Source organism: Dipteris shenzhenensis, chromosome 13 (assembly GCF_047967505.1).
Source record: "Dipteris shenzhenensis isolate YYH24624 ecotype China chromosome 13, Dip_SZ_1.0, whole genome shotgun sequence".
NCBI classification, from domain to species: domain Eukaryota; kingdom Viridiplantae; phylum Streptophyta; class Polypodiopsida; order Gleicheniales; family Dipteridaceae; genus Dipteris; species Dipteris shenzhenensis.
The window spans coordinates 1,573,412-1,717,590 of record NC_141608.1 but is presented as its reverse complement, the minus strand read 5'-3'; the positions used below and the strand labels follow the sequence as shown (position 1 = coordinate 1,717,590).

The 144,179-nt window shown below is 44.2% G+C and overlaps 2 protein-coding genes across 2 annotated transcripts; one reads left to right on the top strand and one right to left on the bottom strand.

Moving 5' to 3' along the window:
• Window positions 1-31,966: 31,966 nt before the first annotated feature.
• LOC147894909 (uncharacterized) lies at window positions 31,967-33,746 on the top strand. Its single transcript, XM_087384167.1, has one exon. It carries the CDS (start codon window positions 32,105-32,107, stop codon window positions 33,581-33,583), a length of 1,479 nt encoding a protein of 492 aa, XP_087240293.1. The 5' UTR covers window positions 31,967-32,104; the 3' UTR covers window positions 33,584-33,746.
• A 2,130-nt stretch (window positions 33,747-35,876) lies between these two features.
• On the bottom strand, window positions 35,877-107,876 carry LOC147894908 (CLP protease regulatory subunit CLPX1, mitochondrial-like). The gene is made up of 15 exons (XM_087383348.1): window positions 106,477-107,876; window positions 97,977-98,056; window positions 97,740-97,843; window positions 97,518-97,597; window positions 97,364-97,414; window positions 97,043-97,117; window positions 75,411-75,488; window positions 72,113-72,169; window positions 62,636-62,706; window positions 62,432-62,531; window positions 62,193-62,297; window positions 62,010-62,072; window positions 61,778-61,900; window positions 61,385-61,531; window positions 35,877-36,946 (listed from the first exon to the last, which is right to left on the bottom strand). Exons 1-15 carry the CDS (start codon window positions 107,290-107,292, stop codon window positions 36,866-36,868), a joined length of 2,031 nt encoding a protein of 676 aa, XP_087239474.1. The 5' UTR covers window positions 107,293-107,876; the 3' UTR covers window positions 35,877-36,865.
• Window positions 107,877-144,179: the final 36,303 nt, after the last annotated feature.

The following is a 144,179-nucleotide window of genomic DNA, read 5'->3' as shown; positions in this document are numbered from 1 at the left end:
TGGGATAAATCATTGATAGCTCTAGAACATGTGAAACTAGGCAGCATTACAAGTACGCTGGGCAACTTGTATCAATAACCTTTCAATTTGAGAGCTCCTCATGTGTAATCAGTAACCTTTCTCTTTGAGACTTTTGCATGTGTAATCAACCATTGTGCACTTGAACTTATCCTCTGGAGGCATGATATTTAAAGAGTGGTCTAGGGTTGAAGGTATCCTACCTTCAAGATGAAGACAATGGGGGATGCACATATAACACCTATTTCATTAATTTTGGACTTTTTGTGTTGTTTTTGGACGAAGCCCAAAAATCCTTTCCAAATGAAAACTTTACTTTGTGAAAATATCCTTTCCAAATCAAAATTTTACTTTCTAAAAATATTCTTCCCAAATCAAAAGTTCACATTGTGGCACTATCATATTCACATAAAAATATTGTTTTTTCAATCAATACTTTTGCACCAACATGCAAGAATTTGAAATAATCCTATATTAGAAATTCTAGCTATATCTAAGTTATTTGTTAATTTAATTATTTTTAATATTTTTCCTTGACATGATAAATTTATAAATCCATGAAAGGAGACTTAAATATTTCATGAAAATAACATTGTCACTCTCAATATGCACAAAATTTTTAAAACTTTTAATAAATAGAAAAAAGACATGATGCCATAAGACCCAAGTTTTGTATTGAACCAAAGAGGTATAATAGCAATTATAGCTATTATTATATAATTACATTGAGAGACGTTGCTCTCAACTAGAGTCTTTATATCCAAAATGATATAGATTGAACATATGTTTACAATTTAAATTGTTTCTCTTAAAGAGCCTCAATTCGTGCCATCTGCATAATTTGACTCCCCATTGTCTTATTGCTCAATGTCATGACAGTCCCTTGCTAGGTGCCATCTGCATAATTTGACTCCCACTTGTCTTGCCAAGCCTTGCCCCTTGGGTGCATTGACTCCCCATTGTCTTATTGCTCAATGCGATAGTCCCTTGCCAGGTGCCGTCTGCATTAACTCCCTATTGTCTTGCCAAGCCTTGCCCCTTGGGTGCATTGACTCCCCATTGTCTTATTGCTCAATGTGATAGTCCCTTACCAGGTGCCATCTGCATTAACTCCCTATTGTCTTGGCAAGCCTTGACCCTTAGGTGACATCTAGTGCATATTTTGACTCTCATTTGACCTCCATTTGACATAGGAGGTGATGACTCTGATTATAATTGTCTTGGATTGGCTTCTTGCCTAGTACCCAAATAAAATCCTTTAATGGACTTCAATACAAAGCTTTAATCATGGACATTCTTCATTTGCGCTGTCTCCTTCTACTTCCTCCATGGCGAGCATCCTTAAAAATTAGTGTATATGCAAAATAGTTTGCTGTGGTATTTTTATTTTTCCTTCTACCTCATATCCCATGCGCTTCTTTGATTTCTTTGCCCTTGAATGCCAAGACACTATGATTGTCTCCGTCAAAACTTGAGAGACCGCTTCATCATTTGGGACCCACTCCTTCATTATACAATTAGTATACAATGTGTTGTTATCCATATTCTCCTTCCTGCCCTTTGGCTCATACCATACCGCTGTAAATGTTATAGCTCTCCCTTGGTCATCTCTTTGCACATCAACTACTTTTGCAACCCAAAACTTCACATTCTCATATTCATCATCTGATGGCCGAACCACAACAAAACAATCGACCTCTATATCTACTTGTGGCATAAACTCTCTCTCCTTCGGTCCACAATATGGACGTGGGAGTAATGATACAAATTCATTTTCAAAGATTGGAGCTGGGCGCAAATCATTATGAACATTTGGCCAAAACATATTGCATTCTTCCTTGACATCCTTTGAGCCTCGCATTCTCTCAAGGTCCTTTATTAAATTTTGTGTCTTGTTAATTATAGTGGTAGTGTGTTCTCTCCAAGTAGGCTTCGAATCAGGATATCTCTGGAGCATTTCCTCTTTGTATGTAATAAATGCTTTTAATCCTTCTATTTCACAGTTAGACCTCTCATTGAATTCTTGTATAGGAGCCCATGTTGGATACCTTTCCTTGCTGGGAATTGAAGTTAAGAGACTATAAGGTTCTTCAGGTTCCCATTTTGTATCATGAGAATACTGTTGCCATTGCATTATGGGTTTTTCATCTTTAAAAAAAAAACGAAAGTAGTGTGGATTGGTATGACCTGTCAATGCATCACCACCCGTTTGTATGAAAGGTAGAATGAAGCTCTTCCAAACATACATTCTTTCGAGCCTCTCACATACTGTACTTTCCTTACGACGACCAACTTGCCTGCCACATCTTCCTACCAAGTCATCTATTGTCTCCACATCCTTGCATTTAAGCTCCCTTGAGACTGTGCTAAAAACCTGATCGATATCCTCATGTGTATGCCCAACATACAAAAATCCACATTCGACCTCATTGAAGATTCGATGAGCAACTAGCATGGAGCAGAATGCAAGTATGAGTATATTCTTATTTTCTCGCCAGCAATTATCATCTTGTATTCTCAAAGTCGGTGGTAGGTGACCTTTTTCTGCATGTACATTGCGAATTGCCTTCATAATAGATGTTACAACTTGATTGCTATCATGTAGATGCAAGGAATCAAACCATATATCTACAAAGAACTTAATTCCATGCACTAACACTCCACAGGTAAAGCATTTTCATGTATGAAGTCTTGCAAAATTGCTGCTGCCCTGACAGTTGAGATTCTTGATTTGGACCTTCCTCTATTACCATGAATGCTAAATTTGTTGCCGCCCTTTGCCTTGGTGACTAAATCCCAATATGTACCATAGGATAATCCAGTAATATTGCGATATGCCTTATTGCAAATCCTTTTTCCATTTATGAGATGTTTTACCTATTGTCTTGAACTTAGCCTTTTATTGCCATTCTGAAGAAAGCAAGAGAGACTTGTGAGAAGGTATTCATTTCTTTTGCTTCCTCTTCTTTGCCACACGTGTCTTCTACATTCCCTGATGTCTGCAAGATCAATGAAGCGCATACATCTTCGCTTGCAACATAGATATCCTAATGCATTTAACATGTTCTCCTCCTTCATTACTCTCTTCCTCTTTGGTTGCTTTTGTGGATCTGCCTGGATTCGCTTTCTCTTCATGCATATGTATGACCGTTTTCGTTCCTCGTGCATGTTGTTATCTGTATTTATGCACTTCTTCTCCTCACATTTGTTTGTAACCAAGCATCCATGATTGGTCGTTGCATCCCTATCCATATCACAATCAAAGTTAAATATTGAATAATCCTCTATTGATCTCATCCTCGTTTTTAACATACTCTTAGGACCATTCAATGAATTCAATATTCTACGAGAGTATTGAGAACCTTGAAACTCTTCCACTCCTGAGAGAACATCACACATTGGGACATCTTGCATGGCTTTCACAAATCCACAAGCTTGATTGACACCAGGTTTGTTAATATGCATGAACTCATCCACACTTGACAAGACATCGCTATTGAAACCTTTGCCCTTCTCACTGTGCAAGAATTCATCCACCCCAGATAAGACTTCGCTTCTAAAATCATTTTGTTTCTCGGAACCAATGATCTCATCCACTCCAGATAAGATGTCACTTCTATAATTGAGTATATTAAAATCATCCACATTTGAAGTGATAGAGCCTGGCACATGGGCACGCTTTTTAGGTCCTTTGATATTGTAGTATACCTTGTCTTTATCATTGAAAACCACGTGCCTCTTTCTCATGTTTAAAAATTGCATGCTCCACCTCATATTCTTGCCTACCTCATAGTAGGGATCACATAAGGATGTTATGTTATTAACCATACCATCATCAGTGAGTTTTAGAATCCTCATTTGTGCAAATGACCATTGCTCCACTTGTTCAAATCCCAATACTTCACCTTCTACTACAGTCTTATTTGCAAATGATCTCATTTGTAAAATGTCCCCTATAGTAAAATCCAAGGTGGTGCACTTTGTATTCTTGATAATGTCTGTTCCATAAGTCTCATCTTTGTCCCATGCTATAAATGATTTGTTGGATGTATTGTAGGGCATAACATCTCCAAGTGTTTCCATATCTCCACATTTATACTTTAGCTCAGCATGTGCGCTAAGAATCTTTGATACAGTAACTGCCACCTTATCTTCGCCAAGTCTTCGAAAGTGGCAAACTGAATTGGGATCACTATCATGGATTGCAGAAAATGCAACTACTTCTCTTTTGCTACATAAAATTACATCCATCCCTGGAAGAAAATCTATAGCCATCTCCTTTGTGAGAGTCCTTCGCAAGCAAGCTGCAGTAGCAACAATTTCATAAATATTAGTCTCTTTTTAATAATCTACTCATTTTTAATTAGTACTTAATTTATTGGTGGGAGAAGTTATCCGATCAAGTACTCATCAAATGGATATGCCAAGTTATTCTTTGCATGGTCGATCGAGCATTAAATACTATTTTTGCTCTAGTGTCATGCACATCCCTAAAAAAACACGAGCCTGCTAGGTATGTTATCCAATCAAGCACTTATGGGATGGGTGTGCCACTTTGCATGTAAGTCAATTCCACCTAGTTGAAGGTGTGTGCAAAGTATTGTGCCCATTGGATATGCTTTGCATTGTCGATCAAGCATAAAACACCGTTTTTGCCTTAGTGTCATGCACAACCATGAAAAGACACGGTCCTAAATGTGTTAATCAAACAAGTACTTATTGGATGGGGGCTCCACTTTTCACGCAAGTCCGTTTCAACTAGGTTGAGATGCGTGCAAAGTATTGTCACCATCGGATATGCTCTGCATGGTCGATTACACATTATACAACGTTCTTCCCGTAGTGATATGCACATGTGCAAAAAAACACGCCCTTAGGTATGTTATCTAACCAAGTACTACTTATTGGATGGGTGTGCCTCTTTGACAAAATGTCAATACCACCTAGGTTAAGGCATAGGAAAAGTATTGTTCCCATCGGATATGCTTTGCATGGTCGATCGAGCATTAAATACTATTTTTACTCTAGTGTCATGCACATCCGTAAAAAAAACACGCTGCTAGGTGTGTTATCCGATCAAGTACTTATGCGATGGGAATGCCTCTTTGTATGTAAGTCAATTCCACCTGGTTGAAGGTGTGTGTAAAGTACTGTACCCATCGGATATGCTTTGCATTGTGGATCAAGCATAAAACACCGTTTTTGCCTTAGTGTCATGCACAACCATATAAAAACACAGCCCTAGGTGTGTTATTCAAACAAGTACTTATCGGATGGGGGCTCCACTTTGCACGCAAGTCCATTTCAACTACGTTGAGGTGCGTGCAAAGTATTGTCACCATCGGATATGCTTTGCATGGTCGATCACACATTATACACCATTTTTTCCCGAGTGATATACACATCCGAAAAAAACACACGCTTAGGTGTGTTATCTGACCAAGTACTTATTGGATGGGTGTGCCTCTTTGAGAACATTCCAATACCACCTAGGTTCAGGCTTACGAAAAGTATTGTGCCCATCGGATATCCTTTGTATGATCGATCGAGCAATAAATACTATTTTTGCTCTAGTGTCATGCACATCCGTAAAAAAACACACTGCTAGGTATGTTATCCGATCAAGCACTTATGGGATGGGCATGCCACTTTGGATGTAAGTCAATTCTACCTAGTTCAAGGTGTGTGCAAAGTATTGTGCCCATCGGATATGCTTTGCATTGTCGATTAAGCATAAAACAACGTTTTTGCCTTAGTGTCATGCACAATCATGAAAAAACACGGTCCTAGGTGTGTTAATCAAACAAGTACTTATCAGATGGGGGCTCCACTTTGCACGCAAGTCTGTCATGCACATCCGTAAAAAAACACGCTGCTAGGTATGTTATCCGATCAAGCACTTATGGGATGGGCGTGCCACTTTGCATGTAAGTCAATTCCACCTAGTTGAAGGTGTGTGCAAAGTATTGTACCCATCAAATATGCTTTGCATTGTTGATTAAGCATAAAACACCGTTTTCGCCTTAGTGTCATGCACAACCATGAAAAAACACGGTCCTAGGTGTGTTATTCAAACAAGTACTTATCGGATGGGGGCTCCACTTTGCGCGCAAGTCCGTTTCAACTACGTTGAGGTGTGTGCAAAGTATTGTCACCATCGGATATGATTTGCATGGTCGATCACGCATTATATACCGTTTTTCCCCTAGTGGTATGCACATCCGCAAAAAAACACGCCCTTAGGTGTGTTATCTGACCAAGTACTTATCGGATGGGTGTGCCTCTTTGAGAACATTTCAATACCACCTAGGTTGTTGCGTAGGAAAAGTATTGTGCCCATCGGATATCCTTTGCATGGTTGATCGAGCATTAAATACTATTTTTGCTCTAGTGTCATGCACCTCCGTTAAAAAAACACGCTGCTAGGTATGTTATCCGATCAAGCACTTATGGGATGGGTGTGCCACTTTGCATGTAAGTCAATTCCACCTAGTTGAAGGTGTGTGCAAAGTATTGTGCCCATCGGATATGCTTTGCATTGTCGATCAAGCATAAAACACCGTTTTTGCCTTAGTGTCATGCACAACCATGAAAAAACACGGTCCTAAGTGTGTTAATCAAACAAGTACTTACCGGATGGGGGCTCCAATTTGCACGCAAGTCCGTTTCAACTAGGTTGAGATGCGTGCAAAGTATTGTCACCATAGGATATGCTCTGCATGGTCGATTACGCATTATACAATGTTTTTCCCGTAGTGATATGCACATCCGCAAAAAAACATGCCCTTAGGTATGTTATCTGACCAAGTACTTATCGGATGGGTGTGCCTCTTTGAGAAAATTTCAATACCACCTAGGTTAAGGTGTAGGAAAAGTATTGTGCCCATCGGATATGCTTTGCATGGTCGATCGAGCATTAAATACCATTTTTACCTTAGTGTCATGCACATCCGTAAAAAAACACGCTGCTAGGTGTGTTATCCGATCAAGTACTTATGCGATGGGAATGCCACTTTGCATGTAAGTCAATTCCACCTAGATGAAGGTGTGTGCAAAGTATTGTGCCCATCGGATATGCTTTGCATTGTCGATCAAGCATAAAACGCCATTTTTGCCTTTGTGTCATGCACAACCATATAAAAACACGGCCGTAGGTGTGTTATTCAAACAAGTACTTATCGGATGGGGGCTCCACTTTGCACACAAGGCCCTTTTAAATACGTTGAGGTGCGTGCAAAGATTTCCACGATCGGATATGCTTTGCATGGTCGATTACGCATTATACACCATTTTTTCCCTAGTGATATGGACATCCGCAAAAAAACACGCCATTAGGTGTGTTATCTGACCAAGTACTTATCGGATGGGTGTGCCTCATTGAGAACATTTCAATACAACCTAGGTAGAGGTGTATGAAAGGTGTTGTTCCCATCGGATATCCTTTGCATGGTCGATTGAGCATTAAATACTATTTTTGCTCTAGTGTCATGCACATCCGTAAAAAAACGCGCTGCTAGGTATGTTATCCGATCAAGCACTTATGGGATGGGCGTGCCACTTTGCATGTAAGTCAATTCCACCTATTTGAAGGTGTGTGCAAAGTATTGTGCCCATCAGATATGCTTTGCATTGTCGATTAAGCATAAAACACCGTTTTTACCTTAGTGTCATGCACAACCATGAAAAAACACGGTCCTAGGTGTGTTATTCAAACAAGTACTTATCGGATGGGGGCTCCACTTTGCACACAAGTCCGTTTCAACTACGTTGAGGTGTGTGCAAAGTATTGTCACCATTGGATATGATTTGCATGGTCGATCACGCATTATACATGGTTTTTTCCCTAGTGGTATGCACATCCGCAAAAAAACACGCCCTTAGGTGTCTTATCTGACCAAGTACTTATCAAATGGGTTTGCCTCTTTGAGAACATTTCAATACCACATAGGTTGCAGGGTAGGAAAAGTATTATGCCCATCAGATATCCTTTTCATGGTCGATCGAGCATTAAATATTATTTTTGCTCTAGTGTCATGCACATCCGTAAAAAAAACACGCTGCTAGGTATGTTATCCAATCAAGCACTTATGGGATGGGTGTGCCACTTTGCAAGTTAAGTCAATTCCACCTAGTTGAAGGTGTGTGCAAAGTATTGTGCCCATCGGATATGCTTTGCATTGTCGATCAAGCATAAAACACTGTTTTTGCCTTAGTGTCATGCACAACCATGATAAAACACGGTCCTAGGTGTGTTATTCAAACAAGTACTTATCAGATTGGAGCTCCACTTTGCATGCAAGTCCGTTTCAACTACTTTGAGGTGTGTGCAAAGTATTGTCACCATAGGATATGATTTGCATGGTCGATCACGCATTATACACCATGTTTTCCCTAGTGGTATGCACATCCGCAAAAAAACACGCCCTTAGGTGTGTTATCTGACCAAGTACTTATCGCATAGGTGTGCCTCTTTGACAAAATTTCAATATCACCTAGGTTGAGGTGTACGGAAAGTGCTGTGCCCATCGGATATCCTTTGCATGGTCGATCGAGCATTAAATACTATTTTTGCTCTAGTGTCATGCACATTCGTAAAAAAACACGCTACTAGGTATGTTATCCGATCAAACACTTATGGGATGGGTGTGCCACTTTGCATGTAAGTCAATTCCACCTAGCTGAAGGTGTGTGCAAAGTGTTGTGCCCATCCGATATGCTTTGCATTGTCGATCAAGCATAAAACTCCATTTTTGCCTCAGTGTCATGCACAACAATATAAAAACACGGTCGTAGGTGTGTTATTCAAATAAGTACTTATCGGATGGGGGATCCACTTTGCATGCAAGTCCGTTTCAACTACGTTAAGGTGCGTGCAAAGTATTTTCAAGATCAGATATGCTTGGCATGGTCGATCACGCATTATACACCATTTTTTCCCTGGTGATATGCACATCCACAAAAAAACACGCCCTTAGGTGTGTTATCTGACCAAGTACCTATCGGATGGGTGTGCCTCTTTGAGAACATTTCAATATCACCTAGGTTGAGGTGTAAAAAAAGTGTTGTGCCCATCGGATATCCTTTGCATGGTCGATTGAGCATTAAATACTATTTTTGCTCTAGTGTCATGCACATCCAGTCCGTAAAAAAACACACTGCTAGGTATGTTATCCGATCAAGCACTTACGGGATGGGCATGCCACTTTGCATGTAAGTCAATTCCACCCAGTTGAAGGTGTGTGCAAAGTATTGTGCCCATCGGATATGCTTTGCATTGTCGATCAAGCATAAAACACCGTTTTTGCCTTAGTGTCATGCACAACCATGAAAAAACACGGTCCTAAGTGTGTTAATCAAACAAGTACTTATCGGATGGGGGCTGTAGTTTGCACGCAAGTCCGTTTCAACAAGGTTGAGATGCGTGCAAAGTATTGTCACCATCGGATATGCTTTGCATGGTCGATTACGCATTACACAACGTTTTTCCCATAGTGATATGCACATCCGCAAAAAAACATGCCCTTAGGTATGTTATCTGACCAAGTACTTATCGGATGGGTGTCTCTCTTTGAGAACATTTGAATACCACCTAGGTTAAGGTGTAGGAAAAGTATTGTGCCCATCGGATATGCTTTGCATGGTCGATCGAGCATTAAACACCATTTTTGCCTTAGTGTCATGCACATCCGTAAAAAAACACGCTGCTAGGTGTGTTATCCGATCAAATACTTATGGGATGGGAATGCCACTTTGCATGTAAGTTAATTCCACCTAGTTGAAGTTGTGTGCAAAGTATTCTGCCCATCGGATATGCTTTGCATTGTCGATCAAGCATAAAACACCGTTTTTGCCTTTGTGTTATGCACAACCATATAAAAACATGGCCATAGGTGTATTGTGCCCATCGGATATGCTTTGCGTTGTCGATCAAGCATAAAACACCGTTTTTGCCTTAGTGTCATGCACAACCATGAAAAAACACGGTCCTAGGTGTGTTATTCAAGCAAGTACTTATCGGATGCGGGCTCCACTTTACATGCAAGTCCGTTTCAATTACGTTGAGGTGTGTGCAAAGTATTGTCACCATCGGATATGATTTGCATGGTCGATCACGCATTACACACCGTTTTTTCCCTAGTGGTATGCACATCCGCAAAAAAACACGCCCTTAGGTGTGTTATCTGACCAAGTACTTATCGGATGGGTGTGGCTCATTGAGAACATTTCAATACCACCTCGGTTGAGGCTTACAAAAAGTGTTGTGCCCATCAGATATCATTTGCATGGTCGATTGAGCATTAAATACTATTTTTGCTCTAGTGTCATGCACATCTGTAAAAAAACACGCTACTAGGTATGTTATCCGATCAAGCACTTATAGGATGGGCGTGCCACTTTGCATGTAAGTCAATTCCACCTAGTTGAAGGTGTGTGCAAAGTATTGTGCCCATCCGATATGCTTTGCATTGTTAATCAAGCATAAAACACCGTTTTTGCCTTAGTGTCATGCACAACCATGAAAAAACACGGTTCTAAGTGTGTTAATCAAACAAGTATTTATCGGATGGGGCTCCAATTCGCACGCAAGCCCGTTTCAACTAGGTTGAGATGCGTGCAAAGTATTGTCACCATCGGATATGCTCTGCATGGTTGATTACACATTATACAACGTTTTTCCCGTAGTGATATGCATATCCGCAAATAAACATGCCCTTAGGTATGTTATCTAACCAAGTACTTATCGGATGGGTGTGCCTCTTTGAGAACATTTCAATACCACCTAGGTTAAGGTATAGGAAAAGTATTGTGCCCATCGGATATGCTTTGCATGGTCAATCGAGCATTAAATACCATTTTTGCCTTAGTGTCATGCACATCCGTAAAAAAACACGCTGCTAGGTGTGTTATCCGATCAAGTACTTATACGATGGGAATGCCACTTTGCATGTAAGTCAATTCCTCCTAGTTGAAGGTGTGTGCAAAGTATTGTGCCCATCGGATATGCTTTGCATTGTTGATCAAGCATAAAACACCGTTTTCGCCTTAGTGTCATGCACAATCATGAAAAAAGACGGTCCTAGGTGTGTTATTCAAACAAGTACTTATCGGATGGGGGCTCCACTTTGCACCCAAGTCCGTTTCAACTATGTTGAGGTGTGTGCAAAGTATTGTCACCATCGGATATGATTTGCATGGTCGATCATGCATTATACACCGTTTTTTCCCCAATGGTATGCACATCCACAAAAAAACACGCCCTTAGGTGTGTTATCTGACCAAGTACTTATCGCATGGGTGTGCCTCTTTGACAACATTTCAATACCACCTAGGTTGAGGTGTACAACAAGTGTTATGCCCATCGGATATCGTTTGCATGGTCGATCGAGCATTAAATACTATTTTTGCTCTAGTGTCATGCACATTCGTAAAAAAACACACTGCTAGGTATGTTATCCAATCAAGCACTTATGGGATGGGTGTGCCACTTTGCATGTAAGTAAATTCCACCTAGTTGAAGGTGTGTGCAAAGTATTGTGCCCATCGGATATGCTTTGCATTATCGATCAAGCATAAAACACCGTTTTTGCCTTAGTGTCATGCACAACCATATAAAAACACGGCCGTAGGTGTGTTATTCAAATAAGTACTTATCGGATGGGGGCTCCACTTTGCATGCAAGTCCGTTTCAACTACATTGAGGTGCGTGCAAAGTATTGTCACCATCGGATATGCTTTGCATGGTCGATCACACATTATACACCATTTTTGCCCTAGTGATATGCACATCTGCAAAAAAACATGCCCTTAGGTGTGTTATCTGACCAAGTACTTATCGGATGGCTGTGCCTCTTTGAGAACATTTAAATACCACCTAGGTTGAGGCATACGAATAGTGTTGTGCCTATCGGATATCCTTTGCATGGTCGATCAAGCATTAAATACTATTTTTGCTCTAGTGTCATGCACATTCCTAAAAGAACACGCTGCTAGGTATGTTATCCAATCAAGCACTTATGGGATGGGCATGCCACTTTGCATGTAAGTCAATTCCACCTAGTTGAAGGTGTGTGCAAAGTATTGTGCCCATCAGATATGCTTTGCATTATTGATCAAGCATAAAACACCATTTTTGCCTTAGTGTCATGCACAACCATGAAAAAACACGGTCCTAAGTGTGTTAATCAAACAAGTACTTATCAGATGGAAGCTCCAGTTTGCACGCAAGTCCGTTTCAACTAGGTTGAGATGAGTGCAAAGTATTGTCACCATCGGATATGCTCTGCATGGTGGATTACGCATTATACAACATTTTTCTTGTAGTGATATGCACATCCGCAAAAAAACATACCCTTAGGTATGTCATCTGACCAAGTACTTATCGGATGGGTGTGCCTCTTTGAGAACATTTCAATACCACCTAGGTTAAAGTGTAGGAAAAGTATTGTGCCCATCGGATATGCTTTGCATGGTCGATCGAACATTAAATACCATTTTTGCCTTAGTGTCATGCACATCCGTAAAAAAACACGCAGCTAGGTATGTTATCCGATTAGGTACTTATGCGATGGGAATGCCACTTTGCATGTAAGTTAATTCTTCCTAGTTGAAGGTGTGTGCAAAGTATTGTGCCCATCGGATATGCTTTGCATTGTTGATCAAGCATAAAACACCGTTTTTGCCTTTGTGTCATACACAACCATATAGAAACACAGCCGTATTATGTGTTATTCAAATAAGTACTTATCGGATGGGGGCTCCACTTTGCACGCAAGTCTATTTCAACTAAGTTGAGGTGCGTGCAAAGTATTTTCACCATCGGATATGCTTTGCATGGTCGATCATGCATTATACACCATTTTTTCCCTAGTGATATGGACATCCGTAAAACAAACACGCCATTACGTGTGTTATCTGACCAAGTACTTATCAGATGGGTGTGCTTCATTGAGAACACATCAATACCACCTAGGTTGAGGCATACGAAAAGTGTTGTGCCCATCGGATATCCTTTGCATGGTCGATCGAGCATTAAATACTATTTTTGCTCTAGTGTCATGCACATCCATAAAAAAACACGCTGCTAGGTATGTTATCCGATCAAGCACTTATGGGATGGGTGTGCCACTTTGCATGTAAGTCAATTCCACCTAGTTGAAGGTGTGTGCAAAGTGTTATGCCCATCGGATATGCTTTGCATGGTCAATCAAGTATAAAACACCGTTTTTGCCTTAGTGTCATGCACAACCATGAAAAAACACGGTCCTAGTTGTGTTATTCAAACAAGTACTTATCAGATGGGAACTCCAGTTTGCACACAAGTCTGTTTGAACTAGGTTGAGATGCATGCAAAGTATTGTCACCATCGGATATGCTTTGCATGGTTGATCACGCATTATACACCATTTTTTCCCTAGTGATATGCACATCCGCAAAAAAACACTCCATTAGGTGTGTTATCTAACCAAGTACTTATCGGATGGGCGTGCCTCATTGAGAACATTTCAATACCACCTAGGTTGATGTGTACGAAAAGTGTTGTGCCCATCGGATATCCTTTGCATGATCGATCGAGCATTAAATACTATTTTTGCTCTAGTGTCATGCATATCCGTGAAAAAACACGCTGCTGGGTATGTTATTCGATCAAGAACTTATGGGATGGGAGTGCCACTTTGCATGTAAGTCAATTCCACCTAGTTGAAGGTGTGTCCAAAGTATTGTGCCCATTGGATATGCTTTGCATTGTCGATCAAGCCTAAAACACCGTTTTTGCCTTAGTGTCATGCACAACCATGAAAAAACACAGTCCTAAGTGTGTTATTCAAACAAGTACTTATCGGATGGGGGCTCTACTTTGCATGTAAGTCCGTTTCAACTACTTTGAGGTGCGTGCAAAGTATTGTCACCATCGGATATGATTTGCATGGTCGATCACACATTATACACCGTTTTTTCCCTAGTGATATGCACATCCGCAAAAAAACACGCCCTTAGGTGTGCTATCTGACCAAGTACTTATTGGATGGGTGTGCCTCTTTGAGAACATTTCAATACCACCTAGCTTGCGGTGTAGGAAAAGTGTTGTGCCCATCGGATATCCTTTGCATGGTTGATCGAGCATTAAATACTATTTTTGCTCTAGGGTCATGCACATCTATAAAAAAAACATGCTGCTAGGTATGTTATTTGATCAAGAACTTATGGGATGGGTGTGCCACTTTGCATGTAAGTCAATTCCACCTAGTTGAAGGTGTGTGCAAAGTATTGTGCCCATCAGATATGCTTTGCATTGTTAATCAAGCATAAAACACCGTTTTTGCCTTAGTGTCATGCACAACCATGAAAAAACACGGTCCTAAGTGTGTTAATCAAACAAGTACTTATCGGATGGGGCTCCAATTTGCACGCAAGTCCGTTTCAACTAGGTTGAGATGAGTGCAAAGTATTGTCACCATCGGATATGCTCTGCATGGTCAATTACGCATTATACAATGTTTTTCCCGTAGTGATATGCACATCCGCAAAAAAACATGCCCTTAGGTATGTTATCTGACCAAGTACTTATCGGATGGGTGTGCCTCTTTGAGAACATTTCAATACCACCTAGGTTAAGGTATAGGAAAAGTATTGTGCCCATCGGATATGCTTTGCATGGTCGATCGAGCATTAAATACCATTTTTGCCTTAGTGTCATGCACATCCGTAAAAAAACACGCTGCTAGGTGTGTTATCCGATCAAGTACTTATGCGATTTGAATGCCACTTTGCATGTAAGTCAATTCCACCCAGTTGAAGGTGTGTGCAAAGTATTGTGCCCATCGGATATGCTTTGCATTGTCGATCAAGCATAAAACACCGTTTTTGCCTTTGTGTCATGCACAACCATATAAAAACACGACCGTAGGCGTGTTATTCAAATAAGTACTTATCGGATGGGGGCTCCACTTTGCACGCAAGTTTGTCTCAACTACCTTGAGGTGCGTGCAAAGATCTCAAATATCCTGAGAAACATTGTTTTTATTATGATAAGCATGGTCATCTTATCTTTGATTGTTGGGCTTGGCAATATGATGAGGAACATGGTGTTACCACTAAGCAACCTTGCTTATCCAAAAATTCTCCTTGTGAATATTGTGGTGGAAATCATCGATCCTTTCGGTGTTACAAGAGGCATTATGATCATGAACGTAATCAAGCATATGTTGCTCAACAACAGGATGCCCATATACATCAAGAGGCAAATCATATATGTTTTGATGTCTCTCTCGAGAGGATACTTCATGTTCGAGATGGTTCCACTTTTATTGTTGATTCTGGTGCTACTAGTAATATGACATATCAATCTCAATGGTTACATAATTATCATGCTCTTCCTTACAAGAAATTGGTTTATCTTACTGATGACACTACTTGTCAAGTCATGGGTGTTGGTGATTTATATCTTGGAACTCTTTCTTCAACAAGAGTCTTGTGAGGTGTTCTCCATGTTCCAGATCTTCAGAGAAATCTTCTTTCTATTACACGACTTATTGATCTTGGTCTCTCTATGGCTTTGACTACACACAGTGTCAGATTGGAAAAGATGGACATCCCATAGCAGTTGCTCCTCGGCATGGTAACCTCTTTCAACTTTCCTTAAATGATGATATTGCCAATGTGGTTATAGCCCCTGGTGATTTGGACTGCAAGCTATGGCATCATTGTTTTGTGCATTTGGATTTTTCCAAGCTACTTGCTATCAATTGTCATGATCTTGTGGACGGTATGAATCTCCCAACTCGTCCTCAAATGGGCCTCTATGAATATTGTGCTCTTGGCAAGAATCATCGAAAACCCTTTCATGTATCTACTTCAACTCGTTCATATGCTTTATTGGATCTTGTTCACGCTGATATATGTGGACCATCTAAGTCTTTCTATAGGTATTTAAATCACTTTCATTGACGATTGGTTAGATATACAACTGCATTTCTCTTGCGCCATAAGTCAGAGGCCTTATTAGTATTCAACCACAAGAAGACAAAGCAACAATATACGCGCTTGATAGACACGCAAAATAGCGAGCACGTCTATAGCCCTGCTAGCATAGCAAAAATACGAGCATGTCTAATAGTGCTCTATTAGCACATCTGCATTGTGAATTAGACGTGGATTTAGACATGAATTTAGATGCAAAATAGAGAATACAGAAAGTGAGATTTCGGTGCAGGGTGAGGTGAGGAGAATGAGATAATATGTAAAATAGTTTTGCCAATGTCAATGATGGGCTACGGTTCAATCTCATCCTCAATGAGATCAACCCTTGTCAAACTATCTACTTCAAAATCCAAACTAGTGTTGAGATCTACAAATACATTCAACCTACTACTACTTGTGCTACTCATGTGCTCATCAAAATCAGCATCACCAATGGTAGGCTCGTCCTCACGGGTAATGGCCTCAATATCTGTATCTCCTATCTCATGATCATCCTCCTCTCTCGTATCACGGTCATCATTACCTCCATGGCCATGATCATCCTCCATACGCTCCATATTAGTAAATGTACTATACATCACTTTGGAATGTGGTGTAATAAATATGACATGCCACCACCTATTATTATCCACCATTGGTTGATAGACAACCTAATTCAAACACAAATACAATCATGTTATTTTCCTTGCATCAAAGGTATCAAATATTTAAAAGTGAGTATTTTTATATGTGTGTACAATACCTGTTCACATTATTGCGGTAGTACTAGTGTGTCCTTCTTACTTTGCCAAAACTTTGTGGAGTCAATAGTTACAAAGCCACTTGCATGGCATTTGATTGTTGCATTAGGGCCTCTTTCCACCATGTCCTTAAACCACTTTACATCAAAAACATACACAAAGAAGCGTCGAGAGTCAAGCTTAAATAATATCTTGGATTATGCCATAATAATCATCCATGGCTCCATTGGCTCCCTCAAAGCTAGCAATGATGCCACAATTTTGTGTGTTTCTCTTATCATCAATCCATTGTGTTCAAAAATGCTTGCCCTCACACCATATAGCATTGAACATAGTACACTACACCAAGACAAAATCAATTAAATAAGCAATTTAAATTGTTGAAAGCTCCTAACTTATGCATAACATTCTATATATCTACCTTGCTCATCCATCCCCTAGCATACTCCCATTCTTCCATTGTGATCTGCATCCCCTCATCTCTCTCTGCTCTCTTCATTTTGTCAAGTAGCCAATCCACATGAATATCCTTTGGAAGTGCTCTTAGATGCTGAGGGTATGGCACAGGAGATCCGTGGTGTGTACAAAAGAGGGCCCTTTCTCCTTGTCTTCTTGCCTTTGCATCCTCGTATCTTGTCACCTAGCTTTTCATCACATCACTATTAAGCATGCAATAGAGGTTGATATTATTAAGCAACTCCGTGTCTATTACTTTGCTCCATCCTTTCGCTTGAGGCACAATAGAGGTCATCCTTAGGTCTTCATCATCTCTCCAGTCATGGGAGAGAGCTATCCACATCAACAAGAAACTCAAAGATATATACAAGTGACTCTTGGACCAACCAAACCTCAGCCATGCTACCTTCGGGTCTTGCATTTTGTCTCACAAAACCCTTCAAGGTCTTCATGAAGCACTCAAGGAAGAACAACCATCATGCATGTACAGTAGCAATCTCATCCACCAAATGCACTATGAGATGTAGTTGGCTTGTGAGAATAGAACATGGAAATGTCTCCTCCACTAAATAAACCACCTCCACTGACATAAGTCGAGCATTCTCAAGCATGGTGGGATCTATTTCCTTTGAGCTCACATACCTAGAAAGGAAAAAATATGCAATATTAGCCATATGAATACCTTGCCCTTACAAGCTCTCCCATCTTGTAAATACAATATTCACATTTTGTATCCTGTAAAGTACCTCACAAGCTTGCCCATCTTGTAAATACAATCCTTCATGTCCTTCGATGCACTGTGAGAAACGCTAGTAGGTAGTATGAACTGAACACAAGAGGAATGGTTGATTAGTAGCTTCTAATTCACTCACAAATTTGGAAGGAAAAAGATATTATGCACATAAAATACTTACTTGGAGCATCTTGTGCCAATCATGAGATTTCAAGCCATATGTCTTCAATATGCTTCCATGCAAGAGTGTCTCTGGGAGTTTTCTAACTTGCCATTAGTTGAGCAAAAGAGACGAAAAGAGACAAAAAGAGACGATAAAATGTTGAGGTAAGTATGATCAAGGGCTTGTTCTATGGTGCATGTGTGCATCTAGGGGAGTCACATGTGTGTTTGTGTGTGTTGTAAAGGCACATCAAGTGCTATGATGTGTCTAGTGTGTGACCTAAGTGATGATGTAAGACAAAGGCAATCCCACTGATGTAGGGATTGATTCCCACTAATGTAGGGGCTGATTGCCACTTATGTAGGGAAGGTATTACCTTCTCTCCCTTTCTATAAGAGAGAGTCCTCTCTCTCACAACCATCTTTCTTTCATTGTGCTCTCACACCTCTTGCAAGATGCATCTATTTTATCCTACGGGATTCTACAAATGGTATCAAAGCATTAGGTTCTAGATCTAGCCTAGCCTAGCATTAGATGCTATCTCTAGCATAAACTACAAGCTTCTTCATCTTCTCCATTTTTCCTCCTTCCCAAAATCTTTGAGAGCTCTATTCTCTGCCTTCCAGCGACCTTTGCCAAACCCTTTGAGCTGCGAACTCCTCACGTATGGGCAAACTTCCAGCTGCAAGCATTCAGAGAAATTTCGACTGTACGTGCAATGCCAACACTCACACTCTTTGACAAAATTTCATGCAATGCTGCCTCTGTACTTACCTATCTGCAAATTCCTCTGAGCTGTGCTGGATGACACTGAGGGCTAGCTGCTTCTGAAATTTGAGTTCATTTGGACAAGAGATGGAGGAGAAAATGATGAAAAACCAGTCTATCTTCTCAAGCCTGGTTATGGCGACTTGGCACAACATTTCAGCCCTCCTTGCTGGTAGCCCTTCTCTGGTATAAGGCCCTTCTTCTTGCATAAAAATCCCCTTGAATAGAGCTATGAGCTGTGAGAACTACACCCTCCAAGTTTTGGTCTCTATTTTGGACAGTTTTGACAATGTTGTGAGTTTGATGCTACATTAGATGCTACTTTGGCATTTCTGATGTTTTAAAGTGTTGAATAGCATTAGTACAACTGTGGCTACAATGTTACTTTAAGCTGCTATACCTAGATTTGCTTGGAATTGGAATACTTTCATTTAGCCACCTCTATGAAGCATGCAAGTGAAAGCATCATTTTCATTATGATTTGTAGTATGGAATTTGGTTACAAGTCTTTGCTACTCTAAATGTCTTGAAGGATTATTTTTTATTGCCCATATTTTCACTTGTAAGGAACTAGACACTGCCTTTGGGTAAGACCTTGCCATGGAAGCTAAGACCTTTTCTGATAAGTTTAATGGAACTAGTTTCCATACTTGGCAAACAAAAGCCAAGTTTATGCTTATGAAAAAGAAGATATGGAATGTTGTGAATGGAAAGAAGTCTACAAAAGAAAAAGCTAATTGGTTGATCAAAGACAAGAAGGACTACTTCAACAACAAAGCAAATATGCCTGAAGGAAGAACTCCATTAGCAAATGAAGAAAATGAAGACTATGCTTTTTAGTCACTTTGTCTTTTTTCTTTATCATCACTTGGTCTAATTTTGAGGTTCTCTGCCTGGAGTAGTACTCCAAAAAGAATATGTTATGTAAATCACCTCTGGTCACCATATGATGTAGACCATGTGATATGTGTTTTGTCTATCCCATTTCTGTGAACCTCACACCCTTGGGAACCCTTGCTAGCATGAGATCCTAGCCATAGATTAATCCTTGACCACCATGAGATGGCATGAGAAACTATGAGACTAGATGTATCCTTGACACTGCAAGAGGCAACCCCTTGAGGGGGGGTTTGTTGGGGTAAGTATGATCAAGGGCTTGCTCTATGGTGCATGTGTGCATCTAGGGGAGTCACATGTGTGCTTGTGTGTTTTGTAAAGGCACATCAAGTGCTATGATGTGTCTAGTGTGTGACCTAAGCGATGATGTAAGACAAAGGCAATACCACTAATGTAGGGATTGATTCCCACTGATGTAGGGGCTGATTGCCACTTATGTAGGTAAGGTATTACCTTCTCCCCCTTTCTATGAGAGAGAGTCCTCTCTCTCACAATCATAATAGAGATCTACCATCTTTCTTTCATTGTGCTCTCACACCTCTTGCAAGATGCATCTATTCTATCCTAAGGGATTCTACATAAAAGAGAGAAGGATAAAAGAGAGTCACAATTCAAACATACATAGGCTTCAAATAATGATGATTCTCAAAACAAAAAATATCCAAATAATGAGTCAAATTAATACGGGAGCTAACCTCATTAAGGTCGAGACACTTGTATCCGACCACCCATACTTTGCTTGCAAATTCAAGATTGAGAGACAAGCCCATAGTTTAGACATCCGAGCACCCTCGTACAATTGTGTTGATTGCAACTCTCGCATATTGACCTCAGACTCTGACATCACATGTGCATGTGATGTAGTGCCCCTAAAAATAGAATCCATCATGTCCACCATACCCTCGTCATCATCTGGCACATCCAGGAGACTATAGTCTTGCTCAAAGTGTGAAGGTATATGCATACCCTCGCCACCCTCCTCATCTTGTCTCAAGATTTTGTGTAAATATAAGATCTTGTCTCAAGGTTTTGTGTCATAATGGTATCCAATATTAATCATCACGAACTCAAATAGCATTGACTTACCGATGATCCATCACCACGTGCAACACCGACGGTGGGTACTGGTTCGGGCTCCTCCCCATACATTCGCAAGTGGTGCATGACAATATGATGTTGATGTCATACTTCTTGATTGCAATGAGTGCAATGACAATACAACCTCTCTGTAAGCCACTCTGTGCTCCTGAGCATTGGTGCATCATCTGATGAGCTTCCACTGATCCCTTCTATTTACACACTTCCAAAATCACAACATGAGCTACAAGGAAATCTATTAAGATCCAAAAAATAGCCACCCATGAGCTCCTTTTCTCTCTTCTAACAATAAGTGCCCTAAACCGTCGCTATATAGTGACACTTTGCCTTATTCTGTCGCTGTATAGCAATGTTTTTGGATATAAACGTCGCTATATAGCGACGTTGGGGGCTTAAACCCAAAGCCCCGTGCGATGCCATCTTTCACATCTCTATTGTGGGAAAAGTAAAAATCTCTCCTCCCACCTTATATTCGACGACCTGGCCTTGTAAGTGGATGGGAATAATATTGGCACTCTTTAGTGTTAGTTCGGTGCCTATAACCGTTTTTGGTGGAACACTCTTTGAAGCTTGCTGAGCTTGCAAGTTTATAAGCAATGTATCTACGACTCTTTTGCAATGTAATCCAACCAAAGTGTTCTCTATTCATGTGTATTGCATTAAGTTATCTTTCCTTATTTTTACTTTATGATATCATAGCGGGAGCGGTGAGCAAACTTGAGGAGAGGTGATCCCACTTGCAACAAGAGAGAGACTTGTAGTAGGAGTTTAAGTCTAAGCATTGGAAGGAAATCCTAGCAAAACGAATGTGTCAGTACTAGTAAACATAGTGATTGGCTCACTTTCCTTATCTCTATTCCCCACTCTTCACCCCACCCAACCCCTCTCCGAACACTTATGCTCCCTCTCCACCCTTCTCCCTCTCTGCTTGTGTGAAAGGAAGTTTTTTAAGAAGGTGGGTCTCTTTAAGCAATGTAGGTTCATTTTTTGTGAAATTTTGTTTTGTGAGTGTTGAAGCATGTTTCTCCTTGTATTGCTAAGGCTATGTGCTAATTTTCATGCTTGATTTTCAGAGGTTAAGGACAAAAAACAAGATTTGGTGAAAGAAAGAAGACTCACCTCTTCTCTTTTTGGTATTTCTCTTCCTCCTCTTTCTCCTTGTTTATAGGCTTATGCTTTCTCCTTGTTTGTAGGCTTCTCCAAACTCATCTAATCCCTTTGAAAAGTTGCTTCTCCAAACTCCTCCTTCCTCTAACTAGTTATTTGAAAAAATGGTATGTTTTCTCTTTTTTGTAGGGCCAATCCACGAAACACGGTTTGGGACTTTTCCAAATAAGAAAGTGTTTCCTCTTTTTTCCTTCTTTTATTTTCGTTATTTGCATTGGCCTGCATCTAACACCTTAAGCGCTAGCTACAGTGATGGGTGTAGGAACCCTCTCTTCTCTTATTCCCTCTTCTTCCCCTCTTTTCCTCTTTACCTCCCTCTTTTCCCCCTCTTTCCCTCATATGCTCATGCATAAGCATAAGCATAATCTTTCTCTCTTTTTCTCTTATGCATATGTTTTACCTTCTCTTTTCAATCTCTTTTCCCCTCTTCCTTCTCTTATTTTTCACTCTCTTTTTTCCTCTCTTTTTCTCCTCTTTTCATAAAGCATATGTATTTGCCTATGCTTATGCTTATGCATGAGCATATGCTCATATGCTCATGCATAAGCACAAGCTTATGCTCTCTCTCTTTTTCTCTTATGCTTATATGCTCATGCATAAGCATAAGAATAGGTAAATATTTATGTTTATGCTCTTTTTCCCTCTTCTTTCTCTTATGCTTATGCTCTTTTCCTCTCTTCTTTTTCCCCGCTTCCTTCTCTTCTTTTTCCCTCTTCTCACTACAAGGCATAGGCCCTTTTCCAACGAAACTACCGACGTTTTTTACACTAATTTTTTTTAAGAAACGGGCGCAAAGGTCGTTATTAACGTTGTTATAAGTGTCGAAAAAGAACGGTCACTATATAAGCATCGCTATATAGAAACACCAATAAACATCGCTATATAGCGACATTGGTAAACGTCGCTATATAGCGACGATTAACAAAACTTAAAAAAAAGCATTAGTGGGGCTAAATAGGGCCATAGCATGCCCTATTTTGCCCCACTAATGTTTTTTGTTAATAATTAAAAAAAAAGTTTTTTATTATAAAATTTCCCTTGCAAAAAGGGTGATACAAAATCGCTCAAATGAAATGGTCGAGCAACAAATGCATATACATGTCGAAGATATACAACATTGTTTGTTACAAAATTACCCTTTCGAAAAGGGTGATACAAAATCGCTAAAATGAGCCGATATACAAAATGATATACATGGCGAAGTATATGCAAACTACTACTACTACTACTCATTCGAATCGTTGTTGTCCTCATCTTGCTGGCCTGATCCTTGGTCCTCATGAGCTGCGCCTACACCCTAACCCTTGTGAGCTGTGCCTGATCCCTGGCCCTCATGATCACTCGCCTCCGGTGATGAAACGCTCGAGCTTTGACCCTAAGAGTGAAACCATATTAATTGAAAATTAGATTGAAACTTAAAGAATAAAATAACTGGGCATCATTTGCCACAAGCCTTGTAATATAGAGCGGATTATATATATTGCAATTATGCCTTCACTGACAGTTCAGATTTCACTTACGACAGTTAGTGTTTTGCAGTTGATTCAGACAATGATTTTCACGAAACTTTGAGTACATTTCTTGCACCATGTCTACGACTAGCAACCTCAATATGGAGGCATATGCTAAGCTAGACAACTCGAATTACCGCACATGGAAATATTGAATGGAGACCATTCTTGTACTTCAGGACAAATGGGAGTATGTCGATGGATCCACACCTAGACCATTGGACAATCCAGCTAGCTGTAACTCTACTCCACCTATTGCCACAGCACCAGCAGCGGGATCTACAATGGGATCCCCAATAGTTTTCGCACCTGCATAGAAAATCCTGCCATTGCCTAAGCTCAGGCAGAATGGGATAAGAAAGATAAGTATGCATATCATCTGATCAAGAAAATGTGCAAGATGTCATGCTAGGACTACTAAATACCATCAAGGCATCAAAAGAAGCATGGGATATATTCGCAACTCTCTAGAGTCTAAGAACACATCCAAGATTCTCTCACTAAGAAACCAAATCAACCAGAGTTTCCACAAAAGCAGCAAAACTGGTCATGCTTATGTACTTCGGATCAAAGACTACAACAATCAACTCGCAGCAGAGCAAGAGAGACTATGAATCTAGTAGAAATGGTTCAAGTCATCCTGAATGGACTAGGAGAGGGATACAAGAATCTAGTCTAGAGCATTGCCATCCAACGGCAAATTCCGACACTGGAAGAACTTCAATCAATATTACTTGGTGAAGAATTCAGGACTCACGTTATTCTCATGAATGCAAAGGTCATTCTAATTGAGGCATTCACAGCTTCAGACGAAAGTAGAGGCAGAGGCAAAGGCAGAGGTAGATCATTCCAGAGAAGTGGTCATCATCAGCAATAAAATCAGCATCAAAGTCAGCATCAGCATCAGCATCAGAATCAGTAAAGAGGAAATCATTCCAATCCAGGAAGATTCCAAGGATGAGGGAATGCATCCACTAACATGTCAAACATCCAGTGCAACTATTGTCATAAGCTTGGACACCATGAAAGAGATTGCTGCTACAAGAAGTAATACGACCAAAGCGGTCAGTCTAGCAATATTCAAGGGAGTTTCTGTGGAAGAGTAAATCATCGTGGTGGACATTCTACTCATAGTCATTTTGCAAATGAACATGGGAATATGTTTCTTGTTGCAAATGAGGAAATGAAGACGATTGAAATAGTGTACCTAGACACTGATTCCAATCTAAAAGAGGAGTTTAGCTCTCAAGTCAACCAAGCAAATCAAAATCCTTGGTACATGGATAGCGGTGCATCATCTCACATGACAAATCATCAGGAATTGTTCACAGAGATGAAATCATTAGAAGGTCAAAAGAATGTCATCTACATAGTAGATAATACACCAAATCCAGTTCAAGGGACAAGCATTATCCCTATGAACAATTTCAATGGTACAAAAGGATTGGTGACAGACGTATTCTATGTTCCAAAGTTCAGCAAGAACCTCTTGTCTTAGTAGGTCAAATGACGGAACACAACTACCGAGTCATCTTTAATGGAGATGAATGCACTATTAGAGACAAATCCAAAAGATTCCAACTAGTAGGAAAGAAAGGACTCTTGTACAGAATGCTACCTACAGTACCAGATTTGCATGCCATGTCAGCTCAACCACAACAGATGCCACTATCTACAAAATGGCACAAAAGATATGGTCATGTTAATTTCAAGAGCTTGCTAGATCTCAAGAAACAGAATATGGCAATCGGGATTCCAAAGCTACAGTTTCTTGGAAAAGTTTGTGAAGCATGCTCTTTCGACAAACAAAAGCAAACCAACTTTGGCAGAAGTACCTCTCAAGCATGAGGTATTCTTGATTCGATTCACACAGATGTATGGAGTTATGCCCAGACTCGTAGCATCAATGGTTCACTTTACTACTTGACTTTCATCGATGACTACATCAGATATTGTTGGGTCTACTTTCTGAAAGAGAAATCTGAAGTGTTTTCCAAATTTCAAGAATTCAAAGCCATGGTAGAAACCAGACAGGCAGAAAGATCAAAGTCATGAGATCAAACAGAGCAGGTGAATGCATGTCTTCAACATTCATGAGCTTTTGCAAAACTCACGGCATTCAAAGACAATTCACTTGTGCAGATACTCCTTAGCAGAATGGAAGAATTGAAAGGAAGAATGGTACTTTAGCAGACAGTGCTAGAGCAATGCTTAGTGAGAGGCATCTTCCGAATCAGCATTAGGCAGAAGCAATAGCCACTACAAACTACTTGCTTAATTGGCTTCCTACCAAATGAATACAAGGTATGACACCTTATGAAGCATTCATTGGACAAAAGCCACACATTGGGCATCTCCCTATATTTGGTTGCATAGCATATGTCCACATACATGATGATAACTGCAGGACATTGGATGCAAAGTCACGCAAATGCATCATGGTTGGCTACAGTGAAGAAAGTAAAGCATACAAGTTGTATGATCCCATCAACCGCAAGGTCATTATCTCCAGAGATGTAATCTTGATGAGGAATCAGAATGGAACACCTTAAATACACAGGAGACAGAGGCACCGATTTCACAGTAATCTACAAAAAAGGTTGATCAAGAAGAGCAAGAATTGCTGGAAACACCCCAAGCAGAGCCACAACAGCTTAGACGGTCTACTAGGGAAAGCATACCTCTAGCCAGATTGACATATGCTCAGAAAGGCAAAGTAATGCAAGTTGAAACCACCAACTATGCTCTTATTGACTACCATCCGGCTACAGAAGAGCCAGTGTACTTTGAAGATGAAGTACACAAGCCAGAATGGCAACCTACTATCAATGAAGAAATGGATGCTTTGTACAAGAATAATACTTGGGAATTATGCGACCTTCCACCAGGAAAGAAGGCCATAGCAAAAAAATGGGTATACAAAGTGAAGTACAATCCAGATGGAAGTATTCAAAGATAAAAAGCCACACTGTTGCAAATGGATTTTCACAGCAATATGGTCAAGATTATGATGAGGCTTATGCTCCAGTAGCAAAGATGGATTCCATACAATTCTTGATATCACTAGCTACACTCAGCAGATGGAATGTGTACCAGCTCGATGTCAAGAATGCATTTCTCAATGGTTATTTAAACGAGGAAGTCTACATGCAACAACCTCCAGGTTATGTTGAACCAGGAAAGGAGAATAAGGTTTGCCATCTCAAGAAAAGTCTCTATGGCTTCAAGCAAGTACCTAGAAATTGGTACAGCAAAATCGACAAGTATTTTGCTGATCTGGGATACATGAAGTCCAATGCAAATCATACTCTCTACTACAAAGTTCAAGCGAAAGCATTACTATTGCACTTTTGTACATAGATTATTTGATTGTGATCGGAAGCAAGGATAGCTTCATCAAAAAGCTAAAACAAGACTTATCGACAAAGTTCGACATGAAAGATCTTGGACTTATGCACTATTGTCAATGGTATTTGTCACATCATTCAATGGCTTTGTTCTGGCAAACATGAGAGTGTCCATTGTGATATTAGTCGGACCATTCAATGCTTTATTGGTGAACATGGTTGGGAAATAATCAAGTACTCCTCTGGAATGACTTGCAGGATTGCAGTCATTGTTAAGAAATTTTTAACACAAGAGTTGGGATTGTCTCCATCATTCCTTTGAAGTTCTGAAACTACATCCTTATCTTTGAACACTAGTGGGGTGACTTCGGCACCTCTATCTTCTTGTTTGATTATTGAATCAATCAACTTCAATTGACTTGATCCACCCGATGGAATTCATCTTGATCGGTGTGATTGTCTTGCTTGAATATATTGGCTTGGTTCGACTCACTGAGGTGGGGTTTGTTGATGTTGAAGCAAACTCAAAATCTAAACATGCAATAATGTAAGTGACTCAGATTGATAGAACCAGTTCTCATTTTTTAACATCCCCCTCAAACTGAAGGTAGGGGCTAGTGTATAGACTACTAAAAAAAGCATCATAGCAAAGAGTCTCACTTCACAAACAGTTGGAATAGTCTGCCAAGAAATAAGCATGAGCCTTCAACTTAAATCACCTTTACAAACAAGAGAAAGAACATCCAACAAGACTTCAACTCAATAAATAATAGTCTTCATTAGTAGCTAAGAAATGGGGCCTCATAAGAAATGGATTAGGTGTTAGAAATCACCCAATAGAGGGTAGGCACAGCGGAAGACTGATAGGATAGCGCAATAGCTCACATAGTGTGGTGTGGGGTGTCGAATCACAAACTTATTAGCTTAATGTGCATGGAATAGATGTGCAGACTCATCAATAGACAATGAACCAGCCAGGTAGAGAAACCACCAAAATAATATATCTTCATCCAAAGCTATGGACAAAATACAAAAGAGATAGATCTAGAGTCCCACCAATGGTGTGGTCCTTTGATCGTACCACAAGTTCCCTCTCCTATCTGCCAGTTATTGCTCCACCTCGAGCGTCTATAGACTTTTCATCCAGAATGATCTTCTCAACCTTGCTGCTCTGAGTGTTAGCCCTCTATGAGCTAAGTCTACATCTCCTTAGCCCATTTCACCTCCTAGTCATAGGCCCAACTGGTGCTTCTCTACTGCTCCTTCGTGCTCCCTAAAATTCTACTCCAGATGATTTAGAATGAGGCCACAAGGCTTGCCTTTTATAGGCCCAAGGGCCTCCCAAAAAACTGACGAGCAGCATCATTCTAGCTGACCCAAACAGGCCGACCAGTCTACTGGAAAATTGTCCTTAAAGGGCTCTCATTACAAGGGCCCTTGGCCCACAACACTAGGGCTTTGGCCCTCCTTTCAAGGCATTGCCAAGGCCCCAACCCTCAGGTCCCTACCTACTAGCAACCTCCTTTGCTGCTCCACTAGGCCTCCATGTGGCCGACCTGGTATGATGGCCTGCCTCGCCCTTTTGCATCATCTGGCTTGCTAGATAGCCTGCCATGTAGGTGCCTCTAGTTTGCCCTTGCAACCACATGTGCACCTCTTTTATAGGCCCATGACTTGCCCTTTGTCGGTGCCTTTTGGCTTGCCATGATGCTCCTCTGTCAACCTGTTCTGTGCTGCCACATGGCAGCCTTTTTGCTACCCATGTCGCAGCCCCTTTTGATGTCTTGACCTTGTGAGGTGCTACCCATGTGGCAGCCCCCTCTCTGTTTTCTTTCTTCTAGGCATGTCCTGCCCTAGGTCTCCCTCCCCCACACTCTCCTCATATGGGGGCTTACAGATGGGGAGGTGACCTCTCCAACATTAGGAAATGGTTTAACAAGAACTTCATCGAGCAGGACTTCAACTAATAGTCCACATTAGGGGAGAAATGGGGTCTTAGAAGGGCCTCATAAGCAATGGATTAGGAAATTATTTAGGGGCTAATGCAAGCCCCATGATGGGGTGCCTAACCCCCCTAGGTATCCATCCCACATCAATGTGACAAATTTAACAATGTCTAATCTCTTCTTACCTAGTTCAAATGCATCCAACTTTTAAAAAATGCAATGGGGAGATGAGGCACGTGCCCAATATAGCATGAGTGATTAGCGACATTGTGGTATCATTTAAGAGACCTGTGTTAATACAAAGAGTGGGAACACTACCTAGCAGACCTGCTCCATCTCCTCCATCAGGTTGAGAAGTTAGTCCATCGGTGCTACGTCTAGCTTCAGCATCTTCTCCCTTTAGGCATTTTTGGCCAAGCCATCTTCTAATGCCGAGCAGAATCCTAATCGTCTGCTTTGTTCTTTGATGCATGTGGTAAGTGGGAGAGAGACCTGCTTCCTTCTAAGGCGCTGGCATAACTCTTTCTGTGCTATTGCAAAAGTAGGCCTTGTATGGAGTCCACCCACCTAGTGTTGATCACCTCTACCAAATGCATTGCTTCATTACTTGCTTGGGTGTCATTCTACTTGCTTTTGTGATTCAAGGACCTTGGGCCCCCAAGAACTAGGAAAGAACTAGTAGTGTTCCAAATGAAGCTCAATGTTCTTAATCTCTTTTCTAGCGAGGGGAAGGAGAAACTCAATCGAGTATTCCCCTCTCCTAGTCCTTTTTTATTAATCTCCCAATGCATGTCTTTCAAGCCCACTCTGAGAACTAAAGTATGCATGCTACGATTAATTACCTCACACCTATTAGCTACACTTGAAGAGAATCTAACTGTAAATCCAGTACATCACCATTCCATCACTTGTCTTTGTCAAAATCTACCTCGAGATCCTTTCTCACCACCATTAAAACCATGGAGCCATCATTTCTGCTTTCTTAAGTTTCTCTAGAGAAACAAAGAGATCCTTCCTATTATCGTCTTGTTTCACCTAGTTAACCTATCAAGATCTCATTAGACAAGAGATGGCCAAATCATGTGGAAGAAAAGGTTCACACATCATGGTCAAATCATGTGAAAGAAAAGGTTTAGTAAAATCTAGGATCTTGACATCACAAAAAAGCACTCACGTCTACTATGGCTCATTCAACACAAAGCATTTTGGATATGATATAGAGTTGCAGCCGTAGGAAAAGGATGCTAGTAATGTCATAGAAGAGCCTCTAAGGATATCTCCCATCTTTTCTTAAGCTGTAGGCTATCTAAAGTGGTTTGGGATAGGGCTAGAATGATCTATGGCTCTTTTCTAGTAAATTATACTTATGTCTTACTGGTGGCTCCCTCTTAGATTTTAGGGAAAGTGGCATATCCTTAGGACTAAACTATTGTAGCTTATAACATGGGTAAAGAGGACTGCTTTGCTGTTTAAAGGTAAATTTATTAGTGTTGTTGAGCTCACTACTCACTAGTTGATGCATATAGACCCGAAAGTATTACATTGATCAAGCAAATGCGCTCATTGATAAGATTACTGATAATCTCAAGGGCATTGCTCTTGTTTGTGAACATCTTGATGTTACCAAGAAAGTTTGGAACCTGCTGTTGGGCATCCATAAATCTGCGCCCCCACCTCCAGATGAAGGGGAAAAAAGTGATGCTATCTCAACTGGTGTTTTCAAAAGTATTCTTATACTTTATCTCTGGAAATAGTGGTTTCTCTAGTTTTGGAATGCTTCTTTTAAGAAAGATGTAAACATCAAGAAGACCTTTTGATATAAATGTATATATAAATAAAATAGGCCCCTTTTTCTCAAAAACAGAAAGTACCTAATTTTATGGCTAAAATATGGTGATTTTAGTTGGCCAAGAATAAACCACTTAATATCCCATTTCATTTCCATATACAATTAATATTTATCACGTGGTAATAAGAAAATCATGTTGTGGTGGGCATTGACCTATTCCCTAATCACCAAGGAAAGAAATCCCCTTGATATTATTTAACAAGACTGATTAAATTGATTTTCAAGAATTGTACCATTTTAAATCAAATGATTTAAATAGCTTTATAATCCTTATCACATCCATTGTGGGTTTTTGGGTGGGCAATCCATACCTTGTGAAAGATTATGATCTGGTGAAGCACAGATTGGGTTGTTGGATGCAAAAGTTTTAAATTGCAAAATTACATTTTGAAAACTGGCCTAGAAATTAAAAAGCAAGCATAGCCATGTTATGCACTCTCGATTGCCCTCCAATGGCCATTCACCATCTAAGGGACAAGGAGCTGATAGATGTGTATAGAGCATCTCTTAGTCTTTTTTAGAGCTTATGGTTGAATTTGGCTTCACATAACCTTTTACCTAAGCAAACATATTTTAAAAATAATAATTACATATGGAAATTCACACCTCTCTCCACTATAACATTCCTTCTAGCTAACATAAGTTCGTCAAAACTTTTGTTCACTTAAGGTGTGTTCATGTGAAGGGCCTAGTTTGCAAGACACTTTGTCCCAGTCAACCTGTACTTGGAAACTAGTTTTAGGGCTATTCCTAGGTAAGTGATCGTGACAGAAGGACTTTCTAGTTGATATGTCAAGTTGCATGCACACACATGCCCTATCAAAACCTGCCCGTGAACACAAGCTACATCTTGTATGTGTACATGTGCAGGTTTTAACAAGGCATGTGTGTGCATGCAAGGCTTTGGCCTCCAAAGCTTTGGCCTAGTGGTTTGGGCATTGGACTTCCAATCCCCAGGTCACGCGTTCAAATCTTGGAGGTTGGGGCGTGGTGTCCTAGCATGTGTGTGTGTGTGTGTGTGTTTGTTTTGACCACATATGTGGACCTCGTAACCACCGGTCCTAGTGTGTGAAAAAAAAAAAAAAACTGGTTTGTGAAAGACACGGTCAAGTCCAACCGTCACGAAGTAAGGTCAAGCTCACTTCAGCTTTCTTCGAGTTTTCGTCCATCTTTCCAAGCATCTTCTCCGGAGCCTCATCCTCATCAACATGGCAGCTTCGCAGAGTTGTTGCACATACTACATATACTCGCTTCTAGTTGAGACCTCAAATTTGTGAATTCTTCACATGTTCCTAGCTTGGCCGCTTCAAGCAATTTGAAAGCAGATACTTTAATGCTGAAGCAAACTTATCTTCTCCAAGGAGAAGGCTCTCCTTACGTCCTCGTCAATTCGTCAGCCACAGATATACTCGTTTTTTCCCACGCAAGCATAGATGAAACTGCATAGCTTGTCGGGTCAAGATCCAGCTACTGGGGGCGAGAGACAGGCGAAGACACTTAATAAACATGAAATCGTTGCAGATTACGAAGCTCGGTTGAACAAAGCGAAATGGTTGGCTATGATTTCCACCACTCTACACAGTTTGAATCGGTTTTTGGGGTTGAGCGCTCTCACCTGGGCCCTAGTTGTCCTGTTTGCTGGATTTGTTTCCCAGATGAATAGAAACGATTACTACTCGGTATGCTTGTTGCTGCTGTTGGAGGCAGTTCGTCTTGCTGCCGCTGTCTTTTTCAGCAACTTGGTTACCCGTAGATTCGTGTACCACAGGACGGATCCGAGACTTATGAAATATGACGACGCCGATAGGCAGGTGATTATGAGAACGATAGACCAAGCAATCCAGTTAACCGTAATAGCAGTCAGTGTGCTTCTTCCATTGCACCGTTTGCATGATCTAGTTCTAGTAGGTGAGCAGCAGGGGCTTAATTATACGCGTTCCGTCCGCGTATTTTATGTCCTGGTTCTGGTGAATGCCATGCTTGCTGCTTGTGCGGTCGTAATTTCGAAACCCATCGTATCGCTTTGTATTAGGAGCCACAGCCTTCAGAGGTATTGTGATGAAATAGTCTGGAGGGGCATGAATAAGGGGCTGCTGCATGCTCTCGATTTCGACTTCCTAACCTTCGCTTTCAGAGCTCATAGCGACGAGTACCGGAGAAACCACCCAGCTCGAGTGGTGGAGGGGCTTTACAAAGACCTCATCGACTATCTGTACGCGCACAACAAAGGCTTCGAAGCTGCTCTCGCGGCCCTGCAGTCCAGCGACAGTTACGCGCAGGAGGCGGCAGCGAACATCGTAGGTATGTGGGCCGAGTCGGATAAAGCGAGAGGGGCCCTGCGCCTTCAGCACAGGCTACTGTCGCGGCTGGCAGAAGCGCTGGACAACGACGACACAGGAAGAGCAGCATCCTCAAGCTTCGGGCAACTGACAAGGAACGATCCGGAGGGAATGATGCAGGTGCGGAGCGGAAGCGGCGAGAGGCTGGCGGATATACTGATGAAGCGCATAAGGGAGGTGGTTGGGGCTGGGAAGTGCGACAAGTCGCTGGTATACGTGCAGGCGTTGAGTCCACTGCTGGAGAGGAAGAGCTGCCGAGAGGGGATAGGCGAGGAGAAGCTGGAAGCGTTGGTGGAGGATCTACGAGCGGTGTTCAGGGACGAGGGGACTTTGAAGAGAACGAAGGCAGTGGCAGGGCATGCGCTGCGGGTATTGAGGCCAGAAGAGCCGTCTGAGGAAGAAGTGGAGGTATGTTTGAGGCGATCAATTCCATTGAAGGGTGAGCACATTCTGGAGGAGGATCAGAAGACGTATCTGATGCAGCTGCTTGAGCCCAAAGCTCCCCAGTGGAGCACCTTGCTCAATCCTCGCAATACCAACTTCCCAGCAACTGCTTATACTGCTGATCCATAATACTTCTTCTACTGTGCAACAAGCTTCTTCCCATGCATCCTGCTCTTGCTTCTTTCCACTCGACTTTGATCTTGGCAGCTCCGATATCACCGCTGCTGCTCATTGCTGTCCCAGCTATCCACCGTGAACTCATCTCTGCATAATGGACTTTGAACTGGCTTTCTGCCGCCTCTCACTGCTACTACTACTCATGGGGCTCAATGCTGTGACTAAGGGACAAGCTAGAGTATCTAAAGGGCTGAATTTTGTAAGTTGTAACTATGCGAGAAATTGAATTTGTAACTAGGAAAGTAACTAAGTGCACCTACTGATTTCATCTTGTACAGAAATACAACTTCCTATAGTGTGTGTGTGTGTTATACAAAAATTAAAATCAAACATGCTTACAATATGCCCTCATTCCAATTAATGAAATAAATAAGCCCTCTACTTAAAATTCATTACTTTACAATATGGCCCATGGCCTTTGACATCCATTAGATACTTCAATCAATCCAAATCACCTTCATCATCTCCGTTCCTTGTTATCCAGTCAACTCACCATCTGTACTCAAGCCGCCAATTGTGTTAGTTGTTACAATCAATTGATGAATCATCACACCAACTAATCCCAACACAATTGTACGCTTAATATACAAACATCAAAATACACACCTTATAACCAATTGTAATAACACCAGCAACATTTGTATTTACATGGAATCACCCAAAATACTAACCATCTAGCCTGAAAAAAACACAAGTAGTTAGGCGTCCGCACCTAAATCCCCCAAAGCATCCACTAGGACCCTCACCGTGTCCGATGCACTCCTATGGAATACTTTGTCATAGTCACACGTGACTAAAATAAAATAATTTCTGTGTGTGTGTGCGCGCTCTCTCTCTCTCAAACAAATATAAATATTATGTATGTGTCGTGAAAATACATACATACATACACGTGTATCATAGAAGATTGCAAAAGATTTGGAATACAATTATGCCAAAAGCTTTTAAATGCAACTATGTTATAAGTAGCATCCAAAAGCCAAATAAAGACTTCATACCATTGGAGTTTCTTGTCATCCTTAAGGTTGATCAACATTTTTAACTCTATGCAGCAACCTCTTTAATGGGTGACATGAGCATCCAAGCAAGCTGCTAGAGTGATTTGAGAAGAAAGATATACTCTACCTTACCTTGTATGAGTTTTTCACCTCAACTTGCATGCTATTACCCTTACTACACTTGCGTCCTACTACCCTTGCTATTTTTTATCTCTATCATTGCCTATGCAACTCACCAGTTTCCCTATACTTTTGATCCCTACCCATGACTTGCATCCTACTACACTGCTGCCTATGGTCTCTACCGCTTTGTATGCATCTGAACATTTTCAAGCCTCTTTGATCTCTAAGAGAATCCTGTTGCAATCTTCATTGAGTGGATTTGTGGTCATATTAGAGCAAAGTGAAGGATGTGACAAAAGATCAATTAGTACACAAACATATCAAACTTTCACATGCAAGTAGAAAAGCATTTGCATGCACATCTAGCATGATTTATTTTTCTTCCCAAAGAGATGTACGATGACTTGTTGCTCACATATGTCATCTTAAAACTATGTTGAGAATTTTGAAATAAGTAACGATGCCTTTTTTTGGGATATATTGTCCATCATAATCATAGGGTTTCTATTGATGCAAGATTGATTGAAAAGGCAGAGAAAATTTGCAAGGTTATTCTAGGAGAAGTCATTGAAGAAAAAATACCTTTTAGATTTATTTCTTGAAGCTCAGATTAGTAGAGATGGTGGATTCCAGGCTTCGAGTTTGCTAGCAAATGTTCATGTTGTTTTGAAGGAGGCCTGACATTTCTTTCCTGATACAAGGGGAACCGTGAAGTTCTGGCCGATTCAAGTAGCAGTAGAGCAATTGAACAAATATCCGATCTGTTTCTCAAGGGTGATCTCCATGAGCATGCTAAACAACTTGAAGAATGTAAAGGACGGCAAATCCTTAAAATTGACGTCTACGACCGCCAGAGTTGGATCGCACCTGATGGAAACCTGCCTCAAAACAGTATTTTACCAATACGAGAAGGAGATGAGGAAGTTCTAGATGGAAACAACCCATACAAACATCGGTAGCGCAACAGGAGAAGATCCTCAAGGAGGATGCAGAGGACAAGGTCGAGCTAGTACAAGAAGGAGCTCAAACATCCATGTTAAATTGGAGCTACAAAATCATTGCAAAAGCATTAGCATTGAGGCTTTTCTTTTAAAATGAAAGTATGGATTATCCAAGAATAGAAAGGGTTCATAATCTTGGAATATATTAAAAGGGTATGAGAATGCCAAAGATACAAACAAGACATTTGTTTCCTTAAAGTGGACTGATACATTATTGCGATTTTTTAATTCAAGCCTTGCAAGACATCGGATTGGGTCCACTTTATCTTATGGCAATCTCTTGCTCATGTCAGTTGAGATCCTCTTGTCTCCCCTTAATCATCCAATGGATTTAGTTCCACAAACAGCATGTAATGGTGTAACCACTTGGATGGACAACTGATCAATCGACTAGTAGATGACCAAGCAATCCCCCATTAAGTTTCCTCTTTTGAGCTTTCCCTCTCTCGTAGTGGCAACGCGATGTATTTATTTCTCTCTCATCTCAGACATTAGCCTTGGGTATGGTTCCAAATTCCAGTTGAGTGGCCCCATCCCTAGAGCTCTACATTGTAAAGCTGAAGAAATGGCATAGCCTGTAGAGCTGAAGTAAACCAATGGAAGCTAGATCACATTTTACTTTCAATTACAGTCTGCATCAGTGCCTCAGCCCTTCTATCATGAGGGGTAGCATGGATTACGAAACATTTGAGCTCTCCGTTTGAAACATGTGTCCAAAGTACATAGATTGTTTTTATTTTGTGCGTTTCATACAGACTTGAACAGGCACAAAAAGTATTCAGGCTCTCCAAAAATGACTGTTATCACATTGAGCAAGTGACACAAGCAATGGCACTTCCAACATAAAATATTTTCACTACACTCTTTCAGAGCTGCACTTTGATAAGACTATTTCACTGGGGCTTTTGGAAAATGATTGCCAGAGAGAAAATTGTTGCTTTGAAGCTCACTCAAAGCACAGAGATCCAAAGTTGGTGGATAGGCTGGGGAACATTCATACAAAGGATATACCACATTTAGACTTTCAAAGGTAGGCAAGCTTTCAGATGACGTGGCCTTTCTTGAAAGCAACCATTTGGCGATTGAATTCGACCATACGACCAACATATAAATTACATACTGGCAGCCTGAGCAGGAACGTCTGGCTCCATATCAACCTCAGCCTCATCAGACGAGCCCCTGCCCTTTTTAACCTGAAAGAGAATCAACGATATCAGAAAGAGTCCTTAATATACCCAAAATTATACCATTAAAAAATTGCCTCTGTCGATAAGGAAAAATCTGCCACATGCCTAATACTGCTTTTAACACTGCCAGAAACTTGCAAGATATTTCATACATGATCCCAAGTTAACTACAAAAAGGTGGGTTGCAACAGAATGTTTCCATTTTGCTTTAAAAAACAGGAGTTTCAATCCAAAATCTGAAGCAAACAGAAGGAATCACTAGAGGTTCTCATCTATCTTAGTTTTTGGGAAAAGATCTGCAGTTACCCAGTACAGGGGAGACCAAAGGTGGTATCCACATTCACATTAGATGTGTCCCAAATTATCAAGGCACCAAAGGATGGGGTTGAGATGTCTAAGAAAGAAAGAAAGAAAGTCTATTAACATCCACAGTAGACCAAGAGGTTATATTGTAGCCTAGATAATCTTACAATCTTCAAAACATGAGGAGTGCACTCTCCAGCTCTGTTAGCTTTGAACTTTACAGTTCCCTGGTCATTGCAAGTGTTGCTCAGAAACCAGTCTTTTCCTTGCTTCAAAATACCCAAAAAAAGGTATCGATTGCAAAGGAACTAAATCTTTCTAATGTGGGAGATAATGTATATCTGATTTAAATATATATCTAGATGAATCCAGGAACATGCCCAAACTCATCCTCTGAAAGCACAACAAATAGTGCAGTTTCAATCTCATCATATTGACAAGGTTGACCACAAAGTCCATCACCCATACCAGGGTCTACCTGTTGGGTGTAGACCATAGTATCAATATATGCTATCACACAAATATATCCACACACCCACACACAATTCAGTATCAATCTACCAAAACTCCAGTAAAGGGAAGACTCACTAAGGCAAGCACTAAAGGAGAAGACTAATAAAAAAGTGTCAAAATTTTCGTCATTCATGCTAGGACTGTTTGTGAAGAGTATGTTTCATTTGCTATATATCTAATGCAAATGCTTCTTTAGTACAATAAAAACTATCTATTTCTCATGAAAAAGAAACCACATTCTCTAAGATTTTGTGTGATCAAAAAGTGAATCCTGATTCCTTCTGCTATACTCCTTGTAGTTACCTGCAAATTTAGAATGCCCAAGGTTTCTGCTCACTTATCACTAGTCACAATAATATACAGCATTTACATTTCCCCTATTCTGTCTGTCCACTTGAAACCCTAGCTTCCTTGCTTCGTTGTTTCTATATCAAAAATCTCCAAAGATGCATTTTTCCTCGACTATACAAAAAGCTATGTATGTATATATGTACGTATGAATGATGGAATGTGTTATGAATATGTACGTATGAATGATGGAATGTGTTATGAACCCAAGGTCATAGCATCAGCTGGCATCGGAGTCCAATGTAACTTTTCAGTGGGTACCTAATGTTCGGGTGCCCTTAGGTTAGGGGTACCCTTGGGTGAGTCTATATATACGACCTTTGGGCTCATCTGTGGGCATCCCTTGGGATCGGTCCTCAGGTATCACAACCTGGAGCAAGCCATATGTCATGTCTGGCGTAAAACCTTGCACAAGGGTTGTGACCATGGATACAGCTTGGAGCTTGGCTAGCCTCATGCTCGAAGGGTGAGTCACCTTTTCTACTGGATCAACGGCTGGGTGGCACTCTCACCAGCTCCCCCACATAGGTCCTTACGAATGCTTGATGGCCTTGTAGGTCTTGTGCTTCAAGGTATGGCCTTGTACTGCTCTAGGCTTGGGTTTAGCTACCCCTCACTAGAGCATGTTTCAATTGGTAACAAAACCAATCTGCCCCCAAAACTTAGGCACTTCAGGTCATCTGCATGGACAATGGTTTTTCACAGTACTACTTGTTCATTTGGTGGAGGATTGGAGGAGAATATTTTTTCTGAATATTTGGAGCTCATCTAGTGGAGGATTGGCCTCCCACTTGTTGAGCTTTGTCTAATAAGCATGAGAGGTGTGATTTCGTTACTCCAGCACAAGTCCCTCTACTATAGGTCAAAGATTCAAACTATGGTAAGCTAAAACACGTGTGATTCATAGATGAACAAATTGCTTGTTAACCACACTTATTCATTGAGCAGGAGTACTTGCTCTTGGATAGCTAAAGGGCTGTGCATCGCGGTATCTATGGCAATGAGTTCAGCCAGCTTCTGCAGGGGGTCGAGCATTCTTGATGCAACAGCTACCTTGCTGGGTCAAGCCAATCCGAGTTTCTCAAACCCTTCCAAAAACTCTGTTATGTTGATAAGAAAAATTGACAACCTAGAGGCCACAAATGTGGCATTGATGGGTGAGAAGACTCATGCGGACAAAGCCTTTGCTGAAATAAACAAGTAGGGGGGGAAGATACAAGAGGAATCTAGGAAAGAGAAGGGCATAAGCGGGAAGAATGTGAAAAGGAAGGCTAAGTGGCAGCTGGAAAGAACAAGCACCAAGGGGGGAATGCAGGCCATTGAAACGGAGCTCCAACAAGGGGTCACCACAGATTTCTTACAAGGAAATGGATAAGCTGAAATCATCAGAAAATGAGCAGCTAAGAAAGGAAAAGTCAGCCATCAGGCTACTTTTTTTTTTTCCCCCCAACAAAAGTGCGTCATTAAGTATGAATAAAAACCGCAGAGCAAGCTCAAGTGCGGGACTACATCATATCAAACATGAGAAAAAACAGCTCAGAATGAGCAAACAAAAATCCAGGGAGGTGGCTGAAAATGCCACCTCATCCCTGAAGGAAAGAAAGAAAGAAAGAAATTTTATTAGAGTCTTCGGAAGACCAATGGGTCTATGAGACTGAAAGAAAACCTGATACAAATCACAGTAAGGGTGGAGCTACTGAAACGAGCATCATCACCCGTGCTGAATCCTAAGTCTGATCATACATAATCAAATACAGCTGCATGTAACAATGAAAAGAAAAGGACTGGACCGGAGCGGAATCCTCTGTATGTCATGTCCCCCTGGCTGGTGCATAGCCGGTGATGGGACGGTGGTACCCGTCAAGGGGTGCCGTGCGTCTCAGTCTCCTGCTGGACGAGGCTCAACGCAAGACCAGAGCCACCGTGACTCCCGTGGGACGTATCCCGGGTCTAAACAATGATGGGAGGTCCCCCAGAATGATCTGTGTCCCCCCTCGATGTCTCGTGTGTCGTGCTGCAATCGTCAGGTCGGGGTCTTTGTCACGTCGGCGGCTAGAGGTTGCACAATCAATGTCACTCGATGGGAAGAACTCTGTGATCCTGCTCTGAGAGGTGTCTGATGATGTGGCCAAGCCCCGTCACCTGAGTAAGTACTCTCTATGTCGGACTCCCTCGTGAATGAAGGCCGCGAGGCATCTTTGATCTGGGTAGGCGAGGAATCTAGAAAGGATCCCGAAGCCGTCTCTGAAGAGACAGTGGTAGCGACCTCGGATCTCGTATCACACTACGCACCTGAAAATAAAATGCTCCTCCGACTCAACCTCCTGACAATCGCACAATATGCATAAGCGATGCTCCCTAGGAATCCCCTCTGCTCTGCCGCTCTCTATGCAGAGGCGGTGTGATGATACCTGAAACTGTCCGATGCAGATCCGTAGTGAGCGAGGCATATGAAGCTCAGTGTACCCCGATGGTGTGATGAATCCCTTCTCCAAAATGCAAAGACAGTAATGTCTATAGAAACTCAGCTTCACCAAAAGCTCCCTTGGCTCCAACCAGGTCCTAAAGGTGTGTAGCTGCAGGAGATTCTCTCAAATGACCTGGTTGGTATGTGGCCCAATTAGGATGGTAGGCGGGAGTATCAGAGGGGCATCTAAACTGTACTGAAAAGGAGGTATCCTATTGATGTGGAACCCTAGACTCACAAACCATCTGTGAGTCCATGCATACCAGCATAGCTCGTCTCCCTCTACTGCCAACCTCATGGAGGAATCGAGAGCCAACCATGGCAACCTCTGTCTCTCTGATGTGTAGTCCCCATATGATCTAACCCGGTGTAGATATGTGATGGTCTGAAAGGCTGCATCTAGCTGGAGTGGAGAAGCACCAAACTCGGCCTGAATGATGTGATGTGGTACAGACGGTTTTTCCCTCATCCGTAAGAGCATGAGGATGTGCAAGCGCTCCACCCGTGTCCACTCTATCTCTGACATGTCAGGCCCCCAACAAGGGCTGCCATACATACCAACTGATCGGACCAAGGAGTCGAAGAGAAGAGCCTTGGTCCGAGGGTCCTGGAAGTGGGAGTGAAAGCACTGTCTCTCTAGGCGAGCCAATGAGGCGTATCCCCTACTCAGTCTGGCCTACATCGCTCGTCTCATCGTGAAGATTGGGCTGGAGAAGATGACCCCCAAGTAAGTATATGAGGATACGATCTCAACTGAAGACCCACCCAAAGTAAAAGTAAACTGCTTCCGTTACATTTTTGCTCGAGAGGTGTTAAAGATCATGACCTTGGTCTTGCCGAGGTTGACCTCCAAATCATGGGATAAACAAAAAGCCTGCAATGCATCCAGGTGTCGCTGAAGCCCGTCGAGTGTGGACGACAAGAGTGCCACGTCATCTGGATAAAGAAGAATCCTGATGATGATCCCGGCAAGTGAGCAACCGGTCCCTCCGAACGCCCCCACGAAAGTCTCAAGCTCATCGATGTAGAGGCTAAACAAGGTTAGTGATAAGGGACAACCCTGTTTGACCCCTATGGTACTCAAGATCTCACTTGTCCAACCTGCGCCTGTACGAACTTGACCTGAGACTCTCTCATACAGTGCCATGACTGCCCAGATGATCTCCTGATCAAATCCCAGTGTCTGTAGGCGTGTGATAAGGCGAGCTCGAGGTACTGTGTCAAAGGCTTTGCGAAAATCCACAAAGCAACAGTATACCCTCTCCTTCCGTGATCTGGCCTCCTCAATGACACTCCTGAGTGTGAGTATGTGATCCATAGTCCCATGGTCTCGCCTGAAACCAACCTAACCCTCTGCTCTGAGCCCTCTCATCTCTGCGAACATGCTGACTGATGCATCCAATACAACTGCATAGATCTTGGACATCACATGTCCAATCATGATAGTCCTGTAGTTACTCGGGTCCATGGGATCCCCTACCTTGTGGATAGGGGTGATGGTGATGATTGTCCAAGTGCGGGGGAAGCCAAGGCAAACAGCGTCATTAAATAGCTTTGCTAGGATCGGGACTAACGTTTCGATTCCATATGCGATAAACTCAGTGCATAGCCCCTCGTGATCCTTAGCTCGGCCATTGCACAGTTTCAATGTCGTGTCCTTGACTCCCCCTCTGGTGAACAATGTGCAAGTGGTGGGACGAGGTGTGTGTATGAGGTCTGGAGTGGGCTGGTGTGGGACATCATAAAGATGGTGTGCATATGTGTGCTAGACTCTCGTGTCGGTGAGGGGCGATAGGATCTACGCTCAAGGAATCTCCGCCAAAAATCCTTAGAGTTGCTGCTGTATAAGATGTGCAGCAGCTCCTCATTTTGACGAAGAAAAGCCTGCTTCTTCCGACGTCGAGACGTCGGTACTTGCGTACCGTGTCTGGTGTGTTCGGGAGGTGACATATGGTTTCAAGTCGGAGGTGTCGGCGATAAGCCTTGCACTACGCATCGTACCAATTGTTGCAGGGTATAGAACCAAGAGGTGGTGGTCTAGTGGACCGTGTGGTGTGGGGAAAGATTTGGAGGACAACCTCGTGGAGTGTGCAACTAATCAGGGCAGCACGGTCCTCTATGAGTGGTATGTGATAGATGTAGATTAGAAGTCTATTTAGGCGTCCAGAGTAGGCCGGTGAGAGGTTGTGATCAAAGTGTATGTCGTGGTAGGTGTCGTGCTTCCTATGTGGTGTGTGTGGTGTGGCTAAGCGTGGGGTGGCGATAGTGAAGAATAGGTATATGTGATCAGCTCCTAGAGGGAGTGGTGCTACGGTGAAGTCGATGATACATGAAGTGAAGGTAGGGGATCCCATTATGTAATCTACTACACTAGTGCCCCCCCTGTGGGAAGCAAGTAAAACCACCGGAGAAGGGCCATAGGTCGAGCCCGTTGTAGATGATGAGATCATGCATCCTGCCCAAATCAAGGAGCGCGTGTCCATGTGGTGTTACAGGCCCGTGTTGGTCCGATGAGGTCCTGGTCATACCTACTCCGTCTAGGTCCATGTCTGGCAGCATGATAGAGTCGTCTCGGAAGTCCAGTCGCATACTCATCCTGACGTTGAAGTCCCCACAAGGAGAACTTTCCGCGGGCTGAAAGGCCTAGGATATCCTGAAGTAAGGGTGCATATGGCGATGTCTCACCCTCTTCTTATGCCACTCCGGCGAAGTGGGATGTGTCTAGCGGAAAGTAGCATATTGCTATGAAAAGATCACGGGTGTCTGTGCGTCGGATCCGGATCCACAAGAGTCGGGAGTGTGCATCCTTCCTCTCAATGGAGATGGCTCCAGCGAGGGAAGACCTGTACAATACTGCAACCCCGCCTAATCCTCGGACTCCTCCTGTATCCTTCGTCTCATCCCTGAAGGCTGACTCCCATGTGTAGCCACTAACTATCGATAGTGGACGCTCTGGGCTCTAGTGTGTCTCCGTGTAAAAGACTATGTCTTGTCCTGTATAAGACTCCGAGAAGTTCCTTGGGTCTGACCATAAGGTACCATTACAGTTCCAAATGGTGCAGACTAGGGTCTCGAAAACCTAAGTCTCATAGGCCCCGTCCCCCTAGGGGATACAGGTGGGAGCCTGACGGGTGCCGATCAAGGCAAACAAAAGTGCTGAAAAGTCTTGCAATCCCCTCCATATGATTCTCGCATGTCTGCAATCCCAAAGGCAGTGATGTATTGTCTCCAAAGCAGAAAGCCAACGAGGGCAAGAAGGGTCAGCGAACCTCAATCTCCAATGGTTTACTGCTATCCCACCATGAATAGAAAGCCAAAAGAAGAGAGTGATTTTTCTATTCCGGTGGGATTTCCAGAGATTATTGAAGATTTGACTTCCACCAGGAAAGAGATTTATATATGTCTACACACACACTTTTTAAAAAAAAATATGTACACACACACAGGCCAAGATTCACGGGTATGTAAGAGAGAGAGAGAGAGAGAGATCAGAACTTTTAAAAAGGCACAAGGGCAGTGGGCTTTGGGACAAGATGGATTCCAAAGGCAGTACTCTACTCCAGACCACATCTTCACTCTATGGGTCATCATCAAGGCAAGGTTCCAGAAATTCTACGCTTGCTTTGTAAACTTTCAGAAAGCTTTTCACATAGTTCCACAATCTCATCTTATGACGAGACTTCAAAAGATGCAAATGCTAGAAGTCATTATTTGGTGCATAATGTATCTATATTACTCAGTCGTGCCCTAGGTAGCCTATCATGCCTCCTCTCTCTGACACTTTTTGAGCTCTACATTGATGAGATCACGACTTTCATTGATTGCCTTGGAGGTGAGTGGTCATCACTTGTTGACCTAATGATAATCGATCATATTGTCCCCATATCGCCCTCTACAGTAGCCTTACAAAGAAATCTAGATGCCCTAGAAGTGGTTTGCAAAGAGAGATACTTGCCAGTCAACTTTGCTAAGACCAAGGTCATGATTTTCAAGACCTAAACCCGGCCTTAATGTCACCAAATTGGTACTTCTCCCAAGACATAAAGAGAAATCTTTATTTCATTAACGATGGTCAAGAAAGTTAGAATATGAAGGATCGGATAGAAAGGAGAGAGTGCAGGTAGCAAAGGGTCGCAGAAGAACACCCGTCACGTCAAACTTAGATAATGAAAAAGAGTACAAGGTACAAGTACCTAGACCTAGGACTAAGTGTCCTAGGTGTCACATAGGACTAAGTGTCCTATGTGGCCTAAAAGACACTAACACTATAAGTGTCTTTATTTATGCCTACAAGACACATAACATGGCCTATAGGGCATCACTTCGTAGATGTCCCTTCCCTTCACGAACCCGTTTTGTTCTTCATCCACCACATCGGATAGTTGGTGCCATCCAACTTATCATCTTCACGAAGAACTCCAAATAAATCTTGATTGTTTCCAACCATAGCAAATGTGATACCCTGAAAAAGACCTGAAAACCCAAAAGCCTCAAGGCTATCACTGCAAAAAGCTGGCTGTCCAACAAATGACAGCAAATATCTGCAAATTTCTGACCCAAATCAAAGGGCAAATGCAGATCTGACCCAAATGTGACTATGACAGGCAATGTTCACTGCAAAAACAGCAAATCTGGCAAAAGCCCCAAATTTTAATGAGGGCAAATAGGCCAGAAAGAGGGAAAATGTAGAAAAGCCCCACATTTTGCTGAAATTTTTGCAAATGTGACCCAATGTATGCGAATCTGACCCAATGTATAGCCTCAAGGCTTGAAACTGCAAAAATATGAGTTACTGTCCCAAACACTAGTTGAAATTGAGCTTCCAACACAAAAGCCCCAAATTTTGTTGACCGGAGTGATGAGGTGGCACAATGTGACAGTCCTGAACCTGAAATTAACTGAAAACTTCAATTTTTGGACGGATTTCAGTTGTCAACCTTGTCAAAAGTATTGTATTGACAGGTTGAAGGTCCAGATGTCAAAAGCCCTAAATTTTCCTGTTGGAAATTAGGGTTTGACAGTAAAAACTGCCAAAAAACAGTAAAAGACTGCAAGAGATTTAACACGTGCCAAATGCTGTACCAAATCTCGGAGTAAACACAACTGTACGGATGACAGTACGGAAGGCTGTACAATGCATGTACGGAGGCTGTACGATGCCTGTACGGACGATGTACTGAACGAGTACATTGCTAGTACGCTGTACAAAAACTGTACGACTCAGTACTGTCTGCAGGTAGGGAGGTACGGAAGGTGCAGCACAAGGGAGTACAGTACGATGCAGTACTGTATGCAGGTACAGACGTGCGACACAGGTACGTTGTACAACAACGCTTGTACACCATGTACGGCACTGAGCAGGTACGACGTTGAGCAGGTACGATGCATGTACAGCATGTACCACTGTAGGATCTCAAGTACGACGCTGAGCAGGTACAGTAGATGTACGGGCAGCTGGTACGCAAATGTACGGGCAGCTGGTACACAAATGTACAGGGCAGTTGTACGGACTGTACGGGGACATGAAGCAGATCCGGGCTCTGATACCACTAAAGGATCGGATAGAAAGGAGAGAGTGCAGGTAGCAAAGGGTTGCAGAAGAACACCCGTCACGTCAAACTTAGATAATGAAAAAGAGTACAAGGTACAAGTACCTAGACCTAGAACTAGTGTCCTAGGTGTCACATAGGACTAACTATCCTATGTGGCCTAAAAGACACTAACACTATAAGTGTCTTCAGTTATGCCTCACATACCATGGCCTATAGGGCATCACTAGAACCACCAGAGGATGGCCTACAGAATAAGCTTTGTTTTACTTTTTCTTTGGATCGGTGAAAGAGAACTGTGGGAATGCCCACAAGGAACTAGGATTAGTCCAAGATTAAAATGCATGCATTTAACTAACCTCTAATGGGTTAAATGTAGGCCCAAGGAAGCCAAAGGATGCACAAGAATGGAGCAAGAGCTGAAAGCCGTCACATCAACTATGAAAGAATGAAAGTACAAAGTACAATAAAAGAAAACCCTAGGACAGAGTGTCCTAGTGGTACCACTAGTACTAGGTGTCATAAGACACTAAAAGTACTAAGTGACCTAAGTGCCAATAACTAAAGCTACATGGCACATACCAAGGCCTAGAAGGCATCAATACGACCGGGAGATGATGCCCTACCAACCCCCCTCCATGGTATGGGCTGAAGTATTCTGGAAACATCTCAGAATACCTAGTATTTTCTGGTGATGGTGGCACATGTTCATCCCAAGGGATATCCACCTATGAATGTACAAGGTATGCCAAATCATGTAACAAAGGGAAACGAGTGTAAAGCCTGTCGAAAGACTTTAAACTTGGGATGAGGAAGTGCCTTAGTAAACATATCTGCTACGTTGTCCTCAATGGGAAGGTAGAACAACTCTATGTCTCCTGCTGACAACCGCTCTCGAACATAATGATAGTGAACCTCAATGTGCTTGGTACGCGCATGAAACACTAGATTACCCGCACTAGCCAAAGCACTCTGGCTGTCAGTGTAGACCATAGTGGAGGATGGCACATCTGATAGTAGTAATACTCAAAGTGGGAGCAAAGGTCTCCTCAAAGTCAATGCCTTGTTGTTGGGCATATCCTTTTACAACAAGCCGGGTTTTGTGTCGATCTATGCTGCCATCACATTTCCTTTTTAATTTGTAGACCCACCGGGTAGCAATAGTATGCTTGCTAGGAGGTAGATCTACTAATTCCCATGTGTCATTTTTGGCAATAGATTTTAGCTCAGCTCTCATTGCATTCATCCACTCTTTGCTGTCAAAAGCATCTTTATGGCATAAAGGCTCTTCATTGCAAGCTATAGCAAGGAGTGTAAAATCAAGAAAGTGACCATGCATCTGTCTATTCCTTGATCCTGTCCAGGCAGCAAGAGGTTGGTCCTGTTTGCTGTCCCTCAATAGGTCAAGAAGCCATCTGGGAACTTGCCTTTGTTGTCTATTGACAGCTTTCTTCAATCATTGCATCATGAATATTGGGATCATTTTGTGCTAGAAGAGGAACCTGCAAATCAGCATGTGTTGCTGTATGATCATTGCTTGTTGGAGGGCCTGCAGGAGGCTCATCTTGCTGGTCAAAACCCCCCCCTGAGGGGAGAAGAAGTAACCAAGAGTCAAAGGCATCAAACACGTCAACTTCTGGCTTTGCTTTGCAATCCACAAGAGGAGAAGCTGAATGTTCAGCAAAGATTACATCTCTACTGACAATAATCTTCCCAGTATTTGGTTGGTACAACTAATACCCTCTGCTCTCTTGGCTGTAACCAATAAATATGCATTTGATTGCCTTATCATCAAGCTTATGTCTCAGCTGAGATGATACATGTACATATGCAAGAGACCCAAAAACTCTCATGTGTGAAAGTGAAGGCTTCCTGCCTTTCCATGCTTCATAAGGTGTAACAGTCCTCAATGCCCTTGTAGGTGATCTATTCAGCACATAGTTGGCACACATTACTGCATCAGGCCAAAATTGATTGAGCAAGGACTTTGCCTTAAGCATGCATCTGGCCATCTCCATAGTGGACCTATTCTTTCTTTCACGAACAAGATTATGCTAAGGAGTGTAAGGAGTAGTGCATGAGTGAACGATGCCCCGTGAAGACAAAATGGGCATCAAACTCCTTTGACATATACTCTCCCCCCCTATCTATGTTGAGGGTGACAAGCTTGCATCCTGATTCATTTTCAACCATATTCAACCATCTCTGAAAGCATAAGAACACTTTAGATTTGGCTTTTAAAGCATAGACTTAGCAATATCTTGTAAAGTCATCAATCAGAGTCATGAAATATTTGTACCCTCCAATGGCATTTGTCCTCATTTGGCCACAGACATCATTGTGCAACTAGCTGCAATTTCCTCTGTGAGAATTTTGGACAATGCTTTTGAAAAGAAAATCGATGCATCTTACCAAGAAGAAAACCCTCACACACATGTTTGGAAACTGTGTCAGTTTGAAGTACGTCATTTGCCATGCCCTGTGAATGTAATTTAGCAAGAGCTCTATAATTTAGACGACTCCATTCTCTCATGCCAAAGATGAGTTTCAACAAGCTGTGAATCTGAAATAGCATATGCCTCAATAGAAAGTGCAGCTGAATGATAATCAAGGTGATAAAGCCCCCTTTGCAAAGTGCCAGTGAGAACTATGGCATTGTCATCACCGAGATCATATACAAGGCATCTATAGCCATCAAAAATTACTCTGAAACCTGAAGTGGCAATTGCTGAAATTGAAATCAAGTTGACTTCAATTCCAGGCACAAAAAGAACATTGGTCACAAAAAGAACATTGGTCAAAGTGACAGGATGGCCTGATATGATGTGAGCTGCACATCTCCATTTGCACATCTCCACTCCCTTTTACAACATAGGAAGCATTATTGGCACATGTGACAGTCCCCCCTCGAGGTGCATTAGCCAAGGAATGAAACAACTTTTTGCAAAGAGGTTATGTGCTTGGTGTTGGGGTAAAGGCACATTGCCAACCCTTCATTAAAGATAGGACACCTATGACTGTCTTAAGACAGTCATAGGGCAAACCTAATCCTAATAAAAACAAATGAGTTTGTGGTGTGGCTCATCACTTCACACCCACACACCTTGAGTCTTCTCTCTCTCACTCTCTCACTCTTGCTCTTCTTCCCCTTTAGGCCCCCTTTCAACTGGTATCAGAGCCTTTCTACCCTTGACCAGCCTACCCACTCCCCTCCGTACAACGCTGTACTGACTGGCCCGTACGGACGTACGACGTCCGTACAGCCGTACGGACGAACTTCGTACGGATCTGATCAGGGCGCGTGGGCACAGGATCGTAGCGGGCGCGGTCGCGGGCTGTGGCGAGGACATGGGAGCAGAGCGGGTGCGGGCGCGGTCATCGAGCGGGCGCGGGCGCGGTCATCTAGTGGGCGCGGGCGGGCGCGGGCCTTTTTGCATAGCAACTGCTAGCTGCAGCACAGCACCGCCGCATTACGCCAGCAGCCAGCAGCTGCTGCTAGCTGTCTCGAGGCGTCGCAAAGACCACACCATACGGACTGCCGTACAACTGTACGGACGATGCCGCCACACCTTTCGACATTTTCTGTTTTTTCTTCTTCGGGGATTCCGTACAGGAGCCATACATCTGTACGGATCTCCACAGCGCAGGTACAGGGAGCTACTTCCTATTTTTGCAGCAGGGAGGTACATTTTCTTTGTTTGGGGGAGAAAAAGAGGTGAAAGCGCATTCTGCTCTTCATTCCTCTTGATTCAGGGTCTTTTTTCAGTTCACAAAACTGTGTTATCTTGACAGTACAGCAAGTACTTTCATTCATCTCGTGCTTGAGGTGAAGAGAACCACAGTGTGTGGTTGATTGCACAGCTATTTTGTTATGGGAAGGTAATGCCTTGATTTTGCAAGAGGACATATGCTTTTACTGGGTTTGAATCTCAGTTTACAGGTGAGCAGATCATAGGGCTTTTGTCCGGAAGGTGATGCATTGTATGCCTTGAGGCAGTTTGGTGCCAGAGAGCACACATTTGTCTTGATTTCCGCAGTGTCGAGGTGACATTTTCTTGCAGGTCACATTTCTTGTGTCACACTCAGAGAACTTTAGTTGAGCCACCCTTGGCCAAGGCGCATCGAGTTTACTCGGTCCCTAACTATCCATCGTTGACAGTGCTCAAAAGGTTCCTCATTGAGTGTTTGTACGTTGGGATCTGTGTATGTCATTTCTACACAGAGTAGTATATGCATTACACTGGTGGATGATTTTGTCAGAGAGATTCTCATATTGCATGCTACCTCAGTGTTGAGGTGTTCTCCACTTGATTCAGGTGTCAGATCAAGGGGCTTTTGCCCAGACTTTGTTTGATAGCACTTGGGTTACCGACAGAGATCTTCAGATGCATTTTCTCCCCTTGGTATAAGGGTGATTGCTTGGGATTTATCCCATTTTCTGTTGCAGGCTGTGTGACAGGCTGAAGTGTCATTTTTTTTTGGGTGTTTGCCAAGTGGTTTATGCATATTAACTCAGTGCAATACCTCATCTGAGGTGGGAGAAGTGATCAGTACAGTCAGTACATCAGGGTTTACAGCAGTGTTTGTGCTTTGTCAGATGATTATGCACTGTTAAGCACTTGTTGAGCAACTGCAGCAGTCTGAAATTACTGTTTTTATGCCTCTTTGAGCACGGTACAGTGTGTCAGAAGGTACAGTATTTGCAGGGTCATTTACTGTTTTGCTGCAGATTTTCCTGACAGTAAAAACAGCACCATTGAGAGTGCTTCTGGCTCTTGAATAGAGCAGGTTTTTTCTGAGAAATCAGAATTTTTATTCAGTTTTTTTTTACTTCCAGGGAGTCAGGTACTTTCCTTATCTGATATGGCATCAGGGGGAAGTGATTCTTCAATTCTGAACATAAAGAAACTGGAAGGAGCACACAACTATGCATTATGGGCAGAATAGTGCTTGAATGTACTTCTGTTAAAGAAGATTGCTAAGCCCATAAGGGTGAAGGGTGTCAAGCCATCTGACATGGCAGCTGATGACTAGGAAGAGCTTGATTTGTCCGCAAGGGCAGCTATCATGCTCACTATTTCAAACACTCTTGTGTTCAATGTTCAGGCTGAAAAGACCTCTTATGGTCTATGGCAAAGACTAGAAGAATTGTATGCCCAAAAGAGCTCAGCCAGTAAGGTTTATTGGCTGAAGAAGCTGGTCGATCTTCGCATGAAGGAAGGTACAGCTATGACCTCACACTTGAGTGAGTTCAATGCCATCTTTACACAGCTGATTGCACAGGGGTTGAATCTTGATGAGGAGTTCAAGGCTACTTTCTTGTTGTGTACCCTCCCTGAGAGTTGGGACACTTTCAAGACCACCCTGTCTAATTCAAATGTCACTCTTATATATGCTGATGTAGAGAGCTCTCTCCTTATGGAGGAGATGAGCAGGAAAAATAATGCGGGCAGCAAGTCTTCAAATGCTTTGCAGGTACAGGATAGAGGCAGGACTCAGCAGAAGGGGAGATCTACTAGTAAGTCCAAATCCCGAAGTCAGTCCCGTGGTAAAAAGGATATTGAATGCTTTTATTGTGGCAAGAAGGGACATGTGAAGTCTAAGTGCTTCAAGTTCATACGGGAACAGAAAGCCAAGAAGGCTGAAACAAAGGATGCAGGAAATGCAAGCAAAGGCAAAGGCAAGGCCAAGGCAGATGACTTGGATGCAGTGAATGTTGCAGCAGAGGACAGTGATAGTGACATACATGATGTTTTATGCTCTTCTGCTGTAATAGCACATGCCTTGGTTATTGATGGTCACGACATGCACACCTGGCTCTTGGATTCAGGTGCCTCTTTTCATGTTACTCCTCATAGGGAGTGGTTTACTTCCTACACAGGTACTCATGGAGTTGTTCATCTTGGGAACAACTATGCATGTCAGATTGCAGGGATTGGCAGTATACAGATAGTATTTCCTAATGGACGCATATTCATGCTTGATGGTGTCCGCCATGTGCCGCAAATCAAGAAAAATCTGATTAGCACTGGCTTATTTTATGACAGTGGTTACCACACCACATTTGGGGATTCCAAATGGGTGATTACTGATGAAACTGTAGTGGCTGAGGGTTTTAAGAGTGATACCTTGTACCCTCTTTATGTTTCCAGTGTGGGTAATCATGTTGTTGCCATAACCGAGCTGCCAAAGGTTTCATTGTGGCATAGCCGGTTGGGACACATGTCTGTTAAAGGAATGCAAGAACTGTCACGTTTGGGTTATCTGCCGCCTCTTTCCTTTTCAGATTTGCCTACTTGTGATCATTGTATATTTGGCAAGCATTCTGTGACTCCTCATAAGAGGAGAACTCCCCAGAATAGAGCACCACTTGATCTAGTGCACACTGATTTGTGTGAGATGCCACAGTTATCACTAGGGGGTGCAAAATATTTTATTACTTTCATTGATGATGCCACACGCAAAGTGTGGGTCTATTTCTTGAAGCATAAGGGCGATGCCTTAGATGCTTTCAAGAAGTTTGTCGCTCAGGTTGAGAATCGAACAGGTCGCAGGCTGAAATGCCTCAGATCCGATAATGGGGGTGAGTATGTGTCACATGCTTTTGTGCAGTTTTGCCAAGCTAAGGGCATCAAACAGGAACTCACAGCTCCTCATAATGCATCTCAAAATGGTGCAAGTGAGCGTATGAATCGAACTATTCAGGAGAAGGTTCGATGTATGTTGTCTTATGCTGCATTACCCCATGGCTTTTGGGCAGAAGCCGTGCAAACAGCAGTTCACATTATTAACAGGTCGCCAAACAAGGCTTTGGAGTTGAAAGTGCCAGAAGAGGTGTGGTCTGGCAAGCCACCTTCATATAAGCACTTACGTGTATTTGGCTGCGAGTGCTTTGCTCATGTACGCAAAGAACTACGCACCAAACTGGATCCAAAGTCTATCAGATGCATCTTTATGGGTTATGGTGACGAAGGTGAAATGGGGTACAGGTTATGGGATCCCGTTAAACGGAAGATTATACGCAGCAATGATGTCATCTTTAAAGAGGATAGTGTACACAAGGAACCCGTGCAACCTGTGGAATACAGGAGGGTTATTTATGATGATGTTGGACAGCAAAGAATGCCCATTTATATGCAGCAGCAGCCTGCTGCAGATCACCCTGTTCAAGAGGGTATACAGGCTGAAAATCAGCCAGATAATTTTGCCAATGATGCACCACTAGATATGCCAGCAGATGGGCTGTAGAACAGCCAGATATAGTGGTACAGCCACCCGTCATGCATGAAGAACAGGCTGGACAGCAGCCTAATCCGGAACATTTTGTTAGGAGGAGCACCCGTGCACAACGGCCTCTTGCCAGGTTTGTTCCAGGAGCCAATAATGTGGCTGATTTCATCATGCTGACAGATTGTGGTGAGCCTTCCAGCTTCAAGGAAGCTATGGAAAGAACGGAGAAAAAGAAGTGGGAGAAAGCCATGCAGTCAGAAATGGACTCCCTACTTCAGAATGATACATGGGACTTGGTGCAGCTACCTTCAGGCAGAAAGGTTTTGCCATGCAAGTGGGTTTACAAAGTCAAAGTGGATTCAAATGCTTTACCTAGGTATAAGGCCAGATTGGTTGCCAAGGGATTTAAGCAGAAGAAGGGCATTGACTTTGATGAGATCTTTTCCCCTATAGTCAAGATGACTACTTTGAGAGCAGTGTTAGCTCTTGTTGCTCATGACGACATGGATTTATGTCAGATGGATGTGAAGACAGCCTTTCTTCACGGAGATCTCCATGATGAGATCTATATGAGTCAGCCAGAGGGATATGCTGTTAAAGGGAAAGAGCAGCTTGTGTGTAAGCTCAAGAGGAGCTTGTATGGACTCAAGCAGGCGCCAAGAGAATGGTACAAGAAGTTTGATGCCTTCATGCAGTCCCAAGGGTATCATAGGTGTGAGACCGATCATTGCTTGTATACCAAACGGGCAAAGGATGGCAGTTTGATGCTACTCATTCTATATGTGGATGACATGCTTATTGCCAGTAAATCTCAACATGAGATTAGTGCTTTGAAGAAACAACTGCATAAGTCTTTTGACATGAAAGACTTGGGTGATGCAAATCATATTCTTGGCATGCGGATTACTCGTGACAGGTCCAAGGGACTTTTGTTTCTGTCACAAAAGGAGTATATTGACAAAGTACTGCAGAGGTTTAAAATGGAGGGGGGGAAGTCTATTAGTACCCCGTTGCCTCCACATTTAAAACTCAGCAGTAAGGACAGCCCCAGATCAGATGATGATAAGGCTGAAATGGCCAAGGTTCCGTATGCATCTGCAGTTGGTTCTTTGATGTATGCCATGGTTGCCACTCGTCCGGATATTGCTTTTGCAGTGGGAGTCATCAGCAGGTATATGGCAAATCCAGGCAAGCGGCACTGGGAAGCAGTGAAAGGTGTCTTGAGGTATCTCAAGGGTACCAAAGACTTGTGCATATGCTATGGTAGGCAGGATGCATTGGTGCATGGTTTTACAGATTCAGACTATGCAGGGAATGCAGATAACCGGAAGTCTACTACCGGTTATATTTTCACATTTGCAGGAGGTGTTATATCATGGGTGTCTCGGTTGCAGAAATGCGTTGCACTGTCAACCACTGAAGCTGAATATGTTGCAGCCACTGAGGCCTACAAGGAAGCAATATGGCTTACTCGGCTGGTGGGAGATTTGGGCATTACAGGAGATATGCCAGTTTTGCATTGTGATAGTCAGAGTGCTATCATGTTGGCAAAGAATCCGGTCTTTCATCAGAAGACCAAGCACATAGAAGTGAAATATCATTTCATCAGAGGGAGGTACTGGAAGACAAGCGACTTGAGCTTGTGAAGGTGCATCTGATGATAATCTTGCAGATTTGCTCACTAAGAGCTTGCCTACAGAGCGGTTTGCACATTGCCGCCACATCATGGGATTAGGATGAGACCATTCTTATTTTATGGTCTTGTATACAGTAACTGTATATTGCTGTAATTTTTATTCTTTTCTCCCCTTTAGGCACATTGGCCTTTAGGTGGGAGGTTGTTGGGGTAAAGGCACATTGCCAACCCTTCATTAAAGATAGGACACCTATGACTGTCTTAAGACAGTCATAGGGCAAACCTAATCCTAATAAAAACAAATGAGTTTGTGGTGTGGCTCATCACTTCACACCCACACACCTTGAGTCTTCTCTCTCTCACTCTCTCACTCTTGCTCTTCTTCCCCTTCAGGCCCCCTTTCACTTGGAAGCACTGCTATCAAAATACCAAGACTGAGCATCATTAGCAGAAAAGAACACATCAACTTTGGAGGGATCAAAAGAACAATGGACAGCCCATGCCCACTCATCCTGGACAGCATGTGCATGTGAGGCATCTGCTAGCTCATGGGATTCAATTGCATGTGAGGCATTTACTGTCAACCCTGCTTTCTTCTTCTCCGAAGCAATGCGCTTCCTGCATTCTAAAATTCCATGCCCTGGCTTGCGACAATAGTTGCATCTTTTCTTCTTTGACTTATCTACTGCATTTTGGGATGCATTGGAGGAATTGCCACTGTTAGGCACATATTTAGGCTTACCCATGGGCTTGGAAGTCTTGACTTTTCCTTTCTATTGTAAAGCAAATGCATGATCAAGAATTGTAGCTTGCCTATTAGCACGACTTTGCTCTTCCTGCAAAAGCAAAGTCACTAACTGATCAAATTAGTGGTAGTCACGATTTCCATTGGCCACTAGTCTAAGGGTTGCAGCAAACCCTTGATATGTGTCTGGCAATCCATTCAATGTAGTGCTAACAAGCTGAGAATTAGGCACCACTTCATCAATATTTGCAACTTGCTCCATGAGGTCCTTGACCTTTGTTAAGTATGTATCCATAGAGTCACTTTCCTGCATGTTGACTTCGTGCAATTGCCTTCTCAAATATGCAACTTGAAACCCCGAAGGCTTGAAAAAAAAACACTCGGTCTGAAAAGATAGCAATTACACCTTCATTTGCTACGAAACCTCCTTCGTAAAGACAGCAAAGACACTCTCATTTGCTCTCCCTCACTCCCTCTCTCAACAAATACACTAGGGCCCAGGACAATCGTCAGGCTAGACACCCCCGAAGGTTTTTAATCATCAGAGAGAAAATGGAGTACATGAGTTCAGCGTGCAAGCGTGAATGACATTACATGAGCTCTTAGGCTCTCTTTCTTGGCAACAAGCCACTTGTCACTTTCTACATTACTTTCTAATTACATGCCACTAAGGGGAACTCTAGAGTCTTCGAAGCACTTGGTCACGCGAACCGCCTCCTAGACTCTTGCTAGGCTCCCATATATTTATTCTCTGGTTGACCGAAGCCAATGCCCTTGATAATAATTAAGGGGCTTTAACCAAGGGTCGAGGTGCCTTGATTATAGTCAAGTCTCTCCAACCGAAGTTGGCACAACTCTCCAACCGAAGTTGGCACATCTTGGTTAACCGTAGTTAACCCTCTTGGCGCATGCCAAGTCTCGTTAACCGAAATCAACACTCTCTGACCGTAGTCAGCTCTGTGGTTCTCTGGTTAACCGCAGTTAACCCTCTTGGTAATAAACCAAGTCTCCCGACCGAAGTCAAGTTTACTTGACCAGAGTCAAGTATCTTTGACCATAGTCAATTCTCTGACCATTAAAAGAACTCTTTGATCATAATTAACACATATAAAAACGCTTTAATTATGGTCAAACAAAATGGTCAACTATATTTGCATTGTGGTGACACAACTTGTGCCTCATTGCGAACCTGATAAAGAGAAGCTAATTTACCCCAAGCATCCTTTGCTGTCTTGCATGACCGGATGTGTGAAATAATGATTCTCTTACGTGATAAAGCAATACATGTGTGTGGATTTGCATCTCTTGAGTCCCATCTGATTTGCTCCCAAGTAGAAGTAGTAGTGACAGGACTACTAAAGAAAGAAGAATAAGGAGGATTCTCCCTTGGACGAGTGCCACCATTAGCGGCAGCCACTTGAGCATTGGCTGGCCTCAAATCAATACGTGAAACAATATTCCAAAAGTTTCTTGCAAATAGAATATGCTTCATAAGGTAAGACCACATAGAAAGAAAGAAAGAAAGAAATTTTATTAGAGTCTTCGGAAGACCGATGGGTCTATGAGATTGAAAGAAAACCTGATACAAATCACAGTAAGGGTCGAGCTACTGAAACGAGCATCATCACCCGTGTTGAATCCTAAGTCTGATCAAACATAATCAAACACATCTAGATGTAACAATGACAAGAAAAGGACTGGAGTGGAGCAGAATGCTCTGTATGTCATGTCGCCCTGGCTGGTGCATAGTCGGTGATGGGACGCTGGCACCCGTCAAGAAGTGGCATGCGTCTCGATCTCCTAGACGAGGCTCCACACAAGACTAGAGCCACCGTGACTCCTGTGGGACGTATCCCAAGTCTAAACAATGATGAAAGGTCCTCCAGAGTGATCTGTGTGTCCCCTCGATGTCTTGTGTATCGTGCTGCGGTCGTCGGGTCGAGATCTCTGTCACGTCTGCGACTAGAGACTGAACGATCAATGTCACTCGATGGGAAGAACTCTGTGATCCTGCTCTGAAAGGTGTCTGATGATGTGGCCAAGCCCCGTCGCCTAAGTAAGTGCTCTCTGTGTCGCACCCCCTCGTGAATGAAAGCCACGAGGCATCTCTGATCTCGGTAGGCGAGGAATCTGGAAAGGAGCCAGAGCCATCTCTGAAGAGACAGTGGTAGCGACCTCGGATCTCGTAGTACACTAGGCACCTGAAAATAAAATGCTCCTCCGACTCAACCTCCTGACAGTCGCACAATATGCATAAGCGATGCTCCCTAGGAATCCCCTCTGCTCTGCCGCTCTCTATGCAGAGACGGTGTGATGATACTTGAAACTGTCCGATGCAGATCCGTAGTAAGTGATGCATATGAAGCTCAGTGTACCCCGATGGTGTGATGAATCCCTTCTCCGAAATGCAAAGACAGTAATGTCTGTAGAAACTCAGCTTCACCAAAAGCTCCCTCGGCTCCAACTAGTTCCTAAAGGTGTGTAGCTGCGGGAGATCCTCTCGAATGACCTGGTTGGGATTACCGGAGGGACATCTAAACTATACTGAAAAGGAGCTATCCTATCGATGCGGAACTCTAGTCTCACAAACCATCTGTGAGTCCGTGCATACCAGCATCGCTCGTCTCCCTCTGCTACCAACCTCATGGAGGAATCGAGAGCCAACCATGGCAACCTCTATTTCCCTGATGTGCAATCCCCATATGATCGAGCCCGGTGTAGATATGTGATGGTCTGAAAGGCTGCATCTAGCTCGAGTGGAGAAGCACTAAACTCAGCCTGAATGATGTGATGTGATACAGACGGTTTCTTCCGAATCATCCATGAGAGCATGAGGATCTGCAGGCGCTCCACCCGTGTCCACTCTATCTCTGACATGTCAGGCCCCCAACAAGGGTTGCCATAAATACCGACTGGTTGGACCAAGGAGTCGAAGAGAAGAGCCTTGGTCTGAGGGTCCTGGAAGTGGGAGTGAAAGCATTGTCTCTCTAGTCCAGACAGTCAGGCGTATCCCTTGCTCAGTTTGGCCTGCATCGCTGATCTCATCGTGAAGATCGGGCCGCAGAAGATGACCCCCAAGTAAGTGTATGAGGATACGATCTCAACTGGTGACCCACCCAAAGTAAAAGTAAAAGTAAACTGCTTCCGTTGCATGTTCACTCGAGAGGTGTTAAAGATCATGACCTTGGTCTTGCCAAGGTTGACCTCCAAATCATGGGATAAACAAAAAGCTTGCATTGCATCCAGGTGTCGCTGGAGCCCCTCGAGTGTGGACGACAAGAGTGCCACGTCATCTGCATAAAGAAGAATCATGATGATGATCCCAGCAAGTGAGCAACCGGTCCCTCCGAACGCCGCCATGAAAGTCTCAAGCTCATCGATGTAGAGGCCAAACAGGGTCGGTGATAAGGCACTACCCTATTTGACCCCTATGGTACTCAAGATCTCATCTGTCCAACCTGCACCTGTCCGAACTCGGCTTGAGACTCTCTCATACAGTGCCATGACTGCCCAGATGATATCCTGATCAAATCCCAGTGTCTGTAGGCATGTGATGAGACGAGCTCGAGGTATTGTGTCAAAGGCTTTGCGAAAATCCACAAAGCACCAATATACCCTCTCCTTCCGTGATCTGGCCTCCTCAATGACACTCCTGAGTGTGAGTATGTGATCCATAGTCCCATGGTCTCACCTGAAACCGGCTTGACCCTCTGCTCTAAGCCCTCTCATCTCTGCGAACAGGCTGACCGACGCATCCAATACAGCTGCATAAATCTTGGACAGCACATGTCCAATCATGATAGTCCTGTAGTTACTTGGGTCCATGGGATCCCCTGCCTTGTGGATGGGGGTGATGGTGTTGAGTGTCCAAGTGCGGGGGAAGCGAAGGCAAACAGCGTCATTGTATAGCTTTGCTAGGATCGGGGCTAACGTGTCGATCCCATATGCAATAAACTCAATGCATAGCCCCTCGTGATCCTTAGCTCGGCCATTGTGCAATTTCAGTGTCGCATCCTTGACTCCCCCTCTGGTGAACAACGTGCAAGTGGTGGGGCGAGGTGTGTGTATGAGATCTGGAGTGGGCTGGTGTGGGACATCATAAAGATGGTGTGCATACATGTGCCAAACTCTCGTGTCGGTGAGGGGTGATGGAGACCTACGCTCAAGGAATCTCCGCCAAAAATCCTTAGAGTTGTTGCTGTACAAGATGTGCAGCAGCTCCTCCGCATTTCGACGAAGAAATGCCTACTTCTTCCGACGTACGAGACGTCGGTACTTGCGTACCATGTCTGGTGTGTTCGGGATTTGACATCTGGTTTCAAGTCGGATAGTTGATTCACAATTTGCATTGAGCCCTTGGATCCTTCCGCTCCAGGCACTAGAGAGTGGGGCTAGGACGTCTTCTCCAACAGAGATAGTTGGGGATGGACAGTGGTAGAGGATCGTTTGGCCAAGACTGTACCATTGGCCCGGTGCCTGTCACTTTGGGTCACGACAATTCGAGGTGACACCTTTGGTTGTGGGAGGGCCAGCTGACAGCCACGAAAGATTACTTATTTCTTCTAGATGGTTTCCCATGGGGGTCTGCCCATCGACCCATGGCCGGAGTAAATGCACATTGATGGGACGCTGCCCCGTAGCACTAAGATTTGGTAAGGAGCCTTTTGATCATGATGTGGACACAGCGGATGCAGCAAGACTTCACCTGGGGTAGGGTCTTCTGGATTGAGGTTCTCCTTTCCAGAAGCATCCTTTTTCTTCCCCAAAGGACAATGTTTGGGAGATGGTGTCCAGCATCACTACTTGAACATATGGATCGCCCATTGCACTTGGTGATCTGAGGCAACCAGGTCCCCCCCAGCCGCCACACTTGTTGCCATTTGGCAACACATTATCTACACCCTGCAAACTATATGGAGTGCGGGACATCAGAATCTTGAATGATGCTGAAAGGCGGGGACGTTTCTACAAGGCCTGGCGTGCAGATGTCCTCTATGTATTCACTAAACGAGGCATTCGCTGGATGTATGGTCCCTCACCCTGGTGGTTGGCCCCTGTTCCAGAGATTCCCTGGGAAATGAGCTGGGTTCCCTGAAAACAGGCTGCCAGTTTTTCTCTTGTTTTCTTCCACAATCAGCGCCACATGGATTGCTGGTTTGTATGGTTAGTTTTTCTCAAGCATAAACAGAAAGTTCTTTTCTCTGGTAAAAAAGAAAAAGGCAAAAAAGGTAGCATCGGCAGCAACCAAATGGCCTCTGATCATAATAGACCACAAGCTGGATGGCTGATTTCTACCACTTGCTTCTCCAGAAGTGAAAGGCTAAATCTGTCATGATGAAGGCTCAGGCGCCATGTAACTAGCTGAAGTCACACCGTTTCATGAACCAAACCTGACACAAAGTGCTGATCAAAACAGAATGGTCACTTACAAAGAGTGCAAGGTTGCCAACTCACTGTGAAAACCATCATTAAAATAGAAAGAGATTACTATAACAGGAAAAACATGGCACCCAATCGTAGGTCATTCCCACATAATGCTATGAAAAAGCTAACCTCTGTCAAATGTTAGTATGTCAAACTTTGAAGGAAAACAAGCAGATGACAATCAGAACAAAAGCGAACATACAATCCTGTACAAAAGAAGGTAACGTACTTTCTGCTGTTGTAGAAGATACCCATCAAATGCACCTTTCCCTCGTAGCATTTTGGCACCACTTCCTTGACCATCTATTGGTCCCACTGATGCTTCATCAAGCACAACAGCATCCACTTTTTCAGATGCAGTCGTCACATCTGGAACCTGGGACACACAAAGAAAAGCCAGATAGACAAATGCATGTAGTTAACAGTGTTGGAATCATTTGTTGAGCACCGACCATTTTACTCCATTCTCCTTTACAACACGCTCCAATATATGACTGGAGTAAGACTTGTATATTAAAACTGGTATATATTGCAGACAAAGCAATCGTAAATTGTAGTATTGAAACTGGTATAGATTGCAGACAAAGCAATCGTAAATTGTGTAGGTGAGATATTAGCATACCTCATACATTGCTTCCATCAGAAGTTGCTCCAAAATAGAACGCAACCCACGAGCACCAGTGCTTTTTGACATAGCTTTCTGAGCTATTTTTCGTAGTGCTCCCTCTGTGTAGTGCAGCTTAACCTGAAAGGAATTTGCGTAGAAAAAATTTAACCAACAGGCATTTAAAGGCACTGTACATAAAAGTTCAACAATAGAAGCTTAAGCTTATAAAGAGAATACAAAAACTCACATTGTTCATGGAAAACATTTTTCGGTACTGTTTGCCAAGAGCATTCCTGGGTTCTGTAAGAACCTGTAAGGTCATAGCTTGCAACATGTACGAAAATGATAATCTAGACATTACAATAGCATCCTTTTAAAAAAGGAAGAAGAATTAAGCACTTTCAAAGAAAGCCAAACAGCAATATCACACCTGTACTAGTTGTTCTTCATTTAAAGCCAATAGACTAACAAGCACAGGAAACCGTCCAACAAACTCCGGTATTAAGCCATATGTGATGAGATCACTGCTCTCCACCTATAAAGGAAAAAGATACAGCAGAATTAGTGGTATCTTCAGTGTCAGGGATGAAACTCACCATTTTGCCTTCTCATTATATACACAAACAATGAATATTCATATACTAGCGCACTATTGCTGGGACTAATTACCAATTGCAACAGAGAAGAAGTAACTGTCGCATCAGTCAGACCATGGCTTCTCATATTAGCATGAACAGGTGCTCCAAAACCAATTGAGGAATTCTGTCTCCTGCCAAAAAATGTCAACTAACACAAATTTAGCTGAAAGGTGATCACATGATTATTTAATCAGCTTTGGCTTAGTGTGGTTCAATGACGGTGCATAGGTTTTGCCTTTCTGCGATGGTCTTCTCAAGGTCAATAAATGCTCCTCCGCATATAAAAAGGATGTCTTTTGTGTCAATCTACAAAAATATTAAGCAATACAGTATATGAGTTCATATTTGGAGCCCCTGCAAAGCTCACCAGCCATGTCAAAAGTGAAACACGAGAGAAAACAACATGTACACAGACTACTAGATGTGCCTGAACCAAACTCTACAACAATATAAGACTCAAAATTTCAGTGTTGTGTACATGATAAAGGGAAAACGTGCATACAGTATGGAAAGGGTGTGCGTACCAGCTAGTGAAAGTCATAAATCACAAGATGGAGCCACCTAGCTCATCTCCTCTAGTGTACTTGGATATTGCTTGTGCTATCTCATGTTTAGGGCCTTATATAGAGATTCATTGTTGAGGGTAAAGTTGACGAATCTAGGGTAGCTTGTTTTGGCACAATGCCAAAATCGAGAGGATAAATGTCAAGGATCATCTGAAGCTTCACTTAATTATATGGCCAAGGATGGACATATATGGGTCATGATGGATACATTGTATTCATGTCAATACTTCCAAATGACACATATTAATCACTTGAGTCACAATAGGCTTCTTTAACGAGGACGGAATAGCCGTTGACAAGGATTTTGATGTAGATATGGCGCCACCTCTCGATTGGTCTCATCCAAATCAATCCCTAGTGTCAGGAGGAGTTCAAATGCCGTCCATTAATTTGGCGCACAAATATTCGGGACCAAGGGAGGCTCATGCTAGGCACCGCACCCACACTCGAATAGTAACCTTGCCTGGCCTTTGGGATCTTGGAAGCGGCTCCTTGGAGGCGTGGCATGAAAAGATTAATGCACCTCCTCCCTAGCTTGGCAAGTTCCTTAGGAAAGGGATGCCGATCTCGATCATCTACAACATTGTCCATGGAGGTCTTCTACAGCTGGAGGCTGACCGAACAAACAAATCCAAAGGGCGACATAGCCTTAGATGGCAAAGGATGATAGTTCTTGGGAGATGGAAGAGAAGTTGGTCCATGAAACCCCCATCCTTTATGGATGATTTCTTTCAGTGTCACTTATTGTCCATGGAGGTCTTCTACAGCTGGAGGCTGACCGAACAAACAAATCCAAAGGGCGACATAGCCTTAGATGGCAAAGGATGATAGTTCTTGGGAGATGGAAGAGAAGTTGGTCCATGAAACCCCCATCCTTTATGGATGATTTATTTCAGTGTCACTTATTGAAACCGGCCTCCAAGCCAACAAGAGGACAGTATAAGGGCCTATTCCCATTACCAGTTAGGGAGCACTAGCTAAGGCTCTTGACGGAGTGTCCATGTTAGTGTGCATTCCCATTAGAATTTTTAGAATGTAGTTAAGTAAAATCTCCTAACTGCCCATTAAAAATGTTTGTAAATTTAACCCCTTCAAAATAGGTACTTTAAGGACTTTAAATTAGAGAAAGAAGTTGGAATGTGAAAATTTAATGGTCAACTTAAGGGTGAGCAGTGGGAATTTTACTCAAGGCAAGATTCTTGTTAAGAATATTTCAAGGTCAAGATCAGCTCGGAACTCTACAACATGGGTGCTCGTTTGAAAGGTCTTGAAAAGAAGAATCACAATGAAAAGAAGAATCCATTGTGACCTTAACTTTAAGGAACTAACTTTGGATCGATAAAATAAACCATTTTGTATAAAAAATACCCCGAAAGTTTTATTTAAGACCGCTTAGTGCATAACATAATGGGTTACCGATGGGAATGTAATTTCCATTTTAAGGTTAACTTTAACTTAAGAGAACTAGTATGTTAAACTCACTAACACAACCTAACAGGCAGTGGGAAAAGGCCCTAAGACAACTAACTAGCCAATGCTTTCACATTAAAACATTCAGCGAATAAACCCAAACACAAATTGGAAGCTAGAGTGCTCCTTGTCAAGAATAAAGACACAGATTGGGCCCCAGCCCTTAGTGCCCCTTTCAGTATTTCTTTATTAGTTGGAGAAACCAGCAAATTAGATACACAGTTAACTCAATCTCACTAGCATTCAATACATTTCCCACTCTCAGTAGGCATCAATATCCCAAGCAACGACCCTCTTGGGTTCTGCTCTCACACCCCAATGGCAATGGGCATCCATTTCTGCTCAAACACCTCATAAGATTCGGAGATGTTGCTAGCAGCCCATACACAGCTTCCCTCATGGCCACAAGAGCCCATGTATTCATTGAAATACCCAAGCAATGGGGAGCATAACTAGCCTGCCCACAACCTCGGGATCAAGGATCTGAACTGTAAGCATCCATGCTTGCCCACTAAGTCTCTCCAAAAACAAGTCACATCCAAGTGCCATCACTAGGAAGCATGTGCGGACTCCTAACCAACCTGAAGCATCAAACCAAGCTCCTTCACGAGCTGGTGCATAGATCACCCTGTCCACGTAGCCACGCTAGCAACTATCTGAGCAATAGGCACCAGCCTATCCGTACAACAGCTTTGAACCAGGTTCTTCAAACGTACACAGCCTGCAACCCGTACCAATATGCACATTCATACACAATCTGCACATCTGTACACAAGCCGTATGTGTCGTACAATCCTTCTGTACCAGTCCACACGCCTCTTCCATAGCGGGGTTCCTACTCGGGTCTCGCCTCAGGTACGCTATACGGAAGCTGTACGACATCAGTACATAACAATTACGAGACACTATACGGAACAAGTACCACACGGTACAGTGTACAGAACAATACAGAGCAAGTATGCCTGCTGTACAGCTACCTGTTGTACGGAATCACAGTACGTCTGATGTGCGGCAGCACAAGCACGTACGGAAGCAAGCTGTGAGTACGGTCGTCCGTACAGTCGTACGGACTATGCGGATGAAGGAGCGCTGGTACAAATCCGAGGGGAAGGAGACGAGTCAACCGTTGCTCTGATACCACTGTAGAATCATTGAATGAAAGAGCGAGTGTAAGGTACAAAGAGTCCAAAGAAACAACCGTCACGTCAATCTTGAGTAGTGTGTAAAGGACTAAGTGTCCTAGGTGTCACATAGGACTAAGTGTCCTATGTGGCATAAAAGGCACACAATAAACTAAGTGCCTATACCAATGCCTACAAGGCACATACCAGGGCCTATAGGACATCACTAGAACTAGGAGAAGATGGCCTACAGCTCATTTCATTCTAGTAAGGAAGAAGATTACTTCCGAGCAGATGACAAAGGAGTTCTTAAAATCTGTTTTCAAGTATCATGGGATGCCTGAGTCTATCGTGAGCGATAGAGATCCACGGATGACCAACATGTTCTGGAGAGGTCTGTTTGAAGACATGGGTACCTCACTGCTGTTTTTATCTTCTTATCATCCACAGTCTGATGGTCAATCAGAAGAGGCAAATTCTACAGCTTTGGATTTGCTCCGATGTTATGTGTCTGAGCACAAAACAAAGTGGGAACACTACTTGCCACTGATTGAGTATGCATACAATAATACAGTGCACTCTTCCACGGTAAGGCACTGTTTGAAATAGTGGAAGGAGCAAGAAAGGTTCCTCCTATCTTGCATACAAAAGAGAAGATTTTTGTGGCAGATGAGTATGTGGAGGACTTGCAGGCAGCCTATGAAAAGGTCAAGTATGCCCTCCAATGCAGCCAAGACAAGCAGAAAAGAGCTGCGGATAAGCATCCCAAGAGCCTAGTTTTCACAGAAGGTGATTGGGTGTTGCTGCGTTTTCTTAAGGCACGCCTCAGGAACAAGAAAGGGAAGGTAAAGCTGTACACCAAGCTGAATATGAGGTACTATGGCCTTTCAAGTTCTTGAGAAGATCAATGAGGTAGCTTACAGGATGGAGTTACCTGAGCAGTGGACCATCCACAATGCTTTCCATGTTAGCTTGTTGAAGCCTTTTCATGGAGAAGTGCCACAGGATATGCCAGTTAAAGAGCAACCTGAAGTTGATGAGCAAGATGCGGTCTTGATTCCTGAGCAGATTGTGGCACATAAGGATCGGAAAGTTAATATAATAGAGTTGCCAGACGCTTTCGAGTGAAGTGCAAGAATTATCCTGCAAACGATGCGATCTGGATGGAAGAGAGTGAACTGGCATATTTACCACAGGTTTTACAGCTCTACCTTAAGGCATTTGGTCTCGAGCCTACTGCGGTAGTGACTCATGCCAGTTCAGCAGAGCACACGTCTGAAGCATTACCGGATGCTCATGGGGGGGGGTAGCACCTCCACACCCACAGTGCAGACAGGCTCACATGATATCTAGAGGTCGCTTGGTGACACTGCGGTTTCACCGGAGGCACTGATGCTGATCGTGTTTCTGCCGTGAGACTTCTATGATGAGTGATCATGACAATCCAGTTGGTTGATACACTGCCATAAGGATGGATCTGCAGCCCTGCTGTATGTATATATACCTTTGTAAGACTAGAATAAGTCCAATCATACAAATTTAGAAATTTTGTTGTTCTAAAGATCAAAAATCTACAAAGAAAAAAAAAAAAAAAAGAGAAAATGAAAGAGAAGAAAAAAGAGGTAAACCAGAACTTTTAAGAAAAGCAAAAGGAAGACATACTAAGCAAGCAAAGCAACACTTATGTCGTCATCAGTGCCCAAGCATAAGCAGCTATACTGGGTTTCTAAAGACCCGCGGAGTCTCTTGGGCATTGTATTTTTGGCACTTCTTCTGATGTTGTACTATTGATTATGGGCTGTTTATGCCTATTGTGACACCCTTTTCTATTTGCTGTAATTTTGGTACAGCAAACAAGATAGTTTGCTATTTCGAGAGGGGGGTATGTCACGGGGACGTGGTGGTGATGGTGAAGTGTCTAAACTAACTGTCACTGAATTTAACCTAGGGTACCAGGCTAGGGGCCTTAGTTAATGCCCAAAAGGTACCTATTATTTCATGTGCAATAAGTGCAACTCCTAGTGCTATTAGAGTGGTTTCAATTTCTAACGTCATTGGTTTGGTTCAGTGGGGTCATTCTTTAAAAACTGACCCCCTAGAGATCCTATAAACTAGGGTCATTGGTTCCTTTGCATTAGAGTCATGGTGTGCCATCTGACCCCCTAGGGGCATTAAAAATCCCACGCCTCATTTTGTACATGTGTCTGCATGTGGCTTATCTGCTTGCCTTGTGGCACCTAGGTGTCACCTCTGGAAGGCCTTGGAGCCCTTCCTTGCCTTTCCATGCTGATTTGAGACTTCTCCCCTACCAGGGGCAGCTTCATTCTCTAGATGGCGGATTTCTGCAGCTCTCCTCTTGCTGGCTGAAGTAGAATTTCAAGCTTTCTTCCAACAATTCTACTCCCCTTTGTGCCCTCCGTTGCTGGCATGCTTCTTGGACCTAGACGCCTTCATTCTAGGCCACTTTTGAAGCTTTTCTCGACTTTCTTCGCGACAAAAGTTGTTCTTTCCTGCATTTGAAGCCATATTCTTAAGCGCCTCTCTTCTTTCTTCTGTCTAGTGCATGGCGCACTGAAAATGGGGGTGTTTGTGGGCTGAAAACTCCATTCTAGTGGACACATTCATGGCTGATTTGCTACAGCTTGCTGGATGTTCTCTTTTCTGATCTTTTCTGGTGCTGGAAGATACTCATAGGAAGCTCCTTCCTACCAGAGTTTTATGTCTGCTATTCAACCTACTTCTGGAGCTGTTTCAGGCTGAAATAGGCTCTTTCTGTTGGCTGAATTCTCTTCTTCTCTTTCTACTCTATGCTACTGCCACTCCTACTGAGTATGGCTTGGTTGTGGGTGAATGCATTGCATGGCATGCTGTCAGACTGGTCTACTTGTGTTATGCATGACTTTTGAAGGGAACCAAAGGAATAGCACTGGGAGTTGGTCACTAGCACAGCCACGGGTTGGCAATGTATAGGGTTGCACCTGCGGGTGAGTTCTTGAAGGGAGTCCCTTTGTATTTTGAGCTAATCAATAAATACCGCAAGGGGTGCCAAGTGTTGGGGCCAACAGATGTCACTCTCTATCAGGACACTCGGAGGTGCAGGCTGCTCTCTTGCGCGGAATGCCATCCAGATTCTCCTATACGCAGACGATGTAGTACTACTATCCTCTTCTGCTACTGGTCTTCAGCGACACTTGGATGGACTTCAGGCCTTCTGTGATACACATGACTTGAAGGTCAACCTTGGGAAAACCAAGGTGATGATCTTCAACACTTCCAGACCCGCTATGCACCGAGAGCAGTTCCTCTTTGCCGGCGACCCTGTTGAGATAGTTGACTCCTACACATACTTGGGCGGTGTCTTCTCAGGCCCGATCTTCACGATGCGCACGGCCATGCAGGCCAGGATCAGCCGGGGATACGCCGCTCTTGCCAAGCTGGAGCAACAGTGCTACCACTCCCACTTCCAAGACCCGCGAACCAAGCCTCTCCTTTTTTATTCTTTGGTCCGCCCAGCAGGCATGTATGGTAGCCCTTGGTGGGGAGTCGACCTTTCAGACACAGAGTGGGCTCGAGTTGAGCGCCTGCAGATACTGATGTTTGCTCGGATGATCCGTAGCAAACCATCGGTACCACACCAAATCATTCTAGCAGAGTTCGGCGCCTCACCCCTACAGCTTGATGCGGCTTTTCAGGCTATCACCTACCTCCACAGAGTCTGGGATTTTGGCTCCTCCGCTAACGGTCACCTCCGCCTACCTTGGTTAGCCCTATCCTCCTCTATGGCCTTATCCATTGATGGGGACCAGCGATGCTGGTATAGTCGTCTTTCCAGTTGGTTCACCCGACTGGGCCTCGACTTAGACCGGTTGCCTCCTTTTCAGTACAGCCTCGACACTCCACCATCTCCTCTCTCCCCCACTGACCAGGAGGTCAACCGGCTCATTCGGGCAGATCTGCTCCAGCTCCACACTTGGCGGACATGGTTTCTTCACTCCGAGCTTCCTATGAAGCTCGACTTCTACCACCGACACTGCCTCCAGATCTCACAGGAGGGCTTCATCACACCTCCAGGTTACACACAACTTCATCTACCACATGCGCTCCGGATCTCCCTCGGTCAGTTTAGGGTCTCATCACACCGATTACGGATCGAGAGTGGACGCGCAGAGGGTATCCCACGAGAGGACCGCCTTTGCCCACTTTGCGACTTACAGGAGATCGAGTCAAAGGAGCATTTTGCTTTCAGATGTCCTATCTATTATGCCATTCGAGGCCGATACCACTGCCTCTTCCGCAACGGATTCGGCTCCCTCTCACACAAGCTACAATTCCCGGATCAGCGGTGCCTTGCCGCTTTCTTACATGAGAGGACCCGCCACCGAGATACTTCTCTCCGAGCACGGCGGCGACACGAGCAGCACACACAGCGTGAGGATATCCAGCGGCCTATCACTGACTTCTTTCAGCCACAGGATACCTCTTCTCAGTCTAGCCGACGACGCGGACGTGAGCGAGAGCCAGAGTCACGACAGCTGCGTCAGCGGACAGATTCACACATCCAGGTCCATGACATCTCGTCTCTACTCTCGGCCCGCCCCACTGGGGTTACCGTTGCCCTCATCCATAGGGCCACCCATCGCCCCCGACGACCGAGCTCGACTCGGCCGCGTGACGTCAGAGGCCAATCATCTATCGCATGGTTTTTGCCGACTTCCCATTTGATGGCTCCTCTATGATTGGTCTCTGACGATCACCACCTGCACATGTATACTGTATCTCCCCCCTCTGCCCCACTTTTTTGTGCCCCTCCCTTCTTCTTCTTTGTATCATCTGGAGGTAGACACATATTTTTTGTATCAGGACTAGACACATTGTCCTTCATAACCTCTTTTTTTGTAGAAACGGTTGGTTGGCCCGTTTTGAGACCACCACCGTTATGCTCATTGTATCAGTTATCTTTAGTCTCATAGACCTTCACGGTCTCCCGAAGACTTTAATAAACTTTCTTTCTTTCTTTCTTTCTTTCTATGCTTCTGAGCAGGGGCATTCTAGCCTCCCTTGTCTTGAATGGTTCCATGATGCTATGCAGTGAAGTTTTATCCTCTGAGTTTTGTTTGTGGACAAAGGCAATCTTTTAAGTTGGCTATATTTTCAGTTTAATGAGATAGTAGAGACAATTACACTGCCCTTGGTGATCAAGGCCGGTTACATGGTCATTCGTGAGGAATGGGTTGGGTGGCCACAGTCTAGGACACCTAATGCACAAGCTTTTGAGGGAAAGAGTTGGATGGGAAGTTTCGGCACAATGCAATGTCCATTGTCAGGATTATTCAGCCTCCATGATGTCTGACAAAGAGGCTTGCACTATGGGCCTCATTTATGAATTCATGGAAGAGGTTTAAGGGGACTTCGAACATGCACATGGCTTGACTAGGATCCAATTTCTAAATTTTGAATTCCCAAATCCTTGGCTTGACTAGTGACAATAAATCATGATGAATCTGAAAACCAAATTGATATCTCGTATCTTGATTTTAAATAGAGAAATCTATTATTTATGGACTAAGCACCTAAATTTTGAAATCAATCCAAGATAGATGTGATTAAGGAAGTTTGGGAGACCCAAGTGGACAAGTTTTCATCAACCTAACCATGCAATCGCTCATATCCTCGATCCTCTTTGGAGAAGAGACGATCAAAGAGATGGCGCATTGATGTAGTGCAAGCTGCTCGACAGCCTTTACCTCTACAAGATACTCAAGGATAGGGACAGCTTCTAGATGCATTTATTCCCAAATTCAAAGTGAATGACTGGACTCTTCATTGCAAATTTGGAATGTGAATCTTAGAAACCAAGATCTAGGACCCATGGGCATGGACACTCAAGTAGCGAGTCTCCAATTTTGTAAATTGTATTAAATGATGTTTTGTAACTTGTCATCTTCCGAGTCCATGTTGGAGTCCTAGCTCGTGCATCTTCTCACTACTGTAAATAGTAGTACTATTGTAATATTGATTTAAAAGTTTTTACATTTTTGGACCCTTTTAGGTCAGATTTATGTTTCTCCTAGGCCAATCAGGTATAAAAAGGGCATATCTAGAACTTTTTTTCTATACCCAAACAAAACCTTGGGACTTGAAAACTCAAGCAAGGTTTTTGAAACTAAACATGTCCAAACATCCCTGGTGGCCATGCTCTCAGGGGAAACAACCCTAAATTCAGATTCACTCTGTGAAAGGTTTGCCGTTTACCATTGCATCTTGATTTGTGATCGCTAAATCTTCAAATCAAACCATTGATTTTGAAAAGGAAAAATGCACAAACAAGTTGGAAATATATACTTTTTGCCAAAGTAGAGTCATTACTATGACAAAGAAATGCATTCTCACATGCACTTATTGTGCTTAGTAAGCTTTATTTTCCTTTTTCGTAAATTTAGGCTCCCACATATTATAGATGATTGTGCTTGCAACGTAAAATTATTTGCAAAAGAGACTAAGAAAGCAGCTTATATATCCAAACTAAAAAACATAGACAAAATCCACTCTATGCACCTGGATGAAGTCTGCACGAGGATTCTTTCGAGCCCCCTTCTCTGGAACATTTACAACCTGTTGATCAAATTTCCAAAAGCTTTAAGCACGGGAATGAAAACAAATGAAGTGTAGATGAATGGGTATAATCAATTTGACACCTCCTTCCTAAACAGAAAGAAAACTAGCTTTGGAAGAAAAGATCGAGCATATTCAAGCTAACCTCTCGAAATTTTTCATGACAAATTTGTTAAATTCTCCCACCCTCTCCCTCCCTGCCAGCCCCCTCCCTCCCTTCCTAACGTGCACCCTCCTTTCCTCTCCCTGCCCTCCCTCTCTCTCCCCGCCCCCTCCCCTCCTAACCCGCCAGCTCCCCTCTGCCTCCCCCCGCAACGTACCTCCTTCTACCCCCCTCAACCTACCTCCTTCTCACCCCCCCCCCACTCCTTTCCTCCTCTTTCTTTCTTTCTTTCTTTCTTCCACTCTCTCCTTCCCTCTCCTATTCTCCTCCTTCCTACGCCCGTGTTCTAGGGCGTCTTGGGCAGCAATTCATGGACGGAGCTTTTTCAGTGTTTGAATCGGCCCTTTCACATCGATTGGCGAATGGATCCCCACTCAGCCAATCTTCGTCCACTTCCACCGGCCGCAAGAACTGTCATTTTTTCAGAAGACGAGTTGCAGCAGCTCAAGAAAGATGTGGACTAGAAGGCTCCACATCACTTTTCGCCCGCATCTTTGGATCACACCCTTCCAGATCACAGGCTAGAGACAGGATGCTGGCGGCATTACCAGGAGATCTCGCCCCACACCTCAGGGATATTCGACTTTTGAGACGTGGTTTGTTCCAAGTGATTTTCGACTCCCACGAGTCCACAGCCCTTGTTCTCAAAGCTAATCCTCTGGATTTGGGTTCGAGGGGGATCTTTCTTTTACCCTACACCTTGGGCTTCGATCCGATCGAGGAGGCAATCACGTCACATCACTGTTCATTAGATTTCCTAGGCTTCCTCAGGTCTACCATCGACTTCTTGCCACTATCGAAGCCACATTCGGAGTGGTCACTAGGATCCCCCCCCCTTCCTGGCATGCCTTCTTCCTCAGCAGAGGCAATCAGAGTGAACGAGGTGCCTCGAGTTAGGATCATTGTCTCTGACCCTAACATCTCAGATGACCACATCATGCTTCAGCGTCCAGATGGCTCTCTCTTTCGACAAGGAGTCGAGATTGCAAATAGACAGGACAGTGCAGGATTTGCATGACCCTTAGGCACTTTGCTAGAGACTACCCAAGGAAGAGAAAAAGACCCAAGAGGTCTTCTGGTGCGGGTCCTTCATGTACTAACCCGACTGCACCTCCCCAGCGCCCTGTACCACGCACACCAGGACCACCAGGAGCAACAAGGCACCCTGCTCCGTGCACCCCAGGACCACCAGGGACAGCAGGGTATCCAAAGCCTACAGCACACCCAGTACCAGGATGGAGAGCGATCAGAGCGACTCCCTTACCTCAAGAGGAGACTTTTGATCCGATTCAGACAAACGCCATCCAGACTCCAGAGGTGGATGTTGCTACAGCCCCAGACACTACAGTTCCACATCAAGAGGAACCTTTAGATGCACCATGTGAAGAGAGTGGGAGAGAGGTAAGAAGTCTCACTTACAATTTCTCATATACACAATGGGGGAATACACACAAAGGTGGAGGCTGAAAACAGTTTTCCTCTTCTTATTTGTGAAAGCCAAAAGAACTCTCTTAGTACAAAAGGAATAGATGAACCCTATATGTGGGTCTCAAACCAAACTCAGCTAACCTAGGTAGCATACTAACTGAGCCACTAACTAGAGTACATAAAGATAGCTGTCATCCAGCTATTATTCATGGACGGTGTACCAACTGCATTTGTAGCTAACAAGCCGATGACATAAATGCACAACGATTACCCTGGCATATCACCAGTGGAGCTCGATATCTCAACACTCTCTCTCGAGCTCAATCCCAATTCCTGCACACCAAGCAAGTCTCTGAACTTGCGCAGCTTCTCTACACCCAATGCCTTCGTGAGCTACCTGATCCTCTGTGCTGACATAAACTAAATCAATAAAACCTACTAGAATCTTCTCCCGCACATAGTGATAATGCACCTCAATGTGCTTTGTTCTAGCATGATAGACTAAGTTATTTGTCAAGTGTATACTGCTTATGTTGTCACAATAAATGACAACTGGCTCATCTGTAAGCTGATGCATATCATAAAATGAACTTGCGCAGCTTCCTTGCGTCCAATGCCTTCGTAAATATGTCAGCTACCTGATCCTCTGTGCTGACATAAACTAGATCAATAAAACCTACTATAATCTTCTCCGCACATAGTGATAATGCACCTCAATGTGCTTTGTTCTAGCATGATAGACTGGGTTATTTGCCAAGTGTATACTGCTCATGTTGTCACAATAAATAACAACTGACCCATCTGTAGATTGATGCATATCATAAAGTAGCTTACGCAACCAAGCTACCTCACATGCAGCCATTGCTGCACCCATGTACTCAGCCTCTGTGCTCGACAAGGCAATTGTAGGCTATTTCTTGCTGCTCCAAGTGATTGCAGCACTCTCAAAAGAGAACACATATCCACTGGTAGATCACTTTGTTGGGCACTTTTTACAAGATTCTGGCGAAAGTGATAACTCTGCGGCTACAAGTTTTTCTTCCAAATTTGATTCATGACACACAGACAGGGTTTGTGCATGACAGAAGTATTTTTTATAATATTTTCTCATTTTGGGAGGCCTCAAAATGAGCCATGCAGAGCCGCCAAAGATTGTCCATTCTCCTCTTGGACTTTGAGAAAGCTTACGACAAAGTAGACTGGGATTTTTAAGAGGGTACTCTATCTCGCTTTGGTTTTTCAGATGCATGGACTACAGGAGTATCCTCTCTCTACAAATCAGCCCATAGCCAGGTGCTTATTGGGGGGGTAAGAGGGGACAGATTTCAGATCTCTAGATCAGTCCGCCAAAGTTGTCCTCTTGCCCCTTTTCTTTTTCTGTTTGTGGTGGAAGCTATGAGTACATTTAAAAGCAAGATGCATGCCTTGTGATAAGGAATATGTGTGTGAATCTTAAGAAACTTTAGAATCCACAAATTACAAGAAAACTTAAAACGTATCATTTTCAAACATAGGCATTATAATGCCTCGACATATACAAACAGCCTCAACACATATAAATCTAACAGCAACAAGGTGTCTCCATAGTTCAACATCTAAAAGACATAAAAGACAGTTTTTTGAATTAACAAAAGGATTAAGCAAACTCACAGTGCCTTCCAATATCTTCAATAAAGCCTGTTGCACTCCTTCTCCTGATACATCTCTGCTGATATTAAGGCCTTCTGCCTGGGAAGAAATACAAAGTAATATATACCTTCATAAGACTACAATATATCAAATCTTACAAAATAATTTATTTTTTTTGACAAGCGAAAGAACAAAAGAAAGAAAGAAGTCTGTAAGAGACTTTGCACAGAATTATGAGTAAATGAGATAATAAAATAACAAAAAGTTAGTAAGCAAAGCTACGCTTGTGTTCTCATCAGTACCCAAGTATAGCCGCCATTGGGTTTTGCAAGATTCGAAAATCTCTTGGGTAGACCCAATGCTTACTAAGCTTTGAAATCCCAACCAAACAACAAAAACTTCCATAGGAAAAAGGAAGAAACAAAGCAGAAAATATGAATAAGAAATATATATATACATATATATATATATAGAGAGAGAGAGAAGTAGAAGTAGAAGTAGAATTTATTAGCATCGTCAGGGGGCCAAAAAATGACCCATGGGACCCGTCTCGATACAATGTAAAAAGAGTCTCCTCAAGGAGAGGGGTCAGGAGTCTATGAGTTCCTGACGACAGGTAAAAAGACGAGTGACAAAAGATCCCAATGCTGCCGAAGAGGCAGTGAAGAGAACTGATGTCAACTGAGCGGAATCCCCCAGTATCTGCTAGTAGTCCTCCCTGATATGTGCATATCGGTGGCACTGTAAAGCTAAATGTGCCTCCGTTTCAACTGTCTACATGTCACAAAGGGTACAAACTCTAGCATGTCTGGGCTGGTGTATCCAAGCTCCCTGCTCAATGGCAAATGTATGAGATTTGGTACGGAACCTGGCGATGTTGCTGCGATATAGAAGGGGGATAGGTTTGCTAATATAAGACTGAGCATGAGTCTCTATGGACATGTATGTAGACCAACATGTGGGATTTATGTTGTCTTGGTAATATTCCAGCTTTACCCTCTTTTCACTTGTCAACCAGTGATTCCGCAAAGTGCTCAGTAAAGACAGTTGAAACTCTTGCATGTTGACCTTTTCAGGCGGCATGGTCAAATATGCTTCCACTTTCCATCTGCTGAACCATTTTCTTATGTCGGTTGCCCATCCTGTGCTAATGACCTTACTTTTGTAGTTCTTTTGAAGCTTTGTGCTGGCATTCCATGCTTTATGAGGCAGCCTATCAGGTTGCATTTGCTGCACTCTATTAGGTATTGCATAACTCTGATCAATGCATGAAATTCAATCGGTCTCCTTCCCGTTTCCAACAGAACTATTGAGTATGGAGTAGTGGGTTTGACACCAAGGTGTCTCCTTAAGAAAGCTTTTTGCATTTTCTCAATATCATTCCATGTAGAGGCTGAAATGATGCCTCCCCATACTTCCACTCCATATAATACTGTCTGCACTGCATATGCATCAAACAATACATTTCGAATTTTCCAGTTCCTAGTGTCGGTGTGCCTGCAATCATTCTCAAGCTGGTAGTACTTCCCCCAACCAATGTCCATCCTTCTATGTATACATAGCCACCATCTGTGATCTGCCAGGATATCATCCCCTAAGTATTTGAAGGTGCTAACATACTCAAATTATTAAAGAAACAAAGTTTATTAAAGTCTTCAGAAGACTGATGGGTCTATGAGACTGTGAAAATCTTGATACAACAAGCTGTGGTAGTGGAGCTACTGAACGAGCATCCATACCAATGCAAAGTGCAAAAATGCAGAATAACAGTACTAAGTCCTAAGTACAACATAGTGATGTCGATGGTCGACTATATATCAGTCTCAGCATCGTCATCAATATAATCATCATCATCGCCAGCAGCAAGATATCAGGATGGATGGGGCAATGGAGGCATGAAGTCGGCAATAGAGTGCTGTCGGCCACTCAGAGGTGCGGTCCTAGCACGTCTCTTGGTCGTAGCTCTGCGTCTGACCAGGGCTACTGTGACCCCCGTCAGTCGGGCTCCGACTCTAAAGAAGAAGGGGATGTCGTTGAGTGTGATCTGTGTGTCGACCCGCTGTCTGAGCTGTCGGGTCACAGGCTCCAGGTCACGGCGGTCATGTCGAGGCCTCGCCTCGTGGGGCTCCATGTGATTTAGCTAAAAGAACTCCGTGATAGAGCTCTGAGAGGGATTAGCCGATAAAGAAGTCTGCTCCTGTCTCCGTGCTGCTCAAAGTATCCTCTCACGGTGTCTAAGTGCCTCATGAATGAAACCTGCCAAACACCGCTGGTCTGGGTAGGAGAGGAAACAGGCCAAAATCCCGTAACTATCCCTGGAGAGGCAGTGGAAACGTCCTCGGATCTCATAGTACACAAGACACCTGAAGATGAAATGCTCCTCTGTCTCAACGTCCTGTATGTCACACAGTGTGCATATGCGCCTCTCCCTAGGTAGTCGCTCTGCTCTGCCACTCTCAGTGCGAAGTTTGTGTGAAGAGACTCGGAACTGCCAAAGAGAGATCCTCAGTGAGTGGGGTAGGTGAATCTATGTGTATCCTGGTGGATCAATGAAACCCTACGTTGTGATATATAAGAAGTGATCTCTGTAGAAGCTAAGCTTCACTTGGAGTTCACTCGGCCCCAACCAGGTCCGAAATATGTGTAACTGTAGTAGATCCTCACGGATAACCTGGTTGACCTCGTGTGATAAGAGGGGAGAAAACAGAGCATCCATGATGTACTGGAAGGGAGGTAGTCTATCCATGTGGAGCCCCAATCGCTCAAACCATCTCTCTGTACGTGCATACCAACACCTCTGGTCTCCTCCTGCTGCAAGTGCCATAGAAGAGGATAGAGCTATCCATGGTAACCTGCTACGCCCCGAGGTATAATCCCCATATTCCCTAACTCGGTACAGATATATGATGACCTAAAATGCAGCATCTAGCTGTAAAGGGGGTGACCCAAGCTCTACCTAAATGATCTAGTGAAAAACGGATGACTTACCACGAATCATCCGTGATAACATGAGAACCTGTAGCCACTCCACACGGGCCGACTCTGTATCCGACAAGTCTAGCCCCCAACAAGGACTGTCGTATATCCCCGCTGGGCGAGCCAAGGAGTCAAAAAGCAACCCCTTGGTGCGTGGATCCTGAAAGTGTGAGCAGAAGCACTACCTCTCTAGTCTGGCCAATGAAGCATACCCTCTACTCAAGCATGCCTGCATCGCAGGTCTCATAGTGAAGCCGGGTCTGGAGAAGATAACCCCAAGATAAGTGTATGATGAAACTATCTCAACCAATGACCCCGCAAATGTGAACTGCATGATGGCTCGAGATGTATTGAAGATCATGACCTTGGTTTTACCCAGGTTGACCTTTAAATCAGGAGACTCACAAAAGGACTGTAGTGCATCTAGGTGTCTCTGAAGCCCCTCTACTGAGGAAGATAAGAGAGCCACGTCATCTGCGTAGAGCAAAATCTAGATCAACGTGCCCGCAAGAGAGCAACCTACACCCCATGTGTCTGCATCACTGTCTCAAGCTCGTCAATGTAGAGGCCAAACAAGGTAGGCGACAAAGGACACCCTTGTTTGACCCCGATCGTGCTCATAATCTCGCCTGTCCACCCGGATCTTGCCCGCACTCTGCCAGAAACTCTCTCATAAAGTGCCATGACAGCCCAAATGATCTCTTCGTCATAACCGAAGTCCTGTAGGCACTGTATGAGGCGGGCTCTCGGGACCGTGTCAAATGCCTTGCGAAAATCCACAAAGCAACAATAAACCCTCTGTTTTCGTGACCTCGCCTCCTCAATAAACATCTGAGCGTGAGAATGTGGTCCATGGTTCCATGATCACGCCGAAATTCGGCATGTCCTGCTGCTCTAAGTCCTCGACACTCTGCAAGTTTGCTAACCTCGGAGTCAAGTACTGATGCATAAATCTTGGACATGACATGTCCAATCATAATGGTCCTGTAGTTCTTCAGGCTCATGGGATCCCCTACCTTGTGGAAGGGTGAGATAGTGTTAATGGTCCAAGTGTGTGGAAATCCCAAGCAAACCGCTTCATTAAAGAGCTTTGCTAAGATCGAGGCTAGGAGGTTAATCCCGTATGCAATGAACTCAGTGCATAGTCCCTCACCTTCGCTCGGCCATTATGAAGTTTCATTACGACATCCTTTACCCCTCCTCTACTGAAGAGGGTGCAGGATGTGGAACGAGGCATGTGTGAGAGGTTAGGGACTAGCTGATTTGGGATGTCATAAAGTGTGCATGCATAACCAAACCACATCTGAGTGTCAGTGAGTGGCGGAGGGGACCGTCCTTCTAGAAATCTCCGCCAAAAGTCCTTACAGAGTTGTTACTAAACAAAATGTTCAGTAGCTCCTCCTCATTCCAACGAACGAAGCCTAGTTTCTTCCTCCGTACCAGTCTACGGTATTCACGTAGCGTATCTGGTGCGCTCAGAAGACTGTTTTCGGTTTCGAATCTGAGTTGACGGCGTAAAGCCTTACACTCATCATCGTACCAACTATTACAGAGTACGGTTCCAAGGGGTGGTGGGCGAGTGGAGCGGATGGTGTGGGGGAAAGCATGAATGGGAGCCTCGTGTAGTGAGCGGGTGACAAGGGCAGCACAATCCTCTAAAAGGAGTATGAAGTCAATATAAGCGAGAAGTATGTACAGACAGCCAGAGTAAGGTGCATTAGGAAAAAAGGAAGCTCATTTTGGGGCCTTTTAGAAGAGAGAGAAAATAGGCTCTCAACCAATTAGGAGTGGGCCAACGTAACGTTGAAAATTCAACAAAAGAAGATGAAAATAAGAAAAAGAAATAGTACTATATGTTCGTAGAAGCATGTCACATTAATGAGGTGATCTGATTTGAATCTTTAAAAAATTTATTTTCTGTGCAGAATTTGATGATTCTGACACCGCAGACGCGTCCGGAACGGCCCAAAACCCCAAGAACGGCACTGGAAACGCTGGAATCGGACATCCGGAGGCCCGGAAACGGCCAAAAAAGGCCGAAAAACGCGATTTGCAGCAAAATGCGATATGGCACTTTTGAAATTTCAAAAGGGGCCAGATCGCATTTTGCTGCAAATCCCACTTTTCGGCCTTTTTTGGCCGTTTTCGGGCCTCCGGATGTCCGATTCTAGCATTTCCAGTGCCGTTCTTGGGGTTTTGGGCCGTTCCGGACGCGTCTACGGTGTCAGAATCACCAAATTCTGCACAGAAAAGTATTGCTCTTATATGAACATTGAATGTAAAGCATGTAAAAGAATATATTTATTCCTTTTCACACTGACATTTCTCACGCAAGTATCCATATTTTCTTGCTTTTGTAGAGAGAGAAAAGAGAAAATAGTGAATTTCTTACAGGGCCCCAAAATGAGCTCCCTTTTTTCCTAATGAGTAATCCCGATCAAAGCGTATATCGTGATAGGTGGAGTAAGCATTGAGTGGGGTGGAAGGTGCTGTGCGAAGGAAGGTGGAGATGCTCAAGAAAAGGCATGTATGATCAGCACCTAGGGAGAGAGGTGCTACAGAGAAGTCAGTAATGCGAGATGTAAAGACAAGGGATCCCATGATGTAATCAACAACACTAGAGCCCCCCCCATGTGGAAAGCATGTGAAACCACCTGAAGCGAACCTTCTGTCAAGACCATTATAGATAATGAGATCATGTATCCTACCGAGGTCTAATAGGACCTGCCCATAAGATGAGAATGGACCTCGCCTGTCAGCCAAAACCCGTAGCATACCTACCTCGTCAAGGTCAATATCTGGCAGTAGGATGGAATCATCTCTGAAGTCAAAAAGTGGTACCTGACGGGCCCTTGTTCTCGCGTTGAAGTCCCCTACTAGAAGAACTTCTCCGTGGCTAGAAAAGTCAACAATGGATTGATAAAGGGCAGCAAATGTGGATGTCTCATCATCACCTCGGATATCTCTAGCAAAGTGGGAGGTCTCCGGAGGAAGTAGCAAACTGCGACAAACAGATCCCGACTATCCATGTGTCGAATCCAAATCCAAAGAAATCTAGAATGTGTATCTCTCTGCTCTACTGAAATGATCCCCCGAAGTGTGGATCTGAAAAGGACTGCAACTCCACCTGAACCTCGAACTCCTCATGTACCTCTCATCTCATCTCTGTAAGTAGACTCCCATGTATATCCGTTGACTATTGGAAGAGGGCGCTCTGGACTCTGATGTGTCTCTGTATAAAAGACTATGTCGTGGCTTGTATAAGGTTCCGAGAAGTTCCCTGGTTCTGACCATAAGGTACCATTACAGTTCCAAATGGTGCAGGACAGGGTCTCGGATATCTAAGTCTCATAGACCCCGCTTTCCTATATAGGGGAGAGGACAGGTGTCCTACAGGGACCTGTAAGAAGTCGTCCCTCTTGTACCACTGTCCACTTCTCCTCCTTCTAGACCTGATCCCACTGCTACAGCAAAGAGCACCTCTCCTCAACCTGTAGAGGTGTGAGGTCCTCATCCATAGAGATCACTGGCTGATCTCGAAGGACTAACCTGCGTCGTAGAGCTGAAAGTCGTGCCTGAGTGTCATGGAACCGTATGATCAAGGATTGCCCTCGGTTGGGATCTCTCCATCCGCCATGCCCTCTCTATCCTGTGCTCAGCCACACCCAGGGTAGCGGCCATGAACGCAGTTGCATCTACCATCGGTGTAGCCTTAGTGCGTGGGATCCCGCGTACTCTAATGTTGAGAGCCTTACTGGCTCTCTGCTGCTGCTCCATGGGAGTAGCCGAAATGGTTACCCTTGCCGGTTCCTGTTTGGCCACATCAACCCATCTAGAAGTCTCCTCAATAGCAGATTGCATGCTCGCAATCTAGGCCTCGACCATCAGGGTACTCCCTGGGACAATGTGTATGGCTGTGACCTCCTGTCGGAGCTGCATGATATCCTGTCTGAGTCCCTAAATAAGACCAACTTGCTCCCGAATGGCCCTAGCCTGCTCCTGTATGATGCGACTTTGTTCCTGGTTGAAGCGCACCTGCTCCCGTGCGAAGGTTAAGCTAGGTTAAATTTCCACCATAGCACAATCCAACTATTAAAATTTTATTTTAAAGAATAAGAAGAATAAAGAAAGAAAGAAAGAAATTTTATTAGAGTCTTCGAAAGACCGATGGGTCTATGAGACTGAAAGAAAACCTGATACAAATCACAGTAAGGATGGAGCTACTAAAACGAGCATCATCACCCGTGCTAAATCCTAAGTCTGATCATACATAATCAAATACATCTAGATGTAACAATGAAAAGAAAAAGACTAGAGCGGAGCCGAATACTCCGTATGTCATGTCGCCTTGGTAGGTGCATAACCAGTGATGGGACGCTGGTGCCCATCAAGGGGTGTCATGCGCCTCGGTCTCCTGGACGAGGCTCGATGTAAGACCAAAGCCACCGTGACTCCCGTGGAATGTATCCCGGGTCTAAACAATGACGGGCAGAGTGATCTGTGTCCCCTCGATGTCTCATGTGTCGTGCTGTGATCGTCCGATCGGGGTCTCTGTCACCTCTGTGGCTAGAGATTGGACGATCACTATCACTCGATGGGAAGAACTCTGTGATCCTGCTCTGAGAGGTGTCTGATGATGTGACCAAGCCCCGTCGCCTGAGTAATACTCTCTATGTCGCACCCCCTCGTGAACGAAGGCCGCGAGGCAACTCTAATCTGGGTAGGCGAGGAATCTGAAAAGGAGCCCGGACCCATCTCTAAAGAGACAGTGGTAGCGACCTCGGATCTCGTAGTACATTGGGCATCTAAAAATAAAATGCTCCTCTGACTCAACCTCCTGATAGTCGCACAATATGCATAAGCGATGCTCCCTAGGAATCCCCTCTACTCTGCCGCTCTCTATGCGGCGCGGTGTGATGATACCCGGAACTGTCCGATGGAGATCCGTAGTGAGTGAGACATATGAAGCTCAATGTAACCCGGTGGTGTGATGAATCCCTCCTCCGAAATACGAAGACAGTAATCTCTGTAGAAATTCAGCTTCACTGGAAGCTCCCTCAGCTCCAACCAAGTCCTAAAGGTGTGTAGCTGCAAGAGATCCTCTCGAATGACCTGGTTGGTGTGTGGCCCGATCGGGATGGTGGGTGAGAGTACCGAAGGGGCATCTAAACTGTACTGAAAAGGAGGTTTCCTATCGATGTGAAACCCTAGTCTCACAAACCATCTGTGAGTCCGTGCATACCAGCGTCGCTCGTCTCCCTTTGTTGCCAACCTCATGAAGGAATCGAGAGCCAACCATGGCAACCTCTGTCTCCCTGATGTGCAGTCCCCATATGATCTAACTCGGTGTAGATATGTGATGGTCTGAAAAGCTGCATCTAGCTGGAGTGGAGAAGCACCAAACTCGGCCTGAATGATGTAATGTGGTACAGATGGCTTTCCCCGGATCATCCGTGAGAGCATGAGGATCTGCAGGCGCTCCACCTGTGTCCACTCTATCTCTGACATGTCACGTCTCCAACAAGGGCTGCCATACATACCGGCTGATCGGACCGAGGAGTCGAAGAGAAAAGCCTTCGTCCGAGGATCCTAAAAGTGGTAGTGGAAGCATTGTCTCTCTAACCGAGCCAATGAGGCGTATCCCCTACTCAGTCTGGCCTGCATCGCTAGTCTCATTGTGAAGATCGAGCCGGAGAAGATGACCCCCAAGTAAGTGTATGAAGATACGATCTCAACTGGTGACCCACCGAAAGTAAAAGTAAACTGCTTCCATTGCATGTTTGCTCGAGAGGTGTTAAAGATCATGACCTTGGTCTTGCCAAGGTTGACCTCCAAATCATGGAATAAACAAAAAGCCTGCAGTGCATCCAGGTGTCGCTGGAGCCCCTCGGATGTGAACGACAAGAGTGCCACGTCATCTGCATAAAGAATCATGATGATGATCTCGGCAAGTGAGCAACCAGTCCCTCCGAACGTCCTCATGAAAGTCTCAAGCTCATCGATGTCGAGGCCAAACAGGGTTGGTGATAAGGGACAACCCTGTTTGACACCTATGGTACTCAAGATCTCCTCTGTCCAACCTGAACTCGGCCTGAGACTCTCTCATAAAGTGCCATGACTGCATATGATCTCATGATCAAATCCCAGTGTCTGTATGCGTGTGATGAGACGAGCTCGAGGTACTATGTCAAAGGCTCTGCGAAAATCCACAAAGCACCCATATACCCTCTCCTTCCGTGGTCTGGCCTCCTCAATGACACTCCTGAGTGTGAGTATGTGATCCATAGTCCCATGGTCTCGCCTGAAACCGGCCTAACCCTCTGCTCTGAGCCCTCTCATGTCTGCGAACAGGCTGACTGACGCATCCAATACAACCGCATAGATCTTGGACATCACATGTCCAATCATGATAGTCCTGTAGTTACTCGGGTCCATGGGATCCCCTGCCTTGTGGATGGAGGTGATGGTCTTGAGTGTCCAAGTGCGGGGGAAGCCAAGGCAAACAGCGTCATTGAATAGCTTTACTAGGATCGGGGCTAACGTGTCGATCCCATATGCGATAAACTCAGTGCATAGCCCCTCCTGATCCTTAGCTCGGCCATTGTGCAGTTTCAATGTCGCGTCCTTGACTCCCTCTCTGGTGAATAACGTGCAAGTGGTGGGGCGAGGTGTGTGCATGAGATCTGGAGTGGGCTGGTGTGGGACATCATAAAGATGGTGTGCATACGTGTGCTAGACTCTCGTGTCGGTGAGGGGTGATGGAGACCTACGCTCAAGGAATCTCCGCCAAAAATCCTTGGTGTTGTTGCTGTACAGGATGTTCAAGAGCTCCTTCTCATTTCGATGAAGAAATGCTTGCTTCTTCAGACGTACGAGACATCGGTACATACGTACCGTGTCTGGTGTGTTCGGGAGGTGACATCTGGTTTCAAGTCCGAGCTGTCGGTGATAAGCCTTGCACTCCACATCGTACCAGTTGTTGCAAGATATAGAACCAAGAGGTGGTGGTCTAGTGGACCGTGTGGTGAAGGCAGCCTCGTGGAGTGTGCGACTAATCAGGGCAGCACGGTCCTCTATGAGTGATATGTGATCGATGTAAGTTAGGAGTCTGTTTAGGCATCCAGAGTAGGCCGGTGAGAGGCCGTGATCAAAGTGTATGTCGTGGTGGGTGTTGTGCTTCTTATGTGGTGTGTGATGTGGCTAAGCGTGGGGTGGCGATAGTGAAGAAGAATAGGTATGTGTGATGAGCTCCTTGAGGGAGTGGTGCTACAGTGAAGTCGGTGATACATGAAGTGAAGGTAGGGGATCCCATGATGTAATTTACTACACTAGTGCCCCCCCCCCCGTGTGGGAAGCAAGTAAAACCACCTAAGGAGGGCCATAGGTCAAGCCCGTTGTAGATAATGAGATCATGCATCCTGCCCAGATCAAGGAGCACGTGTCCATATGGTGTAACACACCAGTGTCGGTCCGATGAGGTCCTGGTCATACCTACTCCGTCTAGGTCCATGTGTGGTAGCATGATCGAGTTGTCTCGGAAGTCCAAGAGTGGTGCGTGGCACGTGCTCGTCTTGGCATTGAAGTCCCCAACAAGGAGAACTTCCCCGCGGGCTGAAAGGTCTGGGATATCCTGATGTAAGGGTGCATATGGCGATGTCTCACCCTCTTCTCGTGCCACTCTGGCGAAGTGGGATGTGTTTGGCAGGAAGTAGCATATTGCTATGAAAAGGTCACAAGTGTCTGTGCGTCGGATCCGGATCCACATGAATCGGGAATGTGTGTCCTTCCTCTCAATGGAGATGGCTCTAACAAGGGAAGACTTGTACAATATTGCGACCCCACCTGATCCTCGGACTCCTCCTGTATCCCTCGTCTCATCCCTGAAGGCCGACTCCCATGTGTAGCCACTGACTATCGGTAGTGGATGCTCTAGGCTCTGGTGTGTCTCCGTGTAAAAGACTATGTCTCGTCCTGTATAAGACTCTGAGAAGTTTCCTGAGTCTGACCATAAGGTACCATTACAGTTCCAAATAATACAGGCTAGGGTCTCAAAAACCTGAGTCTCATAGGCCCCATCTCCCTAGGGGGTACGGGTGGAAGCCCGACGGGTGCCGGTCAACAACCTATCATCTCAGACCACGGCCCATTTTCCCTCCTTACGGGCAACATCCCACTGTTGCAGAAGTCTCCTATCCTCATCCCCATGTTCCCTTCATTATGGGGGAGGCAGCAGTGAGCAAAGAAGGAATTGCAGGAGGTCGGAGCTGCAAAAAGGGGTCGGAGCTGCAAGCAGGGGGCAAAAGAAAAAGAGGGGGGGCGGGGGGGGTCAGAGCTGCAAGCGAGGGGGGGGCTGAGTGAGCGGGAGAGTGAGAGGGGCTGAGCGAGAGAGAGCAAGGGGGGCTGAGCGAGAGATGGGGAAGGGAGAGAGCGGGGGCTGAGCGAGCGGGAGAGCGAGGGATGTGAGCGAGAGAGAGCAAGGGGGGGCTGAGCGAGCGGGAGAGCGAGGGGGGCTGAGCGAGAGAGAGCGAGGGGGGCTGAGAGCGGGGGCTGAGCAAGGGAGGTGAGCGAGCGGGAGAGCGAGGGGGGGGGTGAGCGAGCGGGAGAGCGAGGGGGGCTGAGTGAGAGAGAGCGAGGGGGGCTGAGCGAGAGAACAGAAAGAGGAATGAAACAACTAGAACAACTAATGCTAACACAAGGGAACAAAGTTAAACCAACGTACATTTCAGGAAACAAATGAGGCACCAACGCAAACACAAGGAAACAATTATTTAAATATTGTAACAAGATAGCTGAATCTAAAATTTGGCAATATCTGTCAAATGGCATCCTATACATACTTACAAATGAAAGAATTCATTAAATGATAAAGAACTTAACCCTAACAATTTCAAAGATGCATGCAGGAACTGTTTATGGCTCACTTCACATCAATAGTACAACCTATGAAAGAACTCAGCACAAATAGTGATGTCAAGTGGTGCAACAAAATCCAAGGATAAGCCGTATAGCACAAGTTGTAAATTGAAGAATTTGGAGTTCACTAAACTCCTTTAGAGGGTACAACATCTATTGACAACAACCAGCAAAAAGGAAGTGAGATAGCCCCTAAAATATTTGTTCCATTATAAAGAAAAAATTGACGTCTCTTTTATTTTAAAGTGATACAATTAAATGCTCTACTTTCAAAGTTCAATGAGATTCCAAATGACAAAAGAGGTACCAAATAAATCATTGCATCACAATCAACATGTGGAGTATGGCAGCCCCTGTTGGGGGACCAGATCTGTCAGATACAGAGTAGGCTTGTGTGGAGCACCTATAGGTTCTCATGTTATCACCGATGCTTCGCAGTAAGCCGTCGGTTCCTCACCACATCATCGAGGCTGAGTTTGGGTCATCTCCACTGCAGCTCGATGCAGCATTTCAGGTCATCACCAACCTATATCGGATACAGGGATTGCATTTCTAGACGCAGCAGATTACCGTGGCTAGCATTGTTCTCTTCTATGGCACTATCAACTGCAGGTGACCAGAGATGCTAGTTTGCACACACAGAGAGGTGGTTCGAGCAACTCGGGCTCAACATGGATACACTTCCTCACTTCCAGTACAGCATTGACGCGCCATTCTGCCCACTCCTGTATCATGAAATCAACCAGGTCATGCGTGAGGATCTTTTGCAGCTACACACATTCCGGACCTGGTTGGAACCGAGTGAGCTCCTAGTGAGCTCAGCTTCTACAGAGAGCATTGCCAGAGGAGGGCTTTATTGACCCACTAGGATATATGCGGATTCACCTTCCCCATTCACTAAGGATCTCTATTGGGCAGTTTCGGGTCTCTTCACATAAACTTCGCATCGACAGTGGTAGGGCAGAGAGTTTACCCAGGGAGAGGTGCATATGCACCTTGTGTGACCTACAGAAGATTGAGTCAGAGGAATATTTCATTTTACTATGAGATTTGAGGGCACATCTTGACTGGGCGTCTCTAAAGCAAATGATGACAAGCTGCTCTCATTAAGGTCCCTCCCAATGCGCCAAGCCCCCTCGATCCCGTGCACCTAAACCCCAAGGGTGGAAGTCACAAAGCTGATTGTGTCATCCATGGGGCGGTAGCTGTGCGAGGTATCCCACATACTCTGACATTGAGAAGCCTTACTAGCCCTCTGCCGCTGCTCCAAAATGGTGGCTGAAACGGTGGCCTTCACAAGCTCCCTTTTCGCAACATCCACCCACTTGGAAGTCTCTGCAATGGCTGACTACATGGTGGCTATCTGTGCCTCAACGGCCTCCACTGTTCGCCCACTGCACGGATCTGTCACTGCAGCTGCCATCTCCTTCCGGAGCTATGATATCTCTTGGCTCAGACTATGGATGAGACAGTTCTGCTCTACCTCTCGTGTGCGAAAACAGTGTATCTCCAAGAGAATATGGTCCCATGGTCTGATGGGATCGCGTGGCCATGCAGTGTGGATGTGCTCATTAATGGTGACACAGGTTTGCTTTGTTTCCGCCATCTCTCCAAGTCCTGCAACAATTGGAATTTGCCAGCCCCCCCCCCATGCTTCTTTACAGCTCATGCTGATTTCGCCTCGGGTCTTTTACCCTCCTTCTTAGGTCCCTCGAAACGTCACCTTATCTGCTTGTCCTTCCGCAATAGTACAGGTTTCGGCTTCTCAATGGCAATAGTGCCAGGTTCTTGGAGCTCACTTTGAGTGGTGTCATATTACCAAAGCTCAGGTCCATCACAACTTTGCTCTTTTCTCCCGGAGAGAGAGCGGACAACGCCTAGTATCTGATCTTGCAAATTCAACTCTACTTGGCACTCTGCCTCACGCGATGGAGTCCTTTGATTCCACAAATTTGACATTGCCAAGTGAGCTAATTTACAGCTAATTTGGGAAACAAAATCCGAGGGTTGCTCTCCCATTGCTTTTAGCACTTGCAAAATCTGTAGAAACGAAACCTATAAAGCGAGTAAGTGAGCTAATTTAGAGTTAAAAAGTAGTCGCTTTTGACCTTGAGAAAAACATGATTGAGACGATTAGATCTCAACCTTTAAGACTCTGACACATGGCTCAATGAGGGTTGAGAAAGGCAAAACTCCTCTGTAGGCTGGCTGCCGTAACAAGGTGAATGACGGGTGAACGACGATTCAAGTGGCCTGCCTTGAATCAGATGCGCAGGAAGGAAAAGAGGACGGGGAGAGAGAGAAAGAGAGAAGGGGGTTGCCTTGAAATAGAAAGAGAGAGAAAGGTGAAGATCACATGCCCTCAATCAATCATAAACAAGGTGAATGATATTTAATCATTCATAAGGCCTGCCCAAGATCAAAAAAGCGATAAAGAATACATTGGAGATGGTGTGTAGGAAGACTTCAGGAAATAAAGGAAGGAGGGAGAGAGAGAGAGAAGGGCAGGGGGATGAGAGAGAGAGCAGAGGAAAAGGTGGAGGATTTCAAGGGAAAGAAATAGAAAGTGGGGAGTTGGACAAATCATAAAATTTAGGACTTTCACAAAAAAAAATTTCTGAATTTTGGCTTTCAGGAGAAAACACACACCAGTCACTATGTCTCATACCTCTCATGATTTCAAGATGGGAGGAAAGCTGGATGGGACAATGCATCACAATTTCAACATCGGAGAAGATAGATGGCAAGCCAAAGGGATCCATTGGGGAGGAGGGGTTGGAGAGCGAGCTAGATGGATCCATTGGGGAGAAGTTGTTGGATGGTGAGCTTATATATAAACATACATATAAACACACATGTCACGATCTGTGACGTATTCCTTTCTCTATTTCTAGACTTATGGATGGTTTGATGAATGGACACTTGTGGAAGGGTATGCCCTTTCGACGGGACACTTCCTATGAGGCACAACCCTTGCCCTTTCGACGGGACACTTCCTATGAGGTACAACCCTTCACAAGAGACACTCTATTGAAGAGACGTCTCTATTGTAATGTACCCTCTCATCAAGGGTCACATCCTTTCACAAGGGATACACACCTCTTCATGCACATACCCTTTGGAGTACACACCTTTTCATGTGCGACTCTTCACTCTCTATATAAGAGAGGCCCAATTGTATGGATGACACATTACATCCACCCTACAGACATTCAAGCAATACACTTATTCCTTGTTCTCTGCTATCTCAGTCTCCTTTATGTTCCTTAGCACATTTCTAAATATAGTAAATCTAGGATTTCTTACAGTGGTATCAGAGCAAAATTCGCTCCTGCCTGTAGGAAATGCCCCCCACCTTCTAGCGCCGATCTGATACATCTTTTCCGCTAGAAGGATATCCGTGCACATTGTGCACGGAAGAGATGGAGAGGATGAGCGTAAAAATTTTAAGCGCCAACCCTGCCTAAAGTCATCTATGGCCTCTCCATCTCCCACACATCACAAGTTGATGTGAATGGACACGACAAAAATCGTGTCTTTTCAGGTGCTTGGGCTGTCCCAAAACCAAGGGACGCACCTTTTCCACCATCGGACACACCTTGTGATGAAGAGTCTCGCCTCCTCACCCAAGGGACACACCCCATCGTGGACAAAAGGACACACCTATTCATGTAGGGACACCCCTTTTAGAAACAAGGACACACCCCTTCATGAAAAGGTGCACCTATTCCAAGGGTCACACCCCTTCGAATAGGCACACCTTTTAGGCACCAAGCACCTATAAAAGGGTACCTAGAGGGGTAAAAAGGAAAAAAAAATAAACCCAGCCCCTACCCTTAGGTTTACCCTAGCTACCCTAGGGTTAACTAAACCCCCCAATTAATTTTTGGGCAACTACCCAACCTTAGGCAGCCCCAACGAAAAGAGGCGAACCTCTTTGATGTTCTATACGGATCTGCACCGTACGGATCTCCACGCGCAGCAGCCGCCTCAGCCCCTTGCCGTACGGATCTGCACCGTATGGATCAGCCCCGTTCCGTACGGATCTGCACCGTACAGATCTCCACGCAGGTTCGCAGCCCCTAGCCTCGCCATATCGCAGCCTCCCTGCGCAGCCCCTAGCCTCGCCATTTTTTGCTCAGCCTACCTGCGCAGCCCATCACTTTTTCGCTGCCCTGCCTGGCCTCGCCATCTTGCTGCCAGCCCGCGTACATTTGCTGCACGCCTTGGCCTCGCCATCTCGCTGCCAGCCCACGCAACCTGCTGCAGCCTTCACGCAGAATCACGCTGCCAGCCCTTTGCCTTTTTCGCTGCCAGGTTCTTTGCCCTTTGCAGCCCCGCTGGTATTGCAGCCCTGCTCCTTTCCAGCCTGCAACGGGTGCACAGCATCAGCCAGCCTTTCGGTCGAAAAACAACCTGCAAACAGATTTTCGCCATGACAGCCGCAGCCTGGTGTGCCAGCCCCTATTGTGATCCAGATTCGGGTACCTACAGCCCGTTGCGCCATTGATAGCCTGCTCTCCTTGCCAGGTGGAGTCTTTCCATTCTGCTTTTAAGGATTCTCTTGTCATTATCAAATTACAGCAAATGAAAGAATCTCCCTTAAAGCATGGAAACCCCTGGTAATTCACCCGGCATTTCAAGGACACCTCAGGCATCATCTACCACACAATATCGTGTTCAGATTGCACAACCAGCCCATTTCAAAGCTTTTGCATCGTGGGTCTTTTGTGTCACGTGCCCTCCTAGTGATTTGGACCACATCCTATATCTTCTGCGTGAGGCACCTCAGTTACATTACTTCCTCAGCACAGTACAGGTTGTGTTCCACGAGACACGAAGATACCCAGAACCCGATATCCCTCAAGAGTTTGCTGTCCATCTTTGGAGAGAATTTTACCCCTCACCTTCGGCATCTCCAGGGTACTCTCCACCTCCTTCAGCTCCCAAATATCCTCCTCTACAGGTTGTACCTTCTCCAAGACAGTATTTACACTCTGAAGGCACTCCTTCTCCTCGATATCCTCCACTTCCGACAGTAGCTCCTTATCCCTTCTCAGATCCGTGGACTCTGCAACCTATTCCTGTCCTCTCACGAGCAATAACACCACTTTCGGCATCACCAGTGTTACCTTTGACAGGACCTCCTTTACCAGACTTCCACGGGTGGTTCCATCCTACCTCGCCTGCCCCCTCCAACATGAGCAACCTCAGGGAGCAGCCCGAATCTTCTTCCAAGAATGGTACAAACTAGAGCACAAGTTCGCGCTTTTCTCACAGGGATCTCCGATATGTCGCAACGCTCGCGAAAGGTGCGGCCACTAACAAGAAGAACAACTCTAGCACAAAAGGACTTCATACCATCTGTAAAGGCGACCATAGATGGTTTGATTGTCCCAAGCGACCAAAGCAAAATTCCAATATGGAACCTAGCACTTCCCAAAGAGAAGATGCTACCCCAGCACAAGACAAGAAAGGCAAAGCTGTTCGAATGGCAAATACCATCCACCTGAGCCTTTCCAGCAACCCCGAACCTTCCCTGGCCACTCAAGTACTTTGTGTTCAAGGATCGATTCGTGGAACAACGGTCACTATCCTCATCGACAGTGGTTGTTCTCATAACTTCCTAGCTAGTTCTATGGTCGACAAACTTCGGTTGACCACCAGTCCTAGTCTCATGGACTATCAGATTGAACTCGCAAATGGAACTACTTTCTTGTGCAACACCAGAATCAAAAACTTGTCTTTTCGCATCCAACATTATACGAACAAGTTGAACTTCGACATCATGCCTCTTTCTCGGTACGATGTCATACTTAGACAACAATGGCTCTACGACTATGATCCATCAATCAGTTTTCACAGCCATACTATCCAGTTTGTCCACCAGGGGAAACTTATTGAGCTAACTGGTTCTAGGGACTCTCCTTCAACCCCAGTTGCCTCTGTCCTACAAGTAAAGAAGTGGGTTTGTAAACGTCAAGTAAAGACTTCACTTCTGTTGGTTACGGCAGTCGAGGAGACACCAACAAAGGATCCTCCTGAATACCTCAACCAACCTTTTTTCCAGCCTTACCTGGATATTTTTCCACAGGAATTGCCAAAGCGGTTACCACCTCGACGACCATTGGATCACCCAATCGAACTTATTCCCAACAGTAATCCACCATCGAAACCTCCTTATCGGGTTTCTTACACTCAAAATGAAGAAATCCAAAGACAGGTGACCGAGCTACTCGACAAAGGTCATATTCGGCCTAGTCGCAGCCCTTTTGGATCTCCTGTACTACTTGTGGAAAAAAAGAATAAGTCAATGCGCATCTGCATCGACTACCGAGCCCTCAACAAGCTCACTATCAAAAACAAGTATCCATTGCCTCGCATCGATGACCTCTTCGATCAACTTCTACATGCAACACAATTCTCAAAGATTGATCTTTGTTCAGGTTATCATCAAATACGCATACGAGAAGGCGATGAGTACAAGACAGCTTTTCGAACAAAGTATGGACACTATGAATGTTTGGTCATGCCCTTTGGGTTAAACAATGCCCCGGCCACATTCATGACACTAATGAACGACATCTTCAGGCCTTTCCTCGATAAGTTCGTCATCGTTTACCTCGATGACATCCTCGTTTTCAGCAGATCCCTACATGAGCACAAACAACATCTTCACCAAGTTTTTGAAGTTCTCCGCACAAATTCTCTCTACATCAACATTGAGAAGAGTGAGTTCTTCAAGACTCAACTCGAATATTTGTTATTTCCGCTCAAGGCATCTCTATGGATCCCAAGAAGGTCGAGGTAATCCGCAACTGGCCTACTCCTAAGAATGTTCGTGATGTCCGCTCTTTTCTCGGATTGGCAAACTTCTACCATACAAAGGTCTATCAGTTTTCCGAAATCGCAGCTCCTATGTCCGAATTATTGAAAAGCACAGCAGTTTTTCAATGGCTTCCCGAAACAGAGTATAGTTTCCAACAACTAAAGCAAGCACTCATTACCACACCAGTTATGGCTATTGCTGACCCAAACCTTCCGTTTGAGGTCATGACCGACGCTTCCGACATCGCTACAGGAGCAGTCTTGATGCAAGAAGGCAGAGTTATTGCTTTTGACAGCCATAAACATTCTGATATCCAAACCCGATACCCAGTTTATGATAAGGAGTTTCTTGCCGTTGTACATGCTTATCGCTCTTGGAAACATTATCTCATGGGAGCCGACTCTGTGGTCAAGACAGACCATCACTCTTTAAAGTATATCTTTACTCAGCCAGTCATGAGCGCTCGACAAGCACGCTGGGTTGAGTTTCTGGCCAACTTTCACATGACCATTCAGTACATTCCAAGACTACGCAATATAATTGCAGATGCTCTCAGCAGGTTACCTCTAGCATCAGCTATGGTAATCTCTACATTATCTGTGGATGTTCCGAATTCATTCAAAGGGAAGTATTTCAATGATAAAGACTTCGGCACAGCAGTACGGGTTCTTTCAAAAGATCAACCTTCGACTTCCGAACAAAAGATTTTCTCTTCCTATTCCTATACGGACGACCTTCTGTATTATCAAGATCGCGTCTGTTTACCACATGACAAGGATGTTCGACGTCTTTTGTTAAAAGAGCATCATGTAGTTCCTTATGCTACCCATCCAGGCATCAACAAGACTTATAGGTTACTCAGTGCAACATACTACTGGCCTCAGATGAAAAGCGACGTCATCAAAATGGTTACATCTTGCTTATCTTGTCAACAAATGAAAGCAAGCCGACGACTTCCAACTGGACTTCTTCAACCTCTTCCAATTCCAACTGAAAGGTAGGGAAAGTATTTCCATGGATTTCATTACAACACTACCACGATCCTCCAGAGGTAACACTTGATCAATTGCCCAAAATGGCACACTTTGTTGCTTGCAAAAGCAGTGCCCAAGAATATCATATCCGACAAAGATCCTAAGTTTACCAGTCACTTTTGGATTTCACTGTTCGAATCTTTGGGTACAACTCTACTGTTCAGTTCAGCCTACCACCCAGAATCAGATGGTCAGACTGAAAGAGTCAACCAAGTTCTAGAATAAATGCTTCGACATTATATTCAGTCACGCCTAGCAGCTTGGGAAGAGTATCTACCACTCCTTGAGTTTGCTTATAATAACTCTTTCCATAGTGCCATCAGCATGACTCCATTCCAAGCAGCTTATGGACACACTCCGATCGTACCAACGAATTTTGTACTTCAACATCGAGTGGCCCTAGCTGATCAACTGGTTCAAGAAATGCAAGACATTCTACTCCAAGTCAGGGATCATATGTGAAAAGCGCAAGAGCGGCATCAACGGTCTGCCAACAAACATAGACGTCACATGGAATTTGACACTGGTGACATGGTGCTATTATTTGTAGCCCCACATCGCTATAAGACGGTTAAGTCTATGTTTCCTAAGTTGCGACCAAGATACTATGGACCTTTCCGGATCGTCAAGAAAAATTCACCTTTAAGTTACAAATTGGAATTACCACCATCATGGGGTAAAATCCATCCAACATTTCATATTTCTTGGCTAAAGACGTACATTCCAAGCGATGAAGCAGTTCCTCCTGCAGGTGATTATGTCCCAGAAATCGAAGACGATTATGTTCTCCTTATTCCTGAGCATATTCTGGACCATCGACAGCGAGAGACTCGACATCGACTTATCACGGAATTCCTTGTTCTTTGGCGAGATCTGGACGACTCCGACGCTACTTGGCAATCAGATGAAGACTTACGGCAGTGCCCCGACATTTTACAGCAGTATTTTCAGAATTTACAGTGATATTTTCTACATCAGTTCATTATCTCCACCAGGGTCTTATTTCGAGTGGGAGGGGATGTCACGATCTGTGACGTATTCCTTTCTCTATTTCTAGACTTATGGATGGTTTGATGAATGGACACTTGTGGAAGGGTATGCCCTTTCGACGGGACACTTCCTATGAGGCACAACCCTTGCCCTTTCGACAGGACACTTCCTATGAGGCACAACCCTTCACAAGAGACACTCTATTGAAGAGACATTTCTATTGTAATGTACCCTCTCATCAAGGGTCACACCCTTTCACAAGGGGTACACACCTCTTCATGCACATACCCTTTGGAGTACACACCTTTTCATGTGTGACTCTTCACTCTCTATATAAGAGAGGCCCAATTGTATGGATGACGCATTACATCCACCCTACAGACATTCAAGCAATACACTTATTCCTTGTTCTCTGCTATCTCAGTCTCCTTTCTGTTCCTTAGCACATTTCTAAATATAGTAAATCTAGGATTTCTTACATCACACACACACGCACGCACGCAAAAAAACAAGAGGAGGAAAATGACAAGAAAAGCCAATATAGTTTTCTAAAAGTAGCTATGCATCACAGGAGATCCTTGTCTCTTTGCACCATTGATAGTCTGAAAGAATTCATCTACAACAGCTATAAAGACAGCCACGGAATATTTCAAAAGTAAGGCATGAAACTATAAGCTGAAGTGTTCATCCTAACATTCCAACACAATGTATCATCGAAGCCAGTCAGAGTTATCAATGTAATTAAGAAAGTTTGGACCAAAGTGATCTGCCCTAGATTTTCTCAATTTCTTTGTCCACCTCTCTTAATGCAGAAACTTTTGAAGGGCACATTCAAGTACTACATCAGCAAGTGCAGAGATTCTTCAGCATAAGATCCAGAACTTTAAAACTTCTACTTTGCCTCACCTCACCTTTTTCGTTATCTTGTCAACTTCATCAATATACACAATGCCTTGCTGTGCTGCCAAGACATTGAATTCAGAAACCTGTTTTCCACAAAATGTCAGGCCTTCCCATGGCAGAAGATGCCTGTCTTGCAAAAATATGACAGCAGCAAGACACCATGATTACCACAGATAAGCATTTTTTCAAATGCAAAGGACACTCAGAATTAGATGTGAATAGAAATTATGCACGGAGGAGCTAATATTTGGCTACAAAAAATTCATCAAAATGTCAATAAACAACTGTTACAACAGTTCTATATACTGGAATAGTCATTTGACACCAACCATTAATAACTTGTACAAGATGGACTCCACATCCTCACCTACATATCCTGCCTGAAAAATATTCCTGAATGTGAGGCCTTTTATAATACATATCTACTATAAATTTAAACCTAGGACACCAATGAAGAGGAAAGGGCATGGAAGTTCATGATACCTGCGTAAGGCTTGTGGCATCTGCAATGACGAAAGGTACATTTACCAATTTTGCTAAGGTTTTTGCAAGCAGAGTCTTTCCTGTTCACACAAATACCATGTTTGGACAATCTATTTGACAGAAATCACAAGACATCAATTCGAAGCTTCACTGTAGTTTTCAATGAGTTGATCAAAGCGTACTGTAGACGAAAGTTTTTTCTTGAAGAAAATAAAGTCTAACCAGATCCCGTGGGACCTATCAATAGAACATTGCTTTTTTCCAGCTCTACCAAATCACCATCATCATCTTCATCATCTGAAAAGCAAGCCCCTAAACTGCCCATCCTGCTACAGCAAAAGCAAATAGAATCACCACGTTTTGTTTTAAACAAATGCTTCAAGAAGCATTGTTTTTTATTTAAGCCAATTATGATCAAGGGAAGATGCTATCTTGATGGTATCTGAACACGTGCATTACCCTGTCATCTCAAAATTTGTTCTTTGCAAAGATTCAAAATAAATACGTTTGTAATGATTGTAGACAGCAACAGAGAGCACCTGCAATGTTACCAGCCACAATGTCACTGTTTGATTGATATATTCATCCTAATGGTTCAGTAATCCTTTCTTTTTTAATCAAAAGTAATCATGCCCTTGATAAAAAGACATACACCTGAAAAGCATTTAAAAAAGATTGATAAGCAAGTCTAGATTTATTAAATACAGCACAAAGGATTAAAATTCTAAGACAGGAAGACTCTCTACTGTCCAGCTGGAAACCTCCAAAATGTAGAGTAGAAGTCCAGGCTTCAGCACAGTGAAGTACCTATGGTTTGAGCCTTGGGAAGCAATTCTTAAAATGCCTTGGTTGTTGTAGGATGCCATGATGTTGACGACTCAAAAAGGTAGTTACTTTGGCCATGAATGAGATGCATTAGGGAGATCAAAACTGTTGCACCAGAGGGGAATACACAGGCAAAAAGCATGAGCAGAATGCACAAGAAAGACCATTGAAAAACAAGCGAGTACAAGTACTTGTGAGCACTGCCCTTCGAGGGACGAGTTGATTTAGGAGGAGAGGGAGGGAGGGGGAGAGAGAGAAGAGGGGAGGGGAGGGGCGGGGGGGAGAGGGACTAGTTGATTTGGGAAGGGGGGAGGAAAGAGGGAGGGAGAGACTTGAGAGAGAGAGAGAAAGAAAGAAAGAAAGTTTATTTAAGTCTTCGGAAGACCGATGGGTATATGAGACTGATAGAAAACTGATACAACAAGACAAAAGGGTGGAGCTACTAAACGAGCATCATCACCCATGCTGAATGCTAAGTGCTAGTACATAGTCATATCCTCAATAATGACATCATCGTCATCATCAACATCATCATCATCTTCGACTCGATCACCATCAAGGCTGGCTGGCTCTGATCATGCAATACGGCCCCCCAAGGGTATATGTGTGTCAGGGAGGTATTGATGTATAGCCAGTGAGGAGCGCTGGCGACTATATGTGGGTGCTGCCCATCTCAGTCTCCTAGCAATGACTTTGCATGTACACAAGACTAGCCACATTGGCTGAATGCATAAGATCTGATATTCTTTAATGTCTTTAGTGTTCACTTGGGCCTGTATCTTTGGAGTAAGTTCTGCCCAGTACTTCCTGAGTTGAGTCTTGTCAGAGATTTCCTTGAAAGGTGAAACCTGCAAGTAGGAGTCCCAAAATTTCTGGTTGTAAGACTCAACTGTATCTTGTGTTTCCATATGTATGCTCTCCCAACCAAGGAGGACATGATCCCGAAACTGTTTGAGAATAAACTGCTTATAGAAAGCTTTCTTAAAGTCCTTCCATTGAGGACTCACTGAGCTGAAGGCAGCATCGAACTGCCTTATGAACTGCATTGCCTTTTTAGCTTGGCCGGCCATTGTAAGTGGCAAATCTTACTGACTTCCCACCATTGGAAGGGGGAGGGGCTTGGGCAAGGCGGGGGGCAGGGCGGGGGGGCGATGATGGGGCGAGGAGAGAGAGAAAGAAAGAAAGAAAGTTTATTAAAGTCTTCGGGAGACCGTGAAGGTCTATGAGACTAAAGATAACTGATACAATGAGCATAACGGTGGTGGTCTCAAAACGGGCCAACCAACCGTTTCTACAAAAAAAGAGGTTATGAAGGACTATGTGTCTAGTCCTGATACAAAAAATATGTGTACCTCCAGATGATACAAAGAAGAAGAAGGGGGGGGCACAAAAAAGTGGGGCAGAGGGGGGAGATACAGTATACATGTGCAGGTGGTGATCGTCAGAGACCAATCATAGAGGGGTCGTCAAATGGGAAGTCGGAAAAAACCCTGCGATAGATGGTTGGCCTCTGACGTCACGCGGCCTAGTCGAGCTCGATCGTCGGGGGCGACGGGTGGCCCTGTGGATGAGGGCAACGGTAACCCCAGTGGGGCGGGCCGAGAGCAGAGACGAGATATCATGGACCTAGATGTGTGAGTCTGTCCGCTGACGCAGCTGTCGTGACTCTAGCTCTCGCTCACGTCCGCGTCGTCGGCTAGACTGAGAAGAGGTATCCTGTGGCTGAAAGAAGTCAGTGATAGGCCGCTGGGTGTCCTCACGCTGTGTGTGCTGCTCGTGTCGCCATGCTCGGAAAGAAGTATCTCGGTGGCGGGTCATCTCATGTAAGAAAGCGGCAAGGCACCACTGATCCGAAAATTGTAGCATGTGTGGGAGAGAGCTGAATCCGTTGCGGAAGAGGCAGTGGTATCGACCTCGAATGGCATAATAGATAGGACATCTGAAAGCAAAATGCTCCTCCGACTCGATCTCCTGTAAGTCGCAAAGTGGGCAAAGGCGGTCCTCTCGTGGGATACCCTCTGCGCGTCCACTCTCGATCCGTAATCGGTGTGACGAGACCCTAAACTGACCGAGGGAGATCCGGAGCGCATGTGGTAGATGAAGTTGTGTGTAACCCGGAGGTGTGATGAAGCCCTCCTGTGAGATCTGGAGGCAGTGTCGGCGGTAGAAGTCGAGCTTCACAGGAAGCTCGAAGTGAAGAAACCATGTCCGCCAGGTGTGGAGCTGGAGCAGATTCGCCCGAATGAGCCGGTTGACCTCCTGGTCAGTGGGGGAGAGAGGAGATGGTGGAGCGTCGAGGCTGTACTGAAAAGGAGGCAATTGGTCTAAGTCGAGGCCCAGTCGGGTGAACCAACTGGAAAGACGACTATACCAGCATCGCTGGTCCCCATCAACGGATAAGGCCATAGAGGAGGATAAGGCTAACCAAGGTAGGCGGAGGCGACCATCAGCGGAGGAGCCAAAATCCCAGACTCTGTGGAGGTAGGTGATAGCCTGAAAAGCCGCATCAAGCTGTAGGGGTGAGGCGCCGAACTCTGCTAGAATGATCTGGTGTGGTACCGATGGTTTGCTACGGATCATCCGAGCAAACATCAGTATCTGCAGGCGCTCAACTCGAGCCCACTCTGTGTTTGAAAGGTCGACTCCCCACCAAGGGCTACCATACATGCCTGCTGGGCGGACCAAAGAATCAAAAAGGAGAGACTTGGTCCGCAGGTCCTGGAAGTGGGAGTGGTAGCACTGTTGCTCCAGCCTGGCAAGAGCGGCGTATCCCCGGCTGATCCTGGCCTGCATGGCCGGGCGCATCGTGAAGATCGGGCCTGAGAAGACAACGCCCAAGTATGTGTAGGAGTCAACTATCTCAACAGGGTCGCCGGCGAAGAGGAGCTGCTCTTGATGCATAGCGGGTCTGGAAGTGTTGAAGATCATCACCTTGGTTTTCCCAAGGTTGACCTTCAAGTCATGTGTATCACAGAAGACCTGAAGTCCATCCAAGTGTCGCTGAAGACCAGTAGCAGAAGAGGATAGTAGTACTACATCGTCTACGTATAGGAGAATCTGGATGGCAGTCTCAGCAAGAGAGCAACCTGCACCTCCGAGTGTCCTGATGGTGGTCTCGAGCTCGTCGATGTAGAGGCCAAATAGAGTCGGTGACAAGGGACATCCTTGTTTGACTCCGATAGTGCTCGTGATCTCTGGGGTCCAGCTGGTGCCAATCTTGACCTACCCCGTCACCCGCTCATAGAGAGCTACTACTGCCCAGATAATCGCCGAGTCGTAGCCTAACTCTTGCAGACGTCTGATGAGTCGAGCGCGGGGAACGGTGTCGAATGCCTTGCGAAAATCCACAAAGCAACAATATACTCTCTGTCTCCTGTGTCTGACCTCCTCAATGATCCCTCTAAGTGTAAAAATGTGATCGTAAGTCGAGTGATCCGTCCTGAAGCCGGCCTGTCCGGATGCCCTGAGCCCCTGTATCTTTGCGCAAGCACTCACCTCGCCATCTGACACTGATGCATAGATCTTGGACATAACATGTCCAACCATGATGGTCCTGTAATTCCCTGGATCCATGGGATCTCCTACTTTGTAGATGGGTGTGATAGTGTTCAGGGTCCAGGCTCTGGAGAACCCGTGACAGACAGCTTCATTGAACAGTGTTGCCAGGATGGGGGCTAGAGTTTTGATGCCATAGGCAACAAACTCTCTGCATGGGCCCTCATGATCCTTAGCTCGACCGTTATGAAGCTTATGTGCTGCGTGGGTGACTCCCTGGGTTGTGAAGAGGATACAAGAATTGGGGCGGGGGGTGGCTAAGAGGTCGGGGGGGGCTGATCAGGGATATCATAGAGTGTACGTGCGTAGGTGTGCCAAAGGGAAGTGTCCGTGAGGGGGAAGGGGGATCGGCGTTCTAGGAATTTCCTCCAGAAATCCTTGGAGTTGCTACTAAACAGAATGTTCAGTAGCGTATCCTCATTCTGGCGCAGGAAGGCTAGCTTCTTGCGACGGACTAGTCGACGATAATCCCTGGTGAAACGTGGGTTGGCCCTAGCGTTCCGTTGGGTTGTGAGTCGGAGTGTGCGGCGTAATGCTTTGCACTCGTCATCATACCATCTGTTGCAAGGGGTAGAGCCAACGGGTGGAGGGCGGGTGGACCGGGCAGTGGAAGGAAAGATGTGGCGGACTGCATTGTGAAGGGAGTGGGTGATAAGGGTGGCTCGGTGATCTAGAGAGGGTATGGTGCCTATGTGTCTGAGGAGGGAGGCTAGGTGGGCTGAGTAATCAGGTGAGAGGTTATGATCAAAGTGTATATCATGATAGGTAGTATAGTGCGGGGTGTGGCTGGGAGGGGCTCGGGACGCAAGTATATGAAAGAAAAGGTAAGTGTGATCGGCTCCTGGGGGTAAGGGTGCAGTGCGGAAGTCAGTGATCTGTGGGACTAAAGCAGGAGATCCCAGAATATAGTCGACGACACTGGCTCCTCCGCCATGTGGGAAACATGTGAAACCAGAGGAGGCAGGCCACCGATCTAGTCCATTGTAGATGACCAGATCATGTATACGTCCAAGGTCCAAAAGAGCCTGCCCATACCCAGTAACGGGAGCGCGGCTGTCAGTCGAGGAGCGAGGGAAGCCCGAGTCCTCTGTGTCCATCTCAGGTAATAGGACCGGATCTGAGTGGAAATCCAGGAGTGATGTCTGACGTGCACCTGTCCTTGCGTTGAAATCCCCAACTAGGAGGACCTCTCCGCGTCTGGAGAACTCCACAATGTCTGAGTAGAGATCTAGATAGGGGGATACCCCCGTATCCTCGCGAAGCATCCGTGCGAAATGTGACGTCTCAGGAGGAAAATAGCAGATTGCAATAAAGAGGTCGCGTGTGGAGGGGCGTCGAAATCGGAGCCATAGGTAACGGGCATGGGCATCCCGTCTAACCACGGATGTCAAGCTCGTGAGCGCTGAGCGAAGGAGTACTGCAACTCCGCCTGACCCTCGGACCCCCCCAGTAAATCTGGTCTCCTCACGGAATACTGACTCCCAGGTATAGCCACTGACCAAGGGGAGAGGGCGCTCGGGGCTCTCATGTGTCTCTGTATAGAAAGCGATGTCGCGTCCAGTGTATGGCTCTGAGAAGTTCCCAGGGTCAGACCAGAGGGTACCATTACAGTTCCATACGGTGCATGCCAAGGGCACTGTGTGCTGAGTCTGAGTCTCATAGACCATGTCTCCCTATTTGGGGGGAGAGTCTGCTACCATGTCTGGAGTACCTGGTGGGGCTCGGCGGCGGGGGCCAACTAACAGGCGGCCATCTCGGACGACAGCCCACTTCCCCTCCTGACGGGCTACATCTCGCTACTGAAGCAGGGTGCGCCGCTCTTCCACCTGCATAGGTGTGAGATCCTCATCCATGAAGATAGTAGGATGGTCCCGTAGTGTAGCACGCTGCCTGAGTGCTGCAAGTCGAGCCTAAGTATCCATGAATCGGATGATGAGTGGCTGTGGGCGCGTGGGATCCCGTCCTGTGCGCCATGCATGCTCGATCCCATGCTCGACAAGGCCGAGGGTAGAGGTCACAAAAGCAGTCGCGTCCGCTAAGGGGGTGAGTGAATCTGCGCGGGGGATACCTCGTACTCGGATGTTGAGAGCCTTACTGGCCCTCTGTTCCTGCTCGGCGATGGTGGCTGAGACTGCTACTTTGGGTGCCCGTCTCGCAACATCCACCCATCTGGTAGTCTCCGCAATAGCAGTCTGGATAGTAGCGATCCGCTCCTCTACCTCTGGTGTAGTGCGCGGGGCCGTTGTGACTGTAGCAGTGAGAGAGACAACCTCCTGATGGAGGTGAGTGATCTCCTGGCGCATGCTCTGAATAAGCTGGTCTCGTGCTACGGTGTGATCCCGTAGTCGATGTAGCTCCGCAAAGATGTAATCTATCGTCTCAAGTGGGACCCGGGGGGGTGCGAACTGGGACATGGCGTATGGCTGTGGAGGCGTGGGCAATAGGCTAGCTGTATATGGCAGAGGAGTGGAGAAAGGCTGCTGGGTGAGGGGAAGGGGGGACATAAGGGTGGTGGAGACAGAAGGAAGCTGTGTGGGGGGTGAGGGACTGTGACCCTCTCCTGTGGGGGGCAGGGTGAGTGGTACAGTGGTGGGGGGGGCAGTGATTGGAGTAGAGATGATGGCTACGGGAGAAAGAACTGCATTGGTGTCCATTGCACCCGATGTTTTCAGGGCTGGTTGGCTGTCAATTGCTAATCCACTCCTGGAGATGCGCTTTGTGATCTCTCCCACAATTGGCTTCGGAGACTGTTTGGGTTTGTGGGCCATTGTAAGACTTGTTCAAGTGCACGATTTCCAAGGGAAGCAGATCTTGTGCAGCATTGCTGTAGGGGTGCGCAGGCCTGCGCAAGGCCAGTGGCAAGCCAAGGCTTGCAGCAGACAAGGGCCCTCAGACTACGGGAAGGCTGTGGGAGGGTGTGGGGCAAAGGCTACGAGAGAAGGGGGTGGTGCAGAGGCTGCGGGAGGGGGGGGAGTAGAGTGGAGCTACGGGAGGGGGGGGGCAGAGTGGAGCTACGGGAGGGGGGCAAAGTAGAGCTACAAGAGAGGGGGGGGCTGAGCAACGAGGGAGGGGGCGAGCGACGAGGGAGGGGGAGGCGGAGCGACGAGGGGGAGGGGGCTGAGCGACGAGGGGGTGGGAGGGGGGGGGCTGAGCGACGAGGGGGGGGGAGGGGGCTGAGTGGCGAGGGAGGGGGCTGAGCGGCGAGAGAGGGGGAAGCTGAGCGACAAGGGAGGGGGCTGAGCGGCGGTGAGGGGGGGAAGGAGTTGAGCGGCGGTGAGGGGAGAGGCGAGGGGAGGAGAGACGACGAGGGGAGGAGCGAGGGGAGCGGCGAGGGAGGGGGCGGCGAGGGAGGGGGCGGCGAGGGGGGGTAGCGGGAGGGAGGGAGGGTAGCAGCGGGGGGGAGGGAGGGTAGAGGGAGAGCGGCGAGGGGGCGGCGACGTCGAGGGAGGGGGCGGCGAGGGGGCGGCGAGGGAGGGTAGCAGGAGGGAGGGTAGCAGCGGGAGAGAGAGAGAGAGAGAGAGAGAGAGAGAGAGAGAGAGATGTGTGTCTACATATGAAACTGGGAGTATAATTCAGGTAAACGTGAATTGCAATCGCAATTCTGTGACTGATACAGGGCAGCAGGTTGCTGTGGGATAATTTTAAGCATTCCTCTATCATGATCAGATTGCAAGAGATTTGATAATCAATTTGTTCGGACCTTGATTTTCTAGACTCACTCTCTTTGGTCAACTTGCCATGGCTCAACTATCCATGAAAAATACCAAGGACTAACTGCAGCACATTATTCTAGGCAGCTCCTTTTAGACCACAAACATGCTCATAGCAGAGGCATCACCCCTTCCCCAAACTACTTTTATGAGATGCTGTTTCTCATAAAGCATCTGCCAGTTTGAGGTTTACATCCCAGTGCCAGATGCAAAGGAACAACACACAAGGCCAAGCTACAATATCAGGCCAGCCACAATGACCATCCTTAAGAGCCAACCAGCCAGTCCGAGTAGCCAGCCCCCAAATGGAGCAGTTGGACAGCAAAGGGGTGGCCCGTAGCAGAGCCCTTGTATCCACCTTTTTAGTCCCATATTTGGAGCATCAGCGTTCAGCACTCTTGCACTCAGAGCAACACGCCTGTGCGGCAAATGCAGCTCAGCATAAACACAGTATAGTTCATATCAAGCACCATCAAAGAACTACCACAAATAAGGGGTTCTTGACCTCTGTACTTACTGTTTCAAGCATTCATGTGTCTAAATATTATGCTTCTAGCCCTTTGCAAGCTTGTTGCACAGCAGACTCCCTCTTTCCTTTCCAGACATATCGCTCAAGTCCCTCATCCTTTCTCTTATAGCTACTTTCTCACCAAGAGCAGCATCAGATCAGGGCCACGACAGTTCAGTTCTACGTAGATTAATATCAGGGAAGACCTACACCGATAACTTCATCCCTTCTCTTGTGTTCCACGAGGCAGGAAGAATAATAAGACCTGCTACTCAACTTGCAATCTTCTTTTTCTTTCTACGTAGCTCTTACATACATTACATCTCCTGTCGTAAATCAATAAGGCTAGCAGCACACGTACCTTTTTTGCTCGCTCCTGGCCTACTACAAACTTGTCAAGTGCTGCACACAATTCCCGTGGAGTGGGAAAGTCCTTTCCAAGGCTAGATCCTCCCCACCCATCATTTGTCCCCTCGGCCCCTGAACCCCCAGAGCCACCTGTGCCGAGCTGAGAGCGGAGCAGATTGATGCCAGGGGGAAATAGCGTATTCGAGCCTTGCTGCACAGCAATTGCAGGGAGACGAGTACCTCCAGGACCCTGCTGCGAATGCTGAAGCTTTCTCACATGCCGCTTCGCTAATTTGTAAAGATAGGGCACAATCTTGCTATCTTTTCGCGCTTCCTCAGCAACAGCCCTCCAGGGATCATGTGCTGAGGTGGTACGAAGAAACTCCTCCAAAAATTCGTTCTCGTCACAAGTAACGCTGCCTTTATTCTGGGTCCCATTACCGTCCAGGGCACCATCCTTGGAAATCTTGCTATCTTTCTGCGCTTCCTTAATCCAGGGATCATCTGCTGAGGTTGTAGCCGTCTCATCACAAGTAACGCTGCCTTTATTCTTCACAAGTACGGATGCAGAAGGAACCTGGATCCCATTACCGTCCAGGCCGCCGTTCTTGGAAGACGATAATAAAGAAGGCATGCAATGGAAATTGCACGAAGAGCAGAAGAAGAAGGGAATGCGTGTGGCATTCGACGTCGTGTAATCGGCACATTGCACAGGAGTTAACAACAAAGGCTCTAAGCGTTCTGCCGCTAGCCCGGTTCTGAAATCCAGCGCAGAACGCCTGCAACAAGGGAGCTTCTCGCTCAACTTCCTCAGACGTGCAGCTGCCATCGATAATCAGATCTGCTTGAGTGCTATTGACAGAACTAAGCAACAGTTTTCGTCATCATCGTCATCTCTGAGAAATGCCCTGGCCACCTGACCGTGATCTGGACTGATGTTTCCTCGGAGATTGCAGTTACAGTATAAATTTCGGTAGATTATTGGGCAAATCCGGAAACAAACGCAAGGCTACGACCATTACCGCGACGTAAGGCGCACAGTGCGGTAGAGGAGGAGGAAAACGAGGGTGCACGGGCGATGCGAGTAGGGGCAACAAGCAGTGGCGAGTCGGCAAAGCGCAAGGAAGGCGAAGAGGAGGGAGATCAACCAAAACATGGCGAAGAAAGGGAGAGGGAGCAGAGCATGAGAAGAGGGGAGCAATGGCGGAGGAGGGGATGAAACCCTAGGATGGGAAACTGGAGGAGGAGGAAAGGGCTCCACGATCGATCCACCATAGCCAAGAGAAAAGGTGGAGGAGAGGGAGAGGGGGAGGGCGAGGGCGCATGGAGCGAGGGCCAAAGAGAGAGCAGAGGTCAAGGAAGCAACCTGCGATGGCGATCCGCCATAGCCATAGCTTCAAGAGCTTGCAAAGTTTCAAATGACACAAAATGAGGAAGACGACCATGTACCAAGATCTCCACCGCGTCCAGCTGGCCTTTCTCTACGTTGCCACGTGGCCTACACAGCAGTCATCTCGGACATTGGTTTCCACATGGACGCTCTCCCCTTCTTATCATCACACGTAAGAGCACCTCCCCACGTGCACTCGCAAGGGAAAATCAGATCCCCTTTAAACACGAGGGGGGTGGGACGAGAAAGTGACGGAAGTTTTCAACAAGGTGAATGATATATATCTATCATTCATTAGGCCTGCCTGCCTTGGGTGAGTGAAATGCTTAAGAGAGAGCATAAAATTGGAGGCATGAAAAGGAAAGAGTGTACAAAGAGTAGTAAATGCAAATGGTCCAAAAGTCAACAAGATGAATTTGAGAGAGAGAGAGAGAGAGCGGGGGGGCTTGCCTATAGAGAAGAAGAGAGAGAGAGAGAGGAGAGAGAAAAGGAGAAGAGAAAGGGGAGAGGGAAAAGTAGAGACAGAGTGAGCGAGAGAGGAAGAAGTCACTAAATGCACGCATTAAAGCCTCTTACAAGGAGCATACTTGGACTAATAACCTTTGTACCAAAATCATAAATACCAACCTGCCAAAGTTGCTAGCAACCAATAGGAAATTCTCACCCTAACAAACAGAAATAATCAGGATTTTTAGCTTTGCAAAACTCGAACCATTGCTAAGGCTACCCAGAGGGCAGGCCAAAAACTAGTATTGTGTCAGGTAGCCTTTCCATCATGGAGCACGTAACTACTAACTCAAAAATGAACCTCAATCCTAGTGTTTTATCAAATTAAGTGAATGAGTAAATGGTGGACATGAGATGCGACACAAGGTCCGTTAGGACCTAATCCTCCCTGCAAATGTCATGGGTGGTGATTTATTATTGATTTTGTGATGTTGATATTTTGGAAGTCCAACCAATACATAAATCAAGTGATACAATAACTGATTCTTGTTGAAGTCTATACAATATTGTCACATGGACTACAACCATATGTATAAAGGTGTCGTCATCCTTCGATCTTGGATCCATCTTGGATTTCCTTGCTCCCTTGCATCGATAACATGCATTAAAAGAGAAGAATGTTGTAAGAATTCATATTGAAAACAAGCAATTTTGAATGGACCAGCTGAATTGTAGATATTTATATGATAATATATAATATATAATTACTATAACCGCACATAGTGTGGGCGAGGAGGTGGCGCGCTTCCTTCCCGAAAAAGTTATAATCCAAGGGAACGGGCCCTTCCCTGGGTGTCAAGATAACACCAAGAATATAAATGTCGATAATATTAGTGTCAAGATAAGTCTTGCAAATGGATAAGATATTGGAATATTACCTCAATGTCAATAGTCATAATCACAATTGAATGTCGGTAAAATCACTACGAGCAATGCACTTTCTGAGCCGCTTTCTTTTCCAAAATGGCCTCCCGCGGCCCATTCCCCTATCCAACTGCTCATACTATTGGGATGTAATAGAGTGAATAGAAGGTTGCATGCACAAGGGTTGCTTCCTGCTTGTTGGCACCCACGATTGCGCGAGGTGGATGATGTTTTTGATCTTGCATCCATTGTTGCTACTCTAGAATCGACGATCTGTGTGCCAAATCTTTAGTTCTACAATCCTCTAATGTCGGATAGCTACCATAGCCATCTTTGTCTCTATCGTGCCATAGCTCTTTGCTGGCCATTCTCCATGGTAAGTCTCTCCCCCTTCTTTCCCGGCTTTCTCGTCGATCCCCTTGCTACAATCGAGAACCCCATCCTCTCTATGCTTCCCATCAATACATGCTGCATCTTGAAAATGGATATAGAACAACCAAGGTGAGAGAGAAAGTGGAAAATTTTGGAGATTCTCGCATCCTCTTTGGAACTCTATCCTCGAACGAGATAGATTTCAGCACAGTGTACTTGTCATGAGATCATCCGTACCATTGGAGTCTATGTTACACTTTGCAATCTAGAATCGCATTGTCAAATGCTCTCACTCAATTTGTTGTCAAAAATAGCACCCTAGTAGCTCAGAAACAATCCCGTCATCAAATTCGTCCTTAGTCGCCCAATTCGAAGGCATTGATCACCGTATATTTAGAATCCATCTAAATTTTGGCACTTGTGCCCATAGGCCTGGAGCCTTCATATTGATGGCAAAAGGAAAAAAAAATCATTAGAACCCACTTGAAGTTGAGCCAGGTTGGCCTTTGCAGGAGCCTCGAGCATCCCCTTGTCCCAAGACAGCACTCTATGTCCGTACAACATGCAACAAACTGGCCATGAGTCTAGTGTGAACTTGTAGCCTCATATGACAATGGGGAACTGCGTCCATTGTTGAGACACCCAATGAAGCACCACTCACCCAACTAGGAGCTTAAGGTCGGTCATCCATGAAAAGCCTTCTCATCCAACATCTGAGGCCACCAATTCATTCTCTCCACGATCGATTTGCTTGGAGTGCTCAACATTTTGCGATCTGGGCTAGATGCGCGAAGATTGGGAGAAGTACCCCAAAAAATCATCTCATTTGTCCTTTGTTTATAATAGTAACAATAAATCTACAAGGCGTGCAGCATGTGTAGGTTTGCACTTGTTTGCAAGGCATGGCACTGCATCCTCGCCTTCCCTTCCTCCCAGAGATTGTGAACGTAGTAGCAATTGGCATGTTCCCTTTGTTGTGGTGTTGAGATGTGAAGGTTTTTGGTGTTTTGGGAAAGAATGCAAGCTATGGCTTGCATAGAGCACACCGAGCTAAGCTTTGTTTGTTTTTGTGGGAAAAGAATGTAGGCTATGCTATGGGGATTGCTGTGGCAACACATCTCCATGGCTATGGTGATGGCAATGGCGATGGTGATGGAGCAGGAGGAGAAGGAGCACAAAGTGCAACTCCAATGAGCAGCTCACGCAAATGGCCTCTCCTTACACCCAATTTGATGATGCTCGCGAAAAAGCACAATTTCGTGGCTCACCTTGCTCATTAATGGCGACACAAGTTTGCTTTGTTTCCACCATCTCTCTAAGTCCTGCAACAATTGGAATTCGCCAACCCCCTCCCCATGCTTCTTTATAGCTCATGCTGATTTCGCCTTCGGTCTTCACCCTCCTTACGTCGTCCCTTGAAACGTGTCACCTTATCTACTTGTTCTTCCGCAATAGTATAGGTTTCGGCTTCTCAATGGCAATAGTGCCAGGTTCTTGGACCTCACTTTGAGTGGTGTCTTATTACCAAAGCTCAAGTCCCTCACGCCTTTGCTCCTTTCTCTCGGAGAGAGTGGACAAAGCCTAGTATCTGATCTTGCAAATTCAACTCTACTTGGCACTCTACCTCACACAATGGAGCCCTTTGATTCCACAAATTTGAAATTGCCAAGCGAGCTAATTTACAGCTAATTTGGGAAACGAAATCCAAGGGTTGCTCTCACATTGCTTTTAGCACTTGCAAAATCTGTAGAAATGAAACTTGCAAAGAGAGTAAGCAAGTAGTTGCTTTTGACCTTGAGAAAAACATGATTGATACAATTAGATCTCAACCTTTAAGACTCTGACATGTGGCTTAATGAGGGTTAAGAAAGGCAAAACTCCTCTCTAGGCTGGTTGCTGTAACAAGGTGAACGGCGGGTGAACAACATTCAAGTGGCCTGCCTTGAATCGGATGCGCAGGAAGGAAAAGAGGGCGGAGAGAGAGAGAGAGAGAGAGAGAGAGAGAAGGGGGGGGGTTGCCTTGAAATAGAAAGAGAGAGAGAGAGAGGGAGGAATAGGTGGAGATCACATGCCCTCAATCAATCATAGACAAGGTGAATGATATTTAATCATTCATAAGGCCTGCCCGAGATCAAAAAAGCGAAAAAGAATACATTGGAGATGGTGTGTAGGAAGACTCCAAAAAATAAAGGAAGGAGGGAGAGAGAGGGGGGGGGGGGGGGGGGTTGAGAGAGAGAGCAGAGGAAAAGGTGGAGGATTTCAAGGGAAAGAAATAGAAAGTGGGGAGTTGGACCAATCATAAAATTTAGGACTTTCACAAAAAGAAAATTCTAAATTTTTGCTTTCAGGAGGGAACACACATTGGTCACTATACCTGGGGCTGGCCAACAAAATAACCCTGGAGATGGTGTGTAAGAAGATTGCAGGAGATAAAGAAGGAGAGAGACAGAGACAGAGAGAGAGGGGGGAAGAGAGAGAGAGAATTTAAAGGGAAAGAAATAGAATGTGGAGAGTTGGACCAATCATAAAATTTAGGACTTTCACAATAAGAAAATTTTGAATTTTGGCTTTCACTTAACACACATAGGTCACTATATTGATTTTGCAAGTGCTAAAAGCAATGGGAGAGCAACCCTTGGATTTTGTTTCCCATTTATTATCCCACGTAGACCTTCAAACCTCACGTACAATTACAACAAGTTCCCACATGTGCTCAACAAGACAGATGCACTTGCTCGCCTTAGGTAGGCCAAAAACAAAAACCAAGCACATGGACCAATAAACAATTTAAGAATAAAAGCAAAAACAAAATTTGAATTTTCTCATCTCCAAGACGAAGCCTTCACTAATGCTTACACAGAGGCATCCCAAAAAAGCCCAACCAGTATTTTGGCCTCGAGGGAGGATTTCTAGGATTTGAGCCCCGTAGTCTGAAACGGTGCCATCATCTTTGCAACAACTGACACTCTTTGTAGGAACTCCTCGATGCAGTTGATGGATTGCGGTGGAGACACGCGCAAATGCACAAAGCCAGCCACTAGCAGAGCAACCCCCCCAATGTCAAGTGCGATGCGGGGAGCTCCTCTTACGCCCCCATGAGGTTGGACTTCCATTGACTTAACATTTGCCTGCCAAGCTAGCCTTGCCAAAATTGCCAAGTCTAACTTTCACATTTTCCCAAGCTTCTAGGCTTGGGTTGCTATTCGACCAGAAGAACTAGTGTGAAGGCTGTATTCAATGCATCTTTCACCTTCGGAGGAAACTCGATATACTAGTTTCTTGCATAGTGCAGACCGTGCAATCAGTGGAGGTCCAAGTACCTTAATTATTCTATGGAAGGCATCCGTCATCATCCGAAGTAGGGGGATGCTCTTTGCCAATGTGATGGCTGCTAGGTGGGCAGCCCTCCAGTGTTGGCAGCACGAGGAGGCCTCTAAGGAGGTTCAGGGCTCACTTGGGGTGGATTTAGACCACTCGCCCACCCATGGAGGAGGATATAGAATTGGAGGATGGCTGCCAGGTGTGGTGCAAGATGGTGTGTAGCGGTTGGAGGAGATGGAATGGCCTGATCATGTAGCAGTTTGAGGGGTTGGCCATGAAGTGGCCAGCCTTCATGGGCCAAACACAACTCTTTTGTGTCGGTGTCCAAGCTCGTCCCTTCTATTGGGTCAAACTAAGATGGTCTCCCTTCACATCACCTCTTGGAGGATGGTTGCGCGTCCCTTTTGTGTCGGTGTCCAAGCTCGTCCCTTCTATTGGGCCAAACTAGGATGGTCTCCCTTCACATCACCTCTTGGAGGATGGTTGCACGTGGTATGAACCTAGCCTTACTTACACACCACACTGATGCCCGCCTGCGTGAGAGCAGGGAAGGACACTATGTGATTACATGGCTAAGTGGACAGCACATTTAAAAACCATTTTAAAAAATGATGAATATCATTCATCAGACCTGCCCATGGGAATTGATAACAAATTTGTGAGATTTTCATAGCATAATGACCAAAATTTTTTCAACAGAGAAACATGAGAGCAAGCGGGCTTCTCTTTGGCCATGATGAAGAGAGTAGACGTAGTATTGGAGAGCACGTTGGCATGATAAAACAAAGAAGAAGGGCAATCATTGTTTTCAAGCCATCTACCATTGTCTCATCCTATGGAAAAGCAATCTGATGTTTAAGGGTGCTCTAGGGAGGCTTCGGTTGAGGTCTCCAGAGCCAGATAGAGAAGTAAGCCATCAAAGTTTTTTTGAATTCCTTGAGCAACATAGCTACTTGATGATGATGATTCTATAGCAGAGACAATAGGGTGCATCTTGCGATTTTGGGAACAAGACTACATGATTGTGGTTCATACCCTCCTCACACGATAAATATCAGCCTTTTTCTTGCAAGTGAGAGTAGTTTATTCGACAAAAACATTTTTCTCCCCAATCTTAACGAAATGAAAGCATCCTTACACAAAAGCATTCTCCAAGCTATAGGCAATCGTTGTGCATCAAGTAGGAAAACTAAATCCAGAAGTTTAAATCCATAAGATCTCCAAAACTCTCCTGTAGATGCTCGGCTTGTTCATCAAAAAGATCCTAATTCCCTATATGCTACAGGAATTTGCCATCAAATGGTGTCCACGACTAGTAAAAGAGAAATCAAGGCACTTGTATTTCCAAATCTCCTGACAAATGATGACCAAAAAGCCCTCACCATTGCTTGTCTTTGCTCAATGCACAATCTTCAATATCCATCGTCGGAAGGGAGAATCAGCTGACCCCAAATTTCCTAAATTCTGCATGCTGTAGCAATTTTGGATCTAAAGTAGACCTTTCTCAACATTTCCTCCACCACCAACTTGGCTCTTTGTCAAATCCCCATTGCATACAGTCACTCCTAACACACTATCACTATTGATCGCTTGGGCGAGGGATGGGTAGGGGGTTGAAGCTGTCCAAGCATTTAAGTGCTCCCTAATTCATGCAATGAATCAAGTGGGTACATGTGGTGGCTACATTAGGACATGCCCCTATTGCTTGGATGCTTGGTGTGCAAATGGTGAAATAAGGGTGAAACAAAGGGCGCCCCAAAGACGCCCAACCTACGGGCAGCCAAACAAAGCCATGGCTAGGCTTCAATGGGCAATGGTTTTACATTTCATGGCCACCACATCCTAACTAGAACTATCTGAAAAAAGAGGGGTTGGTGTGCTAGCTCGCGGTCCCTACACTATGTCAATCGTCTAAGTAGCTTATTGGTTGAGCCTTTGTACTAGCTTTTCATGCTTAGCTTTTGGTACTCTTTTGCATAGGTCTTTCCTGGCGCTTTAAATCTTGTGTGATTACAATAGCTCTCGTCACCTAGTGATAGAGCCTCCATGCATGCCTAGTAGCCCTTTACATTACATTGCTCTATCGTAGGCACTTGCATTAGGTTGCTTGCATGATTCTTCATATTGATAGAAGTCTCATTGTGTTATGAGTGTAATGCACTAACATACTTGGGCAATGGTTTTTCCCAGAATATGAATGGTTGTATATTGGTTAGAATGCTCTAATAATAAGTGATTGTTAATACTCTGTTGTCCCTAAACGTGGTCATAGGTTCTTTGCTTTTGCTTATTCATTTAGTACCTTCGTGATCCCTTCTTTGCTGACATATTGCTGCACTTGACACTTACGATTAACAGTGATAAAAGGGTAAAGATGTATGGAGGTTTGCAACTGATATGTTCACATAAAGGGCATTGCTTGTAAGTAAGGTACTCTTTCTAGGATGTGTTTGTCCCATGCACCGTGTATTTACTTTCTATTAGTTTTAAGTTGCTACCTATGTTGATGCTAGCAACACTCCCATTTGGACTGGGCATCTTGGGAGTTGTGAATGAGCAGTTGCACCTTGTCTCTTAAATCATTGCGCTGCATAACTTAATTGAAACGCTAAGATGGGCTAAGGGTTCAGGAGAGTTTGATGAGGATGATTCAATGACCGATGAGAGAGAAGCCGCTACAAAGGAGAGTGGTAAGGATGGTGTGGGTTTTGATGGAGTTATAGCTAGTAAGGTTGCAAGGGAGCTTGATCACCTATCTTACTTAGAAACCCTCATGAAGAGGATGGGGGGGGGGGGGTGTTCACTGAGCAACTTGATGATGAGACCATGAAGAAAATCCTACATGCAAAAGCTAGGAGAAGGTCTAGGGAGATTGCGAGAAAGCCTTGGTTTGAAAATGGTAAAAGGCATTCTTTGGTGTGTAAAATCAACTTGCATGATATCAAGCCAGTGCTCACGTGCCTGGCAAAGGGTGCGATCTACCTGTTCTTCACCGGCAGGATCTCATTGCTCGGAGAGTTGGAGGAGTTCATCTCCTATGATTGTGGAATTCCCCCATTGGGTTATTCTACTAGGTTTCTTGGCAAAGGCTTCTTTCTTCTTCTCATTGTGTTGGAATAGCTTAGGGATGAGTTGGTGGGGAGATCTTGCAAGTTTGCGGGTGTTGCGGTTTTGGTCATCCCTTGGAGTCCAGATTTCACGGTGGCCAAGTTCATGTTTAATGAATGCCCCGTTTGGATCAACTTCCAAATATTCTGGCTATCCTTGGGGACTCTATGTGTTAACATCCATAGAGTACAGCCACCGAATGTAGGGTAATCAGTGATTAGAGGTGATCAGTCCGCATGATCTACTTCAACGAACAAGCTAAGGGAGTTTGATCCCCAAATACCCAAAGTCCAAGGATTCCAGGCACAGGTTGTATGTTCCAACTAACACCAAGACCAAAGATTGTAGGCAACATGCACATTTCAGGTCCACGTCCACGAAAATAGCTATGCCAACAAAAATAGCCATGAAAGGAGTACAACTCAAACTCAGGGAATTCGATCCCCAAATATCCTGAGGTAAAAGATTGCATGCAATGTGCAGGATTACCGTTGTGTATCTCGTGGAAGATAAGCTTCGCCACTCCAGGTTTTGAGCCGCATTCACAGGGTTTGAGCCCTAAATGGTTTAAGGTGTGAGGGCGCTCAGGGAGTTTGAGCCCCAAATCACCTAAGCCTAGGAGGCACGAGGCTAACACAAGCTCTATTTGGGAACCGGGTTAGGACGACCTCCTAATACCAAGTTTGTCCCAAGCTCTTTAATATGGTTAGCACAAGTGCTATTTCTGCTAGTAGGGACAGATGGAAAGAATAGAAATATGCCTCGGTACCCTATGGGCCCAAGAGCCTATGATTGTAAAAGAGAAGAAGGTGCTAAAAAGGAAAAGGGTCGGTCCCTCCTTCAAAAGTGACTTGTATTAAAGGCCAAAGTATTGACTTTGGTCTTCATTGTTGTTTGCATAAGTTTGAATACAAGCTCCCTCTTCTCTTCCAAGAGAGTGATTTGGGTGTTCCCTTGTTTCCATTGTAGTGCCCTTGTGTTTTCCACTCCATCCCCCTTCACTCTCCTCTTCCCTTCTCCTTCTCCCTCCCTTCTCCCCTCTTTTCTCCCCTTTTCCCCTTCCCTCTTTCTCATGTGGAAACACATTATAATAATCCGAAGGCCGCTTGAGTGACACTTGTGGATGGCCCGTGCCTTGCATTGCTGCCACAAGGAGGAGCTTGGAGTGGAGGCTCCATTGGCATCTCTTCAACATCCCCACGACACGTGAGTCACCATCGAGACCCACCACATTTTTGGAGCATTTTTGGCATCGCTGCCAAGGAGAGAAGGTAATATCTACCCATTGCACAAGTCTTCAAGCCTAACTTGGAGCTTGTTAGTGGAGTTGTAGGAGAAAAGAGAGGGAGTGTAGGAAGAATGCATTGAGTCTCTAATTCAAGTGGAGACTGTAATGCTTCTGCTTGAGGCTGTGATGCAGAAGAAGACTGAATTGTCTCTTGTTTTTCTTTGGCTCCCTTAGGTTCTTCATTGAGTCCATCATGTTGTTTCCCAATGGTAGCAGTTAGGTAGTGAATAGTCTTAGCCATAAAATCTTGTAGCTCGAGCTTTGTATATGCTTCTATTGAGACATGTTCAAAAATTTCATTGAGGAATAACATGAAGCTATAGGCAACTCTCCACCCACTACTAAACTTGTCTTTCTACTCCACTGCGAGGCGTGTCTAGAAATTTGGTTGGTCTTGATGCTCCATCATTTTCATACTCACAAATACTAACTTGTTTGCCGACCTGTCCATCATGACATATGATAAAGTGAATTTGTGTAGTAAATAGTAAGATGCATGTTCATAATGATATGATAAAAGAACACTTACTTGAACACCCCGTGAAAGCCTGTAAATGAATTGACAAACCAACAATGGTTGTCATCAAGATCCCATACTATCAGGCTCCAATGTGAGCTACATCACCAATAAAGAGCAATGAGATTTATCACAATATTAAGTATTAATTGACACAATATTACCAATAAAAGAGTAAAAGAAAGATTGAGATGATACTTACTTCTCATAATATGGCATAAGCACGACTAGCATGCCATCCAAGTCTAAAGGTTGTAGAATTGAATAAACATCATCTACCATCTTCTTGGTATCACTAAGTATAGCTGAAAGGAGAGAATCAAGCATACACACACGATTCTATACTGATCTAGGAAAGTTACTGCAGCAATAAATATACAAATGTTAGAAGTAGATTGAATCAAATGATTGAAGTATCAAGCCAAGAGATGTTCAATCTGACTCTCCACCCACAACTGTGGTCATCATTTTGCTTCGCTACGGGGCATGTTACATACTCCATTTGACCTTCTAAGTCACCTTCCAATTGCATAAGTGCATCTATAGCACCTACCAACTTCCAAGCCGATCTACACATCAAAATAGATAACATAAATGAATGTGCGCATTGCATAGGATGCATCTCATTGACATAATTATGACACATATAGGTTATACTTACTCTGACACACTGCCATGGATAGATGCTATTGAATTGACAAAAAAACATTGCTTGGCTAAGATGTCCACAGTCACCAAGCTCCAGTGCATTATCAATCAAGAATAATTATTATTTGACATAATCCTCCACAATGTAAGAGATAAGCTAAGTAGGGATTGATGTGGGGGTTAAAGGTCACTGTGCCTTAACCCGGTTATGTACAATACTCAAACACATATATAAATGAATGAAAAAGAAGATTAGGGTGGTTCTGCACCCACCAAACTTGTGTGGCTCTCTGTCTCTCTCTCTCTCCTTCTTCCGTTCTTGCTTCCGTTGAGAGCACTCTCAACTGGTATCAGAGCCCGGGTGATCTAGTTGAGCGTGCGTGAATGCTTGAAGCTCAGCAGCTCTGTGAGAGGAAGGAGAAGCTTTGTGGGCGACTTTACTTGCATCCGAGTGTGCAGAGACCTTGGAGGAACCTTTGGAAAAGTCACTTTGGCTTTGCGAAGTGGTTTTGAGAGCCTGTTAAGGGCTTTCAAAGAAAAAGTCGTTTTTTGAGCTTTTCCATGTTCCGTTTGATGACAAAGACTTCGTATTGACTTGTATAGGCAACTATTGCTTGCTTTTGGTATCCACATTACTTCAGGAGCTTGGAAACACCTTCATTCTTGAATCTGGGATCATTTCATTGGATTTCTGACTCACTGTGTCAGTTCCTGCGTTTTTTGCCCGGGTGTTGGAACTCAAGTTTGGAGCAACCATTTGCAGATCTCTCAGTTCCGGTGGACTCAGGAGGTCCTAAAACTTCTATGTTGCTCATCATTCGCACTCTGGTGGAGTTTACAGATAGCTCTGTTTCAAAAAACCTTTTTTAGTCCGTGTGTTGGACCCAGTGATTGAGACCACGGTTTCCAAAACCGTCTGTCCCATTGCGTTCCGGATGCCCAAAAACCCCTACCTATCAGTTCTTGCATGATTCGGTGGAGGATTTTCAGAGTTATAAATCTCTGTGTATTCGATTTCGTCTCTCTGTTATGCATTTTTCATACTAAGGTTTTGAAACCTTAGATTTATGCCACATGGCAGTGGATAAGTGTTGACTCCCATTTCTCACTCATCGGTTGGGATTTTGGAGTTCTGGCAGAAGAGAGATATTTGCAGATTTTCTTGCTGAGTCCGATTATGCAATGGCACCCATGTTTTGAAGCATCTCAAGTTCTATTTTCAGTAGTGCTCATTACCATGGGACTATGATTTCTTGAGCATACCTTATGCAGATCACTTTGGTTGCATGTGCGCTCATTCGTGGTATGCATTGGGTTGCAATGGATGATTTATAGGCCATTTGGATCATTGCGGTCCTTGTTGGATGCGCTGATAGGCCCAAATTGCCTTGTGGGATGCTATTTTTTATGGACGCTTTGCACATGGATGCTAATTTATGCTGAGGGACAGCTTTGACACATTGTTGGTGATGCACTGATAGTGCTATGCTCCCTTGGATGAGATATAATTGATGCATATGCCAGTGGACGGTGTTTATGCTTGAGTCATTTGGCACTCATATGGATGCATAGTATATGCACATGAGTCAGATGCATCTTTTGATGCTTTGAGCTTTGAGTCTTTTGTGATACTTCAGTCTATTGTGGCATACACATTTGGGTGCACTTGGTATTTGGTGTGATTCTCTCTTGCAGGCACTAGCATTTGGGATTTTGCTTTATTTGCATCATGGCATCCTCTTCCATGCCTGAAAAGGAGTTTTTCAGCATTAAAAAGTTTGATGGGACAAACTTTTCTTTGTGGAAAGAACAGATAAGGGATGTGCTTATTCAAAAGAAGCAGATTAAACCCTTGGCAGGGATTGAAGCTAAGCCTGCAAATATGTCTGAGGATGATTGGAATGAGTTGGATGCATTAGCAAAGTCTACTATTAGACTTCATCTTGCAGAGTCAGTTTATTTCATAGTAGTAAATGAGCAGACTACAGAAGATTTGTGGAAGAAACTGTGTGCCACTTATGAGAAGGAAACTGCCTCTAATAAAGTTTACCTCATGAAGAGGTTGTTTGAGCTGCAGATGAAGGAAGGGGTCTCCATTGCTTCTCATTTGAATGAATTCAATATTATTTTCAGCCAACTTCAGGCTCAGAAAATGAATTTTGATGCGGAGAGTAAGGCAATATTTCTCTTATGTTCATTGCCATCCTCATGGGATACCTTCCGTACAGCTGTCAGTAACTCTGCACCTGGTGGAGTACTGAAATTTGATGATGTTGTGGGTAGCTTGTTGGCCGAGGAGATTAGACGGAAGTCTATGGATGGCAACAAGCAGGATGTAGCCTTAAATGTGCAAAGGGGCAGATCACAGTTCAGGGGGAAGTCCCAAGAAAGAGGGAAGTCTCGTAGCAAATCTAGGGCACAGAACATTGAGTGTTACCATTGTGGCAAGAAGGGCCATATGAAAAAGGATTGCTACAAGCTGAAAAGAGAGCAAAAGGATAAGAAAAAGAATGCAAATTGGGGTGCAAATCAAAAGGAAGAGAGTCCAAGGGAGGACAAAGGAAAAGTGAAGATCGAGGAGATCAATGCAGTCACACATGATAGTGACAATGGCGTTCTCTTCATGTCTAGTTTATTTGCAGAGTCGCTTATCACTTCAGATGATGCATATTCCTCGGATTGGATTTTGGATTCTGGTGCTTCATTCCATGTTACTCCCCATAGGGAATGGTTCTCCACTTATGATAGTGGAAAGACAGGTTGTGTGCATCTTGGAAATGACTATGCATGTGACATAGTGGGAGCAAATGACATAAAGTTTTCTTTTGCAAATGGGTCTGCATTTGTTTTGAAACATGTGAGACATGTGCCTAAGCCGACCAAGAGTCTTATTTCAGTGGGTCAGCTAGATGATGCTGGTTTTCACACCACTTTTGGCTTTCAAAGTTGGAAAATTCAAAAGGGCTCTATGCTTTTGGCTAGGGGTGCCAAGTGTGGGACTTTGTATCCCTTACATGTATCAGGGGTATTTGATCATGTTGTTGCAATAACCGAGCAGCCAAGCACTTCTTTGTGGCATTGCATGTTGGGGCACATGAGCTAGAATGGAATGAAACTCTTATGCCGTTTGGGTTATGTACCGCATTTGAGTTTCTCTGGTTTTGAATTTTGTGAGCATTGTCTCTATGGGAAGCAGACTAAATCAGCCCATAAAAGAAGGGGAAAGAAAGAGTTTGAAATGCGTGATTTGGTGCATTCAGACGTATGTGGTCCCATGCCTACACGGTCATTAGGCGGGGCTGAATACTATGTAACATTCATTGATGATGCAACTAGGAAAGTGTGGGCTTATGCTATAGCTCGGAAGAGTGATGTGTTCCAGGTATTTCAGAAATGGCTGGCCTTGGTTGAGAATCAGTCAGGTAGAACGCTTAAATGCCTACGGACTGACAATGGTGGAGAGTATCTCTCTCATGACTTTCAGTATTTCTATGATACACATGGGATTAAGAGGGAGCTCACATCCCCTCGTACTCCAGAGCAAAATCCAGTTGCAGAAAAGATGAATCGTACCATTCAAGAAAGGTTGCAATGCATGCTTTCCAATGCAAGTCTTTCTGGTGGTTTTTGGGCTGAGGCAATGAAGACTGCAGTGCATGTGATCAATAGATCGCCTAGTAATGGTATTCCTGAAGAGGCATGGAGTGGCAAGAAGCCCTCTTACTCTCATTTGTGTATATTTGGGTGTGAGGCATATGCACATGTGCCAAAAAAGCTTCGAAAAAAGCTAGATCCTAAGTCTAGGAAATGCATCTTTCTGGGTTATGGTGAAAGTGGAGAGATGGGCTATCGTCTCTGGGATCCAGAAGCAAAGAAGATCATACGCAGCCATGATGTAGTCTTCAATGAGAAAAAGATGCATAAGGCACCCATGAGGGATGTGGAAATGAGGAGAATCACTTTCCAGAATGTGAATCCACCTGCATATGTTGATAGATAGCAAGCTGTCCATGCACCAAATGTGCAAGAAATGGTACAACCAAGTACTCCCACAGGTATACAATCAAGGGTAGATGATGGATCATCTATTGGTGGAAATGATGAGCCAAATGTGGCTGATATGCAAATGGGACAGCAAGCTGAAATGCCATTGAGAAGATCATCTAGAGTGTCTAGACCGCCTGATAGGTTTGTTCCAGGGGTAGACTATGTGATGCTTACTGATTGCGGGGAGCCTTCTTGCTACAAAGAGGCTATGATGCGTGAGGATCAACGCAAGCGGGAGTATGCTATGCAATCAGAGATGAGTTCACTTATCAAGAATAAGACTTGGGACTTGGTTTCTTTGCCACATGGAAAGAAAGCATTACCATGTAAATGGGTCTACAAAATGAAGGTCACAGGTGATGATGTGCCTAGGTACAAGGCCCGTTTGGTTGCTAAAGGGTTCAAGCAAGAGAAGGGTATGGACTTTGATGAGATATTCTCTCCGGTTGTGAAGATGACCACACTTAGATGCATGCTTGGACTAGTGGCATCAGAGGATATGGAGCTTATGCAAATGGATGTCAAGACAGCTTTCTTGCATGGGGATTTGCATGAGGAAATTTACATGGTGCAACCGGAAGGCTTTGAAGAAAAGGGCAAAGAGCATTTAGTTTGCAAACTGAAGAAGAGTCTCTATGGTCTTAAGCAAGCACCTAGAGAATGGTATCAGAAGTTTGATGCTTCATTCGGTCCCAAGGTTTTAGAAGGAGTGAAATTGATCACTGCCTCTACACTAAAAGAGCTAAGGATAGTAGCCTGATGATCCTGGCACTATATGTGGATGATATGCTATTGGCTAGCAAGAATACTCATGAGCTAGATGCATTAAAGGCCAAGTTGCATGAGGCCTTTGATATGAAGGATTTGGGACTTGCAGGTCATATTCTTGGTATGCGCATCACGCGTGATCGGAGTAGGAAACTCCTTTGGCTTTCACAAAAAGAGTATGTTACAAAAGTATTGCAGCGTTTCAATATGGAGGGGGGGAAGGCAGTGAGTACTCCATTGCCTCCATATGTGAAACTGAGTCATACAGATAGTCCCAAATCAAATGAGGAGAGGGCCATGATGGCCAAGGTTCCTTATGCATCAGCAGTTGGGAGTCTTATGTATGCTATGATAGCTACTAGACCAGACATTGCATTTGCAGTGGGAGTTGTTAGCCGGTATATGGCTAATCCAGGAAAGAGGCATTGGGAGGCAGTTAAGTGCATCATGAGGTACATGAAGGGTACCAAGGAGATGTGCATTTGCTTTGGGAAAGGAGACATGCGTGTACTTGGGTACATAGATTCAGACTATGCAGGGCATGTGGATAGTAGGAGATCCACTTCTGGTTATATGTTCACCTTTGCAGGTGGTGCAGTGTCGTGGATGTCTCGTGCACAGAAGTGCGTTGCTTTGTCTACCACAGAGGCTGAGTATGTTGCAACCACAGAGGGTTGCAAGGAGGCTATATGGCTTGATCGGCTAGTGGGAGATTTGGGGATTCATACAGGTGTACCGACATTGCATAGTGATTCCATGAGTGCTATTCAGCTAGCACGGAATCCGGTCTTTCATGCAAAGACCAAACACATTGAGGTCAGGTACCATTTCATCAGGGAGGTACTTGAGGACAAGCGCATAGAGCTTGTCAAGGTTCATACAGATGATAACCCTGCGGATATGCTGACGAAGAGTCTACCTAGTCAGCGGTTTGAGTATTGTCGTGTATTGATGGGCATTGGATAGTATGCTCACTAGTTATTCTCCCTTAAAGGCACATTGTCCTTTAAGTGGGAGGTTGTGGGGGTTAAAGGTCACTGTGCCTTAACCCCGGTTATGTACAATACTCAAACACATATATAAATGAATGAAAAAGAAGATTAGGGTGGTTCTGCACCCACCAAACTTGTGTGGCTCTCTGTCTCTATCTCTCTCCTTTTTCCGTTCTTGCTTCCGTTGAGAGCACTCTCAATTGATACTCACTCCTCGTAATATGCAGTAAAGATAACTTGCACCGCAGTCAAATCAACAGGTTGCAACCACTTAAAAACATCATCTATGGTCTTTTGCTTATTGCTAAAGAGGAAACAAGAGAATCGACCATATATGCACATCTCTGTATATATAGGGGAAGTTGTTCTAAAACCATACTGCAATAAAAAGAAAAGAATATTAGTTAATTTGATCCAATGGAAATACAAAAGCATAAAGTCAAGAAAAAGTTTTTGTCAAACCTGAGGATGGCTATTATGACCTTGTCATTGACCTCTTTCTTGGAGTTTAAAAGGATTGAAATGTCCTCTTCATCGAATAGAAAAGTAAGAGGCTGTTCTCGAACTTGAAACCTAACTTGAATTGCCTTCTCCATCTGTTGCAAGTTATGATTATTTTCTAGACTCATCCGATGGATAGCCAAAGCAGCTTTGCTTTCTTGAGATGAGCTTCGTATATTCTCTACTCTAGCTATGTCCTCCTTATCCTCCTCCTTTTCCTCCTCCTATAAAAGGATAAAATAATTATGAGATTCAAAAATTTAAATTAATTATAATTAAGAAAAGGCTTTTAAATAAATAAAGAAAATTAAAGATAAGTTTTCATACCTCTAGATGTCTTCGTGGTCTTTTTATGTAGCCTTCTGAGGCAAGGTCAGTGTCATATCCATCTCCTTCAGCTTCCTTACTATCGCTGGTGTCCTCACTATCATATCTAGAGCTTTCAACATTTTCACATCTTTCTTGCTCTCATCAAACATGGCCATCTCTATGTCAGCATCCTCTTCATGTGAGATCAGACCTTTCTTATCATACTTTATTGTGAGAGAAGCCACAGTATCAAGGTATTCCAAGCAAGCAGGGCTCTCAATAATATTTACATGGTGTCCTTTTTTGATAAGAGCTTCAAACAAATGTCCCATTCGACACAATGTGACTTCCCATCCGGACGGCAGTAAAAATTCCATCATACTAATTAAAAGATCAGCACTTTTTACTGGCCTTTCATAGTGATTTGCATTGTGATGGAGGGGACTTGGAGCTTCATGCTCTTCTAGCACTAGTTGCAATCTCTTTGCATTCCCTCTTATGTTGTTCTATAAGGAGTGATCATTGTAAGGGCTCTTCATGCATAAGAAAAAGGTTTCAAGACTCTGTATTTTGAGACCGCATTCTCTCTTGTTCCTCTTTCTTGAGTATATACCATTGTAAATCTTAAGCTCATTGCCATATTGTTTTTCTAGGGTAGCAGACATTTTTTCCTTGTCATCTTTATCAGCAAATATGACTATGTTACATAGTCCCACTCTACCAATGGTGGTATGTAATATTCTATCAAGGAGTTGATGAATGTCATCCTGTGATATCTCATAGACAAAGAAAGCTGAGGCCTCTCCCAAGTAGTGTCGTCAGACAAAAAATCATTCAATGAAACTCCCTTACACTCAACACTCTTTCTAGACTCTAAAATGATCTCATGTATGAAAAAAAAGCCCTTGTTTAAAGTTTTTTCTTTTCTGAGAGTGCGCTTATTGATGACTTTTTGTGCATATGCATACACATTTTCCGGAACGTCACTTGCCATAGAAGGAGTAATTTCAGATCCATCATCTTCTACCTTCACCTATTTATGTGCCCGAGCCTTCTGTTTAGCCGCCAACGGTAAAGTTGATGCCAACTGGCTCACAATGCTATGATCAATTTTACATTGGCTAATTGGAATATTTTTTTCTACCAGCAATATTCAATTGCACTCTTTACTGCATCACGCTTGACCTGTTGGATGATGCAATCTTCCATGCAATGATCTTTATCCTTTTTGCTAAAAACCCTTTCTTTGGACATTAATTTCTCTGTAGCAAGTCTTGCATATTTGTCTGGCAAGTTTCTTAGAGGCCTCCTCAACCGAGATGTCATCTCTTTTTTCTCAATCTTCTTTGCCTTGTCTTTAATCAATGATGGAGCCTCATATGTGACATCTCCCTTCTCACATGCAAGACACACATCTTTTATCTTATGAAAAACTTCATCACTATGGAAAAGTATGCTTATGTAGTCTTGATACCTGTCCCTTACTGTCTTAAAGCTTGTAATCACCTCTGTTCTTTCCTTCTTTCCCCTTGGTACAATGGCACTCAAGCATGTGTAGAAGTCAACAAGATTATCCGCTTCCACTTTAGTTGCAGTTCTTTTGAGAGTGGTCACAGGAGAATGAAAAGTTCTCCATATGGTCCTAGCTTTGAGCAACATCTCTGAAGTGGAGGTGATCTTTCGTAGTGCATGAATGTCATGATTAAGTCTTTTTGACTCAATCAAATATTTTTTCTCGTTCTTGAAGATACAAATGCATGCATAATAGTAGTGGAATTGAGGCACACTCATGAAGGTTTGATAAGTAATTTCTCCTTTGTTGTATGCCTCTCTAGAATGCTCATTACAAGCATAGGCATAGTGCTGACCATCTATTGCCTCAAATCTGTAATAAGCTAAGAAATTTCTCTTAGCGTCCTTTATATGTTGTTATGGATCATTCACTGAACTCTGTCCTTCTTGAAGTGAGGGAACTTGTTTTCCGAGGAACTTAGTGAATTGCATCTCAAAATCTATAGGCTGAAAGAAATTGATGGATTGACTAGAATCTCCTTTAACTGGCCAAAATGTCCTTGGATGGAGTACCAAATTAGAAACAACTAGTTTTTTCCCATCAATCAAAGCCTGAAAAATCTTTTCAGCATAGACAATATCTAAGGTTCTTCTATTGGTGAAGACGCTTGCTTTGACCACTGTTGAAGCATGTATAACTTGAGTCTTCTGGCCCCAGTCCCATATATATCCTGGATCCTCATCTACCATAGCCTCATTCAAGCGAAGATTTAGGTTCTTCATTGATAACATTTCTGCTTCTAAATCTAACTCCATTTCAAGACACTCCGCATCCTCTTTGTGTTCTTCCTCTTCTCTTCTTTGCCCTTTCTTTGTATATGAACGACCTCTTTTTCGAGTTATAGGACTTGGAATTGTAGCTCATGAAGTACTCGCCTTTTGCATTTGATGTCGAGGTTTACTTTTTAGGGGCTCTATGTGAACCGCTTTAGATCGCCCTACTTCTTCTTCTATTGCCTCAACTTCAAGTATACTCAAGGGCTGCACTTGTTCTATTATTCCATCAACTTCATGAGTTACACCATCTAAGTGAGTAATACCTTGAAGAGAGATGCATGTGCATATCCTGTATCATCTAATGCATGTCGTGTCTCATCCAATTCAATTTCTATCTGAGATACATGTGCATGTCCTATATCATCTGATGCATGTCGTGTCTCAGCCAACTCAATTCCTGTCTCAGATGTAGATCCCTTATAAGCATCCACGTGTACAAGACCCTCATCCAATGCTACAATGTGTTTTGTCTCATCCACTTCAGTTCCTCTCTCATTTGTATTACCATGAACCAGGTCTACATGGCATGTCTCATCACTTTCTTTCTCATGTGTGGATTCTTGCACCTTAATGTAAGAAAATAATACGTCTGTGCTCAATAGATAATAGGATCTTGTACGCAAGAGAGAAAACAAGATAGTATGGAGAATCAAAAATTTGATTACTATAGAACTGATACAATAGATGGCGCTGCATCCCAACCGTGCGCTCCTATGAAAGAAGCTTCGATGGCATGCTGAAAACAATAGAAGACGGAGGCTGGATGCTAAGGAATAATGGTTGCTGTAGCCAATGATGAAATGGGCTTCATGGGCTTACTCTTATATAGCCACCAGTCGTAGTCGGTTAGGCTCAATTGGATGGCTGACCCAGTCCACCCAAAACGGTCGATTGGGGGTCGGTCCTAAAATAGGCCACTGACCATACGATAGAACCAGTGCGCAAAATAGAGCAACTGATCTATGGTCACCATTCGGCCCACAGCCATCCGAGATCATCTGAGGCTCCAAACGGGCCCCACAACCCGAGAGTGGGCTGCCTCGGGAAATGCTCTGTCTACCCTCAGTGCGATAAGTCAAGGGATGCCTTCCCACACTTGCATGTAGCCTAGTTGGCGGTGTGCCAACTCTATCTGAAGCCGTCTAGCCATCAGGCCACACATGGCCCCCATCTGGTGTCCAAACCAGGACCTACCGGATAACCGAGCTACTCAAATGCCTTCTCCTCATATGGGGGGCTTACAAGTAGAGTTAGTTGGTTCTCGCGTAGTTTATGAGAGTGGATCATTGATATCTAACACCCTCCCTCAATGTCCACTCGCAAGTGAGCTTACTTTATCGGTCTCAATGAAGATGCCTCTCCAGCAAGTCTCTTCCAAGAGCCTTCGTGAAGATGTCTATAGCATTCTCTGTAGTCGGAAAGTACACCAAGTCGACCTCTTCATCCATGATGAGCTCGCATACAAAGTGATATTGAATCTCAATGTGTTTTGTGCGAGCGTGGAATATTGGGTTCTTTGCAATCGCCATGAAACTCTGATTGTCACATGATAACTGTGTAGGCTTGTTCTGCACTGCACCCATGTCCCCCAAAATCCTCCTCAACCACACTGCCTTGCAAGAAGCAAAGCATGTAGATTTGTACTCGGCCTTGGTAGAAGAAAGAGCAACTGTGGGTTGCTTCTTGCTGACCCATGACACAACTCCAGATCCAAGTGAGAAACAATACCCTGTCACTGATCTCCTGCTGTCCATGTCTCCTGCCTAATCTGAGTCACAGAATCCGATCAAGATGTTGCCCTTGGTATAGGTGATGCCATACTCAAGTGTGCCTTTGATGTATTTCAGCACCCGCATCCCTGCCCTCCAATGGTTCTCCCAGGGCTTATTGGAAAACCTGCTTAGTACACTTGTTGCAAAACTGATGTTCGATCGTGTGTTGCACAGGTAAATCAAACTGCCCACAAGTCTTCTGTACTTTGCTTCGTCCACCAATGGTGATGAATCCTTGTTCGAGAGCTTCATGTCAACCTCCATAGGGGTGCCAACTGTCTTGCACTCAGCCATGCCAAATGCCTTCAGTATCTATCCAGCATAATTTAGCTGTGAAATAAAGATCTGTTTCGGCTCTTGCCAAACTTCAATCCCCAAACAAAAATGCATCAGTTCGAGGTCTGTCATTTCAAACTCTCTTCCTAGCAAATGCTTCATCTGCGAGATCTTCTCTTCATGGTTCCTTGTTATGACAAGGTTGTCCACATAAAGGACCACGATCACACACCTGCCTTCTCTGAAGATATACAAATTTGCATCAGATGGGCTCCTCTTGAACCCGTTTTGCAGAAAGTAGGCATCAATTCACTGATACCATGCTCGTGGGGCCTGTTTCAGCTCGTAAAGTGCCTTCTTTAGTTTGCAGACTTTACCTTCTAAACCGGGGATCTCAAAACGTGGTGGTTGTTCCACGTATACCTCCTCCTTGACATCTCCATTCAGAAAGGTGGATTTCACATCCATTTGAAACACGGGCCAACTTCCTTGGGCAGCTAAAGCCAAAACACTGTGAATTGTGGTTAGTTGAGCTATGGGAGCAAAAGTATCTTGATAATCAAAACCATGTACCTGTGCAAATCCTTTTGCCATGAGCCGAGCCTTATACTTATCCAACTGCCGTCAGACTTGTACTTAGTCTTGTACACCCACTTGGTTCTGATTACCTTGCATTTTGGTGGTCGATCCACAAGGTCCCAAGTGTTGTTCTTCATTATGGAGCCATACTCTGACTGCATAGCCTCCATCCACCTATCATCGCCCTGTGCCTCTTCAAGACACTTGGGTTCATCAGCACGGATCACTTCTGTCATCAAAGCATAGTTGACCAAGTGTTCATGTGCCCTTCTTTGCTCCTCTAATCTCTTGGATCGGCGGTGTTCGGATGGTTCCTCCTCAATGGTTGGAGGTTCTCTACCGTCCAAAAGCTGCTTTACCCACTTCGGGAATGGCCATTGCCATTGTGGTTCTGCAGGCTCTTCTTCATCTTCTTTGTCTGGAATCCTCCCAAGCACCATTGGGGGAGTTCAGTCTACAGTTGGTGGTGGTACTGGATGGATATCTTGGTCCTGGTTGTCTGGGAAGGAAGCATCCTCCTCCAATTGATGCGGCTGTTCTGAGAAGACCACATCGCGACTTACAATTACCTTCTTGGTAACAGGGTTATAGAGACGGTAACCCTTTGCCTCTTCACTGTAGCCCAAGAAAATACACTTCCGGCTCTTCGGTTCCCATTTGGTCCTGGTAGCATCAAGGACATGCACAAAACAATCACATCCAAAAACTCTGAAATGTGCAGCTGAAGGTTTCTTCCCAGAGAAAGCTTGCAGTGGAGTCATCCCATTCACAGCCTTCGTGTAGCTATGATTGAGGATGTAAACTACAGTGTTACATGCTTCAGCCCAGAAAGTCTTTGGCAAATCTTTCCCTTTCATCATACTCCGGCCCATTTCACAGATGACATGCATCTTGCGTTCTGCTACTCCATTTTGCTTTGATGTATGTGGTGGGGGTTTTTGCCTCTTGATTTCGTGACTTTTGTAGTAACTTTCGAATTCAGTCGATGTGAACTCTCCACCTCTGTCTGATCTCAGCTTCTTCACCTTTCTCCCCGATTCTTTCTTGACCATTACATGCCATTCCTTGAACCTATTGAAAGCCTTGTCTTTCGTCTTCAGGAAGTATATCCATATCCTTCTACTGTAGTCGTCGATCAGCGTCATGAAGTAGTAGGAACCACCCAAAGCTTCCGTCTCCATATTTTCGCAAAGGTTCGTGTGAACGAGCTCTAGAGGAGACTTTGCCCTGCTAGCCTCTTTAGGAACGGGCTGCCGATGCTGCTTGCCCATCATGCAAGCTTCACATACATCGGGCAGATCTGAAATTTCTAGTTGGTCTGCAATCATTCCACTTTTATGCATCTCCTTCAAAGAACTAAGGTTTAGATGACCAAACCTCTCATGCCACAGCTTAGTGTTCTTCACATCTGCTCGAGCATTGAAAGCTGAGAGTTCGTAAATGTTGTTGCGCCATGTATCTTTACCAATGACCTTTCCTTGAAGATCCAGGATCTGTGCACCATTCTTATCGAATTGAACTTTTGAGGTCCCGATCCATGATCGCAGAAATGGACAACAAGTTCCTCTTGATATCTGGCACATAAAGAACATCAGACAACTATTTTACGACTCCATCTGACTTGAGAGCAATCGTACCTTTTCCTTTTGCTGGACATTTTGCATCATTGCCGACTGCTACCATGATGTCATTCCCTACCGGCTGTAGAGCGGTATACCAATCCTTCCGACTGGTCATGTGGCATGATGCACCACTGTCAATGATCCAAGGTTCATTCGCAGGTACATGAACTGCCTTCGTGCAAATCTCCTCAATTGCGACAAACAGCTCTATTGGTACTGTCTGTGTGCTATTGCTGGACTCTTTCTTCACTCCGTTCTTCTCATCTGCAATCTTCTTGCGGCACTCATTCTGCTTGTGCCCTGCCTTGTTGCAATAGAAGCACTTGATCTTCTTCTATCTCTTTTAATCATCAGAAGAAGATGGGTTACCAGAGTCCTTACCTTACCTTTCTTTGATCCAGTCTAGAAAGCCGAATCTTCTCTAGTCCTCGTCTTTTGACGCATCTCCTCCTCCAGAAGCATCACGCTGAAATCCTCAAAGTTGAGGGGCGGATTTTTGTTCTGCGTATTCAACGCCGTAACAAAACTATCATACTTTGGTGGGAGAATTCGTATGCACCTTCGTGCTAGAGTTGGCTTTGACTCTGGCTTTGACTCATCAAAGTAATCTATTTTTGACAATAGTCTTTATAGCCTCACATGCACCTGTAGTGAGTGTCCTATATTCTGCTTCAGTCAAAGACAAAGAAACAGTTGGCTGTTTGTTTGACAACCATGATATAGCATCTTGACCAAGGAAAAATGCATATCCCTATGTCGATCTCCTGGTCTTACAGCCAGTTTAGTTACTCTAACTTGATTGATTGGAGCTAACTAATCGTAGTTAATTGAACTAACTACAGTTAGTCTATTAACTGAACTGCAGTTAGTATTAAAGCTAACCTATGCTAAACTAACCTGAATTTAAAACTAACCTAAAGTAATTCTAACCTAACCTAGGTTAGGACTAACCTATCTAGGGTTAGCTTAGTTTAGTTTTTTTTTAAAGTGTGAAAAAAAAACAGGGGCGAGGGGGGCACTAGGCGGCACAGTGGCACGGTGGCAGTGAGGGGGTGGAGTCGAGGGGGTTGTATACAATTTTAGGGCATCGGCAACATATGTCAGCAATGTAAAGTCACACATTATTGACTATTTTATGGCATTGGTTCCTACACACATACATTAGCCTTATACAACCTCTTGGCTACTTGAGACATATAATTGTCATGTTTATCTTACAAGCTTGACCTTTGGCATACACATGTTCTCATGTGACTTGGTTCTGACCGTTTAGCATAAGAACCTAGTAGCAGCTCGAGCATAAGGCCCTAGTGGAAGCTCTCACATAGTTTTCTCAAGGGTAGACACACTCGTCGATACATGAGTAAGACTTGATGATAGACCAATCATGAATGTCGATGACATCCATGAGTGGAAGGTAATCTACTTTGATCATTCATTGCCAAAGGGTATGTACAGATTTATGAGACTACTAACTCGAGCCTCATTGTTATTGAGAGATCAGATGCATATGTACCACAAGTTAGAATAGATCAGCCCATAGTTTTTTATCATGCACATTTAATGGTAAGCCCTTAGCATGAGGCACTCCCATCTATATCAGCATAATTTGATTTTAGTTATGTACAACCATCACATTCATGCATGGATCCAACTGTCATACCAAATGCAGATACATAGCAGGAGTTCAATAGCAGTGATCATGTAGAAATGCCACATGTTTCAAAAAAGGGACCCTCCATTCTAGTTGGAGGCCTACATTTGTATCTGTGTTGGGAACTTGGTAATAATTGGGCCAAGTGTAGTTGCCCCTTGTTTGTATTTTATTCTATTACCACCACTTTCAAAAGCTTCATTGAACCAACTTCATGAGTGCCTATACTTCCATGATATATTTGCAAATTAGGCAAAAGATTTGACTTTTTCCTTTTCACCTATTGATGTAGGCAACATCCTCGACTGTTTGGAAAGACGTGATTGCCTCATATAGTTTAAATTATTTTCTTTATTACTTCAAGGACATTGCTATATAACAACTATTATGCCAGTAGGAGGATATTATTTGCTACCAGCCCAAAAAATGTGATTGAAAATGAATTTGGCAGCATCACTCTAGCCATATCTTGCATCCACTCTAAGATTTAGCATAGAATGTTAGAGTTGCAAGGGTGGTCTTTTGAGGCAATTGGCTTGATTAGTTCAAGTAGAGGAGTATCACTAGTGGAGACTAAGGAGTCCTACAACACTCTTTATATGTGCAATGCCCACCTCTCATATGTAACCACCAATGTTCCATAGTGCCCTTTTGTAAGCCCCCCATTGTGAGAAGAAGCCATGGTGTGAACAATAGACATTGGTAGGATCCTAATTTTGACACTAGATGAGGTCTGATGTATGCCCCCCATTGTGAGAAGAAGCCATGGTGTGAACACTAAACATTGGTAGGATCCTAATTTTGACACTAGATGAGATCTGATGGTGACCGCTTGATGGTGGTTAGGAGATGGTAGAAGGAACAATGTACTCCTCGAGGGTTCGAGGGTAGCACTGCCAATCCTGGGGGTCTAGGGGCAATGCCCCCAGTAGCAGGGTCTAGGGGCAATGCCCTAGCCTGCAAATAGTATGCCCTTTGTTGCGTGCATGCGAGCATTCACATGCAAATTTGCTTACACACACATGGTTGATGGTCGGTGGTTAATGGTCTTTGGCCAACGACAAAATTCAAGAAAAGATGTGCCACCATCCTCACACTTAGTCATGCAATGTGCTAAGTCAATATGCATGTGCCACCACTAGCCACCAATGTGGTGGAATCGATCTACTACAAAGGGCTATATAAGGAGGCCACTTCTCAATCCTCAACATCGAATGCTAATACCCCTACCTCAAGTCCTTCTCCATCCAGAGTCTGTCTAGATCGCCATTGAAGCTCTAACTTGAGAGTGCACGGGTGGACAACACCATCAGTTGTATCCTATTTGGTGATACAAAATTTTTATTCTACTCTATTGTGTCCATTCTTTGGTTATTATACTATCATTGTTGTCAAAGGATCTCTCTACTACATCATATTTCTATAGCATATGTGTGTGCAAGATGAATGCAACAATCCTAAATATGAGGAAGATCACTCTGCCAAGTGTCACAAATCCCTGATGTGAAGAAGTGCCAAATTGCAAAATGTACCGAACTAGTGTCAGATGTGTGAATGTGTATACTGATGATAGAAGCAAATGGATTGACACCAATGGAAACTAATCGGATGGTATGGAAATGTCTTACTTGGCTTAGGTGGAGACATTCAAATGCCCCCCTATGGCTATGCTAGTCTAAATCTAGACTACATGTCGAAGCGCAAAATGCAGCAAATTAATTTTATCTTGATTCACTTTATGTGTTGGGTACGTTGCAATGGATCAAGAGGTAGTTTTGATGGACAGGATTGAAATTTTTAGACCTATGCATATGTCTGAATGCATATGTGAGGTGCTTAGTACATAGAGCATGATTTGCTGATCATCTTTGCTTTTTGAATTACCTCAAAATTCCCTCTGAATAAAATTTTTTGGCCATTTGAAATACGTGCCAAACTTTGTTCAAGGGAGTGGTAAAAAATAATGGGGTGGCACATGTGATGATGTGGCATTGTGTGTTTGCATGGTGATTACAACTATGCCAATGTGGCCCTATGTGCTAACATGGACATTCAAATTGGACATGTTGATGTGGCATGCTGATGTGGATGCTTATTGTACGTGCACCATGTGTCCTACTAATGTTACCTGTGGATAAGGTGTTTCCACATGGCCAAATTTGAACCCATTTTTAACTCAAAATGCACCCTTCCTTGGACTAAGTGATTAGATACACTGAAAATGTGTAGATTTCGAATGGAATATATGAGATTTTGTCCCTCCATTTTTGAATTTTAAGGCTGTCCTCCCTTGCATTTGCCCTCTTCCCCCTCTTTCTCTACTCCCTCTTGCTCTAGCCTATTTATTGTAGCTCCTCTCTCTCTCTCTCTCTCTCTCGCTCTTTCTCTATTCTCCATTTTTGTTATTGTTGTGTACCTCCCCCCCCCCTCCGCCCCCCCTCTCCCTCCCTCTCTCTCTCCCTCTCTCATAGTCTCTCTCCTATGCCTCTATTGGAGCTGCATTACCCTATGTAGGAGTTCCATTCTTGCTATTGTAACCTCTACAAGTATAGTGAGGAGCAAGGCTACAAGACCATGCAATATTGTGACCTCTTATGTCTCCCACAACACGAGAAATGCATTGGATGATGTGGGGATTAAAGGTCATTGTGCCTCTACCCTGGTTATGTACAATACTCAAACACATATATAAAGAATGAAAAAGAAGATTAGGGTGGCTCTGTACCCACCAAAACTTGTGTGGCTCTCTGTTTTTCTCTCTCCCTCTTCCGTTCTTGCTTCCGTTGAGAGCACTCTCAACTGGTATCAGAGCCCAGGTGATCTAGCTGAGTGTGCATGAATGCTTGAAGCTCAGTAACTCTGTGGGAGGAAGAAGAAGCTCTGTGGGAAGCTTTGTGGGTGACTTTACTTGCATCCGAGTGTGCAGAGACCTTGGAGGACCTTTGGAAAAGTTACTTTGGCTTTACGAAGTGGTTTCGAGAGCCTGTTAAGTGTTTTCAAAGAAAGTCGTTTTTTGAGCTTTTCCCTGTTCCATTCGATTACAGAGACTCCGTATTGACTTGTAGAGGCAACTATTGCTTGGTTTTGGTGTCCACTTCACTTCAGAAGCTTGGAAACACCTTCATTCTTGAATCTGGGATCATTTCATTGGATTTCTAGCTCAATGTGTCAGTTTCTGCGTTTTTGCCAGGGTGTTGGAACTCAAGTTTGGAGCAACCATTTGCAGATCTGTTAGTTCCGGTGGACTCAGGAGGTCCTAAAACCTCTATGTTGCTCATCATTCACACTTCGATAGAGTTTACAAACAGCTCTATTTCCAAAAACGTTTTTCAGTCCGTGTGTTGGACCCAGTGATTGAGACCACGGTTTCCAAAACCGTCTGTCCCATTGCATTCCGGACGCCCAAAAACCCCTACCTGTTAGTTCTTATGCAATTCGATGGAGGATTTTCAGAGTTATAGATCTCTGTGTATTCGATTTCGTCTCTCTGTTATGCATTTTTCATTCTAAGGTTTTGATACCTTAGATTTATGCCACATGGCAGTGGATAAGTATTGACTCCCATTTCTCACTCATCGATTGGGATTTTGGAGTTCTGGCAGAAGAGAGATATTTGCAGATTTTCTTGCTGATTCCGATTATGCAATGGCGCCCATGTTTTGAGGCATCTCACGTTCTATTTTCAGTAGCGGTCATTACCGTGAGACTATGATTTCTTGAGCATACCTTATGCAGATCACTCTGGTTGCAGTTTGAGCAGTGTGCGCTCATTCGTGGTATGCATTGGGCTATAGTGGATGATTTATAGGCCATTTGGATGCATTATGGTCCTTATTGGATGCGCTGATAGGCCCAAATTGCTTTGTGGGATGCTATTTTTTATGGATGCTATTTTATGCTGAGGGACAGGTTTGACACATTGCAGGTGATGTACTGATAGTGCTATGCTCTCTTGGATGAGATATTATTGATGCATATGCTAGTGGACAGTGTTTATGCTTGAGTCATTTGGCACTTATTGGCATTTTGGATTGCCATTGTAGTTGGCATTTTCTTTTGGGCCAGATTTGCTCACATGGATGCATAGTATATGGACATGAGTCAGATGCATCTTTTGATGCTTTGAACTTTGAGTTTTGGTGATATTTCACTCTATTGTGGCATACACATTTGGGTGCACCTGGTATTTGGTGTGATTCTCTCTTGCAGGCACTAGCATTTGGGATTTTGTTTCATTTGCATCATGGCATCCTCTTCCATGTCTGAAAAGGAGTTTTTCATCATTAAAAAGTTTGATGGGACAAACTTTTCTTTGTGGAAAGAACAAATAAGGGATGTGCTTATTCAAAAGAAGCAGATTAAACCCTTGGCAGGGATTGAAACTAAGCCTGCAAATATGTCTGAGGATGATTGGAATGAGTTGGATGCATTAGCAAAGTCTACTATTAGACTTCATCTTGCAGAGTCAGTTTATTTCACAGTAGTAAATGAGCAGACTACGGAAGATTTGTGGAAGAAACTGTGTGCCACTTATGAGAAGGAAACTGCCTCTAATAAAGTTTACCTCATGAAGAGGCTGTTTGAGCTGCAGATGAAGAAAGGGGTCTCCATTGCTTCTTACTTGAATGAATTCAATATTATTTTCAGCCAGCTTCAGGCTTAGAAGACGAATTTTGATGTGGAGACTAAGGCAATATTTCTCTTATGTTCATTGCCATCCTCATGGGATACCTTCCGTACAGCTATCAGTAACTCTGCACCTGGTGGAGTATTGAAATTTGATGATGTTGTGGATAGCTTGTTGGCCGAGGAGATTAGACGGAAGTCTATGGATGGCAACAAGTAGGATGCAGCCTTAAATGTGCAAAGGGGCAGATCACAGTTCAGGGGGAAGTCCCAAGAAAGAGGGAAGTCTCGTAGCAAATCCAGGGCACGGAACCATTGAGTGTTACCATTGTGGCAAGAAGGGCCATATGAAAAAGGATTGCTACAAGCTGAAAAGAGGGCAAAAGGATAAGAAAAAGAATGCAAATTGGGGTGCAAATCAAAAGGAAGAGAGTCCAAGGGAGGACAAAGGAAAAGTGAAGATCGAGGAGATCAATGCAGTCACACATGATAGTGACAATGACGTTCTCTTCATGTCTAGTTTATCTGTAGAGTTGCTTACCACTTCAGATGATGCATATTCCCAGGATTGGATTTTGGATTCTGGTGCTTCGTTCCATGTTACTCCCCATAGGGAATGGTTCTCCACTTATGACAGTGGAAAGACAGGTTGTGTGCATCTTGGAAATGCCTATGCATGTGACATAGTGGGAGCAGGTGACATAAAGTTTTCTTTTGCAAATGGGTCTGCATTTGTTTTGAAACATGTGAGACATATGCCTAAGCTGACCAAGAGTCTTATTTCAGTGGGTCAGCTAGATGATGCTAGTTTTCACACCACTTTTGGCTTTCAGAGTTGGAAAATTCAGAAGTGCTCTATGCTTTTGGCCAGGGGTGCCAAGTGTGGGACTTTGTATCCCTTACATGTATCAGGGGTATTTGATCATGTTGTTGCAATAACCGAGCAGCCAAGCACTTCTTTGTGGCATTGTAGGTTGGGGCACATGAGCCAGAATGGAATGAAACTCTTATGCCCTTTGGGTTATGTACCGCATTTGAGTTTCTCCGATTTTGAATTTTGTGAGCATTGTCTCTATGGGAAGCAGACTAAATCAGCCCATAAAAGAAGGGGAAAGAAAGAGTTTGAAATGCTTGATTTGGTGCATTCAGACGTATGTGGTCCCATGCCTACACAGTCATTAGGCGGGGCTGAATACTATGTGACATCTCTGTGACATTCATTGATGATGCAACTAGGAAAGTGTGGGCTTATGCTATAGCTCAGAAGAGTGATGTGTTCTAGGTATTTCAGAAATGGCTGGCCTTGGTTGAGAATCAGTCAGGTAGAACGCTTAAATGCCTATGGACTGACAATGGTGGAGAGTATCTCTCTCATGACTTTCAGCATTTCTGTGATACACATGGGATTAAGAGGGAGCTCACATCCCCTCGTACTCCAGAGCAAAATCCAGTTGCAGAAAAGATGAACCGTACCATTCAAGAAAGGTTGCAATGCATGCTTTCCAATGCAAGTCTTTCAGGTGGTTTTTGGGCTGAGGCAATGAAGACTGCAGTGCATGTGATCAATAGATCACCTAGTAAGAGTTTGGATGGTGGTATTACTGAAGAGGCATGGAGTGGCAAGAAGCCCTCTTACTCTCATTTGCATATATTTAGGTGTGAGGTATACGCACATGTGCCAAAAGAGCTTCGAAAGAAGCTGGATCCTAAGTCTAGGAAATGCATCTTTCTGGGTTATGGTGAAAGTGGAAAGATGGGCTATCGTCTCTGGGATCCAAAAGCAAAGAAGATCATACATAGCCATGATGTGGTCTTCAATGAGAAGAAGATGCATAAGGCACCCATGAGGGATGTGGAAATGAGGAGAATCACTTTCCAGGATGTGAATCCACCTGCATATGTTGATAGATGGCAAGCTGTCCATGCACCAAATGTGCAAGAAATGGTACCACCAAGTACTCCCACAGGTATACAATCAAGGGTAGATGATGAATCATCTATTGGTGGAAATGATGAGCCAAATATGGCTGATATGCAAATGGGACAGCATGCTGAAATGCCCTTGAGAAGATCATCTAGAGTGTCTAGACCGCCCGATAAGTTTGTTCCAAGGGTAGACTATGTGATGCTTATTGATTAATGCAAGTGGGAGTATGCTATGCAATCAGAGATGAGTTCACTTATGAAGAATAAGACTTGGGACTTGGTTTCTTTGCCACATGGAAAGAAAGCATTGCCATGTAAATGGGTCTACAAAATGAAGGTCACACGTGATGATGTGCCTAGGTACAAGGCCCGTTTGGTCAATAAAGGGTTCAAGCAAGAGAAGGGTGTGGACTTTGATGAGATATTCTCTTCGGTTGTGAAGATGACCACACTTAGATGCATGCTTGGACTAGTGGCATCAGAGGATATGGAGCTTATGCAAATGGATGTCAAGACAGCTTTCTTGCATGGGGATTTGCATGAGGAAATTTACATGGTGCAACCGGAAGGCTTTGAAGAAAAGGGCAAAGAGCATTTAGTTTGCAAGCTGAAAAAGAGTCTCTATGGTCTTAAGCAAGCGCCTAGAGAATGGTATCAGAAGTTTGATGCTTTCATTCGGTCCCAGGGTTTTAGGAGTGAAATTGATCACTGCCTCTACACTAAAAGGGCTAAGGATAATAGCTTGATAATCTTGGCACTATATGTGGATAATATGCTATTGGCTAGCAAGAATACTTATGAGCTAGATGCATTAAAGGCCAAGTTGCATGAGGTTTTTGATATGAAGGATTTGGGATTTGCAGGTCATATTCTTGGTATGCGCATCACACGTGATCGGAGTAGGAAACTCCTTTGGCTTTCAGAAAAAGAGTATGTTACAAAAGTATTGCAGCATTTCAATATGGAGGGGGGGAAGGCAATGAGTACTCCATTGCCTCTATATGTGAAACTGAGTCATACAGATAGTCCCAAATCAGATGAGGAAAGGGCCATGATGGCCAAGGTTCCTTATGCATCAGCAGTTGGGAGTCTTATGTATGCTATGATAGCTACTAGACAAGACATTACATTTGTAGTGGGAGTTGTTAGCCGGTATATGGCTAATCCAGGAAAGAGGCATTGGGAGGCAGTTAAGTGCATCATGAGGTACATGAAGGGTACCAAGGAGATGTGCATTTGCTTTGGTAAAGGAGACATGCATGTACTTGGGTACACAGATTCAGACTATGCAGGGCATGTGGATAGTAGGAGATCCACTTCTGGTTATGTGTTCACCTTTGCAGGTGGTGCAGTGTCGTGGATGTCTCGTGCACAGAAGTGCGTTGCTTTGTCTACCACAGAGGCTGAGTATGTTGCAGCCACAGAGGGTTGTAAGGAGGCTATATGGCTTGATCGGCTAGTGGGAGATTTGGGGATTCATACAGGTGTACCGACATTGCATAGTGATTCCATGAGTGCTATTCAGCTAGCATGAAATCCAGTCTTTCATGCAAAGACCAAACACATTGAGGTTAGGTACCATTTCATCAAGGAGGTACTTGAGGACAAGCACATAGAGCTTGTCAAGGTTCATACAGATGATAACCCTACAGATGTGCTGACGAAGAGTCTACCTAGTCAGTAGTTTGAGTATTGTCATGTATTGATGGACATTGGATAGTATGCTCACTGGTTGTTCTCCCTTAAAGGCACATTGTCCTTTAAGTGGGAGGTTGTGGGGGTTAAAGGTCATTGTGCCTTTACCCCGGTTATGTACAATACTCAAACACATATATAAATGAATGAAAAAGAAGATTAGGGTGGTTCTGCACCCACCAAAACTTGTGTGGCTCTTTGTTTCTCTCTCTCCCTCTTTTGTTCTTGCTTCCGTTGAGAGCACTCTTAGATGAGTGGATCCCTTGCACCTACAACTTGAATGATTGGATAGTGATGAAAGGATCGGCCAAAGGTCCACATAAGCTTCCCAAGAGCAAGAGACATGATATCTTGCATGAGTGGAAGGGTTGCATCTTGAAGTTTAAGTCTGGGAAGAAAGGATGGCTCACAAAGGTGCAACATGTCTACATGGGAAAATATATGAGGCTACCTCCATCATTCAATCAATCTAGGATACCATCACATTGTGAGCCTTTCTTTCCACGCACCTTTTTCATCTGTAAGTGTAATGAGACCATTTGGAATTTTTTGTTTGATTTCTAAGAGCTCCTATTCATGACAGGTGTTTCCCTTCGGACTTCCAGGAGTGGGAATCAGTTGAGGTATTCATAGGTAAGTTCACTCCGATTCATGAGGATTTAGGTAAGCAAATGCAAGTCTGGGGCCTCCTTGGGAAAGAAGAATGTGTATTGGTATAATGCAACATACATCACTCCAAGGACATCATCAAGTTATGGCTGTCTGCAAAGCATTGCACCATGACAACTTCAAGACATGGATTGCAGCATTATGGATTGGAGGACATTGAAAATGTACAAGGACAAGATTGTGAAGGATGTGGGCATGGCCATGAAATGCACATTTGGATCCAAATAGGAAAGGTCTATGCCTCTGAATATTTTTGCTTATTATTTTCAGAATATATATATATATGCATGGAACAAAAATTATGTGGTCCTACAAGCGAGTAGATGAAAATGCTCTTGAAAATTTACTTGGGACAAATTGGGGAACTAGGTCCCATGAACAAAAGGGTGATGTGTTTCAATGTCAATCATGTAAGGAAAATGTGGTTATTAGATACCATACATCATGCCAAATGTTGTATTTATCTTTTTAGTATAGGCACTGGAAGAAAACAAATGTCTGGTGGCTTCCCCTTGACTCTAACGATGAAGACAATATGGGGGCAGGTTTGTTTGTTGATGTTGATGAGGGAGATGTCAAGAATGTGAATGTCACATTGCAATGGACTCTAAGGGATATGCAAGAACACCTATTGGTCATGGAGGATGGGATGTCAGTGTCCTTCAATTTTACCTTTGATGGTGAAAAGATCGGCCGATGTGTGGAGAAGTGCATGCATAGTGCCAATTTCATTCCTCCTACGACTTTAAAGATTGTTAACAATGTGTTTGACTTAGTGCAACATTAAATGTTTTGCCAAATCCTAGTTCTTGTTTTAAAAAATGATGGACATTCAAACTAAGATGTTATTTCTTTTGATTTTTTTTCCTCTGCGTTCATGGTAAAAGTTTTTCGAAAAATTTGGGATTTTATGATCTGCTTTTAATTTTTATGTTTTTGATATATATAAAGGGGTAAGAGCCATTTTTACATTAAATTCTCAATTTCACTTTTAGAGAGCCATAGAAACTCCCACCGTCAAAACTATCTCACTCCAACAGTTGCTATTTGCCATGGATTTGGTAAGAGATGCGTTCCATGATTTCATCTCGTGAGCTACATTTGCAGGTCGCAAGGCAGAGCTATTTTTTGAGTTTGATAGGACTTAAGATGTCCTAGGCACATATATGCGAGCCAAGGATATATTCACAAATCTCATCAACTACATGTAAGAAAATTTCATTGATTTTGCATATACACTTGATGAGTCTTCAAAGAGATGGGTTTTGATAGATTATATCAAGTATCTATTCCTAGAAGAACCCAAGTTTGTGAAGCACTTGGCCCGCTTTTTTGATAATCTTACAAAGAAAGGGTTTAGGATGGTAGAATTGAATGACCTCCTAGAAGTAGGGATCATGGGGAAATACATGCACTAAATTCTTTTCATGGGATATGACATTCATCTTTCTTCTCCAAGAAGGAAATTTAGAGGAAGAAGCCTCATTGTCCAACACACCCTCTAGAAGAACTGCTGATATCCTCGTACCTAGACTAGACAGTGACTTATACATGATGGAAGAGAGCCTTGACAATGCAAGAGAGGAGATGGAAGCATCTAAAGCATTGGGCCTAATCCAAGAGCCCCCAGCAAGAGTAGATCAATAATATGCATTCGAGACTACTGACCTAGAATCAGACTTATGGTTCTTGTCCCCCCTCATCATTGATGGAGAAGAGTATGTGTTCCTCCATGACATAGAGTTTCTTTTTGGACTACAAGAGGACGAGGTACTTGGAGTCCTATCTGGGTTCGATGTTGATGAAAGTGTCAAAGATCCAGGGTTTCTAGGTTCCGAAGACCAAACAATGGAAGACTTATCCTAACAACACTAGTTTCATTGAGGGATGCAGACATGTTGATATATGATGCACAA

What these genes read in the sequence shown, in the direction of transcription:
- LOC147894909 (XM_087384167.1), top strand. Translation starts at nt 32,105, where the DNA reads ATGAAACTGCATAGCTTGTCGGGTCAAGATCCAGCTACTGGGGGCGAG.
- LOC147894908 (XM_087383348.1), bottom strand. Translation starts at nt 107,292, where the DNA reads ATGGCAGCTGCACGTCTGAGGAAGTTGAGCGAGAAGCTCCCTTGTTGC. An exon ending in GCCAGGAGCGAGCAAAAAAG is followed by an intron (nt 98,057 to 106,476) that starts GTACGTGTGCTG and finishes GTAACATTGCAG; the next exon opens with GTGCTCTCTGTTGCTGTCTA. An exon ending in AAATGTTTTCCATGAACAAT is followed by an intron (nt 61,901 to 62,009) that starts GTGAGTTTTTGT and finishes AATTCCTTTCAG; the next exon opens with GTTAAGCTGCACTACACAGA.